Source organism: Puma concolor, chromosome D4 (genome assembly GCF_028749965.1).
Source record: "Puma concolor isolate L17-30 chromosome D4, mPumCon1.1.hap2, whole genome shotgun sequence".
NCBI classification, from domain to species: Eukaryota; Metazoa; Chordata; class Mammalia; order Carnivora; family Felidae; genus Puma; species Puma concolor.
In genome coordinates, this window is record NC_141679.1 from 27175211 (window position 1) to 27319389 (window position 144179).

Sequence of the window (144179 nt, forward strand, 5' to 3'; positions counted from 1 at the left end):
TATTCTTACTTGGTAGTTCTTCTTCCTCGGTATCCTTACCTTTCACATGATCCAGATTTGCCTCAGCCTTGGTCCAGATGGGTTTCACAAGTCCAAACCTGGTCTTACCCAAGCAGATCAATTCGAATTTTTTTCTCTGTATTAACGGCTTGATTTTGGACTTCCATGAATATTGTATGGATCCAGTTCTTATGTTCCATGGCTCCTCCCCTCTGCTTCTTTACTTTTCATGTATAAGTTCAACGCCGTCAAAAGCAAAATCTACATCCAAGATATTTTAATAAGCTACAGGTTTTATTTAAGAGGAAGTTGTACTTTTTGGATAACCAACCTGAGGATAAATGACTAAAGACCTATAAACTAGAGGGGGGGAAATAACACCAGGCATCTGCTGGCTCTCCACAAATCTCTTCGCACTGTTGTATTTTATATTTATGAATGAATCTGAAGTACCGTGCTTGCACTTCACGATCCCCTTGTAATACCTCCACTCCAGATCCCTTAGATCCATGAATTGTTTTTCTGCAAAGAATCACATTTTCAAAGAATTACATGACGGAGTGATTTAACCTTCAGTTACCCAGAGATGCTTCATGGACAGAATGAAACTTAGATGGACTGGAGTCTCCTTCTCCCTTCTGGTGGAAAGCTGTTTCTAGAGCTTTATAAACTAAAAGGTCACCTAAAGTGTTCATCTGATCTAGAGCTTTCCTCCAAATAGGAAATTGGGTGGGTCTGGCTAACTGGGCCAGAGTGGATGCTGCAGGGCCATAGCAGGTGGATGGGCTCTCATTTGGTGCTTGGATATTATAATGTACAAATGGAGAGACCCTACAGAGCACTGAGGTCAACAGGGAGGATCCTAATGAGGGCTTAATACAGGGACAACGATTGGTTAGAAGTACATAGACTGCTAGTGTCATTTCTTCCAACATGTTGGCTTAAGCCCTGGGTATAAAATGGCAGTGGCTTAGCTAGAATTTGGTTGTTTCCCTTACTTTTTCAGGACCTACTAATTTGGGATATCACTAGTGGTTACAATCCCTTCAAGAAGGGATCTTTTAAACGTTTATTTTATTTTTGAGGGAGAGACAGAGAACATGAGAGAGGAGGGACAGAGAGCGAGGGAGAGAGAATCCTAAGCAGGCTCTGTGCCGTCAGCACAGGGCCCGATGTGGGGTTTGAACTCATGAACCGTGAGATCATGACCTAAGCTGAAATCAAGAGTCTGGCACTTAACTGACTGAGCCACCCAGGTGCCCCAAGAACAGATCTTTTAATGACTAAATTGTAAACCACCACCACCCCTCAAAAGAGAAAAAAAAAAAAAAAAAAGCAAGGCCCAAGGCAGAGATTTGAGTGTAAAGCCAGAGGCCAAAGAGCCAAGATGGTAAATGTAATACAAGGAGAATAACGGTACAGCAAACAAGGAGGAAGTCTGATCTATTTCTCTCTTACTATTGAGTTAATACCTTCCCTAGCGGAATAGATACTGGAGCAGGCTATTGGTGGTGAACACTGGGGGTCAACAGTCCTTCCCTAAGGGCAGTTACCAACTGTCAGGGAGTTTAACAAGATCTTGGCAGGCCTGGCATCGGAAGATCTGGTTACAGAAGGAAGGAAAGGGATATCTGACAAGAGAAAGCCACAGAGTTGATTATTTTGATTACCACAGAGCTTTATGTTGTGATCCGTGGTAGATACTATAGGTTGGTTCATTCCATACCCATTACGGTCCTCTTCTATAGAAGAGGGTCACCCTCTGACTATAGAGGGTGAAAAGCTAAGATCTCTAGTCACCACCCAGCAGTAAGGGGTGGCTATTGGATGCAATTCTGACCAATGAGATGTAGGGAGAAGTCACTGGAGGAGGAGTGTTTGAGGAAGTTTTGCTTCTCTATTAAAAGAGAACAGAAGTAGCCAATATGGTCCTTTGTCTTAGCCCCCTTTCCTGCCCGGAATGTGGCCATAGTACCTGGAGGTGAAGGAGACCTCTTTTGTCCATGAAGACAAAAGCCACACACGAAAAGGTGGTGGAGCCTGGGTCCTTGACAATATAAAAAAGCCTTGTCCCAACCCTGTCTGCCTGCCTCCAGACTTCTAAGTGTACAAGAAAAATAATCTTCATTTGCTTTCTCTGTCAAACACATTCTTAACCTACATGGTCCCACATGATTTAGCCTGAGCAAGAGTAACTGATGTGATAGAAGAAGAAAATGGCAGCACCCACTCTCTTTTCCTCCCCCAGTGCTTGATGCTAATAAGGATATGTTCTATAACATTCTTTGGTACACCAGGAGTCCTAAAGTTCTCCTGGGCTGAGAATACTTTAGAAACTGGCTGGCTGATAAAATAATAGTAATGCTGGGGAATATAGGACTGTAAAAGATGAATTGTTACAATACCAATTAAACCTAAGAAATTACTGGGTATTCTTCATAGGGATGCCTACCTGGCTTCATGCATGTTCCTTGAACAGACAGGATGCGTGCCTGAAATCCTACGTAAGGATCTGAGGAAACGAGGTCATGAAGACAGAGAAGAAACTCTAACACAGAGTCTGGAAGGTCACACGAGAGACCTGGAGAAGTTAGGTAGCCAGGGAAGGGAGGACAATTTGTCTCCTGTGGGTGTGGCAAAACCACAAACATCCTATGAAGCATCCAAAGCCTTCAGTACTTTTCAATAAGCTCTGGCAGTATCTACTGATTACCAATACTTTCCATGACTTTTCCTCTCTGGTCCAAGGCTTGACCTTATGCACTTCTGTGGATTATCTAGGCCATTCCTATAATTGCCCCGATTTCTACTTCTGCCTGGGCTCCAGAACACACAAAGTGTGACTCTACCGAAGGAATCTGAAACCTGCATTAGACTCTGTCAGGACATCAGTGTGGGGAGTTACGGCAAAGACTGTTGCAGTATCTTGGACCAGATACGAGCAAATTAATCCATCTGTGCCTTTAAGTTTGCTCCTCTGTCTCTCCCACGACTTTTAATATAAAAATGGTGTTGTCAAAATATTTGCGGTGCAGATGGTTTCTCTTGAGTCGAACCTACTTCAGAAAGGTTCAAATATTTTATATCGTTGATTTAATCTATCGTTTTTTTTACAGTTACACAGACTCACAAATTATTACCTCCCTCAAATTAAGGAAAATGGAGACCTTATAAGACACTCCCTTCTCATTAAAACTCGCCACCATATATTTCCAACTTTCTCTGAATAATCTTTGGTCTTTTATGAATACCTCCCTATTAAAGAATCAGAAATGAAGGGAGGAGTTTCCTCTTGTTAATGTAACAGTAAAGAAGAGGTAAAGGTTCATGAAAAAGTATCTAAAAAAGCTCTCAGTTGCATTAAAGCCAAGATGCTTGAGAAAAAGAAGCCATCTTCCAGTAAATATTTGGCTAAGTTCACGTAACAAGAAAGAATAGTTATGAGTGCTTTAGAGGCCAAGCTTAACCTGCTCGTGTTGTAAAGGTGAGTGTAAGGACTGCATCTATACTCCTTTTTGAGACTGGACCTGAGATTTGACCCTGGAATGTTCGAGTCTCTGTTCTCTACCTCGCGTTGGTGCTGTAGGCGGCCAGCACATCAGTCGTGGACACCGTGACTGCCAGGTTCCCGGGGGTCACTATTTGACTATTTTGGCTCCGGCAACCTAAGTCAAAATTGCAGTCAGATTTCCACGAATTTCATCTCACACATCTTCATCCGTGTAGATTACCTGGATCAACTAAGAAGTACTTAGCAATTTTGTGCTCAAAGGTGAAATTTTCTGGCATGATCCTGGAAATGCCCAGCCCGTGTAATATGTTAATTCTCTGAGTCTTCTGCGTGGGGAACAGTGACGAGGAGCTGGAGTGATCGATGAGAATCTCATGAGGAAAAGTGTGTGCAGGGGGAGGAATTCCACTCCGCAAGAGCCTCTGTTGGGATCTGGAGAGTCCCTTCCCCGGAGAGGTTGAGCTGGTCAACAAGCTTCGGTACAGCAGTTCGGTCATCGATTCTGGTTGCTCCTTTTCTTTTCTAACCACCTTGCATGTGAAAATGGGCCGAGGGTCTTCATCCCTCACATCAGCTCCACTGGTGAATGACATGGCATTGAGGTTTTGACTAAGCATTTCCTGTGCCTCACTAGGTGAAATACCGTGAGTTTTTCGGAGACTCGATTTCTTGCTCTCCTTATTAAAATTCTCAAGAAATGCATAAAATTCTGGCAGCTGTAGGACGAAGAGTGGGGAGTCATGAGATTAGTGAAAATGTAATTGTCTGGTGGACCCATAAACCCTAGAATAAAGAGGATAAGAAACAACCATGAAAACAGAAGCATTGGAGCGCCTGGGTGGCTCTTGGTTTTGGCTCAAGTCATCACCTCACAGTTCGTGAGATCAAGCCCCGAGTTGGGCTCTGCGCTGACAGTGTGGAGCGGAACCTGCTTGGGTTTCTCTCTCTCTCCTCTCTCTGCCCTTTCCACCTCTCAAAATAAAGAAATAAACAAAAATAAAACAAAACAGGAGCATCTATCTTAGGGAAGATATGTCTGCCTCACTGACCCGAGTTAATAATGAATGACAATGTGGAACCGAGACCAAAGGGTCAAATCTCTCAGTCATTCCCAGAAAGACATATTTAAAAAAAAATTTTTTTTAATGTGTATTTTATTTTTGAGAGAGAGAGAGTGTGAGCAGGAGAGGAGCAGAGAGAGAGGGAAACATGGAATCTGAAGCAGGTTCCAGGCTCTGAGCTGTCAGCACAGAGCCCGACGCGGGGCTCGAACCCGAGAACTATGAGATCATGACCTGAGCTGAAGTCGGATGCTTAACTGACTGAGCCACCCAGGCGCCCCTCCAGAAAGACATATTATTAAGAACATGTCACTGAAACCCTCCATTATGAAAGGAGCCCATCAAACTTAGACTCTAAACTCTATAAGGTTTTTCCACTGTGAAATTCAGTGAGCTGCAATGGAGAGAAAGAGCTGTGGGGGGTTGCAGCCTTTGTTTTGAGGAAGGCTACATTTCTCTTAAGGAAGAAAGAGAGCCAGATAGTATGGATATCAAAGCTTCATCCTGGTGTCCGAAGGGCTCAGAATGTTCTGGAATGCAGTGCAAAGAAAACTATAAAAGTCCTAATTCACGGAGATATTTTACCAAAGCAAAATAGTTACATCTGTGGGGTGTTTGGCAGTAGTTGTTGGCAAAGACAAAAATATTCCTCAGAGTACCTTTCTTATTTAAAATCCCGTATTGGAGGAATAAAATATCATTTTCCAGAGCATCTTGCCTCTTCATTCCATTATCCCTAAGAAGCTTCTTAGGCCACTCAGCTGGAAGGCCAAAAAGGCCAAAGTGAGAGCCCAAATTTGGACCAGTCAGACCAACGCAGGGCTCCCCTTCGGTCCTAGGCACTTCTGTGCAACAGCAACAAATACAGAGCGGGCTAAGGTGGGTGAGTGGCATTTTTCAGTTGGTTGCCATTATCACGAAGACAACTTAGCTCTCACACTGGCCCGCCCACGGAAGTGTTGCCTTTCACTGGGACAAAAGAGCAGAAGTCAGTGAAGAGGAATGTCTGTATTCCCTGTGGCCCCCAGGCTTGTCACCGGTATTCAGTAGCTCCACATTTTTCCCCCCACAATGTTTGAACGTAAAGTTTCCCGTGTAGATTATGACAGAATTGTAAGCACGTACTGAACACCTGGGAGGCTTGTCCACCGTCTCATCTTCAGTTGGATCGGTGGCCCCGGTGAGGAGCATTGTGCTGGGATTTTATTCCCAACTTCCTGACAAAGCAATAGAAGAGAAGACAAAGTGAAAGATGAAACATCCAGCAAAGTATACTGGCGGGGGTAACACCTTTACAGTCTCTAAAACTTCATAAGCGGGGCCCTTTTGGGTTTTTTTCATGCAAGTTAGTTCACATGCAGTGTAGTCTTGGTTTCAGGAGTAGAACACAGTGATTCATCTCTTACGTAGGATGACACCCAACGCCCATTCCTAAAAGTGGCCTCCTTAATGCCCATCACCCAATCAGCCCATCCCCCCACCCACTTCCCCTCCAGCAACCCTAAGTTTGTCCTCTGTATTTGAGAGTCTCTTATTAAATTTTATTTTTTTATTTTTTTTCAACGTTTATTTATTTTTGGGACAGAGAGAGACAGAGCATGAACGGGGGAGGGGCAGAGAGAGAGGGAGACACAGAATCGGAAACAGGCCCCAGGCTCCGAGCCATCAGCCCAGAGCCCGACGCGGGGCTCGAACTCACGGACCGCGAGATCGTGACCTGGCTGAAGTCGGACGCTTAACCGACTGCGCCACCCAGGCGCCCCTCTCTTATTAAATTTTAAATTTTAAACTTTTTAAATTTTATACCATTTTAAGTTTTCTTCTTCCTTTAGGACTATCGAATTACTCACATGCCCATCAAATGTTTTCTCTGAAACACCTCAAATTCTTACATGACATATATCCTCAGGCATTTCATACTAACTCAAAGAATCTTATATGGGTGGTTTAAGATTTTTGTCTTACCTATTTGAACAACTTTCAGTTTATCCAAAGAAAAACTCACTTATTCGTTACTCAGGAAAAGTACTTTTTATTCAAGAGGAAAAGGCCAATGATAATAATAATGATAATAAAATAACAATAACAATGAACATTTTGAAATAATTTGCTTTGAGCCAGATATGCCAGTATGCATTTTACAGATGGACTTGAATTTAATCCCTTTGTGAGGGATTAAATGGCCACAGATGGGTGCCCAGCTGACTCAGTCAGTAGAGTGTGTGACTCTTGATCTCAGGGTTGAGTTTGGGCCCCATGGTGAGTATAGAGGTCGCTCAAAAATAAATTCTTAAAAAAAAGAAAGAAAGAAACAGCACAGAATCTTTACAGTTGGTCTCATCAGTAAGTGGCAGTCTAGCCTGCTCCCACATTTGGCCGTGGGCTGGCCTTATGCTTGGGTTTGACCAACACCATGAGGGCTTGTCTTTGACCGACAGCATGTGGTGTAAGTGGCCTTGTGTGAATGCCAGAGCCTAGGCCTTGAGCTTTGGAGCTCTGCTTCACACTCTTGGAATTCCAAGCCACCATGCAAAAACCAACCACTAGACATGTAAGTGAGACCATCCGGAATCACCCAGCCCCATTCGAGGCTCCAGATAGCTACAGCTGCATGAGTGATTCCAAATGATCCCAAATGAAGAACAACAGCCACTCAGCTGAGCTGGCCACCTCCAAAATTATGGCAAATAATGAATTACAGGGGCACCTGGGTGGCTCAGTCGGTGAAGACCTGACTCTTGGTTTCTTCTCAGGTCATGATCTCATGGTTTTTGAGTTCAAGCCCCATGTCAGCCCCATGTGCTGTCAGCACAGAGCCTACTTGGGATTCTCTCTCTCCCTCTCTCTCTCTGTCCCTCCCTTACTTGTGCTCCCTCTCTCTCTCAAGATAAATAAACATTAACATTTTTTAAAAAATTAATTATAGGGGCTCCTGGGTGGCAAAGTCGGTTAAGCATCCGACTTCAGCTCAGGTCATGATCTCACAGTCTGTGAGTTCGAGCCCCGCGTCGGGCTCTGTGCTGACAGCTCAGAGCGTGGAGCCTGCTTCAGAATCTGTGTCTCCCTCTCTCTCTCTGCCCCTCCCCTGCTCATGCTCTGTCTCTCTCTGTCTCAAAAATAAATAAAAACATTAAAAAAAAATTTTTTAAATGAATTATAGTCATTTCAAGACACTAAGGTTTGAGCGGACTGTTACACAGCAATAAATACTAGATAAACCCCACAATCTTCGCATTCTTGATTTAATTTATTCCAGTGAAACCTCTGTTGGAGATCAGGGAATGTAGGAGGGAAAATACCTTCCTGGGAACCACTGTATCCTGACTAGTAGCTGCAGTAACTGGGATGAGAATCAGAGAAGAACCAAAAGTGTTTGGGATGAAGCAACAACAATTAGGTTCTTCTTCTGTTCCTGGCAGAGCAGGAAAACCCAGAATGGGGGCACCTGGTGGTTCAGTTGGTTGAGCATCGACTCCTGCTCAGATCATGATCTCGTGGTTCATGAGGTCGAGCCCCACATCAGGCTTGCGGCTGTCAGCACAGAGCCTGCTTCAGATCCTCTGTCCCCCCCCTCCCCGCCCCTCCCCTGCTTTTGCACGCTCTCTCTCTCAAAAGTAAACATTAAAAAAAGCAAAAGAAAGAAAAATCCAGAATAAATAGAAAGAGGTGCAAATACATATATCCAAATATATTACAGTCACTAGTGAGTACACTATGTCAATCTCTATGACCAAACAAAGACAATATAATGCAGCATGATGACCCCCTTTCCTACATTTGCATGGTGGCTTCATAAACATGTCTATCACCACCAGTTAAAATAAGACTTGATTGTACTTTTGTTAGTTCTTGCAAAGGAAAATATTTCTCTAGCTTCCTTCATCTGAAACCTCTCAGCGTCTCCCAGGCAGCCACCTGTCTTCTGGTGGTGCCACCCACCGGGAGAGGACTGCCTTTTCCCATGACGGGTGGACACTACGTTTTTCTCCCTTCTCCTCCCCTTAAAGAAGGCTTGGCTCGAGCCCCAACTACACGCGCAGGCTGAACTTTAATCCGAATTGCTGATGCAGACAAATGATTTCCAACATCAGTGGCCCGTCTTGCAACGCTTCGTACATATATTCAAAGCAATATCTGAGAAATCTGTACCCATTTCGTTACCGTGAGATTGACAATAGGGAATGGGACACAAGACAGGTTAGCTTCTTGCTGTGTCTCTTTGCAGAATTACTATTGAGGACACCTCTCTCATGTTGAATGCTATTAACAGACCATTAGCTCAAAGATGCTTTTTAAAAATTTATTTGTTTTTAATTTTTTTTAACGTTTATTTATTTTTTGAAGGAGAGACAGAGTGTGAGTGGGGGAGGGGCAGAGAGAGAGGGAGACACAGAATCCAAAACAGACTCCAGGCTCCAGCTGTCAGCACAGAGCCCCACATGGGGCTCGAACCCACAAACCATGAGATCATGACCTGAGCCGAAGTTGGACGCCCAACCGACTGAGCCACCCAGGCGCCCCTCAAAGATGCTTTTATCCATTCTGATTCTGACTTCACTAACATACTTCTCACTTTGGGCTATTCCCCATTGACTAAACCTTAGAGTAGCCCTTTATTTTATTTTATTTTATTTTATTTTATTTTTAATTTTTTTAATGTTTTTATTTATTTTTGAGACAGAGAGAAACAGAGCATGAGCAGGGGAGGGGCAGAGAGAGAGGGAGACACAGATACTGAAGCAGGCTTCAGGCTTTGAGCTATCAGCACAGAGCCCGACACGGGGCTCGAACTCACAGACTGTGAGATCATGACCTGAGCTGAAGTTGGATGCTTAACCGACTGAGCCCCACGGGCACCCTCAAAATTGCATTCTTGAAGGCAATACTGACTTCTTAATCAATTCTAATGTTGTTTTTACAGTCCTCATTTTTATCCATCTCAACTCTTCACTACCCCTTTGTTTTGAAACTGATTCTTAAAAACTATCTTACCTATTCTTTCCAAATTCATTGCCATGACTCTAATAAGAAGCCTGATTAACTGGGATGTGTGGCTGGCTCAGTTGGTTAAGCATCTGACTTGTGATTTCAGCTCAGGTCATGATTTCATGGTTCATGGGTTCGAGCGCCACATCAGACTCTGTGCTGATGGCACGGACCCTGCTTGGGATCCTCTCTCTCCCTCTCTCTCTGCCCCTCCCCTGACCATGCTGTCTCTCTCTCTCTCTCTCTCTCTCTCTCTCTCTCTCAAAATAAACTTTAAGAAGACTGATTGACTTCAAATCAAACTATTCTAGTTCATTTCCTAGCCCTTATGTTGTTGTTTTTATTTTTGTAATCTATCCTAAGTCACCTCTTTATCCAACCATTCATTAGTCCTTTTTTTCTAATTTGGTTCTTTACTACTCACTTTTAGGATAAGATTTATATCTTCCTGATCAGACTTACAAAACTAACCACAATCTGCTTCTAACACTTTCCCATGATCTAAAAATCATATTTCTATGCCACCGCAAGGCTATAACGTCTTCTCCATTTCAGCCAGCTGGCCCAATTCATTTTTTTCTGAAACAATCTCCTGTGCTTCTGTGCATCCTTGCTTGAGTCTGTGCTTACTCTGACTTCTCATTTAATCAGCCAGGATGCCAATCCAGCATTCCTTCTCTTTTATATAAATCTAAATAAAAATTTATAGATAATAGAGTTAAAGATGAAATTCAAAGGAGTGCAATGTTGAGTAGTTATTGTGGCAAACAAAAGTAAAATGTAAACAGGAAAAAAAAGTTAAAAATTCTTTTTGGAAGACTAGTATAATCAATTGATTTTTATAAGGTGGGCAAGACAATTCAGTGGAAGAAGAGTAGTCTTCTGTTTTTTTTGTTTGTTTGTTTGTTTGTTTTTTGAGAGAGAGAGAGAGAGAGAGAGCAAGCATGAATGGGGGAGAGGCAGCGGGAGAGGGAAAGAGAGAATTGTAAGCAGGCTCCGTGCTGTCAGCAAGGAGCCAGATGAGGGGCTGGATCTCATGAACTGTAAGATCATGGCTTGAGCTGAAATCACGAGTCAGACGCTTACCTGCTAAGGCACCTGGGTGCCCCAAGAATAGTCTTTTCAATAAATGGTAGAGAGACAATTGGATATCTAAAGGCAGAAGAATGAAGTTGGACTCTTACCTCAAGCCATACAATGAAATTAACATAAAATGGATCACAGACCTGAACGTAGGGGGTAAAACTATAAAACCCCTGTAAGAACATAAGAGTAAATTTTCATGATCTTAGGTTAGGCAATGGTTTCTTCGATACAACACCAAAAGCTTAAGCATAAGAATAATAAAGTAGATAAATTGGAACTTCATCAGTTAAAACTTCTGTGTAAATAAATAAATAAATAAATCTTCTGTGTTTCCAAAGACACCCTAAAGGAAGGGGAAACACAACTCACAGAATGGGAGAAAAAAATTTTAAATCATATATCTGACAAGTGACTTGTGTCCGGGAACACAAGAACACTTACAACACAACAATACAAGGACACATACGGTAACTTGATTTAAAAATGGGCAAGGGGCCACCTGGGTGGCTCAGTTGGTTGAGCATTTGACTCTTGGTTTCGGCTCAGGTCATGATCTCACAGTTTGTGGGTTCAAGGCCCGCATCGGGCTCTGTGCTGCCAGCGCAGAGCCTGTTTGAGATTCTCTCTCTCACTCTCTCTCTCTCTCTCTCTCTGTCTCTCTGTCTCTCTGTCTCTCTTCTCTCTCTGTCCCTCCCCCACTTGCACTGTCTCTCTCTCAAAATATATAAAAAGCTTAAAAAAAAAACAGGCAAGAGGGGTGGCTGCGTCAAACACATGACTGATAAACACATGAGGTACACAACATCATGAAATGTCAGGAAAATGCAAATTTAAACCACAATAAGATATCTTTCATTCCCACTAGGATTGCTGTAATAAAAACAGATAATAGCAAGTGTTGACAAGGATTCAGAGAAATTAGAACCATCATACGTTGTTGGTGGAAATAAAATATGGTGCAGTCATTTCGAAAATCAGTTTGGCTGTTCCTCAAAATGTTAAACACAGAGCAGCCATATGATCCAGGAGTTTTACTCCTAGGTATGTATCCAAGAGAAATAAAAACACAGTCCACACAAAAACTTATATAGGAGTATTCACAGTGGCATTACTCATAATAATCCAAAAGCCCATCATGTAATGAATGGATAAACAAAATGTGGTATTTCCATACAATAGAATACTATTCAGCTATAACCAGGAATGAAGTTCTGATACCTGCTACAACATGATAACCCTTGAAAAAATTACGCAAAGGCCACATATTGGATGAGTGCATTCATATGAAATGAACAAAATAGGCAATCCATGCAGACGGGAAGTAGATTAGTAGAAAGTAGCCTAAGCCTGGGGGGCATGCAGGAACGGGGAGTGACTGCTAGTCAATACAGGGCGTCTTTGTGGGGTGATAAAAGTGCTCTGAAACTAATTGTGTGATGGTTGCACAACTCTCTGAATATACTTAAAATTATTGAACGGTGCACTTGGGAAGAATTTAATGGTATGTGGACTGTTTATCAGTAAAACTATTAAAAATGACTTGGAGAGAAAGTGATAGATCTGAAAGATAGACGATGGAGATACAAAATATTTAACTGGATACCTCAAAGGGAAAAGCCCCACATCATGGAATAGAAAAATATTCATGGGGGGCATGGGTGGCTCAGTCGGTTAAGTGTCCAACTTCAGCTCAGGTCATGAGCTCACAGTCCGTGAGTTGAAGCCCAGTGTGAGCCTCTGTGTTGACAGCTTGGAGCCTGGAGCCTGCTTCACGTTCTGTGTCTCCCTCACTCTCTGCCCCACCCCTGTTCACGCTGTCTCTCTCACTCTCAAAAATGAATAAATGTTAAAAAAAATTTTTTTTAATTCAGGAAGATTTTCCTAAAATAAATAAACTCAAAAAAAAAAGAAGATTTTCCTGGAATTGAAAATTTGAATCCACATATTAAAATATCAGAATGGCTAGCACTAAGACATGTTCTGGCAAAGTAACTGAGTTTCAGGAAAAAAAAGAAGTCTGAGTTTTTCTAATTTTTATTTACTTATTTTGGAGAGAGAGAGAGAGCAAGAGTGAGTGGGTTTCAGGCAGAGAGAAAGAGGGAGAGAGAGAATTCTAAGGAGGCTCTGTACTGTCAGCACAGAGCCCAATGCAGGGCTTGAACCCACGAACTGTGAGATCATGACCTGAGCCAAAATCAAGAGTCAGAAGCCCAACTGACTCTTGGGCTTCCCAAGCTTTCTTTTTAATGTTTATTTATTTTTGAGAGAGAGAGCAAGAGTGCACACACAAGCAGGGAAGGGGCAGAGAGAGACGGGGACACAGTATCTGAAGTGGGCTCTGTGCTGAGAGCAGAGAGCCCAATGTGGGGCTTGAACTCACGATCCGTGAGATCATGACCTCAGCCGAAGGCGGACACTTAAACGACTGAGCCATCCAGGCACCCCAAGAAGTCTAGTTTTATCCATAGCAACAGTCAGACAAAAAGACAAAAAAGTGAAACAAAGTTTGAGCCAAGGATCTTTCCAGTTATCCAAGTTGTATTCAAAAGAGTAAAACCTCAAGAGAAAGTTTTTGATCTTGCAAGAACTCAGGGAATACTGTTCCCGTGAGTCCTTCTTGAGAGAACTTCAAGTCGATGGACTTCAGGCAGCCAAGGGATGAATGGACTTCAGAAGTAAAGAGTCTGTCAGCAGCAGGACAACCTTTCTTGTAAGGGAGAACTACAAATGCATCTACTCTCTGAACTTGAATTCCGACTCATAAGTATTATACATTCTTACATTTGGAAAAATATATATATTTGCATAGATAGCAGTGAAACATGACTGAGGTTATTCACTGCAACACTGTTCCAACAGTTACAGGATGAAAACAACTGGAGGGCCCTAGGGGAACGAAGGCTCCAGAAAGCTCAATGTCCATCCCAAGCGTAAAGGATAAGTTGGGCTTTTTCACACAATAGAACAATCTTCAAAAGAGTCTATATTTGATGTTACGATGTATATAACACTCAACTATGAGCAAGCTTAATCTACAAGGTTAGGAGTCAGGATAGTTTTTACCTTGGGAGGGGTCAGTGCTGGAGCATGAGACTCCCACAGCTCTGGTAACGTTTTGTTGACTTGATCTGAATGCTACTTGTGTTTAACTTCTAGAAATTCATTGAGCTTCATCTTTATAATCTGTGCACATTTTCATATGTATATTCGACATCAAGGGAAACCTTACTTAAGGGGGAGAAGAACAGTTTCCAGGAAAAAGGGAAGAAAGCCAAGAAAAATCCATTCACGCTGTTTTGGGGCAACCAGTGGGGCTGGATACAACTGTCAATATTGAATGATTAATGATAGCGGAAAGGATCCAGTATGATAAATAGATGTCACCAAGTAGGTGAAAAACACATTGGAGGAGAAGTATAAAACAAGCAAAATCTAGGTTAAGGATATTCTATGGTGAAACATGAGGGATCATGGTTGATAACCAACCATTGACTGTGTAACTGCTTCATTGAAATTCATTATATTCCACTTTTTTTGCAATTTTTAAATTATATTCTTATTTCCACTTTTTTGCAATTCTATTTTTGTTTGCAACTTGTCACAATAAATAATTAATTTTTTAATGTTTATTTATTTATTTTGAGATAGAGAGATAAGGGTGAGAAGGGGAGGGGCAGAGAGAGAGAGAGAGAGAGAGAGAGAGAGAGAGAGAGACAGAATCCCAAGCAGGCTCTGCACCATCAGCAAGGAGCCCAATGCGGGTCATGACCTGAGCCGAAATCAATAGTTGGACTCTTATCAACTGAGCCACCGAGATGCCCCACAATAAATCATTTTTCTTTTATTCTTATATTTTTTAAGATTTTATTTTTAAGTAATCTCTACACCAAGAGTGAAGCTTCGCCTTACAACCTCAAGATCAAGAGTCGTGTGCTCCAATGGCTGAGTCAGCCAGGTGCCCCTGTCATAATAAATGATTTTTAAAACAGTTTATGGAAGAAGTATTACTCAAGGAAACAAGACAGTTTTATAATCAAAATTCTCCATGTTCTGAGTAATGTATAGAGTTGCCAAATCACTACATGTACACTTGACATTAATAGAACACTGCATGATAACTGTCCTGGGATTAAAAAGCTTACTAAAGGGGCGCCTGGGTGGCTCAGTCGGTTGGGCGTCCGACTTCAGCTCAGGTCATGATCTTGCGGTCTGTGAGTTCGAGCCCCGCGTTGGGCTCTGTGCTGACAGCTCAGAGCCTGGAGCCTGTTTCGGATTCTGTGTCTCCCTCTCTCTCTCTGCCCCTCCCTCGTTCATGCTCTCTCTCTGTCCCAAAAATAAATAAAAAAACGTTGAAAAAAATTTATAAAAATAAATAAATAAATAAATAAATAAATGAACATTAAAAAAAATAAAAAATAAATAAAAAATAAAAAGCTTAATAAAAAAAAAATCTGTTAAAAAAATTCTTCGTGCTCTGAAAGAAAATAAAACACGGGATCCGTGAAAGAGACACCTCAAAGAAGGGATAAGACGACAGAATAAAATGAAAAAAAAGAAAAAAAAAAAGAACAAAGGCATTAATACTATAAGACGATGATAATTCTAATCCCCTGAAATCACTGTTGCACTATTTGTTAGCTAACTTGGGTGTAAATTTAAAAATTAATTAGTTAATTAATTAAAAAGACCACGATAATCATAAAACATAGTAAAGAACCAACACATGCATACTCGGTTTTACTAGAGAAGAAAAGAGAACAAAATAATAAACGGTATAATGTTTTCACTTTGCTAAATAAAAGGCCCATAATAATTTATTGTGACTGAAAAAGCATTAAGAATGATAGACATGGAGCCACATATTGTGAAGGAAAATAAGAATCGCAAACGTGTAGAGCGCGTACAACGGGCCAGATGTTGCACCGAGTTCTTTTATACATTAAGTAACTTGATATTCATAAAAATGAGTAGATGCCATTATCATCAGCCCCAGCTTACAAACTGGGAACTGAGACAGAGGTAGGTTAAGAACACAGTTAAGGCTCCAGAATGGCAAAAGATAAAAACATGAAAATTATTTCATGTCGATGAGCTTTTGGGAAAAAGGCAAGCTTACAGAACATTTGGGGGGAATACAGCCTTCTTGGCAATCTGGCAATATCCATTAACATTCAAAATGTTCTTTTTCTTTTACTGTTTATTTTTAAGAGAGAGAGAGAGAGAGACAGAGACAGAGCGTGAGCGGGGGAGGGGCAGAGAGAGAGGGAGACACAGAATCCGAAGCAGGCTCCAGGCTCTGAGCCATCAGCCCAGAGCCTGACGCGGGGCTCGAACTCACAAACCGTGAGATCATGCCCTAAGCCGAAGTCAGACGCTTAAGTGACTGAGCCACCCAGGTGCCCCCAAAATGTTCTTTTTTAATGACTCTACAGTTGCATTTCTTGAACGTTTTCCTGTAGAAATTGTTGGCCAAATATATAAATTATGAATCAAGCTAATCATGCAGCATTTTTGTAATAACAAGAAATAAGGAAATAAAGATACTAAGGAATTAAGATAATGTGCAGAAGAGACACAGAGGTAAGACAGAGAGACGCAGAGAAGGTCCTGGTACCATTTGATTTCCTGGTGCCCATCGTTCCTGAAATTGGCACCACAGTGTGCCTCCTGCCTTGTAGTTTCGTTTGCCCAAAATTTCCCCTTTGCTCATGATCACTTATATTTGGGTTTCTGCCCTTCGCAACCCAATTCTGATAAATATACTTGATGTAGAAAGAGTTTTTTAATTAATTTTGTAAAGTTTATTTATTTTGAGAGAGAACATGAGTGTAAGTGGGGGAGGGGCAGAGAGAGAAAAAGAGAGAATCCCAAGCAGGTTCCATGTTGCTAGCTCAGAGCCTGACGTGGGCCTATCATCCCACAAACAGTGAGATCATGACCTGAGCTGAAATCAAGAGTCGGATACTTAACTGAGCCACTCAGGCGCCCCAAGAGTTGTTTTAAATCACTAAGAAAAAGATAGGGGCGCCCGGGCGGCTCAGTCAGTCGAGCGTCTGACTTCGGCTCAGGTCACGATCTCACGATTCGTGAGTTTGAGCCCTACGTGGGGCTCTGGCAGGCTGTCCGGCTGACAGCTTGGAGCCTGGAGATCTGCCTCAGATTCTGTGTCTCTCTCTGTCGCTCCTCCCCCCCCCCAAAAGTAAACAAACATTAAAAAAAGTTTTTTTAGGGGCACCTGGGCGGCTCAGTCGGTTGAGCGTCCGACTTTGGCTCAGGTCATGATCTCATAGTTTGTGGGTTCAAGCCCCCCGTCAGGCTCACTGCTGTCAGTACGGAGCCTCTCTGGATCCTCTGTCCCCTCTCTCTCTCTGCTCCTTCCCCCTGCTCTCTCTCTCTCTCTCAAAAATAAAGATTTAAATACGTAAATAAATAAATGTATTACCATAGCAGTGCCTGATTGGGTCAGTTGGTGGAGCATGTGACTCTTGATCTTGGGTTGTAAGTTTGAGCCCCACTCTGGGTGTAGACATTACTTAAGAATAAGATTTTTAAAAATGTTTATTTATTTTGAAAGAGAGAGAGAGAGAGAGAGAGAGAGAGATTGAGCAGGGGAAAAGCAGAGAGAGAGGGAGACAGAATCCCTACCAGGTTCCACACTATCAGAGCAGAGCCCGTCATGGGGCTCAAACTCGCAGACCATGAGATCATGACCTAAGCCAAAATCAAGAGTCGGTGGCCCAACCGACTGAGCCATCCAGGAGCCCCCAAAATAAAATCTTTAAAATAATAAAACAAAATCTTAAAAAAATTAATTAATTAAGGTATTAGTTTATCTTATTCACACAACTAAATCTGTTCTTTCCTGCCCAGGAAGTCTGATGGTTCTGTTGTGCCACCAGATGGCGCTCACGGGAAGTTTGTGTCCACTATTTCCTAATATTCTTTCTCTCTATTTCTCTCTCTCTTTCCTTTCTTCCTTCTTGACTGAAGTTTTGGCTGTAAGACAACATTGATCCAACAACAGTTAGTGTTTATAATGTGTCGGGTACTGGGCTAAGCCTTAGGAATACAAAGGCAAATGAAGTGTAAAGGAAAAATTTCTAAAATATTTACAAATAATTCATTGAACACCTGTTATTAACCAGGCACAGCTTGGGCCCTTGGGATACACTGACAAGCATAACAAACATTTCTGCTCCTGTGAAGTTTACATGCCAGCGAGGGGAGGCACACAGAAAATCATACACATAATAAATGAGTTAATACTCAACACCCAAAAAATAACCCAATGAAGAAATGGGCAGAAGGCATGAATAGACACTTTTCCAAAGAAGACATCCAGATGGCTAACAGACACATGAAAAGACGCTCAATATCACTTACCATCAGGGAAATACAGATCAAAACCACAATAAGACACCACCTCACACCTGTCGGAGTGGCTAAAATGAACAACTCAGGCCACAACAGATGTTGGTAAGGATGCCGAGAAAGAGGAACCCTCTTGCACTGTTGGTGGGAATGCAAACTGGGGCAGCCACTGTGGAGAACAGTATGGAGGTTCCTCAAAAAGTTAAAAATAGAACTACCCCATGATTCAGCAATTTCACTACTAAGTATTTATCCAAAGGATACAAAAATACAGATTCAAAAGGGCACATGCACTCTGATCTTTATAGCAGCGCTATCAACGATAGCCAAACTATGGAGACACCCCAAATGTCCATCGACTCATGAATGGATAAAGAAATGGTATATACACCATATATATATACCAAATATATATGTATACGCCATATACACCATATATACATACACCATATATATTCCATTATATATATATATATACATATAATGGAATATTACTCATCCATCAAAAAGAATGAAATCTTGACATTTGCAGTGACATGGATGGAGCTAGAGTGTGTTACGCTAAGCGAAGTAAGTCAGAGAAAGACAAATACCATAAAATTTCATTCATATGTGGAATTTAAGAAACAAAACAGTTGAACGTATGGGAAGGGGAAAAAGAGAGAGGGAAACAAACCCTAAGAGACTCTTAGAGACAGAATAAACTGATTTGTTGACAGAGGGCGGTGGGGGGAGATGGGCTAGATGAGTGATGGGTATTAAGGAGGGGACTCGTTATGATCAACACTGGGTGTTGTATGTAAGTGATGAATCACTGAATTCTACTCCTGAAGCCCATATTGCAGTGTATGTTAACTAGAATTTAAATAAAAATTTGAAAAAAATTAAATGAATTAATAAGTTTGAAGTCAGAGTACTATAAAGGAAGTAAAATATAACAGGGACAAGGTGGATTAGGAGTGCTGGGGGGCCAGCTGTAACTTTAAATAGAGTGGTTAGGATAGAATTCATTGGGAAGGTGACATCTGAGCAAGGATGCATAGGAAGTGTGAGCCCTGATAATAAATGGGGGGATTCCAGACAGAGACCAGTCAGGGCAAGGGCCAGATTCTTGGCTGACCGGAGACAGAACAGGTTTCAAGAGGACTGGAACAGAGGAAGCGAGGGAAAGAGGGCAGAGAGGAGGGAGGAGGGCCCTGATGCCCTGGGGCCTTGCAGGCAGACATGGAACTGTGGCTTTCCTCAGAGGGAACTGGGGAGCCACTGCAGGCCCTGTGACAGGCTCTGACTTACATTTTTAAAGAAGCACTCTGGCTGCTGTGTGGAGAAACATGTCACTAGAATATGCTCCAAAAATGTTAATGGTCATTGTACAGTGATTTCATACGTACAAAAATAAAGCCACATATGTATTTCGTGTAGCAGAGAAATAGTTTTGCATATGAAGTAGATATATGAACACAGTTGTCAACTCACAGAGAATCATCTGGAAGGACACGTACCAATTTCAACAGAAGAGAGGTAACAGGAAGGGAATGGAAGGGGAGATTTGCTCCCTCCTATTGATTACTAGTGTACATCTTGTTGGAGATTTTTATACAGCAAGCACGTATTTCTTTTGTAACGTCAAAACAATTCCGTTAGGACATGGCCGACTTCCTGTTTTGAGGAGAAAGGGTTACATATGGGAAAGAAAGATAACTTTATGTCTTCTTGTGTCTACAGAGTTACTTATGTGCTCAGTCACGGGATAGGCCCCCCTGAGGATACTGGGAACAATATTTGAAACCGTTCTTACTCTCAAGAATATTTTGGGGGGGCTCCTGGTGGCTCAGTCGGTTAAGCTTCTGACTTCAGCTTGGGTCACGATCCCACAGTTTGTGAGTTCAAGCCCCGCCTCGTGCTCTGTGCTGACAGCTCAGAGCCTGGAACCTGCTTCAGGTTCTGTGTCTCCCTCTCTCTCTGCCCCTCCCCTGCTGATGCTCTAGCTCTCAAAAATAAATAAACATTAAAAAACATTTTTTTAAATTAAAAAAAGAATATTTTTTGATATACAAAACTGGTCCCGGAGACTTTTCTCTCTCCCTCCTGAATCCAATAGGATGACAATAAAGGAGGTAGTTGTTAAAGTATAAACTTACCACTACAACCAAACAGCAAAGAAGACGCTTGAGAGGGGAGCCATGTAGGCGTCGTACAGAGGGAAGGTTTGGCTTTGCAAACACCCGCTCTCCAACACACGTACCTCACAGGGGAAAATGTGTGCAGGTGAGATCAGGGTGGTGGGAGCCATTAGGTGTTCTGAGTCCCCATGAGAGTGCCCGCTCAGGCCGCCTCATGGGGATATGCTTTCCTGCTGTCTGGGCTCACTAACCCTCAACCCCTTAGATGCCACACCATGCTCCAGCAGCCTGACAAGGTTATAAAAACCACCTTCCGCAAGCTCTTCCCCCGAATCTACCATTCGAGCTCCAGGTTTGCTCTCTTGGATGCGTCCAGCCCCATTTCCCTACATCATCCTTAGGCTTTGTAATAATAATCAGTCCTCGGGGCCCCTGGGTGGCCCGGTCAGTTGGGCATCCGACTTCAGCTCCAGTCATGATCTCACAGTCTGTGAGTTCGAGCCCCGCGTCGGGCTCTGTGCTGACAGCTCGGAGCCTGGAGCCTGGCTTCGGATTCTGTGTCTCTCTCTCTCTCTCTCTGCCACTCCCCCGTTCATGCTCTGTCTCTGTCTCAAAAGTAAACATTAAAATAAATTAAAAAAAATAATAATCAGTCCTCACCCCGCACGTCCTGCATTGTAACTACCGTCTCGTAGCAACTTCATGCTTTAAAATCTCTGAAAAGTGGGGTACGTTTTACAACCAGCGGGGGTCTCACGGTTGATGTTGGCCCAGTGGCCATCAACAACACTATCTTCATGGCCTGTACTCGCATGAAACTGGACATGGCTGTTGGTGTTGCTCGGTCTGATTTTGTTCAGGGCAACGACGTTGTTGAACGCCTGTTGTTCATTCACCTTAATCATATGCAATATGGTAGCACAGGCTGTGTTGAATCGATGTTTGCAGTGTTTTTCTCAGTCTGCGCTGTCCAGTATGGTGGCCACTGGCTAAGCGTGGCCACTGAGCCCTTGATTTGTGACTAGTCCAAACGGAGACGTGCGGTAGTAAGAAAAAAGAATCAAGATATGTCACTAAGGATTTGCATGCTGGTTATCTGCTGAAAACACACTACTTCAGACACACTGGGTTAAATGAAATGGTTAACATTATTTTTGCCTGTTTCTTTTACTTTTTTGAATGTGGCTAGTGGAGAACTTAAAATCACACAAGTGACTCACATTCTGCTTTTTTTTTGACCACGTTGATCTATAAAATAACACCAGTTTAGCAATGATCACAAGCAGGTACCAAATACAGCAGCAGATATATATAATAAAACTCGATGCCTAAATAGGCGAAAAGAGCTCAGTTTCTTTACTAGAGAGTAAATAATAGAAAAGGCAATAGAGAAGCACGTCAGCATTCAAATGGGAATGAATAATCATAGAGTTCCGTGTGCCCAAAACACGGACTAAGAGACAGAATGTCAGGAACAGCACTCTGTCCCCGCTCACTGCCACCCTTCCCTTACCACACCCGGGGAGAACCACCCTCCTAAATTTAGTGTTTAGCATCCTCTTCCTTTTTTGCTTTTCTTTTTTTCTCTCCTCCGCCTCATTTTCTTACCTATATATGTCTCCCTACAGATCTCTCCTTCAACTTGCTTCCCTCTTTTTAAAATTTTAATTGCACGGGGAGGAGCCAAGATGGCGGAACAGCATGGGAGCTTTTTGCGTGTCTCATGTCCATGAAATACAGCCAGACCAACACTAAACCATCCTGCACACCTAAAGTTTTCATTGCAGTAAAATACACATAACAGAAAATTTACCAACACTACCATTTCTTTTTTTTTTTAAGTTTATTTATTTTGAGGGTGGGGGAGGGGTAGAGGGAGGGAGAGAGAGAATCCCAAGGAGGCTCCGTGCCGTCAGCTCAGAGCCCGACGTGGGGCTCCATCTCACAAACTGTGAGATCGAATGGGGTGCTAAAAAGCTGGCAGGAAACTCTACTCCCACTGATGGGGCTTGTAGGCTTTGGGTAGAGCATTTGGGGGAGGATCCCCTAATGCGATCATCTTTAGGCCTTTCCTGGGCTAGTAAGAGTCCACCCTCCCTGATCTGGAGGGTGTTAAAGGATCTCACTGTGACAGGATAAATCAGAGCTGCAGAGTGGGGGGAAGGGGGGGGCTGGGGGGCCCTCGTATCAGGCACTTACTGCACATACGTTCACATAATCCCTTGTTTTGTTTGCGTGTCTGTTCCTTGTTTTACAGTGTGATGCTTGCACCCCCTGGTGGGCCTGGCCCCTCCCAAGTCTGCAGCCCCTGGATTAGCCTCTCCAGAGAGAAGTTCTTTAGATTACGGGCAGAGACATGAAGTGGGGGAAGGCATCTGAGGGTCCACCTTCTCAGAAACCGTCCTCTTGGCCCACCTTCCCCGTTGCCCTTAGTTCCAGGAAAGCCGGTGTCACCTGCAGTCGCATTCTGAGAATTCTGAAGCATAATAGGGCCGTCCGGTTCTTAGCCTGCCAAACCGTTAGCAACCCCTCATCCTTTTACCTTCCCACTTCCGAAATGTTTCTGATGTTAGCATCTCTCCAGATCTCGTCTTTGGGCCATGTCTTTTTAAAAAACGTCCCAGTGTTGCTGTCCCATTCCGATGTGGAGGCATGGAATTACTTGGAGGTTTTAATCCGTCATCTTCACGGACACTTAGTGGTCTCACTCTGTCCCCGTTTCTTTACAGGGCAGGTGGGCACGCAGTGGTCACAACTTGATCGTACGTGGCGTTCGCGGTATCCGTTCCAGTGACATGAAAACCAACAGGAAGCTCCCTGGGAGTGAGACGGTATGGGGCGGGGGGGCATTCAGAGACGTGCCCTTCATTTCTGGAATGAAGCGCTCCTCCACTGCTCCCTCCACTGCCCCTGAGGTAGGACACCTGGGCATCTGTTTCTGCCTACAATCCGCCTCTCCAATGGCTCTTCACTGTATGTTCAGTAACGCAGAGCAAAGCATCACTGTGGCTTTCTTCCTCATGTGTATATACAACACATAACATCAACAGCTATAGACCAGCTCGCGTCTGCAACTGGAAATGTTTTTGTCATATTGCATATTATTAATAGCAGTACAATAAGGTCTTTTGATGGGGCGCCCAGCTGGCTCAGTTGGGAGAGTGTGTGACTCTTGATCTCAGGGTCATGAGTTCAAGCCCCACACTGGGTGTAGATTACTTAAGTAAATTAATTAATTAATTAATACACTCTAAAAAAAAAGAAATAAAAAATTCTCTGAAAAAAATAAGATCTTCTCACAGTTCATGGGTTCGGGCCCCACATCGGGCTCTGTGCTGACAGCTCAGAGCCTGAAGCCTGCTTTGGATTCTGTGTTTCCCTCTCTCTCTTCCCCTCCCCTGCTCACACTCTTTCTCTCTCTGTGTCAAAAAATGAATACATGTTAAAAGTAAAAATAAAATAAGATCTTTGGGGGTGCCTGGGTGGCTCAGTTGGTTAAGCGTCTGACTTCAGCTCAGGTCATGATCTCGTGGTTCGTGAGTTTGAGCCCCGCATCTATTTTTGCTTCAATAAGTAAAACTTTTCAATAACAGGTTGGCCATTTTTGACTTTACTCTGTGTTCAGCAATTAATCATTTTGTCCTAGAGAGCAACTTTTTTACTTCTTCTGGAAAAGTCCCACCATCTTTGTCGAATAACTCAAAAGCTTCAGTGGTACCGTCTGACCAGGTTTTGTAACTTTGCTGGGGAAGACCTGGGCAAGTACAAGCTCTATCTAGTTAAATTCAGCTTTCAGATATTCATCGTGGCACCTCCTGTTAAGTTTTTAAGTAAGCGCTACATCCAACGTGGGGCTCGAACTCACGACCCCAAGACCCGGAGTCATATCTCCTATTGAGTTTCCATTTTTAACTTCTTTGTGTAAGAGCACACCTGCAGATTTGCTAGACCCGGTAAATCCTGACATCCTATATCCTTCTGGAGAGACAGTTACCTTGGGTATTCATAAGATTTTTCCGATTTGTAGGATATATAACACTGTTTCCATCACTATTTTATGCTTCAGTGAACACTTTTGGGCCACTAATCCTCTTGAAAAATGAAATCGAGTCAAATATAACCCAATCACAATAATAAAGATTGCAAATTTGATACCAGCCAATGGTATGAAAAATACACTAAACCACAGTGAACTTTGTCAACCGGATGTTACTTAAGATAATCGGATGCTGTCCTTATGGAAAATGCTCAACATTTTTTTAAAGTTTATTCATTTATTTTGAGAGACAGAGAGAGAGAGAGAGAGAATCCCAAACAGGCTCTGCACCGAGCCTGATGTGGGGCTCGAACCCACGAACTGTGAGATCATGACCTGATCCAAAACCAAGAGTCAAATGCTCAACTGACTGAGCCACCCAAGGACCCCAAATGCTCAACGTTTAAATGTGGAATGGTTGCAGAGGACAAAATAGGGTTTCTGTGAAGTCACTAACTACAATCTTTCAGTCCCAATTCAAGAAGTTTGACTACTATTGTGTTGTTGCTTTTTCTCTGAACCCCCCAGGTGCCTGTGGCCCACTGGAGAGATTACGGGGTTCCATGCTTTGGGTATGTTGGTCTAAGTGAGAAGAGGACCCCTTTGGGAAGCAGGTGAGAGCCCACAGGGAACCCAGGATTCGTCTGGGCTTCGTTAGCTCTTGCCTGATTTCTCACCAAAATGCCTAGGGGGCTTTTCCTGGCTGATTTCCCTGGATTCCTCAGCCTCGGAATCTGCCCGCCCATAGGATCCGCTTGCCTGGCTTAGCAGCTGGTGTAGATTAGGTTCTCCATCACTACATGCCGCCTGCTCAGGTTTTCAGATGAACTGCATAGAACACAATTGATTAGGGGGTATAATGTGCTATTATTGATTGTAACGCAATCAGAAATGGAAACATGGATCCATCAGATTCAGCACCTCAGACAGAGGAAAAGTCTGTGGCATTGACTAAGAGCAGATGAGGCAAGAACAATGCCTCAGGGAGCGCATCGTGGAAGGCTGCACGCACCACCCTGCGGCTGCTGATGTGCTGAGAGAGCTTATCAGTCTTGAGCAGAGACCAGACACGAAGGCCAGAGTGCTTTCTGATGTGTGGCTTTTATGGCAGTCCACAGTCTACTATTAAACATGATCTTTATTGGGGTGCCTGGCTGGCTCAGCCCAGAAGAGCACACGACTCCTGATCTCAGGGGTGTGAGTTTGAGCCCCATGCTGGGAGTATTTAAGTATACTTACGATTACTTATATTAAAAAAATGACCTTTATCATTGAAATTCTGGTAGGAAAAATGAACGAAACTCAATTCTCCCTTTGAAGCAATTTTTGAAAACCTGAGTTTTCTTAGGAATGTAAAACTATTGTCTTATTTTGCTAATAAAACATGTCTATTGAATCACTCCATCGTGCACCTAAAATTAATATAACACTGTATGTTAGCTTTTTTGAAATTAAAAGTTTTAAAAATGTTCTTAAAAAAAAGACTTCTAAATAATTGATAGACTTTTTTTTAGAGCAGTTTCAGGTTTACAGAAAATTGGAAAGGAGAGCATTTCCCACCGTTATAGACAATTTTTCCTATGACTATCTTACATAGTGTGATGCATTACTCGTAACTGACAAACCGATATTGTTATCAACTAAGTCTTTAGTTTACATCGGGGTTGACTTTGTGTTGTATGTCCAATGGGTGCTGACCAACATATGACATGTATCCACCATCACACATCATACCATCATACAGAACAGTTTCAGTGCCCTAGAAATCCTGTGCTCCAACTTCTTACTTTCTATAAGCCACACCGGGTCACCCTTCCTAAAAGAGAATTCTGATCCCGACTTGTTCTCGCTCAAAACCCTCAGTGGCTCTGCCCTGGCCCACAGCGCACAGGACATCAGCCTCGTGCTTGGGGCTTCTCAGCCGAGCTGCGAACCATGACCATCTGTAGCCCCATCACTTCCCTCTCGGGCGACTCTACTCCCCGTAGCGTATCTTCTGACGTTCCCCACACACGACCCTCACTCTCATCCGTGCCGGCTTATCTGCCCTCTGCATACGAAGGCCCCGGGGGCCCTTCTCCTCACAGCTGCGGTGTCTTGTGAAAACCCATCTCTGGGAGCGTCTGGGTGGCTCAGTCGGTTGAGTGTCTGACTTTGGATCAGGTCACGATCTCACAGTTCGGGCTCCGTGTCAGGCTGGCTCTGCTGCCAGCTCAGAGCCTGGAACCTGCTTCGGATTCTGTCTAGGTCTCTCCTTGCCCCTCCCCAGCTTGCACACTGTCTTCCTACCTCCCAGATATAAACAAACATTTAAAAATAAGTAAACATGGGGGCGCCTGGGTGGCGCAGTCGGTTAAGCGTCCGACTTCAGCCAGGTCACGATCTCGCGGTCCGTGAGTTCGAGCCCCGCGTCAGGCTCTGGGCTGATGGCTCGGAGCCTGGAGCCTGTTTCCAATTCTGTGTCTCCCTCTCTCTCTCTGCCCCTCCCCCGTTCATGCTCTGTCTCTCTCTGTCCCAAAAATAAATAAACGTTGAAAAAAAATTAAAAAAAAAATAAGTAAACATGAAAGAAAACAAACATCTCTGGAGCTGCCCCTCTGACATTCTCTGTTCCCTCATGTCCTCTCTTGCTCCTCTGAGCCTCCTGGACAGGGCTCCTGGGCCCCCTCAATGGCATTTATTGGCCTCAGTACTCCGTATACACATATGTAAAATGGGCGTGGTAAGTATGGCGCCAACCACCTAGAGCTGTGTGAGGACTCAACCCCTCAACTCCTGCAGAGTGCCAGCCAGGCGGCCGGCCCCTAGGACGTGTTCTTATAAGCGCCGGCTGCCTAATCACGGCCACTGCCACCAGCCGCTACTGCTATGCTCTTCCTCCTCTCACCACCTCCCCCCTCCCACAGGGCCAGCTCCCGGAGGCACGTCTTTGTGTCCTCCGTGGTACAAGGCATGATTATAGCAAGGGCTCCATAGACGCTTAGCAACGGAACGGCTGGGGCCCTGTGGTCGCACACGGAAGGCAAGCCTGAAACAAGGCAACGAGACAGCCCCGCGTGGTAAGAGGGGGGCTCCTCAGTGCACTCCCCCGATGGACCAGCCCCCATCCCCCCTGGGCCTGTTAGAAAGGACGTGGTGCTGAGCATCTCGTGGTGCCGGCAGGTCATGGTTTCCTGTGGCACAAGCTCTCGGGGAAGGGGACGTGGGGGCAGCTCAGGTGCCTCAGGAGTGGCCAGTGGAGGATGCCAGTACTTTTAGAAGCGGGAATCGTACCTGGTGTAGCCTCCAGGGAAGATCTCTGCTTGTTTCCGGTTTGCTTGGTGAGGGCGGCAGCACTTGACCTACAGGATGGAATCCCAAAAAGGAGCCAGATTCCCAAAGACAGAAACCAGAGGAGAGGGACACCGTTCTGCTCGGCAATCTAGAGGAGGAGGAACAGAGTTCCTTGGGGGTTCCTGGGGGCCACACCCATCTCTGCACCTACAACCATTTCTACTCCCTTTGATACCGAAGAGCTGTGCATCGGCAGTGGGGCTCACCTCCCCACCTCTCCCCCAGGGACCTGACGAACACGGAGCGGGGTCCTAGGCTGGTCTGGAAGCACTGGCTGAGTCACCAGCCTTGGCTCTGTCTGCTGTCCACAATGCCAGTGTACTTGTGGGTGCCCTCAGCACCCACGAAATGGGTACATACCCATGAGATGTAAGGTAGCATGTACAGAAGGTTAGAACGAAGGCCTCAGGTGGATAGCAGCTGGGGTAGGAGAAGGCGGGATGGGTTGGGACAGTACAATTCCGCCCAAAGGGATTGCCGTTGGGCTGATGCTTACTGTCCTGTGGACAGTCCCCAGGGAAGGGTGCCTGCCCAGGGCCTCCATTCGTTGGATAGACAGTGGCCTTAGTGGCGGCCTTGAGGACGGACAGGCCTGTCCTGGAAGCCAGTTTGAGGAGTTCGGGTATTTCCACCATTCAGTTTGGGCCCATGAGAGGCAGCTTGCCCACAAAAGCTGGTTCCAGAAAAGGGAGAGGAAGCTCACTACCATTTTTTGACCTCCTCCTCCTCCTCCTCCTTTTTCAGACTCATCTCTACTCTCAAGGCTGGATTTGGGGACAGGGGGAAGGGGCTATGGGTGTAGTGAGAACAGAGTCCAGTCAGGGCTAGGAGTCAGTGGCAACATGGTGGCGAGGGAAGAAGGCAGAGAAATCCACCAAGAGGGCAAGGCTAAGAGGGAAGGCCCGAAGGAAGAGATGGACTGTTGAGGCGCAGTCATGAACTGCCGGAAGGTCGGTTTCCCAGCTCTGATTTGTCGACACGAGCCCAGCTTCACATCTCTCAGCTCTAGCCTCTGCTTTCTCTCTCCCTACCGCCCACTTCCCCCCACATCTCCTGGCCAAGCCCAGGTTGGCCGAACGTTCACTTCTCTGTTCTCTCATTATGCCCCAGGAATAGGTCAATCACAGCACTTACCACTTGCTTTACAGTTATGTTTATGTGGCCATCTTGTTTACGAATCTGCAGGGCTGGGTCTCATTCATCTGGTAGCCCCGTGGGCTAGCCTGGCATCTGCTAACGCTTAGTGTGAAGGAATAACTCACTGTCCATTGTGACATACGGACGTCCTCAAGGTCACATAAACAGCTGCATGACACCCAAGGCCAGGGGGTTATTTTCCTTCATGAGGGTGATAGGTGGAAGGTGGAGGATGGAAAGACATTTTAAAAAGTGAACATGTGCCATGAAACGCTAAAAAATGAACGAGCTGAATTGTGATTTTCTAATCAGTCAAGTTTTTCCTTCTATAGATACGGACAAGATGCAAAGGAGAAATCGAGGCAGTTAATAGGACACAGCGTCCTACGTCCGCCTACACAGTCTGGCCGCAAGTGGATTGGGGCTGCATTAGAAAGAAAGGAAGGAGTAGGAGATCTGTTGCAGCACCAAATGGTTTCGCCGGACTTCGTCCTGACAAGAGCTACATATTTCAAGTCCTATCTATTGAACTTCCTTTGTAATACCTGATGTTTCTGCCCAGACTCCTCATGATGAATTTCGTCTGGGTCAGCCTAGTGCACAATCTTTTGATGCTTTTCTTAAACTGCCCTCAATTGTCCATAAATAACCATCAGCAGACACATCATCAAAGGAGTTTCACAGCGGACAAACTAAAGACTCCACCCGCGGTGGGTTAAAGAGCAACCGTGAGAACTGTTGGGGCCACGTCTCCTTGCTAGTGAAGATCAAAACTGTTACCTCCGGACCAGACACAAAAGGACAAATACTGCAGGATCCCACTGCTCTGAGGCACCTAGACAAATCAGAGACGGGAAGTAGAATGCTGGTTACTAGGGACGGGAGGTGGCGAGGAACGAACAGTTAGTGTTTAATGGGGGCAGAGTTTCAGTTGGGAAGATGAGAAGGTTCTAGAGATGGATGGTGGTGATGGCTGTGCGGCACTATGAAGGTTCTTATGGCCGTTGAAACGCACACTTAAAAGTAGTGTTAAGGGGCGCCTGGGTGGCGCAGTCGGTTAAGCGTCCGACTTCAGCCAGGTCACGATCTTGCCGTCCGCGAGTTCGAGCCCCGCGTCAGGCTCTGGGCTGATGGCTCAGAGCCTGGAGCCTGTTTCCGATTCTGTGTCTCCCTCTCTCTCTGCCCCTCCCCCGTTCATGCTCTGTCTCTCTCTGTCGCAAAAATAAATAAACGTTGAAAAAAAAAATTAAAAAAAAAAAAAAAAGTAGTGTTAAGTGGTAAATTTTGTCCTGTGCACACTTCCCACAAGACACATTTCCTGAGAAAGGCAATGCCCTGTGCCACCTTTTGTGGTCGTTCAGAGAAAAGAAGGGCCATGCAAGGTGTCCCCTTCCTTGTAGGTCTCCCCGAGATGTCAAACCCAGCCTATTTGAGGACTCTGGTTCCAGAACATTAGGATCAAAACGATTCATGGACCACCCAGGTCGCCTGGTTGTGCCAGCGCAGTGGGGACTGAGCGGGGACCTAGCTACTGAATGGAAACGGGGCTGGACATCCTCGAGACTGTTTTAGGATTTCACTGAAAGGAACCAGACAGGTCTTATAAAAACTGGTGGGTAAGCTGTTCTGTCATCTCAGGCTGGCCACGGGGCTCTCTCATGCTGATCAGAGACCCTGAACACCACGGTGGGCGGTAAAAACTACAGGTACAAATGACCACTTAATACAACCAAGTACCCCTGGAGACATTTTAAAACCTTGCTACTCAAAGGTGGTCTGCAGAGCAACAGCATGGGCTTTACCTGACCCTTGGCTCAACGTGCAGAAGCCCAGTCCCCTAGACCTTGGGGATCGACAAGATACCCATTTATTTACACTTTGAAGCTTGAGAAGGACTGCTTGAAGACCTGACTCCACAGAGAATAACCATGTACTTTAAAGTTTATTTTTCTTAATAATCTCTACACCCAACCCGGGGAGGGAGGGGGCTTGAACTCACGACCCTGAGATCAAGAGTTGCATGCTCTTCCGACTGAGCCAGCCAGGTGCCTCTAACGTGTACTTTATAGTGAATAGCTGGGAACTATGTACTTATGGAAGTAAATCTGTGATGCAGTCCACTAGGGCTATCAAAGAAACAGGGTTTTGTGCTAGGGGGCCATCGCTGGTGCAGAGTCCTTGCCCTGGGGAAGGTTGCATTTTTGTGCCACTGAGAACCCCAGCCTTTACTGAGGATTTTGGGGGATAGCTAGGGAGGCAGATTTCACACATCCCACCAGGACTCACCCCTGGCAAGGGCTCCATATTGCAAAGGAGGGAGAGGGTAGGTACGCCGCCAGCCTGGCTTTCCCGTTGACCTGACCCTCCACCCTCTAAGCCCGTGGGGGTTCAGCTCGTCAGTCAAGAAACCTCTCTCTACACGGGAATTCTCTTCATAGCTAATCAGCTACAAAGAGAATATAATTTCTGTTATTATATCTGTAGTTCTTTTCAATCAAGCTGTTGTGGTCATGTAAAGAGATACAGTAAATCGCCCCCAGATTTTAATGTGGGGCAGTAACTCCCTAATTATATGAAAACTCTTTCCCCGCACTCTTGCCTTGACTGATAACCATGGGTAAAAGGGACCAGAACCACTAAGTACTGAGTGTCATCTCTAATCTGGGTCCTGTTTATGTGCAGTTAGCTCATCCAACTTCCCCCAATTCTGAGACTGTTCTACAGATAGGGCAACAGGCTCAAGAGAAATCACCTAAACTGTGCCGGGTCAACAGGTCACAAAGTGAGAGCCCACGATTTAAACCCAGATGTATCTGACCCCCAGAGCTCTAGCTCTGACATCCCACGAACTTGCGGACTGAGCCCCAGCCATCAGGCTGGCTGCATTTATATTTACTCGAGTTGATGCAGTCTCATGGGCCAGGTCACGTCTGCTCTGAGGCCCAAACTGGACACTTATAAAAAGCTTTGTAGGCCACAAGGGTCTTACAGCTCTTCGATGGCATGGTAATGACCAGGCAGCTTAACATCACAGGCTTTTGCACTTCCTGATTTCTCAGGCATCAAAACGAGACAAGAAAGGCTCTTTTTAAAAGGGATTTCCTGATGAATGAAACCTGGGAAGTCCTGCAAATCTTAGGGACTTCTGATCTTGTAGGGATTTTTCCAACCCCTCCCCACTTTCCTCTTTGTCAACAAGAAAATCATTCTTGTGGGTCGGAGACAGGGCAGGGACAGGGACACTCTGCAGAACACCGCTGCAGCAGAACACCGCTGCAGCCCCCGTCTCCTGAAATTCTTCTGGGGCACGTCCACCACTGGAGTGGGCTCCTAAGCGTGCTCTTCTGATTAAGAAACCATCCCGCATGAAGCTCCTGCCGCGGCAGCTGACGTCCTCCGTGTCACACAGGCACTACCAGGTGACCTCTCACCGGACGCCAGGGTTTGGCGACGCTTGGATGAAGCGAGAAAGAACATGACGCAGCTGTAGGCGAGCCATTTTGCCAAAGAGGATTATGACGTGCCTGTCGCGAAGTGAACACCAAAGAAATGACAAAGCTCCTACTTTTCAAGAAAACATTTCAGTACTGTGCAAGAGACCAAAACCAAAACACCTGGTAAAGCGTTGCCAGTGTGATCGGCCACGGGCCACAGCGCCACGGCCCTGTTGAGGTTGGTCTGTTCGACGGGAGTCCTGCTGACGGCAGCTCCGAAGGCTCACCCCAGTGAGCCTCAGGTTTGGGGGTTCAGCGGCACTTCCCCGTCTTCCTCCCCCCCAGCCCCCGACTTCTAAACGCAGAGGTTTTGACAGCTCCCAGCACCTACAGCAGCTAGAGAAAGCCGCAACATGCTGTCCCATCTACTGTCCCTTCTGTCCCTCACAGCCTCCTGAGTGCCTAGCTTCCTGCAGGTTTTCAGTTCTCTTTAGTTTTGTCCATGTCTTCCCTTTTCCCCAAATCTCTCAGGGGTTTTAAAAGCTCGAGGTGTCACAGCTTTTAAGTTAGCCTCTTAGAAGTGAACCATCTTGGGGGCGCCTGGGTGGCTCAGTTGGTTAAGCATCCGACTTCAGCTCAGGTCACGATCTCACGGTCCGTGAGTTCGAGCCCCGCGTCAGGCTCTGGGCTGATGGCTCAGACCCTGGAGCCTGTTTCCGATTCTGTGTCTCCCTCTCTCTCTGCCCCTCCCCCGTTCATGCTCTGTCTCTGTCTCAAAAATAAATAAACATTAAAAAAAAAAAAAAAAGTGAACCATCTCGGTTCTCACTACACGTGGCACAGCCCAACTGCTAGCAGCACGGGCGGGTCACTGTGACACGGCCACTTCCTGTGGGACTCAGGTCAACTATTTTATTCATCCTGAGCTCTTAATTTCTCATCTAGGAGATGACAACAGTCAACCTACTTCACTAGCTTGTTGTGAAGATGATACTGGAACAGCTCCTGGCACGGAACAAGTCTGTGTCACATTTTACCTATCACGACACTTACCCTACTCTCTTCATTGGTGTCTCATTTGTCCATTCTAAGATGGCTGAGGTCAGGGACTGTCTCCGGTCATCTGTGAAACCTCAGGGCTTGGACAGCAGGTGCTTCCAAAGATGCCTGAGGTGAATGGCTGAGAACCTTTCTGGAGGTGAACATAAAGCCTGGATGACGGATGTGGGAAAAGCATCGCAGGCAGGGACAAGGACACAGGGGGCTGTACGAAGGAGTCCGTGTGGGAGGGAGGAAGGGAAGTGGCGAGGAGACAAGGCTGAAGAAAGGCGATGCTCAGGTCTCTGGGGCCAAGAGCGATCCCAAAGGCTCTGTCTGTCAGAGGGCCAAATGGAGAACGACGCCAGAAGACTGGACACAAATGCATCGGGTGGGGAGAATTCCCGTTAGCGACGAGACTGGTTAGAAAAACGCAGCCATTACAGCTACAGCAACAGCTACAGCTATTATTCCCAAACCCTTCTTCCTTACAAAGAAAAGGCAATCTTACGATCACACAGAGACCACGTTCTTTTTTATTGACAATTCATTCTCTACACACGTACAGTATTGCACAAATGACAGGTGGACCGACAAGTGTATTAACAATATGAACTCGCAAGCACCTACAGAGCCACCGCGCTAGGTTTTGGTGCATTCCGTGCCGGGTACTTCAGTAAACAGGACGGACAGAAGTGTGACAGCTACCTCATGAGAACCGGCTTTCAAAAAAAGCATATGTGTTGTAGAACAGTATGTCAAACCCAGGAAAATCACTAAATGACAAAAGGAACACTGTCAAAGAAAAGGTGGTAGTGACAATGTTAGGTTAAGAATTTCACTGAACTTGAGATTCAGAAAACGTACACATACTGGGAATTTGAAGAAAAGACCCTCATGTTCAGCCCTCATGAAGACCCTCAACATTCGAGAAGGGTATTTCTGGGGTGCTACAGTGTCCTCTCTACTGTAGAAAACATGTCTCATAGTTCTAAAGAAACAAGACGGTAATTCACATGAGTGGGTTTTAAAATAAGATTCTTCTCACTCAAAATAAAATAAACTAAATAACGATCTTTGTCAGATTACAAGAAAATCTTATCAGAATGCCAACCAGATAGAGAAGCCAGTCCATACCCCGACCGTTGCTGCCTGCCTCAGACTGTGAAGCCGGCGTGTCCCCTACACAGAAGGGGACACGAGAGTGGTCCCAGCTCCGCTGCTACAGAGCCTACGGTGTGAGGGTGGACAGAAGTCCTTCAGCTTCCCTGGGGGTTGCACCCCAGGTACAGAATTGAGGAGTGGACTGGATGGCTTTTTAGACACCTTTCAACCAAAAGGATCTAAGCCAGCTTGAGACTCCACCGTGGAGGGGACACCGAGGGTGGCAAAAGAAATGGATTAAAAATGGTGGGTTAAGTAATTCTTACCTTTAGATGACATTGCTCGGAACCTCTCTGCACTGCAGTGCAAGGAAACCTTTGCTCGATACTTTCGTCTGCCAGCTGCTGCTAAGGGGTAAAGCAAATGAGGCATCTGACAATGAAATTTGGGACAAAAATGTAGAAACGCTGTACCAAGTTTGGGTAGAAAAAACAGTGCACTCCCGCGTCCCGCCAGCAGTCAGGATCTTCCGCCTCTGAACTTTAAGAGCCATCAATCTGGTTGGTAAATGCACATTCGCACCACTCAGTGGAGATCTATGCAGTGCACGTGTATCAAGTACGTTTCCTGAAATCCTCCCAGGAAGGCGGCTTTCATGAAACTGGTTCTAATAAAAACGATGAAGACAAGGAGGTGCAGGATAGGATTTTTTTTCTTTACAGATCAGGAAAATGACTCAAAGAGAGTAATGGCTTCTCATTTTCTGCCCTTTAAAAATAATACAAATATCACTTCTTTAGGAATCTAATACACTGGCTTCACTTTCAAAATGCATCATTTTATTTTCCTCATAAGGCAGTCATACATTATAACCTTTCAGCACGCGACAGTCACATCATTTCTTCAGTAAGCCCTAGGACTTCCATGAGTGTTCCCAGAGCTCACAGCCAGAGCAGTCAAATATTAAAGCTTTCTCCACAGCCACACGTTCCTTTGATGTTTGGGTTATTGAAAACAAACTCACTGGATAACTTATCTTCAACATAGTCCATTTCTGTTCCTAAAAGTGTCAGTTGTGCTTTCTTCTCGATGAACACTCTGACTCCTGGCAGGAGAAGAAAACAAGTGTCACATAAATAAAACCTGCAGAGTAACCACTCACAAAAGTCAAACAGGAAGCTTCTGGATCAGTCCCACTATTTCCTTTAAGGGATTTAGTGCTCAGTTTCCTGTCTGTCCCTTCTTTTCCACCCAATAACCTAAGTCAAACACAATGACACTGGCTAGACTGTTGTATATCAGCAAATCCCATGACAATTCTATGCAAAACTAGAATTTGCTTTGCACTTCACTCCTTTTTCCAATATGCAATATGAAGGAAATGAGTATATTCTCGGTGAGACTTCTGTAAAGACAAAGTCCGGAAAATGTGCGAGAACTCTGCAACGACGTCTGTACACATGACACAATGGCAAGCCTAGAGGCACACAAGGACTGTGATACACTGGGCTGGTTTCATAAAACCAGCCAGTGCACCGCAGCCGTTTTGTGCTGCTTAGGGGCCGGAAAACTGGTAACAACCTAACTCCCTAGTAATTACGCAGGTAGAAGTTGGTATCTTCGTAAATATAATCAGCTTAAGAAAGCTTTCCAGGGTGCCTGGGTGGCTCAGTGGTTAAGCATCCGACTTTAGTTCAGGTCATGATCTCGCAGTTCCTGAAAACAAGACCGCATCAGGCTCTGTGCTGACAGCTCAGAGCCTGGGACCTGCTTTGGATTCTGTGTCTCCCTCTCTCTCTGCCCCTCCCCTGCTTGCACGCTCTAAGATAAATAAACATTCAAAAAAAATTTTTTAAAAAACCCCAAACTTAAAAAAATTATAAATTAAAAAAGAGAAAGCTTTCCTCCTTATAAGAAACTTAGTAATTACTCATATATAAACTACACATAATTATTAGAACTCCTCTTCTTAAAAATGAAAACATTTAAGATATTTAATGTATTGATCTAAAAAACAACACACTGGGGCACCTGGGTGGCTCAGTCGGTTACGTTCGACTCTTGATTTTGACTCAGGTCATGATCCCAGGGTGGTGGGATCGAGCCCTGTGTTGGGCATGAAGCCTGCTTAAGATTCTGTCTCTCCCCCTCTCCCCCACTCGCTCTTTTTCTAAAATAAAAGAAAAAATAAAAACTACCTATTAACAAAAATAGGTAGTTTTTTGTTTTCAATAGGTTTTATCAGATTCTTGGGTTGGGGCAGGAGGCAGGACATAATTAAAGCACTGACATTTTAAATAAAAATGAAAAATACAGATTCCTCAAAAGCATGAGATGACATTATTTGGTACAGACGTCAAACTGCTGCTTCACACACGATGCGTGGTTCAGTATGAAGTTTAATCATTTTAAAACCTTTCTGCACACAGTGATTATTTTTTGTAACTGAAATAAACACACAAATGATAATCCGTCAGTTACTAAGAGCACAGCCTCTCGAGTGAATCTGATTAGGTTCAACTTTTCACTAGGCCACTTAATTAGCGGAGAGACCTGAAGCCAGCTATGTAACCTCTCCATGCCTCAGTTTCTTCATCTGTAAAATGGGGCACAACATGGTACCATTCTCTCAGCTGCTGTATATGAATCACTTAATACATGAAAGGCCATCAAACCAGATACACTGAGCACCACATACGCCATTCCTACTATCATCTTTACTCTTCTTGCTGTTCAAGGTTAAAGATTTGACGCCAAGTTTGCTTAAAACTCACCGTCTTGAACAACTTCTTCATCAGAATCTCCTTTTGTCTTTGTATATTCTAGAGTATAAGAAAGGCCATTACAACCCCTGGTTCGGACACCAACTTTCAGACCTACCTGAAAAAGCATTGTAAATAAAACTTAAGTTTTAAAGTAGTACATATTAAACAATTACATTCATAAAAACCCTGGCTGGTTGACCCTGTATGTTTCTTTGTAAGCTCAAAGATAAATATTAGATTTCTCGCTATAAAATGTCCCTTTAGGAAGCGGAAGGGGGAACATGCACTTAAAAAATTTAACTATTTAACAAACATCACTGCAACACTAGTGGGGATCCTAAAATAAAAAAACAATTATGTGCAAAGAAAACAGTACAGAGGGGTCAAAACTCCAAAAAGCCAGTCACTATCACTCTACAAAAGATATCTCCTACGGTTTTCCCATTTTTCTTCCAGTCCTCGTCATATATACATACACTCGAAACACAGGTTTTATTACAGCAGGAATAAAAGTCTTATTGTCTGCTTTGTTTCTGCCACGTAAGACGTCATCTTTCCGTGTCATCAGCCTTCACAACTATCATTTGCATGTAATGCCTCAGTAATCCACTGTACCACAGTAAGCTGTGCCCCACCCGGGGCGTGCACTCACCACCCCTCGATCAAGAGTCACATGCTCTACTGACCGAGCCAGCCAGGTGCCTCTTAAAGAAGAGTTTTAATTCTAAACATGAAGATTTTTTTTTTTTTTTTAAAGGAAAAAGAAAAGTATCTGATGGCAGAGACGGCTACCTACAAATTCTCGATGGTTTGTGCTCCACCTCACTGCAGGAGATGCTCTCAGGAAGTTTCTGTGTGGCTAGGTTCACCGAGGCTCACAGGCTGTCACCTGGCAATCACCCTGCCTCTACACGGGGCCTTAACTCTAAGGCAGACCTATGTACACATTCTCGAGTACCAGAAATCAGAAGATTGCAGCCAACACAGACGTAAGAAGTTTAAAAGGTGACCAGGGGCGCCGGGGTGGCGCAGTCGGTTAAGCGTCCGACTTCAGCCAGGTCACGATCTCGCGGTCCGTGAGTTCGAGCCCCGCGTCGGGCTCTGGGCTGATGGCTCAGAGCCTGGAGCCTGTTTCCGATTCTGTGTCTCCCTCTCTCTCTGCCCCTCCCCCGTTCATGCTCTGTCTCTCTCTGTCCCAAAAATAAATAAACGTTGAAAAAAAAAATTAAAAAAAAATAAATAAATACAAGGTGACCAAACCGCACTTTTAAAATACCAATGTCTATCTTAATGTGACTGCCTAACAACACCTACCAAATGCCTACTCTTGGATCCTATCTGCTTTTTCATTGAAGTGTATGGTAAAACTATCACCATACAAAGGAAGATTTCAGCCAGTAGACCCTGATTCTCTCAAAAGCAGCGATGTGCACTTGCTTCAGGAAAACAGGAGTAGGAAAGACGTGTGGCAAAGAGGGGGGGCTTACAATGTTGGGGTGCCTGGGAGTCTGGACAGCTGAAGGATTCAGACAGCAGAGTGTGTCCTTATACCCCTATACAACACGGAGACAGAACTGTGCTCTTATTCACTTTCAGAGTGAGAGCTGACAGAACACGGGAGGGAGTGTCCCGTACTGGGCACCATCAATAAACCGTCTAGCTCAAATTCGGAGGCACATGTCCTAAGTATGGGTTTAAGCTAGCTTTAATCTTTGTCAATAAGAGGCCTCCAGCAAGCAGGAAGTCCTACTACTAGGAACGAATACAGACGCTTACAGAATACATGAAAATACAGCTGTAGGTACCTGGAGCCCGGAAAAGGGATTGCCTGTGCCCTCAGCGACTCCAACGAAGTATGTGTTCCATCCTTTTCACGTTACTATGAACAAACATTCCTCAAATCTACACAGCTAAGTTCGTGGTCCATCTGGTCATCGATCTATCAATGGAGCTGGAATACTGATATATGTATGCAGTGATTCTTAGGAGGACCGTCCAGAACTTCATGCAATTGTAAGGTAGATCGCACAACAGAAGCTAGAAACCACTCTGTAGTCTAATTACTCAATATTAATAGTCTAGTACTTGGATGTGATTTATGGTACTCCACAGGCAATTAACAATGCACTAAGATGAAGGTGAGGCACACACCCCCTACTGCACAATTCTGTGTCTAGGACAGGCTATGTAGGTGGACTACACAATGCTTACAGGCTTAGCCCTCTAAGCAATGGGCCTGGCACGCTACAGACACGAAATGTTTGCTGCATGATGGTTGTGGCAGCACTGGATGTAAACAACCCCAAAGACCGTTAGTATGGGCGGTTGGCTAAATAAATAAAACCTGTTCGATAAAACACACTAATAGATGCAACCGTTAAAAAGAATGAGGTGGGTCTTCCTGTAATGACACAGAAAGCACGTCGAGCTATTATTATTAAGGACAAAAAGTCAAGTGTAACCACAGCATGTATGGAATGCTTTTATCTAAGTACGAAGAGATATACACACAAACAAGCACAGGCATAGTCTAGGTCAGTAGTCCCCATCAGGGAATCATTATTGGTTGTTACAACTAAGGAGTGGGGCAGTGCCACAGGTACCTATGTGCGGAGGCCCAGGATACTACTGAACATCCTGCATTCCACCTCCAACAAAGAATTATCTGGCCCAAAACATCAACTGTGCAGAGACTGAGAAACCCTGGTGTAGACAGATTAAAAATGTACAGATTGTGTTGGGAAGGACAATGGGAGGTAGCCCCTCAGAAGGATGAATGACAATCAAGAGTCTGGGGTCACAAAACGATGTCTTCTCCATTTAATACCTTGTTATGAAATAATTTTGTTTTTTTTAAAAACCTTGAGTGTACCTTTACTCTTTTTTTTCAACATACTTAATTTTATTTTTTTAAATTTACATCCAAATTAGTTAGCATATAGTACAACAAGGATTTCAGTAGATTCCTTAGTGCCCCTTACCCATTTAGCCCATCCCCCCTCCCACAACCCCTCTAGTCACCCTCTGTTTGTTCTCCATATTTATGAGTCTCTTCTGCTTTGTCCCCCTCCTTGTTTTTATATTATTTTTGTTTCCCTTCCCTTCACCTATTTTGTCTCTTAAAGTCCTCATATGAGTAAAGTCATATGATATATTTGTCTTTCTTTGACTAATTTCACTTAGCATAATACCCTCCAGTTCCATCCATGTAGTTGCAAATGGCAAGATTTCATTCTTTCTGATTGCCGAGTAATACTCCATTGTATATATATACCACATCTTCTAATCCATTCATCTGTCAATGGACATTTGGGCTCTCTCCATACTTTGGCTATTGTTGATAGTGCTGGAGTGTAGCTTTACTCTTTAAATAAAAATCCGTAACCAATGAAAACATACTGTTTATCACAAGATAAATTCATTGTGAAAACAGGACTTCAATTTTTTTAGTAAATATTCAACTGATTGGTTTTACTTACGTGTTCAGGCTTATCTTTAAGAAGCTGTTTTATCTTGTTTACTGCTGAAGGTGTCTGAAAAAAGAACAAGTTATTAAGTTTTTAGCTGCAAAACTTGCTTTTTTAAAAAAAATTTTTTTAACGTTTTTTATTTATTTTTGAGACAGAGAGAGACAGAGCATGAACGGGGGAGGGGCAGAGAGAGAGGGAGACACAGAATCGGAAGCAGGCTCCAGGCTCCGAGCCATCAGCCCAGAGCCCGACGCGGGGCTCGAACTCACGGACCGCAAGATTGTGACCTGAGCTGAAGTCGGGCGCCCAACCGACTGAGCCACTCAGGCGCCCACTCTTGCCCAAGTACTTTATGGCTTTTATAAACAAACATATGAACTCTCAATACAAAGCATTTTATTTTTATTTTAAAAAAATTTTTTTAATGTTTATTTTTGCCAGAGAGACAAAGCGTGAGTGGGAGGGGCAGAGAGAGGAAGACACAGAATCCAAAGGAGGCTCCAGGGTCTGCGCTGTCAGCACACAGCCCGATGTAGGGCTTGAACTCATGAGCTGTGAGATCATGACCTGAGCCGAAGTCAGACACTTAACCGACTGAGCCACCCAGGAGACTCTATTTTGATTTTTAAAATACCTTCTAGCAACATCCTTTGAGTCTTGCTCCCCCCCGTCAAGGTCAGCTCCCTGTCATTAGCGCTGGTACTCTCTACTTACATCACAAATGTAATTTTTCCAAGGAGCATCTATTTTGTGCTGCTACTACATGCTCAGCACAAGCACAATTCCCAACACAGAGATCAGGTGCTCAACAGTCAATGAATGACTCAAGGAATCACTGGGGAAGCCGATCTTCAGGCGGTTTTTCTGTTGATTATTATTAACTCTATTGCTTTTTTTGCTTACCCCTAATCTATGTCAAACTCGTCAAAATGCATACAGGAAACAGTGATACCAGCATCAACCCAGGGTGTGCCTCGGTACAGTCCTGCCACATGGTCCCACAGATACTAAATGTGGCTTAAAACAACATCTCAGGATATCCGGACAAACAGAAATAAGCTGGTCAACTACAGAAGCAAGCACAGGGAGGCATTTTTCAGGAGTAATGCTGTTTAATCTAGCCCATTTGTCCTCAAGATGGATCAGCATCACCAACCCCGCTTTCTCGGGAAGTGTAATTTTCCAAATTTACCAAACTGGTACTCTTGGATCCTATCTGCTTTTTCACGGTGCTGTCAGGGACAAGTCTGTTCCAGGGCATTCCTGCTCCACTTCTTGGCTGTGTCCCAGCCTGTGACTTGGCTTAAATGGGGAGAAGAGACCCTCCTCCTCAGGATTCAATAAACGAGCTCACGAAGTACACTCCGAGCAGTGCCAGGCACAAAGAGCTCAATATAAACCAGCCCTTATCACAATGAAGAGAGTATATTAGTGAAGACATCATGTCCTTCCTATTTTGTTTTATTAGCTCCTCAGCTGGCAACACTGTGCTGGTCCTCCAGTTTTTTGTACCGGCATCTTACTGGTTTGTGAAATCCCAGTGGACATTATGACCTATGACTCAGAAGCAACTGTAGCCAAAACTCAAGCCCGTGCTGAGGGAACAGACCCAAAGGATGGCCCCAAAGCGTGCTCTTCTGGCCTGCCTGGAGGGGGCTCAGCCAGGTAAGGATGTTGAAGCAGAGTCTGGACCCAATTTAGAAAGGCCACGAAACCAATTTAGAAAATTGAGACTAGTATTTTTTAAAAACACAAACTAGGGGCGCCTGGGAGGCTCAGTTGGTTAAGCATCTGACTTTAGCTAAGGTCATGATCTCACAGCTCCTGAGTTTGAGCCCTGTGTTGAGCTCTCTGCTGTCAGGGCAGAGCCCAATTCAAAAGAAAAAAAAAAAAGGTAAAAAAAAAAAAAAAATCACCACCAGTCAGTGGTCTATTAAAAAGCCTTTTCCCACAATTCTACCAGAACAGGAGCCAAGCGGTGTGACAAAAGCAGACAACAGGGAACAGTACGCAGGGGGAAGAAGGAAATGGAAAAGAGAATTTTGTGGGTTTTTTTCTCTTGATATTACGGCATATCAACCTCAAACAGTTACAGAAATATTTCTGAAAAGATGTTTAAAAACGCTCATTTGTCCTTCTCAACAACTGCCAGTAAAAACTAGCTTCCGTAATTTTCATGGTCATACTTCCCACATTGAGTTCTGAATCTAACTACTGTCCTTAATCTAACTACTGTCAAAGAGCAAAGGATTTCCAATAAGTGAAAAAACAAACAGACAAACAAAACCCCAGGCAGGGCCATGGAAAAATATCCATTTCAAGTATAACTTGCCCTGTGATGCTGGGAAGTCAAAGATGAGGAGGGTTCACCACTCACCCCTCCATGACCGAAACAAAGCAGACAGGGTATCAACACTACTCTGTCAGCAGCCCCTTGTGGTTTTTATCTCCAAGTGATGATTAAATCACCTAACTTGGCTTTCCAAAATGATGTATTTTCTTCTTTTCTCAACTCTTAGTAGGAAACACTTAGACACAGTAAGTAAAAACAATTCTTGGAGTGGTCTCCCTATCCCAAAGCGGCTGACTTCACGCCTTGTACTGTTAAGGGAAAAGTAACTGGTGTGCCTAGGAAACGTCATTTAGGAGCCAAACCAAGTCTTAATGTTCCTGTGTCAGAGGCCAAAACCAAACATACTCCATTGGGAGGAGTGTTATTAATGATGGAAACCCAGCTGAGTACTTATTTAAGGGAAAGATATGGATCTTACAACTTGCTGAGAAATTTGATTTTCAGAACAAGTCAGAATGACTAACAGGGAACATATGGCACTTAAAAAAAATGCTAGCTCTTAAAGGTACTTTCTGTATCTTGGGGCCAGGCAGAAGCTGAGGATCACGCTGGGTTCTTTGTCTATTTGCATACACTAGCACCTCTGCAAGAAGTAAACTCAATCTGGCAAACAGTGCGAGAACTTCAGCTAAACAACACGCTCCAGGCCTGGTAGCCTTCCAATTTCCAAGCACTCCCCCCAAACAACTAAGACACCTATACTTTTCCAAGGAAAGTATAATATACCTTAATTTAGGTATAATTAAGGACTTATTCACCTGAGATTTGACCAATGAATTAAAATTTAAGATTCCAGGGGCGTCTGGGTGGCTCAGTCGGTTGAGCAACCGACTTCGGCTCAGGTCATGATCTCACGGTTCATGGGTTTGAGCCCCACATCAGGCTCTGTGCTTAACACTTGCTCAGAGCCTGGAGCCTGCTTCCGATTCCATGTCTCCTTCTCTCTCTGCCCCTCCCCCGCTCACACTCTGTCTCACTCTGTCTCTCAAAAATAAATAAATGTAAAAAAAAAAAAAAAAAATTAAGATTCCTGGGACGCCTGTGTGGCTTGGTCAGTTAAGTGTCTGACTTCGGATCAGGTCATGATCTCCTAGTTGTGGTTCGTGAGTTCGAGCCCTGCATCGTCTCTACACTGACAGTGTGGAGTCTGCCTAGGATTCTCTCTCTCTGCCCCTCTCTCCCCTTAAAATAAATAAATAAACTTAAAACAAAATTAAGATTCTTGAAACTTGATTAACTACAAAGATAGTTTTTAATCTACTCATATGTATATCACAGAACAAGACAAAAGGCCCTTAAAAAAAGATTTCAGCTTGTTTTTGTAGCAGAAACTTTTCATTCGCAACACTGTATTTCCTTAATTCCTCATGCAATTTTAGTATTTTGCTGTTCAAGAAAACAAAATTAAAACCAGAGCTAACTCCAGGATTACGTATACTAAACACGCGTCAACAACTACAACCTATTTTAATTTCATTATAAATACGGCATTTTAATGTTTAGAAGATGGTAACTAGCAGCCAATGAACAAGTCACAGTATATTTTAACTCGTTCTTTAACAGCTAGGGGTGGCATTATAGTGTTTTCCCTTTTGTCTTTTCCTATTCATCTCTGTGTATCATGTAGCCCACATTTTAAAAGTTTAACATGTCTCTCATTTAATACATGGTAATAAACACGTTATTAACGATTTACTAAGTACGTTCCAGGTGCTTAATGGTTTACATGCATCATCTTATTCTCACAATTCTGTGATTTAGGTATTAAAAATTAAATAATTTGCACAGAGACAGTAAGTTAAAGAACGAAGAGTTATGACTCCCAAACTTAAAAAAAAAAAAAAAAAGGTATTATTTACAGTGACTACACCAACTGAATGTACTCACCAACTCCATCTACTCTAATTTAACCAATCTCTCATTGTTACACATTTAGGCTACTCCCAATGGTTTCTTGGAGAATACCCTTAAATGGCCTAAATACAGAAATCTTACTGCTTGGTCACTGTTCCAAAGGACTTCTGGTACTTGTCCTTCAACGAATTAACAGCTCCTTACTGGGACTCTAGTATCACATTGTTCCCTAGCCCTTCTCAACCAGGTGCCACCGGAAAGTTAAGTCTTAAGGCACCCACTGAACATAATGAATTAACTTCTCTGTGCTCATAAAGAATGATGCTGGCTATGTACCATTATTCTCTTACAGCTTTGCTTGAGCTTTATGCACAGCTATAGGTACACCCCTCATCCTAAATTATGGTTACATTAATTCTGATTTGTAGAATGATGGAAATAAAAGCCTCTGCCAGCAGGGCAATGTTAAATCTTCAAGTTCTTTTGTCATTTTTCACTCTGCCTCCTACAAACTCAATTTCAACCGTCAGTTCCTGGATATGTAGAGTAGGGACAGCATCCTCTTTGGATGTGCCTCTGAAGATGTCCAAAGGTACTCACTTTCATGCGATGGGGTGCAGTCTTAAAACACTCAATCAAGGAACCATCTCTGGTTTGCACCAAAGTGTTTAGGACAGCCTATCACCAGATGAGGCCTTTTGTTCCAGCAACCCACCAATCCTCTCCTGGATTAACATCAGTTAATGTAGATAATTTGTAAGCATGGAACCATGTTTTCATTTCATCAATTCCTTTTCCTAGCCTTTTGATGACCTCTGGTAGGCTGCACAGGCACAGCACTTTAACAAGTTTGCGCCATGTCAAATTCCTGATGTGAAGTTTATACATCTAGGTAGCGCTGATCTCTTCCTCCTTTTACTGAAATCTCTAGTTTCATTTGCTTTCATCCACATTCACTCATTAGCCCTTTGATCACCTCCTTGCTTCTGCACTTGACTTAAAATATTTGCAAGGGACTTAAAATATCTGCTGGGACTTAAAATATTTTTTGCAAAAACACTAGAAAACTAACAAACAGCAATACATGCATGCCATAATGTCTGGAGACTAGGGAACATATGCTAGAATTAAAACGACTGCATCAGGTGGAAAGCAGCAAGGACCTTTGTCTTTAGCACCAGCTAAGATCACAGGGAAAGAAACTTAAAAAGTCACCCAGACAGTTAAACAGGCTAAGTTCAGACAATGGACTTTGGCAAGTTAATCAGAACACTTGATCAGATGCCAACAATAGAGCCCTGCTGAAATAAGACATGACACGGTAAGGAGCTGTTACAATTCTGTTAGCAGAATTAGCCTGGTAAGTGGTAACAGGTAATGAAGCAGGAGAAAGTAAGTGTAGACAGCTCAGGTCTGAGAATGTATACTGTCATTATTCCTAGTAATTCCTAAGGGTGGCCAAGGCCTGGCCCACAACTGTGTCCCTGGAGGGTGGGAAACTGTGTAACACATTCATTTCTTATACTGAAACAAAGGAGGTCTTAAACGTCAGCTGAATGACAAGGAGCAAGAGGGAATGACTTAGAGATTTTGAATGAGCAAGTAATGATATGCTAAATGATGGACTTCTCTTTCTGGCTCTACCATTACCAGTGGTAGAATTCTTTTCAATTCTGAGTACTATGTTTTTTGTTTTTTTAATGTTTATTTATTTTGAGAGAGAGACAGAGTGTGAGCAGGGGAGGGGCAGAGACAGAGGGAGACACAGAATCCGAAGCAGGCTCCAAGCTCTGAGCTGTCAGCACAGAGCCCAACGCGGGGCTCAAACCCACCAGCCACTGACATCATGACCTGAACTGAAGTCGGAGGCTTAACCAACGGAGCCACCCAGGTGCTCCAATTCCGAGTACTTGTGAACTGAGACCGAAAGACACAAAGTATGACTCGTGTCTTCTAGTATGACTTGTTGTGATTTCAAGACTTTGGAAAATTCTAAGCTCTGATAATGTTATCTTCCAGACATGAAAACAGGCGGGTGGTACAGAAAATAGTAATACAGAATAATCGGGATAACCTCTGTACAGGCTGAAAACAACGAACCATTATAAAAGTGAATTCTCCTGCCTCATCACAACTTTCTTCTGTTTTGCTACAACTAGTTTTCTGGCAACAGGCTTTCTTATAGCATTAGCTTGAATGGAATCTAGGATTCCTATAGAGAATCTACTTTCCCACTCTCTAGGTGGTGAATGCTTGCACAAAGGCTTCTCCTTCATCTCTTGATGGGTGTGTGAGAAGTTATGCTGATCATAGGCTTTCCTATAAAATTCAACTCTTTCAAAATGGCAAACACAAGTGACTGCTTAACGGACATGGGAGTTTTCTCGGGGTGAAATGTTTTGGAACGAGATACAGGTGATGGTTGCACAACACTTGGTACTAAATGCCACTGAATTGTACATTTTAAAGTGGTTAATGTTATGTTATGTGAGTTTTCCCTAGGCTAAAAAGAAAAAAAAAAAACAAAACAACTGCACAGTGCACCAGGGATCCCGTATATGCATGGTAAGCCCTGCGGTGAGCATCTGCGGTATGGACTCTGGGGCCCTCCGAGTGTGTTTGACCTTTCACCTAGAAAACGCTCACCCAGGGTAGAGATTTTTATCCTTCTTTGTCCTTTGTGAGAGCCGACCGCGGCGGAGGCCTGCTGGAGGCACACAGGGTGTTTCAAAAAGCCTCCCCTCCCCGACCCCAGGAAGAAACCCTTTGTGCGCTGCAGCCTTGATCTCGGCGAGGGGTGGGCTTTGTTGAAGCTGCACTCTCACGTCGCTCGCCGCGCTCGCCCGGAGGTCCCCCGGCGAGCTACCGCCCTCCCGGCGCACCTCGAGGGCAGGGGTCGCGGCTCCCTCCCCCAAACTCCCCGGAGTGCCGGGCGCCGAGCTCTGAAAGGCCCGCGACGCACGCACAGTCGCGCCCCTGGGCTCGCGGCGGGCTGCCCCGGCGGCCGGGGACTCGCGCACACGCGGCGTCCCCCAACCTCCGCATGCGGCGGCGCGCGGCCTGCTGGGAAACGTAGTTCCGGGGGCGCCAGGCTCCCGTGGAGCAGCCCCGCCCGGGCTTGTTTATCTCTCCAGCCGGGGCGAGGCGGGCAAGGCGGCGACGCGGCGGCCGCGGAGCGCGCCCGGAGCCCTGCTGCCGTGACCTCCTCGAGAGGGCGGAGGTGAACCAATGTCACCCGCCCGACCAAGCGCCCCGGCCACTCACCAGGGTGAGGGCGGCCCGAGTGGGCTGCAGCTTCCTCTTGCTCACAGCCCGGACAGTGGCCCGGACTAACGAAGCCGACATCCTCGCCGTCCCGGCGCCCCGGTGCCTTGGGCCGGAACTCGGCCACCTCAGCCTCTCTCCATGGACACAGCCGCCGCATTGACGCCACAAGCTCCGGCGCACGGCGCCCCAGGCCCCGCCCCGCGCGAGCCCGCCCCTGCTGCCGCCATTGGGCGGGCCGTGTGAGTGACGGACAGAGGGCGGGGCGCGGAGCTCCGGCCATGGGCACGTGACTTGATAGGCGCAAGGGCCCGGGGGCAAGGTTGTCTTTGCAAGGACGGCCTTCGCGCTATGTGGGGAGTGGGGCTGGGGCGCGCAGAACGCCTGCACTTGTGGACTCTGGAGGCGTGTCGCTCCACGACCTGCCCCTGGGCAGGATGCGGCGTCACTCCTTAAGAACGCTGAGCCACGAGCGCTGGTGCTCTCCAAAGCAGAAGGGTTCCGAGGCGCAGGTACACACGTTGGTCTTCCTTTTGGTTCAGCTAGGCAGTTCTTAAGAGCATGGACTTACCGCAGAATTGCGAAATAAACAACCCAAATACTCACCAGGCTACCTCCTCACCGCGGCCTGTACTGCACCGAATGTTGGAAGATGGTGCTAATGCAAGTTTTGCTTTTAGGTGCTGACTTTGGAACGCCGACCAACCCGAAGATGTGATTGGACAGATCTGTCAACATTCATAGCGAGAACCATTCCGTAAGATTGGTTGAACGCCTGTTTGTCAGACCTTGTAGTGGCTGCTCAGGGCCTCCTGCCTTTTAATTCTCCAAGTACACCTAAGCTTTAGGCATTATACCAGGCATGCACTCACAGGAAGCCTGGTCAATGGAGGGTCCAGGAAAGAATGAGAGATCCTGGAGAACAGAAGTGCTGCAGGGTTAGCAGTAGGGGGGAGGAGGAGAACGTAAAGGATGGGTGGCTTTTCTCGTGGAAGTGCTAGAGGTAGAGGGGAAAAGTAGGATCTGTGGAATGGTGATGGCGAGGAAAGATTCTTGCTCAGTGTTTTGATGTGAAAAGAACTAATCAGTGTGTTTTAGAGCCCAATTTATCTTTCATCCCCTAGAGCCTATAGGTTTGGATGGTTCAGAATTCCCTTAGGTAGTTCTGTCTCCCTGCTACTGAAATAGAACTGCACGACAGCAAGAGAATGGTTATCTTTGCCTCTAAGCCCTCTAAGCACAAAAGAAACAGTGAGATTAGGCAATGGTAGTATGGTAGGTTTGTATCTTGGCTTCCTCTCCCTAGCTCGGTGATTTGGGACGGGGTATGTTACTTCTTGTGCCCTTCCTCTTACTGATGCTAAGAAGACTAAATGGAAAGCCCTTAGAAGATTGTATGGCACCTAAGTACTAGAAACTCAATAAAGGTTGCTAGTTATTCATGGATAAAGATGTCATATACTGTGAAACCGTGGAACCACAGCGGTGGATACACATGCCATTCCACATTTGTCGAAACCCATAGAACGTGTCACACCAAGAATGAATCCTAATGTAAACAACGGACTTTGGGCGATAATGTTGTGTCCACATAGGCTGTCAGTTCTAACAAATACCCGACCCTGGTGCAGGATGTGGATAGTGGAGGGTTTTGGCTTGTGTGGGGACAGGGGTATCTGGGAATTCTGTACTTTCCATTGTTTTGTTGTGAACCTAAAACTGCTCTGAAAAATAGTGTTAATAAAACGTAAAAAAAAAAAAAAAGCCATGTATCATTCTTAATTATTGAAATATCATTATGCAGTCATGTAGCACGTTACAGGTTTCAAAAGCACCCTCGAGGGGCGCCTGGGTGGCTCCGTCGGTTAAGCACTGACTTCGGCTCAGGTCATGATCTCAGGGTTCCTGAGTTCGAGCCAGGCGTCTGGCTCTGTGCTGACAGCTGGGAGCCTGGAGCCTGCTTCGGATTCTGTGTCTCCCTCTTTCTCTGCCCCTCCCCTGCTCATGCTGTCTCTCTCTCAAAAAAATAAACAAACATTAAAAAAAAATTTAAAGCACCCTCGAGCACATAGTCTCATAGCAGCCTCACCGTTTTTTTTTTTTTTTTTTAATTTTTTTTTTCAACGTTTATTTATTTTTGGGACAGAGAGAGACAGAGCATGAACGGGGGAGGGGCAGAGAGAGAGGGAGACACAGAATCGGAAACAGGCTCCAGGCTCTGAGCCATCAGCCCAGAGCCTGACGCGGGGCTCTAACTCACGGATCGCGAGATCGTGACCTGGCTGAAGTCGGACGCTTAACCGACTGCGCCACCCAGGCGCCCCTTAGGCAGGTGTATTGGCATAGCTAGCTTAAAAATGATACATAAACTCTGGCCTTTTAGTAGAGTGTGCCAGAAAGTATTTTTAAAATCTAGTTCTAAATGTTCTGATTCAAGATCCCATGTATGCTTGATTCGTTCATCTATTTAATACTCACTACTCAGTTTTGTTTTAACTTCGCTGGCTGTTTTGCATGTGAGTGGTAAGTCCCATAATCTACTTGTTCGTGGGTCAGGCATACCTACTGTTATTTGAAACTGGTGTAGGTGGCTGAGCTAAACTGGCGTTAGAAGAAAGCTTTCACGACTGTATAAGAAATATGTGAGCGCCCTTATCTCAGGGCAGCAGCTGCCCTGGGGAGTCAGGAGGCGGCCGTAGTTAACTGCTGAAGGAGTTGGCAAGCTGGAACCACATTTAGATTCCCACCAATAGGGAGAACTTAAAATAGGGAAATGTTTAACACTGTGCACTTTGGCCCTTAGTTTCAGGGTTCTAGAAGGTTAAAGTGTTTTCCTCGTAAGACCTCCCTTGAGCATCACTGCTCTGTGAAAGGGCAGATATGCTTTCCATTTTGCAGGCAAGGAAACTGAACTGCGCAGAGAGAGGCTACGGGGATTGCCACAGTCTGCTGGAAAACTGGCAGAGCCAGACCCTAATTAAGTCTAGAATTCCACCCCGTAAAATGCGCTAAATTCTTGACGGCTGCTGTGTAAACACACCTGCTTTCAAACAAAAAAGTACTGAGCGCATCTTCATGGTTTTATCGGAGTTTTGTTGAATTCTATTTTCTTGTCAACAAATTTCTTTTTTTTTTTTTGCCTGTAACACTACGAACCCTTTTGACCTTCCTACCCAGGATTTTTTCCACTCAGGAACTTTTTTTTTTTTAAATAAAACCATTTGTGAAACACATTTGAAAATGAAAAGTATACTGAAGTCATGTCAGAACATTTTAGTAACATCTCAGAAAGTGCGCACCCTGTTGATATGTACGCGCTGAGCAAGGGATTAAAACATGTAGACTGGGGCTGGAAGAATAGATTTCATCTTCCTGTTTGTTCCCGAGAGGCGGAGGAAAGGAGAAGTGGGCTAGTGGAGCCTTCGTGGAGAGAAGGCTGAGAGACAGGCCAGCTGTGCCTCAACGGTAACTGCGCCCCAGGGGCTGGCCTCAGCGTGGGGCAGATGCGGCTGTCCCCTGGTTGGGGTGCTGAGAAGGGGCTGTGACCAGGCCCATGCCAAGGGAGCAAAGAACCTAGGGTCATCCATTCTCCAGGGCTGGTAAACACTGGTCACTGTCCCGTCGATCCAGTGTGAGGGACTGAAATCTAGCACAGGAATTAGAATAAAATGTAGGAAGCTTTTTAACATTCTTAAAAAGGTATAAGAAAACATGGTTTCCATAAAGAGGAAGATAATTAAAATTGAGAGGAAAGGGAAGGTGGCTGAAATAAGCTGAAGACAATTATAAATGAAATGACAAAATCCACATGAGAAACAGCAAACAGCAGAATGACACCAAAAATCCAGTCACTCATGTGGAGATTAAATTTGAAAAGTGTTCCTAGCATGGAGAAAGAGGAATACTGAAAAGAAGACAAAAGCGTTTTTGAGAAAAAAAAAAAAATTAAGAACACACGTTCCCAAGATGGAAAAAACCCAACAACCAAAAAACCAAACTGGGCTAGAGATACATGGGATTTGCTTTGGTTTCAGACAAAAGTCACTGACACAAAACTTATAGGGATAAACAAACACTGGAGCATCCAAGCAGAAAAATAAAACCTACCAGGAAACAAAAATTTGGCCGGTCTCTGATTTCTGCTATCAGGCCAGAAGACCGCATCACTAAGCTTTCCAAAGAAAGTGTGACGAGAAGTGTGTGCCCGGTCAAGCTCACTTTCAAGTTGAAGGCAAGAGAAATCAGAAGAGGAGCAGCTGAGGAAAGTCACGGGGAGCAGCTTCGGCCCCGGGGTACATAATTCATGCTTTACTTCAGGAGTTTGGGTTCGTTAAAGCTGAGTAAGGAACGATCGCTGATCCTAGCACAACTTGCCCAGATTCTGTAGTTCCTCGCGATAGGATTCTTCCTTAACTGGAATATGTCTTCCGGTAGGTGAAAAGAAGGGCTCACAGATGTCTTATTTTCCGAGCCCTCTCCTACCTGGGAACGCTTGCCCAGCAAACACCCTCTCCGTCCTTCTCTGTTTCCATCCCCCCAAGTCTGTGCCTCTCCTCTGCGCATTCCCAGAGCTTGGCGCACAGTGGGGCCGATGACCAGCAGCTGGCATGAGCACAAGGAGAGGGGGCGCCAGATGAAGAGGAGCAGTTCTGTACTGCCCTCCCTCCATCTGGTTTCCTCACGACATTAGGACTCTCGCTAGAAAGGAATGTGGATAAAATTACAGGTTGAAAGTCTGATTTTATTTCAAAATGATAAATAAACCGAGGCATAGTTCTGGCCACGTACTACTTCTGGAAGGGCTTGTGGAGTTAGAGAAACAGTTCCAGGAGGGCTCCAGTCAGACCCCAAAATGACACCAACCAAACTTGTGATTGGCAGAGATGGCCTCTTTCATCTTCAGGGAGTTTTAAAAGTTCTCCACCCTAATTTCAGAGTATCATAAAAAGTAAAAAGCACTTCTATATTTTGTCGTTTTTCCTTTGAAAATGTTTTTAGCAGCAAACAGGACTATTCGTTTCCCTTACTTCATTTGTAGGAGCATAGTAATTTTATGTCAACTTAAAATTAGAGAGGGGGAAAAAAACCAAAGCCCCTCAGTGGCGCTGCATACCCCGGAAGGCTCACACAAATATGTACGCGTGTTCGCGTCATCACTTCTACAAATATCAATGAAATCGGCTTGTAAATCGTAGTAAATACAGTAGTAGCGGTTCACACATATTTGATATGCTTTCACACAAGGATTCAGTAAACAACAATAAATATAATCTCCCCTCTTCAAAACAAAAAAGGGATTTATAGATGGAAAAAAAGGGGTAATTTACTAGGGGTTTATCAGCACACCAGTTTTAGTGTGCTCTGAAAGAATTAAAAACCATGAAATTGTATTCACTGAATACTGGCCCACAATTATGCTTTTTTTTTTTTTTTTAAACCTGGCTTAAAAAAAAAATAAAACCTGGCTTAAATACATACGTCATGGCTTTCTCTTAAAATCCTTATATCTATGGGGATTTGTCGTAGGTTAAGACTCTATTAATTTTTTTTCCTCATTAACAATTTCATTAAGTTAAAAAAAAAAAATCTGACATTTCCCTAGAGTGTTAAGTAGAAGCCTGATCTACACTGCTGTGTCCTGTGAAATGAACCTAATTTCAAAGAGAATGGGCCCGCCTGAGTGGCCATTTAGAGTGCTGCATTTTCCTTCCCTCATGATTCCTGCTGGGTCCTCTTCGCTGAGGCTTTTCCCTGAGTCATATATTTACTGGAAAGGCTACCTAGAGGGGGGGAAAAAAAAACCCAACATAAATAAAACAAGCCTCACTTTATCACAAAAGCCATAAGATTACTTCTTATTATTCATTATTTACAGAAACTTTTCACACTGGCATTGGTCACTTGTTTTGGATTGAGCGAGTAGGGCTAGGTAAAAAAAGGGCACGTATGGAACATGATCAATTAAACACACACCTAGTCAAAATTCTTTCTAAAGGCAGGCAAGTTGCTAGAGTGACATCATTCTAATACAGTGGCGTGTTCATTACGTCCATATTGGTGTAGAAGGTCAGTGGACTTTTCAAAACCCCTGCTTTGCATAGATCAGTGTCTTCGTTTACAACCACACAGAACAGATTGCAAAAAACTCTTTGGTTAGAAATAAATATCTTGCATCACTACTTTGTGGATATGAACCTGTGGATGGTCACATTCTAGCAATAACTTACGGATGTAAAAAGGAAAAAAGAACATTTATTATATTTACAGGAGGACAGAAATGTAGATTACTAATTAAAATCATACTACAGAACAGTTAATAAGTCTTGTTCTGGAGCATAAACAAATAGATCAATAAAACAAGAAAACTGAAAATTCTTAAGTGATTACATACAAGAAAGTAGTATATGCCAAGGGTTGCATTTTTTTTTTTTAACGTTTATTTATGAGACAGAGAGAGAGCATGAACGGGGGAGGGGCAGAGAGAGAGGGAGACACAGAATCGGAAGCAGGCTCCAGGCTCTGAGCCATCAGCCCAGAGCCCGACGCGGGGCTCGAACTCATGGACCGTGAGATCGTGACCTGAGCTGAAGTTGGACGCTTAACCGACTGAGCCACCCAGGCGCCCCAAGGGTTGCATTTTTAACCAATGAGGTAAAGTATGGATTGTTCAATAACTGGTACTGTGTCAAATAAGTATTTTGGGAGAAAGGGGGCTTAGGTATCTTTCTTACAACATATCCTTCCTCTCCACACAATTCCAAATGAATTAAATTTGAGAATTAAATAGAAGAGAGTCAAAGTGTAAGAAGTAGTGAATATTTATATAATTTTGGGGTGGGGAAGTTTCCTAAGCTTTACCAATGAAAAAGGCTTGCTATGCTTACTACTAAAGAATTTACAAGTCAATAGGGAAAAGATGAACACCAACATACAGCTGGGAAAATGAAAAGCAATTTTGGGAAGAGGAAAAAAAAAGCAGGAGTATATATAACAAACATTCAGTATCATTGGGTGATCAAAGAAATGCAAATTAAAATAATTTTTGATCACCAAATTGAAGGAAGATCAGAAGGACAGAGAGGTGGTTAGGAATTTTGCTAAATGAATAGTCATAGAAACCTAATAATAACTTAAGTATGCAAATAACTTAAATGTCCAAAACTTGTGATATGGCTAATGGAATATGAGGTATGCATAGGATAATTAATAACATAAAAAGTTAAAAAACCACATGAATAGTATTTTCGTGAACATGAAAAATTAAAAACAAATGAAAAATCCCATCAATCATGTTTGGTGCCTCATTTTCCTTATCTGTAAAATGTGGGCCCTTACACCTATCTGCATTGGGATTATTGTGAAGAATAGATCAATTAATACAGATAAAACAACTAAACAGTACCTGGTACACAGAAAGTACTCAATAAATGTTAGCCATTATTAGTGCATTGATAGAAAAAGATGGGAAGACTTTACTTCCAAAACCTAAATAGTAGTTATGCTCTAGAATTAGGTATAAATGGCTCTTTTTTCTTTATTTTGCTTAACTATCTACATTTTCTAAGGTAAACATATTAAGTATGCAAATAGAAATTTATGCCCCACAGAAGCAAACTTTTCAAAGTATAGCATCTAGATGATCAACTCATAGTGAAAAATGAGTGCTATCAGGAAGAAGCAAAGCATTCTCCTGTGGTATTTATACCCTAGAGTATCTACAGGCAACAAATCTTTGATATTCTGAACCGCCCAAAGTATCTAGGATCGACTTTTCATTCAAGGGACAAAAAGTTTATATCACTACACCTCATACTGTACGTACAATCCAGATGGGTTAAAGATCTAAACAGAAAAAATAAAGTTTTAAAGGTATTGGAAGAAAATATAGATGGGTATCTTATAAGAGAAGAATTTCTTGAAAAAAAAGTTTTTTAATGTTTATTTTTGAGAGACAGAACACGAGCAGGGAAGGAAGGAGCAGAGAGAGAGGGAGACACAGAATCCGAAGCAGGCTCTAGGCGCTGGAACCCATGAACCGTGAGATCATGACCTGAGGCAAAGTTGGACGCTTAACTGACTGAGCCACCCAGGTGCCAGAGGAAGAATTTCTTAAAGATGACCCTAAAATCACTGAGCCACATGACCATGAAAACTAATCATGTAAAGTCAATCATTTGATTATCTTAAAATTTAAAACTCTGGAATGGCAACAGACCCAAGTAGAAAGACAAGATATACTAGAGGAAGATACATAGAATGTATATAATAAAGGAGTAGTATTCAGAATAAATGAAGAACACTTACAAATTAATAAGGAAACAATAATGCAACAGGAAAATGGGCAAATGATAGGAACACAGACTTCACAGAAGAACTCCAACTGGTCAGCAAACAAGTAAGATGGGCTAATGATATGAACAGGCAATTCACAGAAGAATAACTCCAACTGCTTAATAAACAAAAACATCACCACAGTCTAGAAAATATACATGAGAACACCACCAAAGTATTTTTCACCTATCAGGGTTGCTGGTGGGAGTGGCAATTATTTCAACCAATAGTTGACCATATCTAACTAAACTGAAAATGCACATATGTTAATGACTCAACAGTTTGACTTCTAGGTATAAAAACTATAGAATCGCTCATATATGCTCAAGGAGACTCAGAAAAGAATGTTCACTACAGCACTGTTTATAGTAACAAAAAAACAAATGCAAAAAAATAAATGCTCATGTGCTAGGTAATGTATAAAATATTCTGTATTCATACATGGAATACTGGAAGAAAAATAAAACTAAATGTATAAATAGCAATATATATTTCAAAATTACTTCATTAAATAGATATGAAAAAGCAGGTTGTAGAACATTCTTATTACACAGTATAATACATCATTTAAATTAAAAAAATCACCAAGGACACATTCGTTAAAGGCTACATATGCAAGTTTAGAAAAGAACTGGAAGAACATCTGAATGCATAACAGATGCCTCTGGGGTGGAGGGGACACGATGCATGAAGTGGGTATGGGATGGTAGTCAAAGGGGACTTGTACCATCTTAATGATCTTTTATTAAAAAAAGATTGAAAAGAAAATGTGAAAAAAATTAAGTCCATTCTCTAATAGATGGCTTATATCTGTATCTTTACATTTTCTCCAAAATGTTCACAAACTGCTCTTTTCTAAGAATAGTACTAACAGTCTTATTACTACATCCCCTATATATAAAAATAAATCTCCTGGAACCTGAAGAAATTTCCTATAAAAAATGTGCATGTAAAAACGTAAAACCACTAGAAATAAAACGTGGATGAACTTTCATGTAATGAGGGGCAAGAACAAGAAATTTACAAAACTATAAGCATGACTTGAAAGGACCTAAAAGTTGGCTAGATGAAACTACTAAACCAAACAAGCAAGTGACTACGTGGCAAAACGAATCATAAATGAGGCTGAAAGAATAATAAACTGGGATGGTAGCGGTGAAGGACAGAACATGTGACAAAACATGTATGGCTTTCTATGTGGAAAGAGCTAAAAAACAAAGATGAATACCCTAATTGAAAAACACAGAGACAGAAACATGAAGAAATACAAATGAAAACATGAAAAATATGAGCCTTCAATGGAGGATACAAGCCAATTGGCAAAAGGGGCTGTTGCCATGACGTGAGGGTAGGGGAAACAGGCTGTCAGGGACTCCCCGGGATTGTCAATAATCCCGTTTTGGCATTGCTGGCATCACTGTGAAAACGTGCATACTTTTTAACCTATCGCTCTTCTGACTAGGAATTTATCCTGAGGAAGTAACTAGGCAAATGTGCCTGATAGAGTTTTATATAAACAGTGGTCTTGAAACTCGGGCACGTGTATTACTGAGCCAATGGAACAGGACAAGAGGGCAGGGAGCTTGAGGGGACTTGACGGCAGTGTTCCAAGGCTCTGGGCTGGTTCTCAGGAGGCACACCTGTCTTTCATTCACAGTTCTTCTCCTACTTTAAAAAAGAGTGGCATGTCTCCTACTCATCCAAATATTAATGTGGTATGTGGATCTGGGGTGCTGAAATGCTGGTATCTGTGGTCAGTGTGAATGCTTCTAATAAAAACCCCAAATTTTTAGCTTTCATAAAAATTACATTGATAGCTATGATCATCAGAAATTACTTCCTGATGATACATTACTATGTAATTTTTGGGCATTTAGTTAAAAAGAAATGACAATAACTGAGTGGCACTGTTGTAAAACATCTTCCATTCCCTGAAAAAGTATCTGTTATTTTTAGTATCCTATCATAGAAACTACTGAGGTTTCTCGACGGTTGCCAACTATAAAAACAAAAGATTCAGGAAAAAAAAAATGGTTAAGGAACATCGTTTCATTCCTGCAATAAGCAGTATTGACCCAACAATACATGAATGCATGGAGAAATCCCATCTATCTCACTGAATGGCCATCACATTTGGTATGTGAATGTAAAAATTTTGGGGGGCGCCTGAGTGGCTCAGTTAGTTGAGCATCCGACTCTTGATTTCAGCTCAGGTCATGATCTCACAGTCATGGGATCAAGCCCTGTGTCGGGCTCCACACAGAGCATGGAGCCTGCTTAAAATTCTCTCTCTCTGCCCCATCTCTGACTTGTGCAAAAAAAAACAAAACAAAAAAACCCCACAGTTTTTTCACCCATAAAAAGGTCATTTTTAATGAAAATTTGTTAACATTTGATCAATTATATTCTAATGCAAAACTCAATTTAGAAATTTTCATACTTTGACAAAGATCATAACGATCCAATGTATGTATAAATATTTTTGTTACAGATAAGTAGGATAGGCTGATTAATAAAATGCTTGAATTTTAATCTTTTTTTCTAGGATTTTAATAAAAAAATTTTTTTTACGTTTATTTATTATTTTTGAGAGAGAGTGTGGCAGAGACAAAGGGGGACAGAGGATCTGAAGCAGGCTATGCGCTGACAGCAGAGAAGCATGATGTGGGTCTTGAACTCATGAACCGCAGATCATGACCTAGGCTGAGAGGTCAGAGGCTTAAATGACGGAGCCACCCAGGCGCCCCTTAAAATTTTATTTTTAAGGAATCTCTATATTCAACATGGGGCTTGAACTTATAACCCTGAGATCAAGAGTTGCATGCTCTACCGACTGAGTCACCTGGGTGCTCCTAAAATGCTTGAAATATATATGATAAAAATATACCACCTTAAGATGGAAGTAAAACAAAGGAATTCAAGGAGGAAAGTAAAATGATATAAAATTTCTGCCTGTTAAACAGCTGTAAATGAATAGTAGCTCATATGAAAAAGCATATTAATTTCATCTGAAATATTTAAGGCTAATTGAGAAGTTTTACTTTAAAACGTCAATATTTATTTTAAAAGACCCCGGGCGTTATATACTTTGCAATTCTAATGAAAAATATAGATATCAATTTAAAAATATATGAGATGTATGGGTTTTCTCCATTTTGGGGGAAGAATATGAAAGCAAAAAAAGTCCTGGAAGACACTGACATACCAAATATTTGAAAATAGCTAGTCCATTAATAAGGAATGATTAAATAAATAATGGCATATTCACATACTGGAATATCAAAAAGGGTATCAAAAAGAATGATCTGTACTCAATAATAAGGTCTCCCCATATTGTTTACAAAGGTACTTCTGTTATTATATTTTTTAAGAGATTTTGTTTTTAAGTAATCTCTACACCCAACTTGGGACTTGAACTTACAACTCTGAGATCGAGAGTCACATGCTCTACTGACTGAGCCAGCCAGGTGCCCTTATCATAAAGACCCCCCTTTTTTTTTTCAGTAGGCTTTTAAATTCTGGTCAAGGAAAAAAGTTATACTAGTATATATACATCATTATGAGGGAGAAAAGATACCACCAATCTCTTACAACATCTCCAGTTTTTAAGATTTCAAACCATGAGATTAAAATGGAATAAATGAAGAGACAGATGTAGTTTCTTTTTGTTGAAATGTAATTTTCTTTGCAAAATAGGGGAGGATTAAGGTAGAAAAATGTTAGTTTTTTGAGATTCTCATACTGAATAAATTGTTACATGTAAACCAGAGTAATTTACTTAAGCATAAAAATCAGTTGATGGCTATGGTTCTACAACCTCCACGTACTCCTGTTTTTTTGTTAAAAACTTCCATTATACATTTGTCCTCTAAGTTAGAAGAGGTAAGTAACAGTGGGGCAGGTTTTGTTTACAACAGTAACAAGGCAGTGATAACTTGAGGGATAATATGTGCCAGATGCTGTGTGAAGGGCTTTCTGTAGATGAAATTAATCCTTACAATTGCCCTGTGAGGTGTTAGCCCCAATTTATGAATAAGGAAACTGAGGCACAGAGGTTCAGTAAGCCAGCAAATGGTTGGGCTGTACTTCAAACTCAAGTATGTCTGACCTGAAAGCTCATATTCTTGACCATTCTCCCACTTAGTTTTCCTTGTTCTTTCAAAATGTGTACACCTCTTATCAACAAGACTCACGGGACATCTAAGGCATTGTGGCAGCTGTGTGTGTGAGGCGGGGGGAGTCACAGTGAAGAACACGGGAATTCACCGAACTGTCTATCCACCGCTCTTCCCATTTGGGAGTTAAGAATTCTATACAGCCTAGTAGAAAGGAATGGAAAGTCAGGAAAGAGAACTTGGCCGAGTGCTTATTATGGGCTGGGTGTTTGAATCTCAGGGTCTGATGGGCTAAATGGTGCCGTCAGCACTGGTAGATGAGACGTCTGGAGCCCAGAGAAGCCGGGCTCTTGCCTACGGCCAATAAGGCTAATAGGAGAGAACAGGGGCTGTCCTACCAGCAGCTCGCTGGGGGGCTACCCGTGCACCACACATTCAGCACTGTGGAAAAGAGCAGCTCTGGGGAAATTTAATACTACTTACAGTCGAGACATATTTCAGATTTATAATATAGATAATTTGGGTAAATACACTGTGGGTTAATTTGACAAGTCTTAATAGCTATCATATACTTACTTGAAGAGTTCAATTAAGATCGATTTTAACCACCCATTAATGTTTTCTTTTTTTTTTCTGGTATGAAGTAGACATATTTATTGTAATAATTTTTCTTCTGTAGCAAATGCAAGTTTTAAGTTTTACAGTTGCTCAAAATGTTTATAAATATGCAAGTCTTATGCAGAAGATAATTACAGTAATCCTTATTGTCAATTGGTAATGCCATTTCCAGGTATATGTCCGGATGTCCAACATCTGTATTCTTCCCCCACTTACAAACAATTTATAAAATCAGAATAAACTTCTACATTCAAGATGTGTAAAAACCTTCAGCAGGAGCTATGCTGACGGATGCAGTGTAGGAGCACTGATGCAATCACCATCCCTACAAACTTCTGCGCTGCTTGCTACACACAGGTGCTGTCCTAAGTGCTTTCACATGGATTTCTCAACATCCCTACAACTCAGGGATGATTATCCCCTTGTAACAGATGAGGAAACTGAGTCAAGTAGAGGCTAAGCAGGTTTTTCAAGATCACAGAGCTAGAAATCACACCCTGCAATCTGCCTGTAGAGGTGATGTTCTTCAACACCCTGACCTTAGCAAAAGGAGCATCTTGATGAAGCAAGGATCGGTATTTTTCCTATGTGTAATGTTCTGGAAGTATCTGTTCAAGGCTGAATCTCGTAAAAACAACATTCTTTTGGCTTGTTTACATACGGTAACTCTGTGACCCTTAAACTCTCGCAGGATCTATGGGAAGTGATCCCACAAACGGCAGTGGGTCTGTTTCCCACATCTGGCTTTCAGAGGCTGCTTGTCACCCTCCTCCTCTGTCCTTCGTGGTTGCTCTCACTGTCCATCAAATTGGCTCACGACAGGGCCCCGTTCCCATTTCACTTCTGTTTGATTTTGGAGGTTTCCCACTAGAACTCTTCTTGGTTTTACATCCATGCATTCCACTGAGAACAATTACATCTTCCCTGGAAACAGCTGCTCCTGCGTTTTCTCATAGAGCCTCCTGAGTCCTTTACCTTTTCGCACACCATTCCCTTTTTAGGTAAGGGGAGTAATTCTCTCAAGATTTCTGGTTCTTTCTCTTTGAATCACCTGACCTCTGTACCAACCTAACACCCATTCCTCTTAAATTGTAATCGTAAAGAGATTTGAGGTCACTTCACATGTTTTCTACAATCATTACACAAAACAGACCAAAAAAAAAAAAAAAACCCCTAAAATTCACATGGCATAAAAAGAAATGCCTAATCCTATTATTGTATATACTTGAGATACTTCATCTCCATCCTGACAGAAATGGAAGTAGCTAAATAATTTCATTATTCCATTTATTTTTCTCTTGTTAACAACATTCCAAGTAGAGACAACCAAACACTCCTTGTCTGGAACTCTCTTTGCTTTCCCAGGGTGGGGTCACTGCGCCCCAGCTTATTTCAGGCTGGGTGGGTGAGCGCAGGGAGGCACTCTCTCTACCGCGGGGGCTCAGAAGGCTGCCCCAGAATCGGGAGCGCTATTTCTCAGTGACGGTAGAGACAGCTTGTCTCTTCACATTCTAACTAACACAGCCACTCTCCAATCTAAAAACAGTGTGCCCACATTACACATACAACATATACGGACTGAGCATAAAATGTTGAGTTGCTTTACACTACATACAAAAATGTCGTTATATCAATGAAGTTTTAAAATTTCAGAAACTATATAATCAAGTTAAAAAGACTACACGTGCTCTATTTGCTTATACAATTTCCCTTCTTTAAACCTACTTTATTGACACACACACACACACACACACACACACACACACACACGGCAAAGTTACTAAGAGGGTGGGTCTTCAGGCCAGAACTCAGAATATTTGTATCAAGTTTAAAGTTTCATCCCTTCTTACTAAAAAAAGCTAAAAAAGTGTCTCAGTATATTAAAGTTACTTTGTTTTTCCTCCCACCCCCCTCAATTTCTCCCCTTCCCTTTCAGGATCAAAAGCATACTTGAACACCAGAAGGGCCTTCAGAGCCTCCTGATCTTGCTGTCCTTGGAGCATCTGGTCCACAGGCCTGGCAGGCCGGAAAGGATGCTGGGAGGTCTGGTTGCCCAGACTGGTTCCAGCGCTTCTCACCAGAAATCCCTGCAATCAGGTTTTTGTCCTCTCCACTCCAGAGGCAGGGCTCTTTTCCGACTCACTGGTGACTTCTGCACTGCCACATGCAATGCTTACTGATCAGTCTACACCGCCCCAGACTTCCCAGCAGCAGCACCCACACATGGCCAAGCCCTTCTCTGAGGCCCCTTTTCCACTGGACTCCAGGAGCCGGCTCACTTGTTCCCTCACTGACCGTCTTCTGTCAGTCTCCTTTGTTTATTTTGAGCCTCTAAATGCTTTTCTCTTTTTGTTCTGTGTTTACCTTGGAGGCGATCCCACTCCTACCCAGGCCTTCAAATACTATCTCTGCCCTGACAATACTCAAGTCTCTATCTTCAGCCTAGGCCTCTGCTCTGAACGCCCAGCTCATACATCTCATTGGCTACCTGGCATCTCTACTCAAACACCCAGCGGCCAAATTTACATGGCTAAGGCTGGACTCTTTGTGCCCAAATCTGTTCTTCCCCTTTCTCTGCACAGGAAGTCCCACTTCTGGTCTTCTAGTTGCTCAGGCCAAAAATCGTAGTGTCATCTCGGGTGCATTCTGTCCTACGCAATCATCCGACCCAGCAACAGACCATGTTGGCACCACCTTCAGAATATCCAGAGCGTGACCAGTCCTCGAGTCCCCTGCTGCTTCCACCTGAGTGTGAGCCAGTGCCGGCTCTCCCCTAAGCTCCAGCAGGAGCCTCCTCGTGGCTCTGTTGCCACCCTCACCTCTGCCCAGCAGACTTTTACAACGGGAACCTTTGCCATCAGAATTCCCACAATACCGCCTGTGCTCCAAAGCCTCCAAAAGCTGTCCATCTCATGGAGAGAAAGAAAGCCATCCCTGCCAGCGCTCAAGGCACCTCATGATCCAGATCCATCTACCCTGACCTCGCCTACCACCCCTCCCTGCTCACGTCACTCAGTGACACGGGGGGACAATGTGGTTTTCGTTCTGTGGTAACAGTCTAACTCCAACTTCCCCTAACTTGCCCCTCTTTTTATTTCTTTGTGTAAATGTTACTTCATCAGAGACGCCACAGTCCTATCCAGCATTCCCTTCCCCTTCCCTGCTTTGTGTTTCTTAGCACCTGTTGCCATAGGGAATATTTACACCTCTCTTCTGACAAGGATGTGGAGTAAATGAGAGAAGGGGCTGGTCCACTGCTGTATCGTCAGTGTTGAGGCCCATATTCTGTGCTTAGAGGCTGGGCGGTAGGGGGGTGGTGGCTTAATCACTATTTGTTGAAGGAATGAATAAATGATGCAGCCGAGAGAAGGAGAGGGAGGGGGGCGGAGAGGGAGAGAGAGAGAGAGAGAGAGAGAGTGAGAGAGTGAGAGAGAGAGAGAGAGAGAGAGAGGAGTTCAGGCCAACAATTTCTTTCTTTCCTTACTTTTGTGTATGGTAGATAGTCGCATGAGGAGAACATACTGCTGACAAGACAGTGGCAATTTCAAATCAGAAACAAAAAGCGTGGAAGAGGAACAAATAATTAAAGGCTATGGTTCTTACTTAGGGATGATATAGGAACCACCTTAGAGCACAGGCTCAAGCCTAACCTCTGAAGGGTGGGGGGAGGGCAGCTGTATTTGTAAAAGTTCCCCAAGTGATTCTGACGTCCAGTCCCTGTTAAAACCACATACTCAAAGGAAGCATCTCAAAAGGCATGTGGTAAACTATGCAATAAATAAAATAACACACATTTGTTTTTTTTGTTTTTTAAACCCACATACCTGACTGGGGACTCAAAAATATGGTTGTTTTTTGTTTCTTTTTGTCTTCATGTAAAAGCACTGCCTAAAAAATGAAATAGACTGGTTTACAAAATCGAAAGGAAGAGCATCTGAAACAGCCTTAAAACCGTAACCATATCCAGAGAGGGCTGAAATTAGGCGTGTGGAAGGCAGAACTCTGCAGGTTAATTGAAAAGCAAGACAGAGACTCAGGAGCCCTGGAAGCGCCCCTGCCACCGGCACACAGCAAGCCTCACCACACGCGGCGCGGGGGTGCTGAGGGAGGAGCCAGGAGCGTTAGCCAGAAGGAAGAGGCCAGGGCCTGGGGCGCCCAGCACCTCGCCGAGGACTAGCACTAGGGAAGTGCGTGCTGACAGACAGATGAGCCAAGGGCTTCCTGCTCAGGGCTGAGCTAGGTTTACCTGAGCAAATGTGCCAGTTGGTCTCAAGGGACTAGGTGGAGGAGGGGATCCAAACACACAATCTGATTTAGACATACCTGAGGGAAAAATTAGCACTTTTTGTTCTCACTGTAAAATGAAAGCAGTAGCCCTGTTTTCAAACTTTCACAGAACATTTTTCTGTGGATGTGACAGAAGTTCCCACTGAGTATACTGCGTGGACAAAATAACGTATTTGAAGAAACGAGAGGGGGCAGCATAATTTTCGGACAGGAAGAAGCAACTGATTTACTCTGAGTTGCTGCTGGAGGAAACGCCCCATTCTCTACTCCCACTCCCCCCTTCCTATCTACCCATCCCTGCCCCGGGATCCCCCTGGCTCTCCTTGACTTGCTGCTACTGCCCCTGCAGCCTTCCAGAAGCACCGCTCTACCTGGAGAACTTCACTAGTAGACAACGTAGAACTTGCTACCAACTGGGAGGAAGAAACCCATCAAAGCTGGGGGGATGCAGGGGCATCCCTTCACCTCTGTGTTGTAGCCAAGAGGAGCATGATGATAATGTGCTTCGTGCTACTAGTAAACACACACCGCCCGTTCTTCAGAAGGGTCTACAAAAATAACTGGTCGAACTTCATTACGTCTTATCTATGCTGTTTCCAGTTTCCTCATCTGTAAACTGGGGTTATCGATACCGCATCTCATGGGGCTGGGGAGAAAATCAGAAGAGACTGCCCGCGTAAAGTACTTAAAATAGTGCCCGACTGAGTGAACGTTAGCTATGGCTATTATTTTGATTTCTCTTAAATAGATTTACTCTTATAATCATAAAAGATCTGGTCTATGTAGCACGTCAGGGCACAACGAGTTTGAATTTAAATTTGTCTGAGTGCCATAGAAGCAGGGCAAGCTGTAACTTCCATAAACACTGAAGTCCTATTTTAAAACCAATAATTAAATAATTTAAAAATATACTTTCCATATAAAGCTCCTTTAAAAAAAAATAAGTGCTCTAAAAATCTTGTCTTTAAAAAAAGAGACACTATGTTGCTGCTATGATATAATAAAACGGAAGAGAGGTACGAGTGTTCCAGGGACAATGACCGTAGAGTATTTTAAGGGAATTGTCAGCAGTGCTGACTTTTTTCCACTGTCCATACACATATGCAATTGAGGACAAACATGAAAGGTTACTACTTTAATTTAGAAAATGACTTCCCCGGGTTTCTCTTCTATGCCAATCAGATTCCATCCACTCTCTCAGGTTTGTTCGGAAAAACAAAGTGAGGGTGTGTAAACCGCTCTGTCAATCCTAACTTTTTATACGTACACAGAAGGTACCCCCACTGCTAACAGTCTGTTAAAAAGATGCCCAAAGTGGACACTTTACCCATTTAATAGAAAGGGTCAATGCAGATCCAACAACTCAAAGGGACAAGAAGTATGGATGATTTTCAAGTATGGACTGGTCATCTATCTTTCCTCATCGTAAGAATAACTCTGCTTGCTGCAGGAAAGTATTAAAACAGTCACATCCTCCTCTCTTCCGCGGTTAGAACCACCAGTCGCCGTGTAACAGAGTTCCTTTCAGTGCCTTTTCTAGGCATGTGCATGTACACAGGTAAAGAGAAGTACAAGTGGCTCGCTATCCACCGCTTGGGGTCCTGACATGATTCTGCTGTGCCTCCCCCATGGCCAATCACTTCCAAAGTGCACCTACTGAGAAGTGAAGCTCAAGCGGCGGCATGTTTTCTGGTCACTCAGGCTAGGGTTTCTAGGCACTGGGGATGACTGGGTTTTCCATTCACTGATCATCTTAGAAAAGTCAACCAAATGACTTTTATAAGCCTCTAAATGAAACCGGGAATAAGTTTAAGACATCTAGAGGGTCAGGGTTAAAGGAGAGGGAGGGTTCGCTTTCTTCAAAACGAAATCTTCCTCAGTAAGTAGGTTTGTTAAAGAAATAAATATATCTAAAATAGTAAAGGACTTTAAAAGAGAGATTTCCCTTGAGATGCGAGGGCAAACATCGAGGTATGACCGGTATCCATACCTGGAGAGCCTTTAAATTGCGGGCATTCCTTTTTAATGTGCCCTTCTCTTCCACAAATAAAACAACGTTTTTCTCGTAAGTCTTTGTCATCCTGCCTCTTCCATTTTTCCACTGGTGGCCTGAGGATTTTCTCTCTGCCCAGGTCGACAGCTGTCCTCACTGGCTTGGCTTTCTGAGGCGTGCACTGCACGGGCTTCTCTTCTTTTGTCAACACGTCCCTCTCTGTGTGCTTGTTCTGAATGTCTTTGTCCTCTCTGCTCCTCTTCTCTTTGTTCTCAGGGTATCTTTGGTTCAGGGTATCTTCCTGATCACGCCGCCGCCTCACTCTAGAAGATGATATAACACCAGTAGGAAAAATCTAGACAGACACCTGACCAAATATTAAGAGCACTCCAGGTTTGGGAGAGGACCAGAAACAGAAAGTGTCAGAGGGAAAAACAAGAATGTAACAAATGTAAGTCCGTCTGCTCTATCAAGAAGCAACCTCAGGGTGATGGTGTAGGTTTTCTTTTTGATTTTCACAGTTACTCTAGTGCCATAAAACCAGGGTTTGCAGTTAGTGGAACTCCCTGGTTTAGTACCCTACTGTGATACGGATGTGATGAAACTCGAATTCTCCTTGGGGTGAATTCTTGAAATTCTGCGGCCCATCCTTTACTAGGCACTAGAAATTTAAGCCATGGAAGTTCCAGTTCACAAGGAAACAAGGGTTAGGAGATTTATGTTCTTAAAACGTTAAAAACATTTCTTTCTTGTTGTATCAGTGATCAGTGACTATTATCTCAATAAAAAACCAAACTACTAAATAAGAGCCTCAAATTCTAGATGGTGCCTTATTTTAAGTAGCATGTTTTTTAAATGAGTATTGTCCAGCTAAGACCACACCACCCAAAACAACAGTTCGTCCCAAGCAAGCAACCCAAACCTCCCCCCTCCCCGACCCTCCTGCAAACATCACCAGAAGCATGGTGACCAAACTGAGTGGCTTCGCCACGGCAATTATTAAGGGTTAAACTGCATACAAGTGAAGGGTCCTATCTGGCAATAAACTGTAGACGAGTCTAGTACAGCTCAGTTCCTGTATACTGGAAGTGTCACTGATGTCCTGAAGGAACTCATTTCACTTTTCTCATCTCTTCTTTCACCCCTGTTGGAGAGGCCGGTGACCGAATGGCTGAGTAACAACTGGGGCAGTGACCAAAATGAGGAAAGGGGACCAGGCCTGGAAGACTGTTATCTGGAAACTCGAGGGACTTCTGGTCATCCGTGCTTAAAGGCGTGTTTTAAATCACTTCATATTCATTGCAAAAAATCATTTATCTGAGAACTGCTGGATTTAACACAAGTTTATTTTCTGTTACAACAGAACCTCATTTAAAAATTGGTACAATAAGAAAGTAAAACAGAACCACCCCTTTTGAACACGGACTTACTTTCTCCTCATAGGACAATCCTTCATGAAGTGTCCAATTTTCCCACAAATTCGGCAACATCTATCATTTGGTGCCAGCTCTCCTTCAGTTAGCACTTCTGGATCAAAAAAGTATTCCTAGCGGAACATACATATAGAAAACTATGAACGATTAATGTGAGGTCAAAACACAACAACTAACCAGGTATCGATCGGAAAACTTCTTTTGAATAACGATTACTATACTGCTTAGGGACAGTTTTACCTAAATTTCATGTTGGTTTATTCCTTTTCATCCTGCGGCCCACAGTTTCACCCTAACCATAAAGGGAGCCTGTTTTTCCAGGACATTTCTACACGAGAGCATCACACATGCCCGTGAGTCAGCTTCCCCAGGACGCAGGGGAAGCCGCGGCCAGCTAAGAAGGCTTCACTTCCTCATAAAATGAAAAGGCTAGACCCCAAAAAATTGAGGATTATGATTTGCATTACACAGACTACATAGAGCAAAAGAAAGGAGCCATGTGTTGTTGCTTTGTTTTGTTGTGGCTTTGGAGAAACATATCAGAAGGAAGGGAAGACAATGGCTGGAGTGAAGCCTCCTTGCCACTGAAATTAAGGTGAGGACCGGAAGGGAGCACGGCCATCACCTGAGAGCCTGTAAGAAATCCAAGTCTTGGGCCCTACCCCAATCCCCTGGATTAGAATCCCCAAGGACAAAACCCCCAAGGAGATCTGCTGGATCAAGTTTCAGAAGCCTTGGCGTAGAGGGCAGCCATGGCATATCTAGCCAAAACGAGACGCACAGACACAATCCAGTGCTGAGGATACCCCCATACTCTTAATACACTCATATGCTTCAGGCTCGTTTAAAAAGTCTTTATAAAGAAAATTAGTGAAGGAAAAAAAAATTTATTTTTAACAGAAAACCCTCTAGTTTTTGCTCACTGAAGGGAATTTTTGTGCAATCTGGCTTTGTTTTTAATGAGTCTGGTCCCATAAAAATCTTGAGTATTAGGTTATAGGACACCAGCGAGCTTGCCAGCACAAGTGACACTGTCTCTCTCCTGGTCCCACTAAGAGATGCATTACTCTCAAGTAGACTGAAGGATCTAGACTTCATATGAGCAGGTGGAGGACCCTTAACTGTGTGCGAGCTGGGCTTGGCACAGGCTGGCACGGAGCTGAATGCTGCTGGAACAGCAGTGCCATCTATGTGCGTTACCAAGGAAAAGCAGCAGCGCCAAAAGGCCTATTTTCCCACCCAAATTCCACGTGTGGCTGTTTCTCCCTGTTCTCCTGATAAATGGCCTCAGAACTGGGATGTTTAGAAAAAGGTTTTAGGGATTATTTTGTATTGCAACTGTTTATCCTGGCTAGCTTCGCCAGACTTTCAAGAGTATTTATTACTGGAGTCATGTGTACAAATTAGGTGCTTAATAAAGGCTTTTACTTTTTATTTATTTTTCAAATAAACTTAAAAAAAGTATTTTTTAATGTTTATTCACTTCTGGGAGAGAGACAGAGCATGCGTGGGGGAGAGGCAGAGAGAGAGAGAGGGAGACAAAGAATCTGAAGCAGGCTCCAGGCTCTGACCTATCAGCACAGAGCCTGATGCGGGGCTCGAACTCATGAACCATGAGATCGTGACCTGAGCTGAAGTCAGATGCTTAACCAACGGAGTCACCCAGGTGCCCTAATAAAGGCTTTTAGAATTGTTTTTTGGTATTTCCAATGGACACTTACCATTTTTGATGGGTAGTCCTTCGGAAATCCTTTGACTGGAATACCAAACACTCTTCTACCATTAATAAATGCTTTCATTATAAAATTTGTCACTGAGAAGAAAAGAGTTAAAAGTGCTCAGTTAGATGGATTAAAAGGAAAAGGGACCACATTAACATTTATAAACAAAGCAACTTACTTTTCCTCGATAATCCAGCTCCAAGATTGTGATTCAAATCAAAGGGATCTACATAAAAACAAATTAATGAGAACAAAAAAGATAATGAAATAGGAAATGCCACTATTCATACATTAACGTGTGCATAAAAGACAGAGGAAGTATTACATACTTTATCATTAATAAAAGTACAGTTGACCCTTGAACAATGTGGGGGATAGGAGCACCAACCCCCTACAAGGTCAGAATTCCACACACATATTTAGAGTCCCACAACACTTACTACTAATAGCCTACACTTGACCACAGCCTTCCCTATAACATAGTTGATTAACGTATATTTTATATATGTATTATATACTACATCCTTATAATAAAGTAAGCTAAAACAAAGAATATGTCGGGGCACTTGGGTGGCTCAGTGGGTTAAGCATCCAACTCTTGGTTTCAGCTTGGGTCATGATCTCATGGTTTGTGGGCTCGAGCCCTATGTCGGGCTCTGTGCTGACAGGTGCAGAGCCTGTTTGGGATTCTCTTTCCCTCTCTCTCCCTGCCCCTCCCCTGCTCTGTCTCAAAATAAATTAATAAATTAAAAAAAAAAGAAAACATTAAGAAAATCATAAGAGAAAATATATCTACAGTACTGTATTTATTGAAAAAAACTCACATTTAAGTGGACCCACGCAGTTCAAACTCATGTTGTTCAAGAGTCAACTGTGTTAAATGACTTCCTTTTTAATGAGTTTCAAATGTGTAATACAGCTAAGTAATATATATTCCTAAATATAAGTCAAGTGTTTTCTTGAAAGTGTCCATCAGAAAAGAAGGTGTTACTTTATGTTTGATTCTCTATAGACTCCTTCCTATTATGAGGAGTTGCTTCACTTTAAACAACAAAATATTGTTTGGAGAAGACCTATTAATCGAATATTATCTAAGGGTGCTAGTTTGGGAGGCATAAAGAGGTCACAAATAGACTTAAAACATTTTAGCACTGGATGTTCCTGCTAACTAACAAGCATTTTAAGGATCACATCAGTCATCCTGGAGATCATAAAACACAAGATAAATTAAGACACACACACACACACACACACACACACACACACCTGCCCTATGCTACTCAGACCTCAGTTTTTAGTAAAAGCTTCATGAAGGACGCCCATATGATCTTAAATGTGTGCATCTTAAATGCACTAGGTAGGTATATATATATGTTGGGTTCTGGAATATTATTTATTAGATGACCCAGAAAGTGGTAGGAAAGATGGGAAAAAATGCTGATGTCAAAGATTTATTCGAGATCTGAATAAATTTGTTCATGAAATAAATGGAGGTAAAGCACTATTTCTAATTTAAAATACTATTTTATGTATGATTTAAAACATACATACATAATAATTCATGCTTTGAATGTTTAATTATTTCCAATAAATGCCTAAAAATATTCAAGAAAAGCAATGGAAAAAAAAACCCCAACCCTTTTTGGGGATTATTAAGAAAATGGAGGACTGCATACATACAATATATACAAAAAGAATAAAGATGGGGCATCTGGGTGGCTCAGCTGGTTAAGTATCCAACTCTTGGATTTCAGCTCAGGTCACAATCTCATGCTTCAAGAGATGGAACCCCATGTTGGGCTCTGCACTGACAGCGTGGAGCCTGCTTGGGATTCTCAATCTCTCTCTCTCTCTCTCTGGCCCTCCTCTGTTCTTTTTCTCTCTCAAAATAAATAAATAAACATTAAAAAAAATCTTTGAAAAGGAGTAAAGAAATAAAATGAGGCATCTTTCTGGTTGTCTGTTATGCTTTTTTTAAAAATTTTTTTATTTTTTTTATTATTTATCTGTTATGCTTTTAATGTGCAATAAATGGGGCACACCATTCGGGATAAAGACCCAGTAGCACGTTACTGGAGTACAGAAGCCTTCACTCAGTTTGACCCTACACTAACAACTGCTTTCAGAAGGTTACCTGCCTAGTAGGTTTGGTCACATTTTCTTCTGGTAACTTGTACATGTATTTTTGGTTGTTGCTTAATGTAGCAGAGATCCTATAATATTAAGCTACTGTACAGTAAAAAACATCACTGTCACCACCACCCCTGAAATTCCTCCATTCTAGAAGAGCCGGTTAAAAGTCTTCCTTCTAAGGGTGCCTGGGTAGCTCAGTTGATTAAGCTTATCTGGCTCTTGATTTCAGCTCAGGTCATGGTCTCATAGTTTCATGGGTCCGAGCCCCAAATCGGGCTCTGCGCTGGCGGTGCAGGGGGCCGCTTGGGATTTTCCCTCTTTCTTTGCCCCTCTTCCACTCACGTGCTCTCATGCGTACTCTTTCTCTCTCAAAATAAATAAATTTTTAAAAAAGTCTTCTTTCTAACTTAGCCTATTACTAATGGTTCATCTAAAAGGAATGTAAAAATGAGAAGATAATGAGACTTCAAAAATTAAAAACAATATATGAATAATTGGAGATGGTAAGGACCCACTGTGATAATGGAAAGGTTTAAGACAAAGTTCTGTTTTTGACATATGACATCCTAAAAAGTTAAAGTCATATCTAAAGCCATAGTGATCTGAATTTAATTTTACAAATGTTCACAGTATGTTAATACTGCCAATAGGCAGAAGTAATGATGGAAACATAACCTAAAGTAACACACATAATTTAACTAATAATATAAGTGTATTTCCAAAAAAATAAAAAAGATTAAAACCAATAAAATATTTTTTAAGCCATTTCTCAGTTCAGTTTTAAACATTTAAACTCCATTTTGACCCTAAAATTAAAATCCCACAAACTGGAGGGGTTCCTGGGTGGCTCAGTCAGTTAAGTGTCCATCTCTTGGTTTTGGCCTTAGGTCATGATCCTGCAGTTGTGGGATCAAGCCCCATGTTGGGCTCCATGCTGAATGTGGACGCTGCTTGGGATTCTCTTTCTTTCCCTCTGCCTCTCTCCCCCACTCGTTCTCACTCACTCTCTCTCTCAAATTAAACAAACAAACAAACAAACAAAAAATATATAGTAAACAATTGACTACAAACATACATGGCCCATGGATCCTTGCATTCAATGGAAGAAAAGGCTTCAGCATGGGCAAAAGAAATGCCAAAGTTTACATATAATTACTTGTAGGTAAACCCCTTCATCAATAAATAGCAAATAAGGATCTTGAAAATTCAATTAGTGCCCACTTTTCAAACCCTCAATTCAGAAGGTGTTAAAAGTCCCCCCCCCTTTTTTTTAAGCTTATTATTTATTTTGAGAGAGAGAAAAGAGAGAGAGAGAGAGAGAGAGAGCGTGAATGCACAGCAGGGTAGGAACAGAGAGAGGGAGAGAGAGAGAATCCCAAGCAGGCTCTGAGCTGTCAGCGCAGAGCCTGATGCAGGGCTCAAACTCATGAACTGTAAGATCATGACCCGAGCTGACATCAGGAGTCAGATACTTAATCAACTGAGCTACCTAGGCGCCCCAAAAGTCCCACTCTTTTAAAGCTGCCTTATCTCTATTGCAAACTTATTCTCCAGTAAGTGTTCAACAAAAGTCAAAGATGTGTCATGGTCAAAAGAGTTCTGAAGTGGGGAGAAGCCCCACAGGAGGACACCAGTCATTTAAAAATGTCTTTTTTTTTTTTTTTTTTTAATTTTTTTCCTAGTGCTTATTTATTCTGGGGTGGGGGACAGGGAGGGAGGGAGAGAGAGAGAGAGAGGGAGGGAGGGAGGGGGAGAGAGAGAGAGAGAGAGAGAGAGAGAGAGAGAGAGAGAGAGAGACTGAACACACAGGGGAGGGGCAGAGTGAGAGAGGGACACAGAATCCGAAGCAGGCTCCAGGCTCTGAGCTGTCAGCACAGAGCCCAATGAGGGGCTCGAACTCACAAGCCGTGAGATCATGACCTGAGCTGAAGTTGGATGCCCAACTGACTGAGCCACCAGGCACCCTTAAAAATAACTCTTCATCCTGGAAACAGACAAGTGTGCTGATGTGGACAGTAACAGAATGGCAGTGCTGCACATCCCAGCTGGTGGCTCCCTGCCGTTCTCTGCAGGGATGGAGAACGATGCCCTCCTAGTTCAAACTCTATATTCTATTCGATTTTAAGCTTCATTTTATTTGTACCTTCAATTACAATGTATTTTGAAGTCCACTGTTTCTTAAAAGTTGTAAGCAGACTTTTTCTCCTGATGCTAATAACATGTTCTTTAAAATCAAATTCTTCTGTGTAGAATCGAAGAAGTCCCAACCATAGCTGCCCAACAGATTCTGTATTTTTCCCATATTCTGGCCAATAGGTGGGCTAGAAATAGAAGGCAACAGAGATATCATGCTCTATAGTAAAGTGTTAATATCTATCTTCATTTGTATCTTAGGGAGTAAGTTTGGACTTATTAAGGAATTTAAATACATAAAAATATAATTCTGTAACTTTTCTTTCACATTTTAAAATACCATTTTCATGACTTTATTAATCTCTACCCTGTGGCCTGGAGATAGGGAAAGCTCAGGGTTTTAAATGTCAAACCCCAGAGTGCATGTTTGTGGAAGAATCTGGAAATAGATTTTAAGAGCCTTGATGATGCCTGGGTTATTAGATCTTTGAACTCAAAGAAAGTCTTTCCAAACTGTTTGCAGAAAACCACTTAGCAAATATTTGTTCATTTGGAATAAAGCTACATAGCCATTTGGAATTAACAGGCATTAAAGAAATCCTACATATAGTCCCTGGAAACTCACCTGACTTAATTAAAATGTTTTCATTTTTATTAAAATGAAAATGTTTTCAACTTCAAAGGAAACATCTATATATGCTAGTTTTTTTACTATCATAATATAAATAAATATAACAAGTGAAAACATAGTTGTTGACCATTACAGCACAGCATAGTACAGCTAACTTCTAGTCAAGGATGTAAAAAAATCTTTACTCTTAAAATACGTACCAGTTCATCTATTTGATCAAAAAAATAAATATTCCAGCCATCAACAAATATTTCAGGTTTCTTTTCACCTTTGTATATCTGAAATTAATTTTTAAACTATTAGTATGGATTACAAATTTAATGCATTGATACAAAAACTTGTAGGAAAATAGTTAAAAATTTAACTACAGAATCACAGAATATTAGAGAAGGAAGAGGGCTCAAAGATCACCCAGTTTTACAGATGAGAAACACAATTTCTTTTACTAATACCTCTTGAAGGACAGGAATGACTGGTGGATTCCTCTGCTGGAGAAAATATAGCACCATAAGCGTGTATGCGTATGACGATAAGCTGCCTCTAGAAGCATCACCAATATCACACATCTAGAGGGAAGGAAAATGAGGAACAGATCACCAATGTTTCCTGCTAAATTTGCAGCTATTCTACTATCACTAAAGGGAAAATGCTTCTATTGGGCATTAACAAAAAAGTTACATTTTCAAATGCCAAAGACCAACCAGAAGGACATCAAAAACAAAAACCCCCAACCATCAGCCACTAGCAAGATTAGATTATCGTACGTAAAACTTAAGACAACAAAATTTTAGCTTGCCACAGCAGGGTTCCCAAACTAGTTAAAAGAAGCGTTTAACATGGCTATCATTCTTTAAAAAATATAGACATGTTTTCAACTAAGTTTGAAGATGCAACGAAATTTCTAATGAATCACAACAGGAAACATACTCACCTTTGTAAACACTTTCATGGTATAGCATAAATATTTCACTCTGGGATCAATGGCTGAATAAGCAGATAAGAGCCTTGTGTTATGAAGGGCCTGTTAAAAGGAAAATTGTAAGTTACCAAATAGAAGAAAAAAATTTAAACTGGAATATTCTGAAAAGGTTTACAGTGTAATTCACTTTAGATTGAAGACATTTAGACTGACACGAGTATTTTCCCCCAAAGATGAGCTTCATTAACTTACTAAATAATAAGAATTATACATGACATCTGAGCTCATGACTTTCATGTTAATATGTCCTTAGTCTGAACATTTCTAGAAATAAGGGCTATTAAAATAATTCCATCTATGTAGACGTAAGGATCCCCCACTTCACCCTGGCATTATTTACACTGAATGCCCGTAGCATCCAGAGAAGGTCCAGAAAGCCCTGCAGGAAACAGTGTGAGACCAAAGACACACACACAGTCCAAAATTAAAACAAAATTCAAGCCAAACAAAAAGCACCTGCCGCTCGGACCTCATAATAAATAAATACTATCTTAACTCTTTGTTAAGAGAGTCTGCCAGGCAAAAGGCAAACACTCCTAATGAAAACAACGAATAAGATCAAAGGAATGGCTTAATTTTACTTGCTATTTTGTAAATTAAGAGCCATTCGTTCCCTTTCCTCTCCCTAAAGAAAAGTCCTGGGGAAAATCTTACCAGTGTGTTATACAAGCTGATGTCCACCTCCAGACCACTTCTCAAATGGAAGAACTTTACAATTGGCACCTTTGCTGTTGTAATAGGCAAGATGTTTCTAAGACCTAGGTTAGGAATAAGAGAGTACTGTTAAATACAGCAGCTGGGGCCATAAGCGGTTCTTATGTTAATATCCCAAAATAAGACAATGTAAACCGAACTCTGGCTAGTTTCACTGCAGTCACTAGGAATACTCGATTCTGTTACTAAACATCTGGGAAGACTCTTCTGGCAAAGTTTGTATTTGTTAAAAACATCGATATCTGAAGTACAATGATGAATGAGGTAGCCACTGTCCTCCAGGAATTCACTGGATCATGTGCATGTGTATAGGGCTGTCAGTCTGATAAACACCAGAACAGAAGAAACTACTACAGAGTCTAGACTACTCGGGCCCTATCTATTCTCTCCACGTGACTATATCTAATACAGAGAAAAGCCTACAGGGTGATCATCTGAATCCTCAAAACAAAAGTTACGCATCATGGAGCTAGAAGACAGTAAAAGAACAGAATCAACTTCAATAGGAGGAGTGAATTGCCTGAACCAGGCTTTGAAAAAGGAGAGCAACAGGTTAAAAACAGAGGCGGCTGAGGGGATTTAGGAGGCAAGGGAAAAAAAAGCACATAAGGACAGGGCAAATGCCTAAAGCAGAAAGGATGTTCGAGAACTTCCATGGGATTGTGAAGGCTATTGAGTCGACTTGACGGAAAGGAATAAGTGATAGGAGATGGGGTAGAAACCAGGAAGGGCCCAAATAGAGAACATATATATCCTGCTAAGAATTATCCTTACAGGCAAATAGATACCAATGAACTGTATAAGTTGGGAAGAATCACTGGCCATATCTATTCGGACAATGCCCCTGGCTATGGACAGACTGGAGGCACCCGGAATGGAGGCAGAGTGACCATTATAAAAAATGATCTGGACCTGAATTACCACGGTGGCACAGAGATGCAGAGAAGCAGCAAGACAGGCTTGAGAGCAGGTGTACCTGGATGGGCTGGGGAAGTGGAGGTGGTGGGGGGTGGGGGATAAGCGAGAAGGAATTGCTGTTAAGGGTTAAAAGCTACTGGTTCCTGATCTCCGAGGATCCTTCACAAACATTACCTGCTAAGACTAATCACCTTCACCCAACAGATTGAAAGACAGAGCCCCAGAGAAAGTAACTTGCTTAGGAATATGCAGCTAGTGGGGCACCTGGGTGGCTCAGCTGGCTAGGCATCTGACTCTTGATTTCAGCTCAGGTCACGATCTCAGGGTTCATGACATCGAGTCTGGAGTCAGGCTGATGGCATACAGCCTGCTTCGGATTCTCGCTCTTCCTTGCTCTCTGCCCCTCCCCTACTCGCCACTCTCTCTCAAAATAAATAAATAAACATTAAATTAAAAAAAAAAAAGGAATATGCAGCTAGTGAGCTGCGGAGCCAAGATTCATGTGTGGGTGTGACCAACTCCAAATTTCTACTGAACCTATTCTAGGACGAATGAATGACCACTTGACCCATTTTGGTGGGTCGAAGGATGTCAATGTCAATGACCAAGAAAGTGGATTCAGAAGGAAGAGCGGGTTGCAGCAGAAGGAAGGCAGTAAAGAGGAGCTCATTCTGAGATGGAGTTTGAGGTTTTTCTCAAAAAGGTAAATGGCAATATCTAGAGGGCAGATGCATAGTGATCCAGAGCTCAGGGAAAAAGTATGTATATGACAGAAGAAATTACAGAAAAATACATCTGTGTAGGAGACAGAGGAGGTCTAACTTACATTGACGTTCGAATCTGCTGAACACCTCGCGCATGCTAGATGCCGTACTTAAATGTACGACACCTTTCTTAACCTTAAATCCCATTATTGCTGATCTACTTTTGAAGATGAGGAACGGAGCACTTACAATGAGGCTGAGTGTCTTTCCAGGCACACACAGCCAACAAGTAGGGAGCCAAGGTTTAAAAGCAGAGAATCTGATTCCAGAACCCCCACCAACTACTCTGTTACCCTGCCTCTAAATTAGATAGCCTTTTACTCCATTTCCTTCCCATTCTAGAATTTGACACTAGCCTGTCCCATTACCAGCCTGTCCTCTAGGATTTATCCACAGCACATCATCCTGGTTCTTGTCAGTCCAAGGGCTCCTTTTTCAGTGTCCTTTCTTAATTTCTACCCACAGAAATTAAGGCCTAGTCCTTAACTTCTCTCAAATGATCCCTTACAATTGTCTTATTCTTCGTCTTTCTTTCTTCAAGGATTTCAATACAAAACTGTTTTCTTTTGTTCTTCAGTCCTGACAACTCTGTATTTCCAATTGCTTGCTGGACTCTTAGAAATTAAACCTTTATGGCAAACTAAACACCTCCACATGTTGTTCTCTGCAAACGTCCCCATTTCCCAAGTATCCAGACATTAGCCTGAACTCTTAGTTCTTACTTGTAGGTACCAAATCTAGGAAACTTCCCCTCGGGAATCTCTCCTATCCTTTTCGTTTCAGTTACGGTCCTTCTAACCTGAATTCACTTAGATTATACCTGCCCTGGGAGACTCTACCACTTGCCTAAAAAGCTTAGTTTTTATTGGGTTGCTCTTCTCTTGGAGAAACTTCACTGGTTTCCAAATATCTGTGGGCTTTCCTTTATATAGTAATAGTAACCACTTGAAACTCCTAAGTGTATTGATCTTCCCACTGTCGACACTCCAAAATATACTACAGCAACGCTCACGTTCAGGTGCACGTCCCGTTAGGAATGACTTCTCTTTTATCCTTTTTGAATCATACTCATCATCCTCTGAGATCAGAATAAACCCATCTCTTACATGAATCTCCCCTATGCAACTCTTGCCCAGAACTTCTCTCCCCTTAGAACTTACCAAACACTTACTGCAGCTTCTGACTCATTCTGAAAAATGAATACTACCTTACAGTGTTACATGGTCTGTGAGATTACCTTCCTGTTTGTAAGATCTGAAAGCTGTCCAAGGAAAAGACTTCTGTAGACTTATTTTTATTGCTCCACCATCCCCAAGTGCCCCATACAGTGCTGAGCACATAGTAGGCACCCAATAAGATAGTTTGGGAGACTTAGATTTCAGGGCACCTGGGTGGCTCAGTCAGTTTAGTATCTGACTCTTAATTTCAGCTCAGGTCATGATCTCATGGTTTGTGAGTTCGAGCCTCGCACTGGGCTCTGCGCTGACAGTGCGGAGTCTGCATGGGATTCTCTGTCTCCTTCTTTCTCTGCCCCTCTTCAGCTCACGCTCTCTTTCAAAATAAAATAAATAAACATTAAAAAAAAAAATCTTTACATTTAAAAAGAAAAAAGATTTTATTTTTAAGTAATCTCTATAACCAAACATGAGGCTCAAACTTACAATCCTGAGATCAAGAGTTGAGTGCTCTACCTCCTGAGCCAGCCGAGTGCCCCTAAAAATGACCTGTTTTTAACAATGGCTCATTCTTAGGAAATATACACTGCCGTATTTAGGTGAAAGGAACATGGTATCTGCAGTTTAATCCCAAATGGTACAGAAAAAAATTGTGAGCAAGGAAGAGACAGAATGAGTATCGAATGTGGTAAAATGTTAACAACTGGGGGATCTGAATGAAGTACATGCAGCATTCTTTATAAAATTTTTACTGCTTTAATTTTCAAATTATTTCAAAATAAAAAGTCAAAATCTAGCTCAGTACAAATAATTAATAATTGTGGCAACTTAGCAATTTAGTTTCTTTGCATACCCTTCAAAAAAATTTAAAAAGCTCATGATCTTTAGAGGTAAAATTCCTAAGTGAGGGGAACACTTATTTTCGATGACAAAAACAATTACATCAATGCATGTTATTAAAAAAAAATACTGATGCTCCAGGTTAACTTTCAGAAGAAATAAACCAAAATTAAGATTATCTTGTTATGGAAGTAACATGGTACCCTTTTTATTTAAACTCCTGGAAATAAAAAATATAAAACAAAAAGGGGAGATAGCACTCACGGTGTACGTTTGTGTATCTATGTGTGCACTGCCCATGATGTTAACTTAAGTCTACTCTTGACTGAGATAAAAGAAAGCTTTTGATGGACACATCATGGATTTTAAGTGTCGTGAGGGTACGGACCATATCTTGTTCACCTTCATTCCCAGCTCCCAGCTCCTAGCACAGAAATTTGCTGCATCACATTTTAAAAGAAGATTCTCACTGTTAACAGCATCCACAGCTGTCCCTGACAGCAAAAGAACATGTCAATGGCATGTCAGCACCGTGCACTATTCATAGCATCTATGCATTTTATAGCTTTCTCAATTTATCGATGGCAAGGGATCAAGTAAAGTTAGATGACTTGTTCAGGGTTGCATACAGTTGTCCAGCAATACAGCTACAAATACAATCCATAAGCCCCCAGTGGTTTCCATGTACTTCACGCTGCTGTCAGCAACCCCTACACTTTGGGTAATACAAGGTCAATAAAGAAAAAAGATTTCCAAAATTTCTTGCCTGTATGGTATATGCTTGTTTTGAAATAAAACTGAGCCAGGCAACGATATGCACACCAATGACCACTGATTCCCTCAGTCTTTCATACTGAATGACAAAATTTTTTAAAGACCAATACCGCACATGTGCTACCGATGAGCCACTCTATGGTTTCACTGGCATTGATGAATTCTAAGGATGCAAAACACTAATTAAAAAGACAAGACTGGGGCGCCTGGGTGGCGCAGTCGGTTAAGCGTCCGACTTCAGCCAGGTCACGATCTCGCGGTCCGTGAGTTCGAGCCCCGCGTCGGGCTCTGGGCTGATGGCTCGGAGCCTGGAGCCTGTTTCCGATTCTGTGTCTCCCTCTCTCTCTGCCCCTCCCCCGTTCATGCTCTGTCTCTCTCTGTCCCAAAAATAAATAAATGTTGAAAAAAAAAAATTAAAAAAAAATAAATAAAAAGACAAGACTATTTTTGGAAAAAGTTTGTAGAGGTACCTGAATGTTTTTTGAGGACTCTTGCCAATTCTTCAATAGTTCTTACACAGTCCAACCCCTGCAACAAAAAGTGCACATACTGAATCGAAAATGGAAGACAGGTTCCTAACCTGGTAACAAATAGTTTCCATTACCTTTAGAAATAATAAGTTCAACCCATCTATATAGATTTTTTTCTCGTTTAGGCAAGCCTTGGTCAGTATTCATAGGAAATATCCTGAGGATACAAAAGGTCCCTGCAGCCCTCACTTACTAATTGTACAACAAAGGCTGAAATCAGAGCACCTGGAAAAGTCTGAACCATGAGGACCTCCATTTCCCCTTCTCTGTAACCATGTTACTCAGAAGTACCCTCTGTGCCAGAATAAGTAAGAGGGAGCTTCTGTGGCCCCTCTTATTCATTCTGGATGGACTTTCATTATCTTTCAATTACAAGAACTGCTGTGGAAAGTAATGAAGCTTAGATGCTCTCTCCACAGGACGAGGCGAATCAAGGTCATGTAGCAAATACCAATGTTTCAAATAAATCATACTTAATAACAGCGGGTCGACATTTTACAACATAAGCCCTTTTGATGGTTATACACATCGCAGAACATATTTGGAATTTTACTTCAGAAATGCCCGCAAAGCTAGTTTAATAAGCCATGTAAAAATTCATTATTGATGATGTGCAATAAGGTAATTCCACATATCGGACCCAACCTTGTTTATCCTCTTCACTCACCAAACTCAGGGTAGGTAACTTTTGGCTATTTTCCCCAAATCAGATACATCCTCAAAAGACAAAGACTTGAAAATAAGGAAAAACATAAAAAAGACCTTGAGTGACAGCAGCATCACTCATTTGGATATACAGCATTTGGACTGTTGTGAAAAATAAAAAAAGAAAGGGACTTAGCACTTCTTAGACTTTATACCTTTATGCAGGATTTCATATCTGTCAGGGGCCAGCAAACCTTTTCTGCTTTGCAAATCATACGACTCTGTTGCAAGTACTTGACTCGGTAGTTATCAAGTAAAAGCAGAAGCCGTAACTGCGTCACAAGTGAAGGGGTGTGACTGTGTTCTAATGAACCTGTACTGACAAAATATGCCCGTGGCTGGGTTTAGCCCGTGGGCCCTAGTCTGCGGACTCCTGACAGGCGTGATCCAAGCTGATGTGCACAACAATCTCTGGGGGCAAGAGGAACAGAAATGATCCTTTTCATTTTCTAGGTTTATCAACCAAAGACCACATGTTTAGGAACTCATGAAACCAAGTCTGTCTTGAATCTGGGTCTCTGAACTGTAAGTTTAGCACTCTTATCATCGAATCCCATTTGACTGCCTGCTAAAAACCATCTCAGAAAACCACACTGTCTGCCTCCTCAAAACTTTTCAAGAAGTCTTATATGGGGTGTGTGTGGCAAAGTCAGCCTCTGGGCTACGCCAGGGGGACCCTGCGGGGGCTGGTTTGGCTTTGTCACGTTCCCACAGGTCACTTCCAAAGGCACTTTGTACCGTGGGTGGAAAAGACAAGCTTCGGTGCTCCTCAGGTTTACCTCTAAGCTTCTTAAGTATCTGACCAGAGAGACTGTGCCACATGGCATGCTCCGTATGGTATGCTCTGGTAGATGTGGAAAATACCAAGATGTCCTGTCAGTCAAGATGGTCAAATCACACTGCTGCAGCAGATTTGAGTTTTACGTGGTCACCATACCTCCGCGGTTTCAAGCCCGTTAATTGTCATGCAGACGTCAAGGTCACTCTGTTTGAACCCAAATCCATTTTTGGAGGAGCCAAACAAGCTCAATTTAGTTCCTGTTGGGGATAGACGAAAAGTGATAACTAATTACCTGAGTACATTTAATGTTCTGATCAAAACGGCTCTCACATGGATCAAAAATACCCATCTGTTAACTATCCTCATTATAATGTCGTATTTATGACAAACTACTTTCTCTCAAAATTTACTTTAAACAAATACAATGTGTATATGGTGTGAAAGACCACCAAGTGCCACTTTTTTCTTAAATTGCAAGGACATTTCAAGGAAAATGTGGATCACACCAGTATATTTAGTAATGTAAGCTTACTGCTCTCTAAATATTCACTTTTTGGAATATTTTCCAAAGTCTGGAGGTGCAAACTTTGACTTCAAACATAACACGAAATGAAATTTCACTTGTGGTGTCTGCTAACAGAAATCCCACACTGCTGCTGTCCTCTCCCGTCGGTAAAGCAGCAGAGCAAAGAGCATCCAAAGTACATCACAAAGTAACCACAGCCCTGTCCCCACCGTCCCCGCAAAACTACTTTCTCGTTCTCAAAGTTAATGTGCTTGTAACACATGTGCTCGTTCTGAAGGAAGGTCATGCTACCTTTCTTTTCTTTAAAAATTTTTCTTAACATTTATTCATTTTTGAGAGTGACAGAGACAGAGCATGAGCGGGGGAGGGGCAGAGAGAGAGGGAGACACAGAATCCGAAGCAGGCTCCAGGCTCCAAGCTGTCAGCACAGGGCCCGACGCGGGGCTTGAACTCACAGACTGCGAGATCGTGACCTGAGCGGAAGTCGGACGCTTAACTGACTGAGCCACCCAGGCGCCCCTTTTTTTTTTTTTTAATTTTTTTTAACATTTATTCATTTTTGAGACATCTTTCTTTTCTTAAAGGTTAAAAAGTTATTTACCTGGAAACTCCTGTCTTATGAAACTTTCTAGGTTTTGCCGAATATGTTCACGAGCCTGATCTTCCAAAATAGTTGGAGAAAAATCCTCTGTTTAAAATAGAAAACATTCAGAAACAAAGATTGTTCACATTCTTTGCGGGGGGGGGGGGGGAGGGGGAGGAGGGGAAGATCACACTTTTTATAAAACGAAATCTAGCAAGTTAAAAAGAAAGCCCTAAATTTCGAGCATCTTCTTGGTAGACATCATTAGTAATATACAATAGAGTCTGTCTTTCTTTGAAAAACTTCTGCCCCCAGGAACTGCTCCTGAAATAGAAACAAATCTGAGTAGCGGTTCTGCTACTAGATTTCAGAGACCCCAGGGGTCTATAAAGGTGGTCTTCAGGCAACTCTGCCAAGGTGTGAACACAAACCTTTATGAGCATGTGCATATGTTTCTGAGGGGAACCTAGTTTTCCTTTCATAGCTTATCACCTCCAAAAAGGTTTGCAGAACACTAACTCACTGGCTAAGAACAACTGTCTTCTGGCAGGGACACCTCAGGACGGAGAGCGGAGCGCTGTGAGGCGTCAGGCTCATCTCAAGTCGCCTGCCTCTCCTTTAAATGTTTTTCCTTTGTGGAACTTTAACCCTCTGTATACCAATGCTTCCCCACACTGGTGTTCCTCACAGGGCTGTTAGGGAGCTATTAATTAGTGTTAATTAAAAAGTATATTATGCCCACATTTTGGGAATATTTCAATAAAGAGTTAAACAGGTTTTTTACTAGAACATTTCTCAGAAGCCAATATGATGCTAATATGCCCTGTAAATCTCTTGCCCCAACCCCAACACCCCCAGCCTCCGCTGAGGGTAGACGCATTCCCTCCTTGACCTGTGGAACTATTTTATTTTAAGTGCGGGGCTTGAGCTCACGACCCTGAGATCATGACATGAGCTCATATCAAGAGTCTGATGCTTAACCTACTGAACCACCCAGGCACCAACTGTCACGAAATACTAATAACTGCTTAGAAAAACAGTCCAAGGAACACCAGTTGGGAATGCTAGTACTCCAACAGCAAGGCTTAAAAGGTCCTCCCTCTCCCCGTTTTTCCTGCAACAATTATTTACTATGCATCTCAGCCAGAATAGGCATTACACACAGAGCTCCATGGACACGGGGGAAAATGGGACAGACTTGGTCCCAGTGATGGAGCTAACAGGTTAGTGAGTCAGAGGACTCTTGGGGCAAATGCCAATGCGACATTCTGACAAATGAAAAGAAGTGTTAGTAACTTACTGTAACACTGGATGCAAACTTGATCTAAGATATTTGAAAATTTGGATGTCAGTGGCGGCAAAGGTTCCAGCTGAATTCTTTTGAAGTCTTCGGGACAGTCCTTCTTGAGATGACCTTCTCGTTTGCATAAACTGCACACGACTGTAGGAGACTATGGGAAGGTGGCAAAGCAAACCAAGACTTTGTTTACAACTCTATTTGCCAACTAAAGGGGTTCTGAATCATTTTCTCAAAAGCCCCACAGCCTACTCTGACTTCCCAAAGGAACAAAAATAACGTGCAACCGCTGCAAACTACTTGAGATGGGGACATCTTCTGGGATACTCAGGAGTAAAAGGGAGTTATTTCCACTCCCGACAGCATTCCCTACGGCCTATGCAAATTCCCAGGGGTCTAAGGAGGGCAGGACATGGAGCGGTTGTACCGGAGTGGAAGACGAACTCCTGACTACCACCCGGACAGGGCACAGCTCTGTTCTAGTCCACAAATTTAAAATTACATGCACTAAAAAACCATTAACGTCTCTTAGTTCGAGGAGTGGCACGGATTACCTTGCCTTTGGTGAAGATGAGTTTACTAAATTCATAGAAGAAATCAGACTGATCTGCAGTGCAACTTTCCTCACATGCATTTTCTTCTTTAAGACTGATTTTATTCAATTCCATTAGTAGAGCCCCGTCCACATGTTTTCCATCTTCTTTCAGGTCTTTATACTTAGCGGATCCGCCTAATTCATCGTCCTCCTCAGACAGGGCGTCCTCGTCCCCTGATCCTGTGTACGGATTTTCTAACTCATCTTCATTTGCCAAGTCGTCCTCATCTTCCCTCCGGGGAATGGACAGCCTGGGTTCTTCATCGTCCTCCTCTTCCTCTTCCTCCTCCTCCTCCTCCTCATCGGAATGAATGATTCTTGACACGTGACCCTGTCTTGAAGGGGCAAAGTGGCCTAGAGCATCTTCCAGCTCATCAGGACCTTCTACGCCTTCTTCATCAACATCAGCCTTGTCCTCTGAAGTGACGAATCCATCACACTCGTTGGCCGTAGGACTGTGGAAGTCTTCTACATCCAAAGTGTTATCTGTCTCCTTATTTTGTGTGCCGCCACGGAGGACAAGCTCTCCACGTCTGCTACTGCTTGGCCCTTGATCATCGGCAGGCAAAGGATGCTTGCTCTCGCTCCCAGCTTTACTTCCCGCTGCTTGACGGTGTGCTTTAACATCCTCACAACCATCACAACCGGCCCCTGTCCTGATACGGCTGGAGTTTTCCAGGTGGATGCTGACATGTGCGTGCCCCATTTCCTCTGTTGGGGGGCCTCCAAAGCTTTCAGCAGTCTCTGTAAGTGGCTGTACCTGGCAGGTGTTTGCACCTGAACTGGCAGCACCTGGCTCTTGAGCCAAAGCTGAGCTTTTGAGTTCATCACCTTTTGCTCGTGCCCCCATGTTTGCTACTTCTTTAGGGTGTTCGGAAATACGTGTGACAGTATTCAGAGGCTTTGGAAGGCTGGGTTTTGTAATTTTGTGTGGAAGAGCAAAATACTTATATGTTGTCCTTAAACAATGAAGTATATATTCAAACACGGGCTGATTATTTAGAGTCCTTGCCACATTTCTTTTAACAGAGTAGGGATCTGTAACGAGAAGAAAAAAAAACAAAAACCCACCACTTCATACGTTTCCATTTCACATTTTAAAAATTAGCCTGCTGTAGACAAGACAACAAACACACACTACTAGAATTTAGCGTGAATCTTGTATGCGTTTTACCAAATTGGGGGTGGGATGTGGTTTCAGAACAAAAAGAAATGTTTTCTTAAACATCTGCTCTATGAAGAGAACCCATTCTGCTGAGAACCAGTACCCCTTCCCTAGTCTGTTCTGTGACTGTGGAGGTAAAAAAGGTGTCATCAGTGTGGCTCTCGCGCCCTGGGGAAGGGAGGTCTTCCCGCCAGGCTCTGCTGAGTGCTCTGCCTCCCCACTCAGCCAGGCCCTGTGGTGTGTAGAGCTTACCTCCACTCTTCTGCCCTGGGATGCCCCATCACTGAACTGGCTGGACTGAATTCAGGGGCGAGAGGGAGGCACCAGGAGGAGACACCACTTCTCTCAATCTTTTCTCCTCCCCTAGAACTCCAGCAGGTTAGGCAATTGGCCAGAAGAGCTGAGCCAGAGAAACTGCAGGGGAGGGTTTAAAAATGTGAGATCCCCATGACTGCACACAGAATTTATGCAAAATGCAAAATGCAAAAAAAAAAAAAAACAAAAAACAAAAAACAAAAACCCTCTTATGCAATATAAAAGCTTGAAAAAAATCAAGCAAAAATACGAGAATTCCATTTAGGAGGTTCTTTAAATTATCTGAAGGAGGAGAACTAAGATTTCTAGAGGGTTTTCAACCTCCTGATTTTGCAAAGCTGAGAAGAGCTCGTCCATTTAATGTAGTCTACAGGGCACATCAGCGACTCTTTCATACAATGGTTTTAGTTAAATGAGCCTTCACTAGAAAAAGTGTTTTCAGGAATAAGTTCCAAATGCTATTGTAGATATTCCAAAAATAACTAGCCTCTCGCTATGAAGAGGAATCCAACCAAGAATTATTTTTCATGAGGGAAAGTATTTTCTCATCTTAAACATCTAAACAACATCAACAACCCATGAAAGGGCTGAATCTAAAAATCCAGCAATGAGAACAGCAGAGAGGAAAGGAGGATTCACACATCACCAGGGGAAAAAACTTTTTTTTGCGTTTAGGTTGGTAAGCAATTTACAAAGAAAGCGAGGACTCGCCCAGCCACTGTTTAGCTATTTTTTAACTAAGACATTTTATTGCAGTGCATAAAAAACCCAGAAAGAACAGTCTGGTCCCTTGGAATGACCACGGTAACACATGCCAGAGTCTAACTGTTTATTTCGCTGTTGGGGTCAGGCCTATGTTACACGTGGGAGCTGAAAGGAGAATGAAATACAAAGCATGCGGTTAGACTGGTACCTTAAAAGGAAAGGAAATTTAAGAGAAACATTCTGAGATACCTTCAATGGCAATGCGCTTTTTGGGCCAATCCTTGGATTCACGAGACACTGATTCTTTGACACGGATACTTATCACTAAATCAGCCAAATTAAATTCTAATGCATAGAATCGAAGCATTTCCACCCAGAGCTGCCCAACTGGTACTGACGGCTGGTGCTTGAAATCAAATATTAATGATACCTAGAACAGTAAAGAGAAAACACACAGGTAGTTCCGAAGTCAGCACAATCTGAGAAACTCGAGATCATTCAAGCAAATTACAAAAACTCTGAAAAACCATAGCAAACATAGGAATGTGACAATCCATCTGGGTAAATTGCATCTAGGTTCTATTTTGTTTGTGGCAAATACTGCACTCCTGGGATGAGAGCAGGTTAAAATCTAACCATCATCACAGGGGCGGGCGGGCACTTATAGGTAGCCAGGTGGCTGGCACTCCTAATTTTGAAGCCTTAGGTTCGAGGGTCTCAGCACAGAGATCTCCCGGGTGCTGCCGCTGAAGGGCACCTTTACACTCACGCACACTAAAATGGGCGGCAGGTTAAGGGTGTAGAGCAAAAGGCAAAAGACTCCCTTCCTTTGCTCTGAGAAGCTATGCCAGGGGCAACTGATCTTCAAGTTAAAAAACTTTTTGTCTTTTTCTAAGTTTATTTAAGTAATCTCTACGCCCACCATGGGGCTCGAACTCATGACCCTGAGACCAAGAGTCGCATACTCTTATGAATGAGCCAGCCAGGGGCACCAGAGTCAAAGAACTCTTGGTTTCAGAAATTGACGTCAGTTTTACATTGACAGGCTCTCGACAAATTGGAACATACTGTGATGGGATGTACTGGAAGGTGCATAGGACCTAGAATAGGGGGGGAAAAAAGAGTCCAAATATTGACTCTGCCACTTCTCTTTTAACTGCTCCCTGACTTAGCGTCTTCACTCTCAGCTGACACGACAGCACAGTGGCTAAAACTGCCTTTGCCACGGGACTTTTAAGTTTGAAATCCAACTCTGCCATATACTGGCTGTGTAGGATCCTGGCCAAGCTATAGGCAGTCTAAGCCTCAGTTTCCTCATCTGAACAATTGGGATTACAGTACCCACCTCAGAGGGTTGTTGGGAGGACTGAGTGAGAGAATGTCTGTAAAGAGCTTAGCACAGTGCCTGGCACACATGTTCAAAAAATGGTCGCTATCATTATCTGCAGAGTAGGGACGGTACCACCTATAACACAGGACAGTTATGAGGATTAAATGAGAGACAAGGGAAAGCATCTGGCACATTCGGTTGCTCTCTGTATTTTTTCACTTAGGTATATAGGCTTTTAAGTACAAGGAATCCACTTATCACTGAAACATGATGTCACAACCGTAAGGTGCTCTTGAGAGGTAATCTAGTTCAGTCCCCGGATGTTAGGAGAGAAAATGGAAGCCCAGAGTTGACGTGACTTGTCAAAGGTCCCGCTGCTTGTCAGTGGCAGCACGAGCAGTGTCTCAATCCCAGGACAGGGCTCTTTCATCACACCATACAATCAATCTCGACCCTATCTAGGTCTCCATTTCTGAAGTGGCAGCAGGATTAATCTCTCCACACGACACAAAGATGTAAAGATCAAGTATTTACTTCTGCTCACAGCAACAGCTTTTCCTTCTGAGGTATACAAATTTGTCTCCCATCCCACTTTATTATACTGAGGATCAAAACAAGTGGTATGGTATTTTATTAGCCACTAAATCCTGACCACAAACATTCTGTCAAATAAGATCAGGTCATCGGGTAGATGTACAAAGCAGAAGTGACTGAAAATGGAAGTTGTCCATGTCCAAACACTGTGGTTGAGGACACGAAGAAAACCCCTAGAAATTGAAAGCCTCATGAAATTTCACCGCTTTATCCATAAGCCTTATTCAGCATCACTAAGGGCTTTTAAGCCTCTCACCAAAATGACTTGAGGATACCACACGGAACTTAAGAGACCTTTGATAGCTCTACATTAGTGGTACTTAAGCTGTTTTTCGTTATTGTTTTTATTCTTTTAAAGTAGGGAACACTTTCTTCCCCCCCCCCAAAAAAAAGAAAGAGAAAAGAATGGCAGCTAACATTTACTGTGTGCTTACCACATGCTTGGCACTGAGTTAAGCATTCCATGAGTCAGTGACCCTCTGAGAGGGTACCAATATCATTTCCAGTTTTAGGTGAGGAAACTGGGGCACAGGAAGATTAAGTCACTTGCCCAAGGACACACAGCTAGGAAGTGCGAGAGCTGGGATACGGATTCACATATTCTGGCTCCACGGCCTCTACTCTTATCCACTCCTGGAACCCCAAACAGGACACAGAAAAAAAGTGGGGGTGTTCTGGTGGTGGCAGAGGTTGAGTGGCACAGCCTCCCTTCTCTCTCCAATGCTCAAGGATTCTAGAAAACACAACGGGAGAATCTACCACTCACCACTATCTCCTCATTTTAGGCACAGACCAGAGGAGTGACCTGACTTGTTTGTGTGTAGCTAGGGTTCGAATCCTGGTCTCAGAAGTATTTTGTGGGTATTGCTGCCATTTCATCCCATAAGGTTATGGAGAAAGGCATGAGGTCAGGGACTGTCCACCAATTTGGGGCAGATTCCTATCATTTCTAAAATAATTACAATGCTCAGATTTTTATTTGAAATTAAAATTTTTTTTTTCAACGTTTATTCATTATTGAGAGGTAAAGGCTGAGCATGAGCAGGGGAGGGGCAGAGAGAGGAGGAGACACAGAATCCGAAGCAGGCTCCAGGCTCTGAGCTGTCAGCACAGAACCCGATGAGGGGCTCAAACCCGAAAACCGTGAGATCATGACCTGAGCCGAAGTCGGACGTCCAACCGACTGAGCCACCCAGGCACCCCTGAAATGTAAATGGCAATTCCTTCCCTGTGCATATATTTCCTTGCCAACCTCTAATGGTATGGATGAGGACGTGAAAATACATCATACCAAATACTTACTCGCTGTGATTTTAGTACCTTTGAGGTCAACGAACTTTTCACATATTTAAAACTCTTAATACCATCTAAGACATAAGCTCTTTGAGGATAGACAGGGGTTGATCTCTGAATTCTCAGTAACCCTCACAGGACCTGGCACACAGAAGACACTACAGAAATAACTGTATCTGATGATCTGCGTTTTACCTTTTGTCTTTATTTGTCTAGTTGAAGGACCGGACAGACTAGAAAATGAAACATCCACGAAAGAGTTAAGATAGGTAAAGACAGAAAGGAGGCCTGATTAAGTCACAGAGTCCACAATGAACAATGAAATCAAATAGAAATTGTACAATTAAAAATGAGAAAGAGAACAGACCTGTCCCCTCTTAACAGGCACTTCTCTTGGTGCCTCGTGTTCTGCTGTTTCCGCATCTCCGGCAGCATTGTCAGCGTACTCCCAAACCACGGTGTCTTCCTGAACGTCTTTAAGGTTGAAATTTCCTAGTTTGTTCAACGAGAACCCTTCAATCTAGGAAAAATTAGACACACGCTATTATTATAAGGTAGAAAGGATTCGATATCGACCAGAGCATTATTAATCCTGGAAGAAATGGAAACACACTTCTAGCTCACAGAAAATAGAAAAGCGGGGCAGGGGGAGGGGGTGGGAGCCTGGGTGGCTCAGTCGGTTGAGCGTCTGACTTTGGCTCAGGTCACGATCTCATGGTTTGTGAGTTCAAGCCCCGCGTTGGGCTGTGTGCTGACAGCTCAGAGCCTGGAGCCTGCATTTTGTGTCTCCCTCGCCCTCTGCCCCTCCCCCGCTCACGCTCTGTGCCTCTCTCTCAAAAGTAAACATTAAAAAAATTTTTTTAATTAAAAAAAAAAGAAAAAGGTATCGTTTCTGGAATACCTCCAAGACATCTGTTAATTTGAAAATACTTTTTAAACTAAAAACCAAGGTTTTAATTGGCAAAAGAAATGGTGACTTTGTGAAATAATTTTTTAGTGAAGAGTCTGGGAGAAGGTAACATGGCTTAGGCCTAGAGCCATGGGTTCTGGAGTAAAACTGCCCAGGCCCTGACCTCAGCTCCCTCCTGGAGCTGTGAGACTTCCAGTCAGTGCTTGCTTTCTTCCCGTCGCAGGTTTTTGTAAAAACGGGTCGCAGGAGAACTTTCTTTATGGGATAGTTGTGACGTGAAATAATGTACATAAATCACTGACACAGGCCACAGCACGCAGTGAATACTCAATGTAAGAAACTGTTTCTATCGATGTTGTTGGAATGCAAATGGCTAAAGAAAACAGTTTGGGCTTAAAAGTTCCAAGAAATTTGGAACAAAGTTGAACAGCTTTCTTTATTGTAAAACGGGACTGATCATAGCCTTTAAACAGGTGCGTGTAGGGGGCACCTAGGTGGTTAAGTGACCGACTCTTGATTTCGGCTCAGGTCATTATCTCGCGGCTTGTGGGTTCGAGCCCCGCATCAGGCTCTGTGCTGACAGATCAGAGTCTGGAGCCTGCTTCTGATCTGTGTCTCCCTTTCTCTCTGCCTCTCTCCACTCTCCCTCTCTCTCAAGAATAAATATTAAAAACATTTTTTTAAAAGTGCCATTAATTTTGGAAAATTTCAGTCATCATTATCCCCAATTATTTCTTCTGTTCCTTTCTCTTCTCCTTCTGATACTCTCGTAATATATATATATATCACAACTCCTGGTAATTGTCCTGCAGTTCTTTGATAGTCTGCTCTGGTTTTGTTTTTTGATCTTTGCTTTTCAGTTTGGGAAGCTTCTACTGAATGAAGCGCACTGATTCTTTGCCCATCTGTGTCCAAGCTACTGATGAACCCACTGAAGGCATTCTTTATTTCTGTTACATATTTTATTTGTAGCACTTCCTTTTGATTCTTAGGGCTCCCATCTATCTCTCCACTTCTATTACCCAGCTGTTCTTGCACGTCACCCATTTTTTCTGTCCGAGCCCTTAGCATTTTAATCTAAGTTATTTTAATTTACCAGTTGCATAATTCCAATGCTTGCTCTGACTCTTTAAAAGGGACAGAGACAGGCCTTTAGTGTGAAGGTTTTTTTTTTTTTTTAGTTATTTTTTTTTATTTTGAGAGAGAGAGAATCCCAGGTAGGCTCCATGCTCTCAGCACAGAGCCCAGCTTGGGGCTCAATCCCATAACCTAAGCCCAAATCAAGAGTCAGACGCTTAACCAACTGAGCCACCTAGGCACCCCAAGTGTGAGGTTTTATTTTGCTAGGAGTTAGGCTATGTGTTTGTTGTAGCTGTAGATGTCAAGAGGCTAAAACTTCATCTGGTGTCCTTGTTTTTGTCTCCCCTGTTGTCTTTGGGTTTCCTAACAGATTTCTTCTGAAACGAGGTGTTTCTGTTATAATCCCATTTTATGCAGGAGCCCTAATGATGTGGTGGTAAGGTCTGGGGGGAGGGGAAGCATTCTATATAGTCCTATGATCAGGTCTCAGTCTTTTAGTGACTGAGACCCTCCCCCTGCCTTCCCCCAGGTAAGAAGACAGGAAAGGTCAGGAAAGGGGCTGGAGTTAGGTACTCTCCTTTCCTCCAGGTCAGTTAAGCCCTGGTTAAAAGTTTCCCTTGAAGGCAAGCTTGTTTAGAAGAACAGAATGCTCTGGGCATACTTTAAAATTGCGACTTTTTCTCTCACTCGGCCAAAGCACGAGGGGATTTTTCTTGGATCTTCACCCTGAGAAGCTGGTGGGGGTTCCTGGAAGTAAAACCTGTGAAATTGTTGGGGGTCCCCTAAGACTGGGGCTCCCTGTTATTTTTCACGCTCAAGCTTGTCCATACTGAGCCTCCAGAGCCATAGTCTAAGCCTTCCTACCCTGGTATAGGCTCCGTTCCTGGCCTCCTGCTCTGATAAGTTATAATTTGCTCTATTTGCCTGTCTCTCCAATTTTTTGGGCAATGGTTTTCCCTGTGACCTCAATTCTCTGATGGATCTAAGAAGAGCTGTTGATTTTCACTTTGTTTAGGTTTTTTTTTGTTTTTTTTCCCCCTTTTTTCTGAGTATAGAGTGATGACATCCAAGCTTGTTAATCCAACAGACTGGACCGGTTCAGAAGTTAGAGACGAGTTGATTTTATACACAGAGTTAAGGGTTCCACTTCTAATATCTTTCCCTTCTGGGTTCTTCCCCTTTATCTGGTAGCCCTAATTCCTCTTGCCAGAAAGGGGACTGGTTTTTCTCGCAGAGCTGCCTTTAGGGGTAAAGCCACAGAAAAAACGGACACTCGCTCTGTGTTGGCCACCTGCTCCAAGGTCTGACTTCTCTCCAAAGTCGGCTTGCACTTGTTCAGTCTCCAGAGCGTTCGCGTTGTTGGTTTTTTTTTTTTTGGCATTTTGTTGAGAATTTATAGCTGTTACTTATACACGGATCACTTGCTTAGGAGTTCATGCCTCCATTTCATAAGTAGAACCTGACTTCCTATTGAGGGAGAAAAGGACTACATTTGTTCTCCTACTTTGTTTTAGGAGCTTTACATTCATGGTCTCATTTCAGAATTTTGCAGATAAGGACTCCGAGGCTCGGAGAAAATAAATTGCTGGAGGTCACAGGGATATGTATGAATAACAAGAGCTGGAGGAATTGTAGGGCTATCAAACTTTAAACTACTCTTCTTTCCATTACATTCGTTACCTGGCATCCTTCATGTGTAAAGGACTGTTTGCTAAAGGCTAAGCCTATATAGCCCAAAACAAGACAGATCCCAAACAATATTTACTAGAAGACTAATAAGATATTATTGTAGTGGACAAAAGATGATGAGCAGACAAGGTTAAACCTATTCATCCGTCATTATTCACTATGATTTCAACTTTTAGTCAAATCAAGGTCTACTAACAATACATGGAAGTTAAGAGGTCAGCGAGGACAGCCCCCAACATGGAAGAGGTCTGCATAGGTTGGGAGAGAATGGCTGAAGAATTTCTGAGGAGACAGATTAGGGCACAGAGGTAGGATATTCTAAACTTCTTCATGGAGAATTTTGTCTTATTCATCTGTGTATTCCCTTCAGGGCCAAATACAATGACAAACCTACATGGTGTTTTAAAGACTGTGAAGGAATCAACAGTTTAGATACTTTCATCCACATAATTTAGAAATCTTCAATGGATTTTCTACAAAAATAATGATGTAAAATTTCTGGCACCAATAAGGGAGTGAAATTAACTTCTTTACCTTCACTTGCTTTATATTTCTGTGACTCTAGCAGAAGCTTCTAGCATTGGTAAGACTCTAGTACTGGCAATTGACTAGCTTAAAACATTGAAAACTGCAGATCATTTTGGTTCAAGCAGTAGAGTGTGCCTTATTTGATCCATAGAATTCAATCCATGTTTGACCACCACATACCTGTTTCTCTCATTAAATCTTAAATGAACAAATGCTATAATCACAATCAAATTCAGTGTCACCATAGAGAATTTCCAGTATCACTGCCTAGGATGTAATATACTGGCCACAGAAAAGGGTATATTGATACTACTGTAGTCTTAAGTAAATCCTTAGGAGAACCCCCTTACCAGAATAGAAACATCCTTTTTCCTGCATCCTCACAGCAGTGACAGAGGACTACTCAGAGGTGACCAGGACCCAAGGAAAGGCATATCTCACCAAGACAATAGTGAGTATGGGAACCCATACAATGTGCTCTCAAGAGTCTAACTGGTTTGGTTCCATCCTAACGTCCTGTCTCTATTGGACTAACATGAGAGGAAAACTTCAGAGACAGACTCCCCTCTGGGTCTGATGGAAAAGGTTCTTTATCGGCTAAGGGTTGACTGTTCTCTCTTCGCTCCATCAGGAGAGCAGTCTAGCAGACACCCGCTGGGACCATGCATCCTTTCAGTTCAGTACAAGCACAAAGAGAGGGCCCTTCAGGCCACTGGGACACAGAGCCGACTGCGATCCCTCTGCTGGGACCATTTACAAGGGGCTCATTCTGCTTTAGTCTTTGTTCCTAGGACCCAGCAGGTCCTTGCTTAATTCTCAATCTGTTAGGTACAAAGAAAAAACTTTTCCCTATAATCATACAATTTTGCTATGTACCCATAGGTAAGAGCTACTGCCGTAGAACATACTCTCCTTAAATGATGAGAATCCTGGGTACAGTAGGAAGAAAAGTGGTTAAAATACCAAATGTGCCCAAATAAGCTTTTCACCAAGGGGGACTTTTTATACAGTTAAGTGTACATATAAGATGTTCTCAAGATAAACACTTAGGGTTTAAAAGTGAGGTTTCCAAGAGGATGAGAATGGTATCTTGACTTTGAGACGGTTTCTCCTTAAATCCTATTTGAATAAACCAATTCAACCTTAATTTATGCAGGAAAGAGTGGCCACATCACTGAATTCTGAATCATCTTAAACACGAAAATATTATTCAAGTGGTGACAATGCTCTGCATTTTGCAGTACAGCCAGCAATCTCAACTCTTTCCTTTTGTTTCACAGGGAATGGGGAATGCAGAGGGCTGAGAGACTAGAAACAGAAAGTTACAGCAACCAAATGCTTCATGCAGTCTGTCTGGAGGTGATTTGTAAATTCAAGTATCTAGTCATACTCAGAGGAAGTATGTACCAAAGGATACATTTAATTCAGGTTCACATTCTCTTGTTTAAAACCCTTAGGCTCATGTGTGTTTCACAAATCAAGAGGGTTCTCAGTTTAGAGAACTATTGCTACCCCTAGCACAGTATAGGCCAGCATCTTGTAGTCAAATACATTAATATTTCAGCAGTGAGAGGCATGAATGTTCAGACTAGGAGGAAAAATAAATTCATGTCAGTTCTGGTTAGGTTTTTAGATTTTGAAATTATGCGTAAGCAACTGTGGCCCTGTAATAAAATCACTATCAGATATATAAGCAAAAAAATGTTATACCCATGATCCTAGATAAACAGGCAGAAGGGGTTCTTTCCTCTGTTGCAGAAAGAAAATGGCCATCAGGGCGAACACATATGGTGGCAAACCTCCTTCTTCAGGGTGATCTATACTGCAAAGCTACAAATGAGAGAAAAAAGAGTAAACGTTCTTTTCTATCAACGTATCATTTACACAATTTTTTCTAACACCTCTAACTTCGGGACACGTGGGTGGCTCAGTCGCTTGAGTGTCTGACTTTGGCTCAGGTTCTGATCCTGTGGTTCGTGAGTTCGAGCCCCACACTGGACTCGCTGCTGTCGGCACAGGGCCTGCTTCAGATCCCGTCCCCTTCTCTCTGCCCCTCTTTCACTTGCACTGTCTCTCAAAAATAAATAAACATTAAAAAAACCCAACCAAACAAACGTGTAACTTCATTCCTGTGTGTTAGATGGTTTACTTCTCAGAATAGAACACCACAATGACAAAAAATAAAACTTCCTCATACTTTTGAAGCAACCACTTACTGTGGTTGAGTGGCAACTTCAATTTCAAATTTTAATCTCATTAATTAAACTAATATTTGTTATTTCATTTTTTTAAAAACTTTAATTTATTTATTTTGAGAGAAAGAGCATGTGCACATGTGTGCACAAGTTGGGGAGCGGCAAAGAGAGAAAATCCCAAGCAGGCTCCACACTGTCAGCGCAGAGCCAGATGTGGGGCTTGAACTCACCAACCAACCCTGAGATCATGACTTGAGCCAAGATCAACAGTCAGACACTCAGCCAACTGAAACACCCAGGTGCCCGTGTTATTTCATTTTTTGACACCCACGGCAAATCCACTCACTTGGTGAAAACACTTATTTATGAAATCATGGGGTTCCTGGTTGGCTCAGTCAGTTAAGCATCCAACTCTTGACTTCAGCTCAGGGTCATGATCTCACAGCTGGTGAGTTTGAGCCCCAGGCTCTGTGCTGGCAGAGTGGAGTCTGCTTGGGATTCTCTCTCTGCCCCTCCCCCACTCATGCACACGCTCGCTCTCTATCAAAGTAAATAAATATTTTTTAAAAAACCCACTTATTAATGTAATCAAAATGACAGTTCAATCCCAAGTACAAGCCAACTGGCTCTGCTCAGTTTAGTGGTCCCCTCATCTGAAGCTACTGCCTTGAAAATTCACGCATTGGTCAAAAAGATGATTGGGGAGAGAATGTAGGCAAATTCATTAGCACTAACAGGAAAAACAATTTAAGAGCATAGCCTACTTAGGGATGAAGCAGGAAGCAGCTTTCTTTTTTTTTTTTTTTTAATTTTTTTTTTTTTTAACGTTTATTTATTTTTTTGGGACAGAGAGAGACAGAGCATGAACGGGGGAGGGGCAGAGAGAGAGGGAGACACAGAATCAGAAACAGGCTCCAGGCTCTGAGCCATCAGCCCAGAGCCCGACACGGGGCTCGAACTCACGGACCGCGAAATCGTGACCTGGCTGAAGTCGGACGCTTAACCGACTGCGCCACCCAGGCGCCCCAGGAAGCAGCTTTCAAAGGATGGCATATTGTAATTATCAACTCACCCGGTTAAGGGTAAAGCAGTCCCCTGTTTATCCCGGACTGGGGCAACAGGGACTACCTACTGTTACTGTCATATCTTAATTAGTAAAGCTTTGGCTTTTCTCTACAAAGCACCTACCCAGAATCTCAATTTTATAATCATGATGGGACCTTATGTTTTAAGGAAATACTAAATGCTTAATAAATATTGAGATGTCATATTTAAAACATTATAGAAATGTAAGCACGATGAGAGAGTGGCTGCCATTTTTGGAGTCTCTGGGTACATTATTGGAAATGGTATGAGAAGGTTTACCTCAAACTTTCCTGTGCCTAACAATCACCTTGGGAAACTAGTTAGAATGTAAATTCTTGGACCATATCCTCTGGGATTTGACCTATAAATCTGATTTTTAATAAGTACTATAAATCATTTTGATCTTTTGAGCAATACTGTCATAGTGAAATAGAAATACTAAATTTTCCTTTCCGTAGACATTAAAATTTCTGTTCCAATACTCAGATGCCTATTCCCCTCATGTCTATAAATATGCATCCAAACATTTAAGATTAAATTAACCATGCAAAAATCAAAGCATACTGTTTATGCATACATAGTATGTATTTGTGCATTTAAAGAACTCAAACCTACCTTTGCCCAGTACCTAAACGCAATCACCAAAGGAACCAGCTTTGATTCAAGTTTTCCAAGGGCAGTTAAATGGTTTGTTGTCAGACAAGCATTTTCATTTCCTGCACTCACTTTACAAAGAAGACCACTGGTGGGGTAAAGGGTGGGGATGGGAGAGGAAAAGAGAAGGATAAAAAGTGTTATGCAGGTATCAGGTATCTTTTAAACGCTGACAACTAATTTACACTGATAATAAAGATCTTCAAAATGAAAATTAAAAACTTACTAAATCTTTATGGGTTATTTAGGCCATTGCATTAAGAAAAAGGGCAGCTATTCTCTGAGCGAATTTTATTTTCAGAACTAGAACTTTGTATTTTCATATACTAAAACTATTTCTGAGGGGAAATGAAAATAAGGAAAATACTGTAAGATGTTTCAAGTGAGAGTATGGATTCATCTTTGTAAGAATAAAAGAGTGTTTTCCCAAGAGTTGGAGGAATCTGCCTAATGAAGACTCATTACAGCCTACAAACCATCCATTTAACGAGATGATGATGCTTCCAGATGGAGGAAGAGACACACGGGGGAAGTCACACTAATTGTTATTCAGCGCTGCTAAAAATGCTGCTGAAAAGGATGGCAATGTAAGGTGGCTCGATCAAGTAATGATTTGATAAAATTGTTTTATACTGAAACCAAATGGGTCAAGATGCTTCCTCCCTATACTTCCTTTCAAATAATTCTATTCTTCTTAAAATAAAACACCTTTTCCTCCTGCATCAAATGCCAAAAGTATAGAGAGAATGCTAATAGTGAGCCTGTGAAATTAAACACATAAGAAGCCTGTTATTCTAGAAACTGGACATGAAGATAATAAAGTACATGTGCTTCTGGCAAGTTTCTATTTAATATATAAACAGCTTAAAGAAACGGAGACCTTTGCTTTTCTCTGCACACCACCACTGGTACCCTAGCATGGAAGTCTGCGTCAACATCAACAAAAGACTCTGAGGAAAGAAGAAAAAAATATTAAGTAGGTTAATTAAATTTTGTTTAAAAGCAGAACTAGATAAAGTACAAGTTGTGACTTAATCTGTTCAGCCTTTTGAAAGATGATTATGAAACAAAGCTGAGATGACTTGAAAAGGAGAACAGTATTATGTACAATAATCAAGTAATCACATTAACTTAAAACCTTCATTTCGCAAAATTCACGTTTGATTAGAAACGACTACATTACTGGATCAGGACAGGTAAGTGTTATGTGGATCAGGTAATTCGAAATGTGGACAGGACACTGGAAAACAAAATTGCTGCAAAAACTACTAAAATATCTGGGCTCAAAATACATCTTGACTGAAGTAAGAAGAAATGTTTAAATGTTTCAGTCAACCAAAACAAGAAGGATGGGAAAGACTAATTGAGATGAGACAGTTTAATGAGGCCTACAGAGAGCATTAAAAACTCAAAGTCCTAAGCTGGACATTACTCCGGATGACTAGTAACCCTAACCGGGAACAAGTGTTTGCTGAGTTATTAATCAGAGTTGGGTCACATCTGTTTATCGTCTATAAAGTATTAAGTTAAAGAATAAAGCAGATCACACTTTAGTTTTGCCCTCAAGAGTAAATTTTACGTATTTTGCATCTTTTTAGTCTGGGTTTAGGACTCAATCTTTACAAATTGTGACATTATCAGCAAGCTAAAAACTTTACTTACAAAACAGTTATTTTGCATTGTAGAACAATTAGCACGACTCCCAACTAGCTAATAATTCATGGGCATTTGCTTTGGTTTTCTGTTTGGATATTACCCAGAGAAATAATTAAAAGACACATGACTTCCTATTTTCAACATCTGACAAATAAGATATATCTAAATTACAGAGAAAATAAAACAATTAAGAGCAAAATATGGGAAGAGTTTGGCCTTACCACTGTTCTTTAAACATTCTTGAACAAGTAAGAGAACATCTGGCTGAGACATCTAGGAAACAAATCAATGAATACATCACGAATCCATATATACTTCTATTTCACTGAGATAATACACAGTCATCTGAAGTTATCCAAAGACCTTTCCAAATTAGAAAGCACACTGCTACCCAAGTAAAGAAATTAATCATGCTATGTGCACACAAGAGGCATGAGAGATGAGCACCAGATGAGGGCAAGAGACCAGTTACACAGTTAACTCCTGATTAACTCATTCCTGAGGTAATCAGCCTCACAGCAAATCTCAAAGACATGAAACTGTTAATATCACCTCTCCTCTAGAAGACTACTTCAGCCCTGCCTCTCTCCAATCCTTGCTCCGCATAGGAACCAAAACCACTTAACGTCATAAATCAGACCTAGTCATGCCTCTCCTTAAAACTCTCAATGGCTTCTTATTGCCCTTAGGTCACAGTGCAACTTTCCCACAGCCCACAGATGCAGCATGTTGGGCTCTAGTCTATCCTACCTTAATGCTGCTTCTTTCTCTTGGTCCCTCCACCTTGGCTATACAATCATCCCTTCAGCAACTTGAATAGGTCACACTCATACTGATTTAGGGTGTTTGCAAACGCTGCTTCCTCTGCCCCAAACACTTACCCTTTCACTTCTCCACTCTTATTCATCATTTAGAGCCTAGCTTAAATGTTATCACTTCAAAGGGGACCTTCATGACTACTGGATCTACACATCCCTTGTTCTTTTCTGTCACAGAACGTTGTTCCCCTGCATAGCTCTCATTACAATCAACCGTATAGATGTAATTACGTATCTCCTCCACCAGCTATGAGTTCCATGAGGGAGAAATCCTACCTGTTTTGTCCTCTGGAATCTAGTATATTTCCTGGCATACAACATGGACTCAGTGAATATTTGCTAAATGAATGATGAGACTAAAATAACCACTATACTGGTAAATTACTCATCAGAATTTAAGGTTAAAGGAAGAGTAGAATCTATTGGTCAGTTGACTATGTAGCTATAGCAGTTAGGGATGGCAAGAAAGGAGTGGTTGTAAAATAGACATATAGGGTGCTTCCCTTTATTTTTATTTTTTTAATTAAATATAATTTATTGTCAAATTGGTTTCCATACAACACTCAGTGCTCATCCCAACAGGTGCCCTCCTCAATGCCCATCACCCACTTTCCCCTCTCCCCCATCCCTCATCAACCCTCAGTTTGTTCTCAGTATTTCAGAGTCTCTTATGGTTTGCCTCCCTCCCTCTCTGTATCTTTTTTTTCCTACTTCCCCTCCCCCCTGGGGAGGGGATCCACATGAGTGAAAACATATGGTATCTGTCTTTCTCTGCCTGACTTACTTCACTTAGCTTAATACCCTCTCGTTACATCCACATTGCTACAAATGGCCAGATTTCACTCTTTCTCATTACCAAGTAGTATTCCATTGTATATATAAACCACACCTTCTTTATCCATTCGTCAGTTTATGGACATTTAGGCTCTTTCCATAATTTGGCTATTGTTGAAAATGCAGCTATAAACATTGGGGTACAAGTGCCCCTATGCATCAGCACTCCTATATCTCTTGGGTAAATTCTTAGCAGTGCCATTGCCAGGTCATAGGGTAGATCTATTTTTAATTTTTTGAGGAACCTCCACAGGAACCTTCTTTATTAACTAGCAACCCAGGCAAATGGGCATAAGCCATCTGCAACCTGGCCTGGGGAACCACCAACAGATAAAAAGATAATCTATGAAAGTGCCTTCCAGGTTCAAAATTCTGAATCATCAACATCTTTTTAAATTACACTAAACCAGAAATCCAGGCTAGGTATGGTTCTTTAAAAGCACAATTCTTTAACGAAGTAGATGTATAGAAGAGGAAACTCAGGAGCGAATAGAGCTTTTGGGTCAAAAATGTTTACATATACACACGGTTTAAAATCTGAAATTCTCTGATGTTAGAAAAGTTGACTTTACCAAGATAATTTAACCTTCTTAAGATAACAGAATCTAAAAAGCCCCATTAAGGTAGGCAGAAGAGCATAAAACTTGAAATTTTAGGAAAAAAAAGCTGCCACCAATACATTTACACTATCTTCAAATATCTAAAACATATCAATACATAGCTCATATTTGAAAAAAAGAATTTCCATACCACTCTGTGAAAATTCCAACATTTCATTTTGTACTTACAATGGCTGGAAATTGAATGTCGATGTTTACATCTGAATTTCTGAAACCTAATCTGCTACAGGATGACCCATATAATCTCAGAGAACAATCTGAAAAAAAAATTAAGTAAGTCATAAATAAAGTGAAATTTCTCAAAAGTCATAACAAAACACTGCTATTTCAGGAATGGAATCACCAATTAAAACTACACATGAAAGAAAGACAGTATTTAAGTCTGGCATAAACAAACTAAAAGGAATCGTTGACTCTCTGCTGTTGTCTTCATTTTTATTTTACGTAACAGGGAAGGCTATACTGTCTGTGGTTTAGCTTAACAGCCACGCTTTTCATGTCAAGTGTAAAACATGTCTAAAAAAATTTCTAAATTATTACTCTTCATTTTGTGCAGAAAATACTATTTGCAATGATTTTTACAATGTGAAAGTCAAAAAGGGCTGCATAACTTTGTCTCAGATCTATAAACTTGATAATATATTAAAGAGTTAACGGAAACATTTTACCTTTTAGAAAACCTGCATAGGTGTAATTTACTATAAAGATCATGTTCAGTAAAATAACCATAAAAATGACCTTCAGCATAAGGTTACTTTTCAGTAGGAATACTCATTATGAACAAAAAAGCCCTTAACATAATATACTCTATTTCAGAAAACTTTTGAAAATAATTATATCACTGATATTAACTTAAAATGCTAGGCAATAAGCAATTCGCTCTTCAGACGAAGGTGTGTGTGTGTGTGCGTGTGTGTGTGTGTGTGTGTGTGTGTCCTGCCTATATTTACATACAGCATTTTCCCTGCTAAGTTTTACTGTTTACTACCATTGTGCCAAAAAATTATTCCTTCTCATCAAGGGATTTTTTTTTTGTGGCGTTTTTAAGGTTTGTTAAATCAAGTGATATCTTTGAGTCTTAACAGTCTTCCGTGACAAAGTACATTCAGTTTTACAATGGAAATCTATGGCAAAAATTATTGAAATTACATATGTCTTTTCAGGAACTTGTCTACAATGTAAAGGATGAGACACAGAAATGATGAAATGAACAGATATCTGCCCTTTATTTTTATGAAAGTATACAGAAGCATGAATGATGTACTATATGAATGATTTTTCAGTAGAACAAATAGTTCTATGGGTGATATGGTGATAAATTCTGAATAGCGATTCCAACTCTCACTGTGGGTCAGAATCACTTGTGGAGCTTTCTACAAAATAGTTTTCTCTGGCTCCACAGGCAAAACTTGGAAAATTAACCAACAGCACACAAGATCTATTACAAAATAGTTTTCAGAGCTCATTATAGATGTTGCAATTCTTTTGAAAAGTGGTTAAACAGAACTTTTCTGGTACATCTAACCTGAAAATTACTCAAATGTACTTCTTAACTCAAAATACTATGTCAATTTAAAGAGACAGGAAAGTAAACAAATATATGCACAAGGGATTCACAGTGCCCCAATAATATGGGGCATTTAAAGTACCTGTGTACAATGAAATTCATAGTGAAAACAGGTTTAAAGACAATGCACGTAAAAGTCTTTGTTACCTTAGGGAAAAGCCAGGAGAAACAAAAACACACAAAAAACTAAGAGCTTCAGGACACGGCAAATCAAGTTCTGTTAGATGAAAATCGCTACTCGTAGGAAAAATGAATGAGGTACTTTTAGGTAGCTAAATAGAAAAACAAATCTAGAAAATACCTGGTAACTTGTGTTGGAACACATTTTCCATGATACGTTTAATTTCTAGTCTCTGTTCCAAGTTCTCATTGTGTAAGCCAAACTCCTGTACCACTTTGTCAATGGCAATACCAATTGCATTTATCTGGGAGGGTGTAGGCGGGGGTAACGTAGTGAGCAACTCTTCCTCCTGCTTCTCCTTTTAAGATCAATATTGAGATTAAAAATGACTCACACAGTTTTTACCTTCTACCATTCACTGAGACAACACCCTGTAGAATACTCTGGAATTATTTTTCTTAGCTCTCCCTCTCACCTTAGCTGTGTTAGTCTTCATCTCATCAAACATATATACTTCTTTATGCACATAAAGTGATAACAGAAGGCAGGAATTAGGAAAAAATGCAGGGAAAGAACATTAAAAGCAGCAATGACAAATTATTTGCTTTATTATGACTGGCATAAGGGCATATACCTATGTCCTATTAATGATTTCATTCATCCTGATACTGTTCTTAAAGAAATTCACAAGACTGTCCCGCAAAACATACCTGACCAATGTAAAGTATTTTGGCTAAAATAAAATTCAATAATATAGTCATGTTATTAATATCACAGTCTTAAAGAGAGGAAAGTCAAAAGATGACAAGTAAAAACAACTGAAAAGTAAAACATATTTGTTTGGGTTAAAGTTACCTTAATGTTTTTCTTGTGCCTCTTCTCTTTGATATGCTTATGGGCAAATGCAATGGATTCAATTAAAACATCACAAAGTTTGCAGGTGTACTTAGCTGTAGGGTAGTTTCTTGGTCGCTGTAATTCAAAGAGATTTATAGAGACATATATATGTATCTTCCAAAATACAGGCAAACAAAAATTAGCCAGAAATGATTTCCCCATCACTTTCAAAGCTGTTAATATATTATTGTCACTCTTTACTATCTTAATAGTCTTTTTTTTTTGAAGTAACTCTATTAAATCAAACTATCACTTTTATTTTTTAACCTGTAGTCCTTAAATACTAATAACTACAGTAGGATACCTGACTCCTCAAAGCACATATTACCAATTACTAACACAGTTTAAACCAAGACAACGATTTTAAGTAACAAATAAAAGACATTACCCTTTTGAGCCTGTCAATGAAGTCTCTCTTTAATCGCTCCTCTGCCTGCTGTAAGCCCAGGAGCTCTTTCATTGAAAGCACAGACTCATCAATCACAGGGCCTTCCAAGTCTCCATCCTGCTCATTTTCCTCATTTCTAGACCTCCGTGGCTTCCGAGGTCTGGATCTCTGCTTCTTGTTTTCTTAAGTTAGGGGGAAAATATTATTGGCAATATTGAATAATACTGCTCTGATGAAAAAGCAGACTGTACATATTTATGACGTAAATCATGTGATTATCAAAATGACATCTGAACACAGCAAAAGGAAAGCTCTTCCATGGATAAAATGCGTGAGTATTCATTAACCACCTCATCTGGACACATCAGTCCTCAGAAATCCTCTTTTTGGAACACTGAAAAAGAATCCATTTCAACCAATGTGATTTTCTCATTTCTTCCTGGTGTGCTCCCATACTCAAGCAATAGTAAAAATTATCCTCTGAAGGCAAGCATACTTGGAATTCTAATATACCTAGTCTGTCATAATTACAATATTAATGTATCATATTCTAGTGTGCCTGTAAGTATACTTGCCATTCCAATGAAAACTATCCATATGTGCTTTCATTTTTTGTAAGTGAACAAGCTCAACAGAGCAAAGGACAACAGGGTATCTCCAAAGAAGTCAGAAATCAACTACATTCTTATCTGGAGTGAAAATCCATCATCTAGTTGTAAATTTACCGTTAATGTGATTGGGCCCTCCTCCCATATTCATACAAGAAGTCCAGGCCAAAATTTTATTTACTGAGGACTAGTTCCCATCTTATCTTTACTTTCATTTTAGCTTCTTTAAACAGCCTGCACACTAAGCACATTTCAAAGAAAAACGACCAGTAGTTGGAAAAAAAGTTTTCTGTATGTACAGACTAATTCATTTAAACTCTGCTGTTAGTTCTACAAGCTTTGTAACTAACAAAACTTTTTTCCTTTTTTTAAACTTACAACTTTTCTATTTGGGAAACTGAAGATGACTGTGGGATTGATCTATAAACAATGGTTTTCAAGAGCTTTGATAACTTCTATCAAGCTCTGAAAATGAAGCTACCAGTAATACATATGATCAAAATAAAACTCATTTCCCCAATTAAAATGGTGACAAATGGTTTGAATAATGTTTAAGTGGCTTACCAAAAATTAGTCTTTCAAAATAGAAATGTACTGAAAAGCCCTGCATGAGCCAATTCCTAGGTCAAGTTTACAGTGGAACTCATTTCTTCTATGGCACTTACAATGAATCAGTTGACTGAAAAAAATTCTGAGTCAGAAAAGGGAGGTACAGGATCTCTAATTTGAAAAAAGCTACTGTGAACAGCTCTAAAGAAAAAGTAGCAAGCGTTGTGCTTAAAGTACCAGAAGGTGAATATATAGTGAAATTCTGTGAATAGCTTCTATAGTATAAGTGGCAATTAAAAGAAATTAAAGTATTAGGACAAATAGTTTCTTTAAAAAGGCAATCAAAATGGACCAAATAAAATACTAAAAGGTAAGTATCATTTGCAGACAAAAATCAGTCTACTTTAATACTTAACACTCCTCTACTCCCAATTAATTTATCATAATCTTTTAAGGACAGTGCTCTTGGTCTGCATGAACTTTTTTTTTTTTTTTAAGTTTCATTTTTGAGAAAGAGAGAGCAGGGGAGGGGCAGAGAGAGAGGGAGATGGAGAATCCCAAACAGGCTCCACACCATCAGTGCAGAGCCTGAGGCAGGCAGGGCTCAAACCCACGAACCGTGAGATCATGACCTGAGCCAAAACCAGGAGTTGGACACTTAGGATGCTTAACTGACTCAGGTGCCCCAGTCTGCATAAACTTCTGAGACAAGAACTTCTTTTAACTTAGCTGTGTGTCTATTCACATGTAATTTGCCTATCATTACAAGGTCTACACTAAATAATTACATCTGTGATTTCAGTGTTCATAATAAGTTTCTTACTTTGACGCTCATTAGAGATTTACACTAATATGTGCAATACCCATTAGAAAAGTCCACATTAGCTTACAAAACTGTAATTGCTATGGAACCCAATTTCTTTAACTCCTCCCTTCTTGATCACAAAGGCTTCTCACCTATTTGCTGTCATTTTCCAAAGTGACTTCGATTTCCCTCCAAAGAGTACAATTAATTCCTTATTGCTTTTTTAAACATTTTATTTTCAAGTAATGTCTACACCCAACGTGAGACTCGAACTCACAACCCTGAGACCAAGAGTCCCACGCTCCACAGACTGAGCCAGCCAGGCACCCCATTCCTTGTTTTTATACAGAGAAGTGGATGGCTGCAGAAATTCAGATGATGATGACAGCAGCTGTCATTACTGAGTATTTTTTTATGCGACAGATGCAATGCAAGGACTTTATGTGCACTGCCTCGTTTAATCCCTACAGTGATCCTGTCATAGATGCTAATGTTATCCCCATTGTACAGATGGGGAAAATGCTGGCCCAAGAAAATAACTTGGTTCAGGGACACATGACTAAATCAAAGTTAACAGGATTTGAAGTAAAGATTGAAGCATGGATGGAATTCTGAAATCCAGCCTTTTATCTAACAATGTAAGAACTGGAAAGAACTTACTGAAATCCATATCCATTCACATTTAGAACAGACTGTAACTGACAAGACAGTATCACCTTCTGAACTGAGTTTCACAGGACTGCATGGTAAAAATAGCAAGTAAAATCTCATTGACGGGAATCTTGGAAGGATAAAGCTGGGTACTGCTAAAGAGTTCCCATAATTCGAGGAAGGCAACCTAGCTCATCTCATGTGTCTTGTAACATGAATTCTCTATATACACTATTCCAAGTCTCCCACATTTTATTTGCATATGGCCCATTATTCCATTCACAAAGGACATGTGTATTTGAGTGGATATTTTCCAGCTAAGATCACTAATGGCATTGTCCCAAATACATTACATTGGCAATCTAGGATATGTGAGGGATGAAGTACAGGGCGGTAACATAGAACTGAAAGATAGAAAATAAGCATTAAAAAACAAAGCAACTCTAAGATAATTTTCATTATATCTTCTCACATCATTTAATGAGACCCTTGCTTATTAAGACATAATTCTGATTCAAGAAAATTTCAGTCCCTTTAACGGGATCCTTTTTAGGATCCTGAGTGCAGTGCAAAGTTTATACTTCAAATTGAATTTCTCTCTACAGTAAGCAATTTTATACCACAGCTTAAAATTATTTCCTTTCTGAAGATTTTCAAGGGCTAGAAGCTGAGCAGTCCTTCATTTAGCAAATGTGAAAGAACATACCTCTTTTTCATATGGAGAGAATATGGGGGTTTGGGGATTGCCTTCAATTAAAAGGATAGTAAAAGTATGTACTTCCTGTTCAAAACCACTTAAAAGCAACTTTTTTGGTTGCTTTTCAGACTAAACAAGAATACATATATGAGGCTTTCAGTCTGTTAACAGTCCCTATTAGTATTTGTCTGGTTGCAAACTTTCGTTCTATAAATCTTGTTTCTATAATGCTACTCAAGATCAACTTTGTTTTTTTTTTAAACTATTGGTAACTAAGTTAAAATGTCCATGTCCTACCTGGACACAGGAATACAAAAATACTTAAATGTACACAGACTTTTAAAAAGAAAAACACAAATCAAAAGTCAAGAAATTATCAATACATGTTCCGTTCCCCTCTGTCAAATTCAAGGTCCAGTGAGGCCGTTAATGGCCAAACCAGCACAGTACTCAATTTCAGGTTCACTTCCTCATCTACCACCCAGCATAATCAGTCTGGATAAATTTAACCTTGCCAAGCCACAGCTGCCTGCTTTGCAAAATTGTGATTCTACCTTGATATATCACGACAGAGCACTGCATCAGACACTACCTTCAAGTTCTTTCTAGCATCCTTTCTAGCTTCAAGATTTATGAGGCCAAGATTTTCTCTCCTGACTGATTCCTTTGTAACACCTCATTCTGTTTGTACTCTTTGATACAAGGAATTTTCTCTTGCTTTTCCTACCTTAAGAAATATAAAACAGCACCTTTTCTCTCATTTAATACTATCAAAAGACCCTCTAAAAATAAGTGACATTTTCTCTGTTAAGTATTCTACATGTCCAGGTCACAAAATCAAACTCCTTACCAGTAAAATACAGAAATGTAAGCTGGTCACTGTGAGATAACATGAAAGAAAAAGGCCTCTGGACACCTAGGAGAGTGCCAATATTGCCTAGATGCATTTAAATTTAAAACAAACAAACAAACAAACAAACAACTTTAAAGTGCTGGCCAGTTTGCCACCCATTCTATATGGTCACTAAAAAAAGGCTCCCAGCCAATAAATTTAAAAGCCCATTTTTCCAGGCATAATTTGCATTTTCAGACTAAATACTGTTTTACTTTTTCCTTCATATTTATGAGTTTATTTCATTTCAGTAATTATTGTCCATTAGATAATTTTCTTGTTTATAGAAATTATGGCTACATGGACAAAATCTACTATCCACCTTTGAGAAAAATGTATAAATAATCACTTTGGGGCAATTATTATCAAGCACACCTGGCCCTTAGAAATGGGTTTTGGTTCTACGGAAACTAAAAGGCAAAACTTATCTGTATTTCTGACTTTCGAAACTTAGTGTCCCAGTCTGTTTGCCGTGCAGCTCACTGTTGAGCAAAGAAAAAAAAAAAATCCTGGACTATCCTCCTCTGGAGATCGATGCTCCCTCCAAAAGACATATAATCCTCTGAGACAGGAAATCTATGTGGTCTATATTGTGTATTTACATCGAGTAAGATTTTTTTTTTTTTTAGCTTTATATTCTGTCATTTATATTATGGACACATTCACTATTCAAATACAAAATTACAATACATAATTTAGAAAATACATACACACCACTCAGAAAATATGAAACAGTCCCCAGGGGGATATCATCACCCTCTTCTGTAGAAAGCACCAATGGGAAATATGTTTACCGAAGGAAAATGAGCCTCATGGCACAGTAAACTTTTAAAGAGACCAATACATGCAACGTGTTGAAGCTGCCCAAATGCCAAGATTACAGTTCTTAAGAGTATTCGCATTAAATAAGCAGAGACTATGAAAAATTGGAACTGCATTGCTGAAAATAATAAACCTCATTTGGATGACAAAGAAAAGATACTGCGACTTTGGGCTTGTCACTTGACAAGTTGGAACACATTACCAGGGCTTCCTGCTTCCATTTCTGACATGGTTTCTAGGCTTGTCAAGTCTTTATGAAACAGTCGTCTTACAGTTCTGCAGCCTCGTCCATCCTGCCACCTATATCCATCTTCGCTTTCTTGAAAGGAGTCTTTTCTTGGTCGGTTTAGAACAGGAATTCTAGGTCCCGGTTTGAATTCCCTCCAGCTGTCTGAATTACCAGCAAGTTCATCAGAGAGCCATCTCTTACTCTGATCTTTGTGGTTGTCATTCATCCAAGCGGGCTGACTGTAAATTGGGTTTTTAAATGCATAGGGATTGCTGGAAACAGCATATGGTCCTTTTCTGGGGGTATTCCCATAGTTCCCTGGTGTTAATTTTTTTTTTGGAAGGCCTTTTTCCATTTTACTGCTATGGCCTTTAACATAGTCATCCATTATTAAATAATCTTGCTGGGGGTGAGCCCTTCTGAAATCCTCATCATCTATAGTTCCTCGGTCTTTAGCGCGTTTCACAAAATAAGGTTTTGCGGCATCTCCCATGGTCTTTGACTTCAGTTTTCTTACTCTGCACCTGGAAGAAGGCATTTTGGGAAATTATCAAACCATAACAAGATATCATACCAAGCATGTGAAATACCACACGTTTATTGCACAGGTGCTCAAAAGTCTGTAAGAAACTCTTCCTTTCCTAATTTCCATCACATCCTAATAATCAGCACATTACACCAAAAGTTGGGAGGCTTGCTTGAGTCCTATAATAGTCTCCATGAAAATTAGTACTTACTATTTAACGTGACGATTACATCTGTGACTAAGGGAAGCTCCCTACAGTCTTGAGAACTGCAGTATAAAAAAATGTTACTCACACCAAGTTGGTTGGCTTCACCTATAAAACAAAAGCGCTCCTCCACAAAACAAAACAAAACCCTCAACCCAAGCCTACGCTGTTAGAAAGCTCCGGAAACAGTCTTAAAAAAAAAAGTTGGCAATTACTTTTAAGTGTTATACAAAGTAACCAAAACTTTGTGTGAACGTAGCTCATCTCCTCTCAGCTTCACTTTTCTGTCCCTTCTCCGACCTCCAGGGAAGGGCTTCGGCTCCCCCTCACTACCACTATTCAGAACCACAGGCTTCGGTCGCCTGGGCTAAAGAGGGGCTCGCTCCCCACCAAGAGTCCCCTCTAGCGAAAGGGACTGGGTTTCCCACCAAGAGACAAGTCCAGCTCACCTCCCCAGTCCTCATTCTCTAACCCCAAACAAGTTTGGTTTTGTCAAGAACAGCATTTCTCCCTCTTCAACCCCCCGTCTGATCGCCCCACCCCCGATCTGCCTCAGTTTCCACCCTTCGAGGCCGGAGGCAGAGAAAGAGGAGGCGTCCCCGCACTCCTGGCCACGAAGCCACCTCGGGGACCAGGAAGCAGGAAGTGACCTGCCTCCTCGATGGGGTTCCGGGGTCCCCCCGGCCGGCCAGGGGGCCGGGGTCCAGTGCCTCCACCCAAGTCCCTTCTTCGCCGGCGCCGGCAGGGTCTGACACAAAATGAAGATGCGGACTCGAACCCGGGAGCTCAGTCCCCGCCGGCCTGGGGGCTCCCCGGTCCTCGCAACTGGGGCGAGGAGGCCGGCGGGGGAAGGAGCCAACGTTTCTCCCGGGCCGGGCCCGCCCTCTACTCCGGAGACGAGGGAACCCACCGGAGACCCACCCCGGAGGCGAGTCTGGGAGGGACGCGGGGAGAAGGCGCCCCGGAGCACTCACCACCTCCGCCGCGGTCCCCCGCCTCTTCCTGTCCCGGCCGGGCTCCCTCTCCGTGTTTTCCTTCGGCCCCACTTCCGGCGCTCAGCGCTGTCTCATTGTGCGCGATTCGAAGCCGGCGGTGCCCCCGCCCGAGCGCTCCGCCGCGCACGCCGGAAACGCGCGCTGCGCCCGCAGGGCCGCCCGCCGCCCCGCCCCGCCTCCGCCCCGCCCCCGGCCCGGCCCGCCCCGCCCCGCCCGCTTCCGCCGCCGCCGCCGCCGCGGTCGCGCGCACCCTCCGGGGCTCCGGCGTCGAGTCTGGCCGGGGTGCCCCGCTCCGCCCCTCCTCTCCTCTCCCGGGGCCGGCTTCCTAGGCCTCGCTAGCACCCGGGAGGCGCGGGCGAGCAAGCCTCTTGTGCTCCGCGGGAGGCGCGGAGCCCGGACGGCTCGTGCGCCGGCGGCGCGGCTTTGCCCCTGGATGCTCTTGGTTGCGGGCGAGTGCAGGGCAAGTGCAGCCTGAATGTGAGGACTCTTGCTGTTTTTCTGACGATTACGATTCAGCGAGGTCTTAGAAATGCCCGCATCTAAGCCGTTCACCCAGATCTCAGTGTGGTCAAGGGAAATGCTTCGCTTTTTTCTTAGACTGGCTACGGATTTGTTTTACTGAACAACACAAAACCGTGTTTTCGAGAGTCTGTGTAATCGCAAAGGATGATCCGGGAGAACCATGCTCGAAATTTTGAAAGAAGAATGCACACCTGGCATTAACAAACAACTCGGGGTTCCTTTTCTTTTCTTCTTTTGACCGTGTTACCTTCCTTGCTGTCTTGTTCTAAATGCTTTGAAAGCCTCGAACATCTAATAAAATCAGGGAGTGTTGAGAAAAGTTGACAGTTTTGGTCTCTCTGCTTTTTAGGAGCATTTAAATTTAAATCCATGAGATGCTGCGGAGCAAAGGTCTTAGAATAATAATGGACACATAAGCCCTGGGTATTGTCAGGCACTGTTCTGAGGGCTTTACAAATATTAACTCTAATCTTCACAACAAGTCCTCCAGGAAAATACCATTATGCCCGTTTTAAAGATGGGGAAATAGTATTTATGGTAAAGTAAAGGGCGCTGCTGGAAACCACTTAATGAGGCAGAGTCCTTTATTAACTACTGTCTGTGCTAAAGGTGATTTAAAACGTGTTGGTGCTACTTTTGTATAATGCCTTATCTAGATGCTTTGGGGTCTGAACAGACGTGAGAATCTAGCCAATAATCTGTCCGACAGGCAGACAATGGCTTTTAACAGGGTCTAAAGGGAGTGTAGTGATACATGAATACATTTATTATGGGACGGTAGCGTCACCACACCCAGTTGAGTAATTTTTATACAAAAGACCTGGTTGAGGAAAATTCGGCCTCAAGTGTCTCGAGTTCTACAGAATCACTGGAGGATACATCCTTTAAGAATTTAAAATATTTTTTATTTGCATTCTCTTCGATGTGTTCCCCAATGCCTAGCATCCATTCTGAATGTGCTTTTGAGATTTGTCTTGAGGGTAAACGAGGCTCTCTCAAATGAGATGCAATACTAATAAAAAGATAATGGCAACATAGCTCTTTTTGTCCATATTGTACTGCAATGGGGATTTAAATTAATCATGGGGATCCTTAAAATCCAGTTGTAAAGTTTGGTTTGATTCTTCTTTGGTTGTCACTGTAGGGAATGCTGAGTTTCTCAGAATCTTTGTGAGGATTGTTTCTTGATCTAGACATATCTGTAGCAACTTGAAGCAGAAATTTTGGGGGCGGTCTGGTTCAGGGGATATTAACACTGCTCCGTATGTTACCATGTATCTTCTGTCTTCAACCACATGCCTGACATTGTGATACATCTTGACAAGTCAACCTTTAACACACCCAGGGCTGGTGTTCTTTTTCTTTGCAGCCGGGGAGTCAGAAGTTCAGGGTTTGTGTTCATAGCTTTGTAGGCCAATTTTTTTCCTAGTGTGTTTTATCTACTTTGTTCAGGGAACTGTTGGCTCCTTCAAATACGTCTGAAATCCAGTGTTCTCTTGCCATCTCCACTACTTCCAACCTGTTATCACCATGATTCACGGCATTGCTGCAATCATCAGCTTTTATTTTTGCCATCCTTAATCTCTACACGACAGCCAGAAAACTGATATTTAAAATCTAAGCCAGACTATGGTTTTCCCCTCAAGACCCCTCAGTGGTTCCCCATTCCTGTGGAAGTAGAAGCCACAGTTCATAGAATGGCTACAAAGCCCCTCCCTTTACTTCTGATCTCACCCCTAATGCCTCTTACCCCTTCATTCACTCCACCCTAGCCACACTACCTTCTTGTGATTCCTTCATCACACCAGGAGAGTTCTTGCCTCAGGACTTTGCACTGGCTGTTCCCTTAACCTAGAATGCTTTCCTTTCTTTGGTGTCTGTTTTGTTCACACTCTCATCTCCTTAGTATCTTCTCTCAAAAGTCATTTCTCCCTTCTTTTTACTTTTTAAAATTTTTATTTATTAATTTTTATTTATTTATTTTGAGAGAGGGAGAGAGAGCGCGCACGCATGAGTAGGGGAGGGGCAGAAAGAGAGGGAAAGAGAATCCCAAGCAGGCTCCACACTATCAGTGCAGAGCCTGACACAGGTCTTGACACCGAAAACCAAGATCGTGACCTGAGTCAAAAACCAAGAGTTGGACGCTTAACCGACTGAGCCACCCAGGTACCCCTCTCAAAGGTCATTTTTCAGGGCACTGGGTGGCTCAGTCAGTTAAGCAGAGAGCCCAACACGGGGCTTGAATTCACGGACTGCAAGATCATGACCTGAGCCGAAGTCGGATGCTTAACCTACCGAGCCACTCAGGCACCCCTGTAAAAACCCAATTTAAATTGTAACGAGGGCACAGGGCTGCAACAGCACCTGGCTGCAGGTGTCCCAAGCAGGCCAGCCACTCACTTTTGACAAAATTCGAAGGCCGAGAGACAGTGGTGGTGAAACAGGAAAGGAATTTATTTCAGTGAGGCCAACACCAGGAAGACCACAGACTAGAGTCTCATAGACTGTCTCCAAAGTGCTGAAAATACTTCTAGGTTTCTTTAAGGAGAATGTGGGACAAAGGTGGGCGGGTACGTGCCGGTAGGCAGTGAAGTTCAGGTAGATCATTGTCTTGGAGTCAATCACGTGGGGTCTTGTTGGCTCGGGGCAGTGGTTATTGCTTGAGGGAGTAATTTCGGGTTCCCATCACAGGATGCTTTGCCCTGCAGAGTCTTTTGTGTGAGTTAAGAGATAAGCTGGAAGGAACTTAATTAGGAAGTACAGACTGAAGTAAAAATAGAGGTAGTTGAAGTCCTCCGTCAAAACTGGCTTATACAATGAGGATTATTTATTGGCTCACAAAACTGGAAGTTCAGAGTGGTGGTATAAGCTTCAATGTCAGCTTTATCCAGAGGTTACGCCCTCCTGTGTATATGGACCTTGTCTTCACATACACAGGAGGGCATAACCCAGGGGGGGCACGATGACAGTGGCAGTTCCGGATGTCACATCAGTCCACCACCATACCCAACAGAAAGGAAGGTGGCCTCTGGAAGCCAGGAACAACTTTCCAAGAAACTCTTGCAAACTTAAATCAATCTTTGGGAAGGGGGATGCCATTACCCTTAGACCAGTGTTTCTCTACTATTGGACTACAGGCATTCTTGGGTTGGATAGTATTTGTGGGGGGGGGGGGCTGTCCAGTGCATGGCAACATGTTTAGCAGTGTCCTTGGCCTCTACCCAGTGGACTTCCCCCTAGTTGTGACAATCCAAAATATCTCCAGGCAGTGCCAAACATCCCTGGGGAGCAATATCACCTCCAGTTGAGAACCACGTCTTAGACCTTCAGGCTCACCCTTGGAGCGAGGGGGTAGGGTCGGTTGACTTTGGGGCACTTGCATTGTTTGAGAGAGGATGAGATAATGAATGAAATCTAGGTCCTATGAGGAATGAGAAAGATGAGAATGCCAGCCAACAGTGTTCATTTCACCTCTCTTAAACAAATTCACCTCCAGACTTTGCAGCAAACTTTGGCTTTCCCGTAAATCAGGGTATACGTGGGAAAATTGAAAAATGTGTTTAGAATTTTGCTGTTTGATCAGGGAAGACCTTCCAGTCTGATATCCACCTTCTTAGAATATCAGAAGAGACAGATGCTCCTTCCTCTGCTCCATGGAAGTCAGAGGACAGAAGATAATTAGTGTTGTATTGGAGGGAGACAACATTCAGGGGGCCTTTGAGGGGCTCTCATTGTACAGTCTTTTCAAAGACCTTCCTCCAAATCAGGTTTAGGCTGGACTTTTAAAAAACATTTTTTTTTTTAATGTTTATTTTTGAGAGAAAGAGGCAGAGCACGAGCGGGAGAGGGACACAGAGAGAGAGGCAGACACAGAATCCAAAGCAGGCTCCAGGCTCTGAGCTGTCAGCACAGAGCCTGACGCGGGGCTCAAACCCACAAACTGTGAGATCATGACCTGAGCGGAAGTCGGATGCCCAACTGACTGAGTCACCCAGGTGCCCCAAGTCTGGACTTTTCTAATTTCTGTGGCTTGAGGAATTGCCAAGAGCTAACAGACTCTCCAGCTCCTGCCTGCCGAAGAGTCTTAGCTTACATTATTCCAGGACCTTCTGTTTACAACCTGGAACATATGTTGCATAAAGTAAAAGAAGTTAATTTCCAGTGCACATTGTCAAATCCCAGGAAAATCAGGAAGCTAGTGAAAACAAATAACTCAAACCTAGATTTTGTTTTTCCTGAATTAGCCATATACTTATGGTCATTCATTTATTTCATTTTTTTCGAGAAATGTCGAGTGCCTGATAAGGACCCTTATGAGTGAGGGAAAACAGACACAGTCCCAGATCTTGAAGGGTTGAAAAATACGGTAATGGTGGCAGATGTCCTGAATTTGAAAATTTAAGACTTGGCTTTGAGTCTCCTCCCCCACATTGATCTAGTCTTACTCTGGTGCCCTACTCTCTCCTGGGAACTATGGGAGAGAAATTTTAACTTGCCAATTAACATACCTCAGTCTTCTGATTTAAATCAGACCTTTGATGGTTTGTGTGAGCGATAAGCCCACTGACCCATCAGAGGAGGGATGAAGAGACTCGGAGCACAGTGAAGCAACATCCTTGCAAGAGCAGGTGTCTGATGGACAGGCACACCTGGGGCAGTTACAGCAGACAATTTATCTCCTAGCATTCAAGTCCCTCCCCTGGTTCCTCATTGGCTGAGTACTACAAAGGTTATAGCCTTACCCGGAAGTCTCCTATGTCCATGTAAGGTAAAAAGTAGCCTGACTTGGGGGGTGGGAGGTGTGCCTGGGTGGCTCAGTCAGTTAAGCATCTGATTTCAGCTCAGGTCATGATCTCCTGGTTTGTGAGTTCGCGTCCCACGTCGGACTCTGCTGACAGCTCAGAGCCTGGAGCCTGCTTCAGATTCTGTGTCTCCCTCTCTCTCTGCCCTTTCCCCACTCCACTCATGCTCTGTTTCTCTCTGTCTCTCTCAAAAAGAAATAAACATAAAAACAAAAATAAGAAAAAAAATAGTCTGATTGGAACAAATGCACCTTCCCTGAGGTGATGCAGAGACTGTCAGTCCCTCCTCCCTTTGCTCTTGGGCTCATGCTCATTGCAAAGCCCTTGAAAATAAGCATGCAAAATGGAGAGGGGAATAAGAACCAGGAAGTGAAGTATCTTAAGGTTTGGAACTCCATTGTTGGGGTGGGGAGAGGTTCATACATCTTTCCAATAGTCTGTAAACCTACTGTTAACTAGACAGCACAGCTTTTATTTGGTATTTCTGAAAATGAATCATCTCCTTCACTCCTCACAGTTTGGTCTCTTGAATATGTGTCCCATTGTTCAGATTTCCTTCTCCACTTTCCTAGGATGCTACCTGGGGATGTGATGCTCTGGAATCGTAGGACCAGAAAGACGTGTCCCTGGGTACACATCCACAGGCTCTGTGAGTGGACCTGTTTCTTTTCTGGTGTCTTTCCCATTGTTCTTTGCCTTGTTGCTAAATACCTATCTAAGGCTGAGTCTGAGGTTTGGGGACTCGTGGTTGGTTCTGTCAGCCCAGTCCACCCCCAGTGGTTCGATGTTGTCAACTCAGACCTGCCCTATACTTGAGGACATTGTGCATCCCTCTTGAGGTCTAGCTGCAACTCCTAGGTGATTTTTCAGCATGGGTGCTCTACAACCCACCCCCCAGGCCCCTCCAAGTCTGGCAATTTCCAGGTTACTTTGCCATCTGTCTTTCTTGGCACTGAGAAGAATCCAGAAATATCTGGATTCTTTTCAAGGACATGTAGAATCTCAAGTATGCCTGAAGTGCCAATTTCAGCCTTCCTCTGTGTGACTGTGTCCTGCTGTTACTTTTACACTCCCCAGATCACCCTATTTGTCTCTTGGGTCATCTACTTCCCCCCTGGTTCTGAGCTGGGGATTGTTCATGTGCTCCAAACTTTCCCCTCAACTAATCTCACCCTCTGAAGGATGGGAGGTTCTGCTTCCTCTTCCTGTTGCCATGGATATGAGCAGCCCTGTCTTTCCATCCTCCCCACCTCCCAGCCACAGCCATCTCTTTTCCCATGGAAACCCAATACCCAACTCCAGGCTGTTTCTTAGATTCCACTGCATGTCTCTCAAATGTCATGGTGGAGAAAGAGCCTCTCATCTCCATACTCATCAAATGCCTCACTCTAGACTTCTCTAGGTTCCCTGTGGGTCTTCCACCCCCAGGGCTTCCTAAGGTTGAACCTCCCAAGAAGCCTCTGAGTGATGAAGGCGCATAAGGCAAGCTGAGGGCAAAGTACAAGCTGACAACCCCCGTTCCTCCCCCAGGGTGGAATATGTGTGGTATTCCTCAGGCACTCCTGGCTGCCCAAGCACAAAGGAAAGGACAGAAAACAAATGGTTAAACTGATAGAGTCTCCATCAGTTTACAAATATCTTATCAATAGCCTAATCTCCAGGAAGTGCCTACTGTGTTAATGATAATGCTTTGCTAGAGGGAAAAACAACCTTAGCTTGACAATAGCTAGGCCTCTAGTAATCTGTGAGTCTTTTTTAGCATATGGAAGTCCCTTTAAGAACTTCTTCTTGACTTTACCTCCCTCAACTCCACAGTGTATAACCAGTCACTCTTCACCACCCCAGTGCAGCTCTTCCTGGCCACGGGTCCCATTCCCGTGCTATAATGAAATCACCTCTTTTGCACCAAAGACATCATCAAGAATTCTTTCTTTGCCGTCAGCTTCGGACTCCCACCACCACTCCAGAACCCCATCATGAGCGTTCACTGGATCTGGAACCTATGCCCCAGGGCCTGCAGCCCTCCCTTGGCTACCTAAAGCTGAGGCTATCTGAGGCCATCAGAACTCATCACTAGGCTGTCTTCGGCTTTCAAGATCCAACCCTCAGAAGATGCCAGGAAGCCACTGCCTCTCTCCTTGCCAATGGGCCCTGCACAGATGGAGAGCTGGATACTGGACCCAGGGGCAGTGAGGAAGAGAAATCAGGCAGAGGTTATTCAGAAAAAACAAGCCAAAACAAAACCGTATTTCTTTCAAAAGGAGACATAGCTGGTGGTGGGTGGGTCTGTGGCAGAAGGATGGAAACTTCAATTGATTGAATAAGCATTGGGTTGAGCACTCGGTACATGGATCCAATAGTCCTCTTGTTCTTCTGTGGTTTGTATTATGTTATAAAACAGAGGCTCAAAGAGTGAACTCATGGGGCTATGGCAACACGGCTTTAGGTGAGACCTGACCAGAGTCTTTCTGAGTCCAGAGTTTTTATGTTCTTTTTAACCTACCATGCACCAAGCTCCTGTCCTCTGATCAAGCCCTCCTATCCCCGAAGAACCACTGTTCCTTTTGAATGCTCCCATTCTGAGATCACACTCTGAAACTGGGACTACTGGTCTCCAGCTATAGACCCTGTTCCATGTCTACTTTGCTTTAATTTTGGGCAACTTATCTTCCTTCCTGGGCCTCAGTTTCTCTAACTGTAAGCAAGAGATAAGGAACATTAAGCCAAACATCCACTATTCCTGACTGATCACAAGAAGTTCAGTTCTCAGTAACTTATTTTGGGGTGTGCATTTTTATAAGTTTATATATCTATATCTATATATAATTTTTTTAATGTTTATTTATTTTTGAAGGAGAGAGAGAGACAGAGTATGAGCAGGGGAGGGGCAGAGAGAGAGGGAGACACAGAATATGAAGCAGGTTCCAGGCTCTGAGCTGTCAGCACAGAGCCCAATGTGGGGCTTGAACTCATAAGCTGTGAGATCATGACCCGAGCCAAAGTCGGAGGCTGAACCAACTGAGCCATTCAGGCACCCCTCTATATTTATATATTTATAATGATTTACTTCTACTGATTATTTTAAATTAGAGTGAGAAATTAAATTATATGTATATATTTTTTTGTTTTTTTTTTTAATTTCTAGATTTATCTTCTATTTGAGATACTAAATTTCCATTTAGAGTTTTGAAGTAAAATTTGCTAAAAAAAAGTATTAAAAAGATCAACTCCATTTGATGAAAACTATTAATAATTATCCAGAGATGTCAAAAATCATAAAGATGATATACCCATGATTGAACTTTGCTAAGCACTGGACCTAAGGAAGAGAAAAGAAAATACCCATGAGGCTGACTAACATTTACAGTAAGAACAGTAAGAGAAGCTGATAAGGAAGACCAAAAAAGGAGGGGCTTCTATGATAAGGAATTTGAGAGAGGGTAATATGCAAGTCTTTTCCCTGAGCTGCTCTGGCCTCATGGATGCCAAACGTACCAAAAATGCAAGACAAGACATCTAGGTGTTCTTGGGAGGGGAGGGCCCCTAAGCAGGTCACGGCATCTTACTAACGGCATTGGGTGACTCAAATTCCCAGAAGCAATCCGTGCTAACTGTTATCTGTTGCTTTGGAACTATTCTCGCCCAAGCCACAGAAATGGAAGTTGAGAAGGGAAAAAAGGTAAAGGATGAGAAAAGCGAGGTATTCAGAAGTCAAAGCTGGGGAGAGCAGAGCAGGGGGAGAGGGGAACTTTGAAATGCAGTGACAGAAAAACCCTAAATTAGGGTTGTACCGACAATACGTAAGGAGAAAATATGACTTGAGGAGTAGTCTTCATTAAAGAAGATTGAGGGGCACCTGGGTGGTTTGGTTGGTTAAGCCTCCGACTCGTGGTTTCGGCTCAGGGCATGATCTCACGGTTCGTGAGTTCTAGACCCAAAGCAGGTTTTGTGTCCCGGTGCAGAGCCTACGTGGGATACTCTCTCTTTCTCTCTCTCTGTCTCTCCCCCGCTCACGCACACATACTGTCTCTCAAAAATAAGTAAATAAACTGTAAAGAAGGGCTGAGTTTGATTAAATAAGAATAGTAAGTAAAGAAACATAATATGGTCCTGACCTTGAGCTGTCCTGGGGTTCCTGACCTGGCATGCTTTATCCCCCGGGCATGGAGCAGGTCAAAGTGCCTCTTAGAGCCGGGCTGTCAGGTAAAATACAGTGTGATCAGGGCAATGTTTGGGGCATACTTATCCTAAAAAATTGTTCATTGTTTATCTGAAATTCAAATTTAACCAGTGTCCGGTATTGAGTTAATTGATTAAGTATTGTTGCTAAATTCAACTACCTCCAAATGTCTCTGGGGTTTTCTGCCGGAGCTTGCATTCTTGGTAAGGATTCACCAACTAATGAATGTTTACTGGTTCTCACATTGTCTAATTATTCTGTCTTCTGACAGTGACCGTATAAAAAGCTCCCCCAGCCATGTTGCATTTTGCAAAATGTCAAACCGACAGAAAACTTGCAAGAAATGTACAATGAACATCTATTTACTATCTCCATAGCTCACTGATCTTAACATTTTGTTGCATTTTCTTTCTTTCTTTCTTTCTTTCTTTCTTTCTTTCTTTCTTTCTTTCTTTCTTTCTCTTTCTTTCTTTCTTTCTCTGCCTCCCTCTTTTCCTCCCTTTGTGCATGTGTGTGTGTGTTTAGCTGAACCATTTGAGAGTTACAGACATCCAGACACCTAAGCCCCCAACCCCTCAGCATGTAGCTTTTAAAAACAAGGATATTTTCCTGTATAACCACAATGCAATTCTCACATTCGGGACATTAATATTGACACAATACTATTTTCTAACATAAAGTTCATATTTTAATTTCTGCAATCATCCCAATAATGGCACACTTTGCCATTTAACACTTTTACTTTTGGGGTGTCTGGGTGGCTCAGTGGGTTAAGCATCTGACTCTTGATTTGGGCTCAGGTCATGATCTCACAGTTGTGAGATCGAGCTCTGTATTGGGCTCTGAGCTGAGCACGGAGCCTGCTTGGGATTCTCTCTCCCTCTCTCCCTTTCCCTTCCCTGCTTACATGCACACTCTCAAAAATAAACATTTAAACAGAAACAAAAACAAAGAAAACACTTTTTAAAATTTTTTCTTCCATACTTGAGCAAGAATCATATACTATATTTATTTTCACGTCTCTGTAGTGTTCTTTTTTTTTAAGTTCATTTATTTATTTTTGAGAGAAAGAGAGAGAGCAACTGGGGGAGGGGCAGAGAGAGGGAGAGAGAGAATCCCAAGCAGACTCCACACTGTCAGCACAGAGCCCAATGTAAGGCTCAAACTCAGAAACCATGAGATCATGACCTGAGCCAAAACCAAGAGTCCAACGCTCAAGCGACTGAGCCACCCAGGTACCCCTCTAGTCTTCTTTAACGTAACTCGGCTTGCCAGTGTTTTATTATTGTTTGGTTATTCATGACATTAGCATTTTCCAAGAGTCCAGGCCTATTCCATTTCAGATGTCTGGTTGTTTCCTAAAGGTTAGACTTAAGTTAAACACATTTTGCAGGAATACTACCAGGTAATGTTGTATCACACATCATAGTGTATCAAAACAGAGGACCCATGAGGTGAATAGATTCGTAACAATGATGTTACGTTTGATCATCTGGCTAAGGTGTTTTCTACCATACTTCCCCCATTACAAAGATCTCCTTTCTCCCTTCGTAATTAATAAGTAACTTGGGATGTGACACTTTGGACTGTGTGAGTATCCTTCTTCCCCCATCTTTCTCCCTATGGTTTTAGTGTCCACGGATGATTCTCTCTTGAAATCAAATATTACGATGGTAGTTGTGAAATAGTGACTTTCCATTTCTGTCATCTCTTCTGTGTTTCTTAGTTGGCATTCTTCTATAAAGAAGGGTTTTCCTTTCTCTCCCTAATCCCTTAAAAATTTTAAAAACATACATCATGATGGACTCATGGATTCTACTTTATTCAGTGTGTTGTAATCGATTCCTGTCATTATCCATTTTAATGCTCAGATTGTCCCAAATCTGGCAGGTGACAGCCCCTTAAACTGGTTCTTGTATCTCTTTGGCATATCTTCCTCAGTTTCGAGCACTGCCTTGATTTCTGGCACAACAAGATATTCTGGGTTCACCTTGAAATTAAGCATTTTCTCAAAGGGTTTGGGGAATGGTGTTCAGGAAGCAAGACCTTGTTCCCTGTATGCTTATTGCTCTGGGGAGAAATTGCTTTTAGGTCTTGTCAGATGGACAGAACTAGGAAATGCTTTCCAAAAATCATGGGTTCATAATGGTACCTCTAATTGATGCCCAATCCAAATAGGATTCTTCCTCTCCCCCCTCCATCCCACGGTTGCATTTTTGTTCTCCCACAGTGAACTCCCTGCTTTCTCAAAACATCAATATATTTACTCATTTGCTCAATCCTGCAATATACATAAAGCAGTTTCAGAATCGCCTCACCCACATCACTATGCAAACAAGCCTACCAAGTAAAGTTCAAGGTTTCTTTTGTCCTTAGAATCCCACTGAAAGCATACAGTCAGAATACGTTGTTATTATGTTCAAAAGCTTTTGGGATTCATTGTTTTTCTTTGTAATTTGTGTTATCAACTTGGTTATAATCAAGTACATTCCTTTCTTTCACTTTCAGGTTCTCCTACCGTCCCCCACCCCTGCCATTCTTGTTGATTTAGCTTTATTTTTTGAATATGTAAAATGTCTATGTGCTTCAAAATCCAAAACTGTATAAAGAGTTATATTCAGACACACCTGTCTCTTTCCATCTCTTCCATCCCATTCCCCCAAATCCCATAGGTAATCGAATTCATTCATTTCTTGTTTATCTTTTCTGGGTTTTTTTGTAAAAAAAAAAAAGAATAAATATATTTCACCTTTATCATACCAAATGTAGCATACTACATATAATCTTTAGCACCTTGTTTTTTTTTTCCCACTCAATAATATATTCTGGAAATTAGTTTATGCCAGGGCATTGAAATCTTTTTTGTTTTTTAATTTTCCAGCTATATGGTACTCCACTGAGTAAGTGCACCATAGTTTATTCAAACTTCTATATGGGCCTTTAGGGTGTTTCCAATATTTTGTAATTACAAATAAGGTTGTGGGGCGCCTGGGTGGTGTCTGTTGAGCTCCTGATTCTTGGTTTTGGCTTGGGTCATGATCTTGCAGTTAGCGAGTTCAAGCCCCGCATCATGCTCCACACTAACAGTGCAGAACCTCCTTGGGATTCTCTCTCTCTCTCTCTCTCTCTCTCTCTCTTTCTCTCCCTCTCCTGGTTATGTTCTCTCTCTCCCTCTCTCAAATATAAATAAATAAGCTTTAAAAATAAAAAAATAAACAAGTGATATTGTAAGGAATAACCTTGTGCATTTATTTTCTTGTATAGTTGGAAGTATTTTTAGAAGAAATTCCTAGATCTGCCAAAAAGTAAATACATATGTAGTTTTGCTACATATTATCCAATTCCCCTTCATGGGAATTGTACCATTTTGTACCCACCAGCCACAAATGAGAGTGTTTATTTTCCCCATAATGTGTCCAACGGACTGTTTTGTTAAGAGTTTACATTTTTTGTGAATGTGATGGGTGAGATATAGCATCTCATATGGTTTTAATCTCCACAGCTTTTTTTATGAGTTGAGCATCTTTTTATATGTCCTTTCTCTTTTCAAGTAGGTATAACATTTTGAATACTTACCTTGAATCTTGCATCTGTGTTGCAATAAAGTGAAACAAACGTTTCTTCTCAAAGAATCTCGCTTTTGGTGGTTTTATGCACATGAGAAGTAGTTTTATAATGACCTTCAAGATAAAGCATTATTTTGTAACAAAATTGCAAAACAGTTTGATATGTTAAGTTAAAAAATTATCTGAGTGGAGTAAGTTGTGTGTTTTTCTGTGCAATTTGGAGAAAGGTTGATAATAATCTCTTTATTTTAGTATATAGCTCTGTTCCAAAAGATTTTCACTTTGATCCTGTGAGGTATGTTGGGCAATGGTAATTACCCCCTTTTTACAGATGAGGAAACTGAGATGGAGAGAAGTCTGGGGACTTACCCAAAGCCATGTGACTAATAAGTGGCCAAGTCAGAATTAGAACTCAGGCTGTTTGACTTCTAATTCAGTGTTCTTTAGGTAACGAAATGCCGAACTATGAATTTATGTATTGGGCATTTGTGTTTTGATGATGGTTCAGAAACGGGAGTTTTTATTGTACATTAATGGAAAATACATTTAAAAATATTATTTAAGTGAAATTACTAAGTTAACAATGCTACACGTTTTCTCTTCTGATTTTGGGCAATCTCAGTTGCTCAGGCTAAGCCAGATTCATAGTCAATGGAGATAACAAAGAGAGTGGGGATAAAGTATAAGCCGGGGTCTCTTTGCCATGTTCAGATTTTCTTGGGGATTTCTGTCAATTTCCTTTCAATGACTTCCCACTCCTCTTGAGATAAAGACTACTCCATCACATTGTCCTCAGTCCCCAAAGAGTCTGGTCCTTTCCTGCCTTTCAATGTCACCCTGCCCATTCTTCCTGGGCTCTTTCCCCTACTTCCCACTCTTTGCCCTTTCTCAGTCCTCAAACCTGCCTCCCCAGGGCTTTGCACACATTCTTCTTCCCAAGCTGCTTTTCTGTCCTTTCTTTGCTCATCACTCAGTGCTCAGGTCAGGCGATGCTTATTCAGGGAAGCATCTCAGGTCTCCCTGACTGGGCTAATCTCTGTTACATTCAATATAGTTTCATGTAGCTCTTCTTCATAACACCCATCACAGTTGCAATTTTGCAAATGTTTGTGCAATGACTCGGTCAATGTCTGTCTCACCCACCAGTGTGCAAACCAGAGCAAGAACTCTGGCTTTGTTCACAGCCCAGCACAGCGCCTGGCACATGGGCAGATTTCCACCAATACTGATGGAAGAGCGATGGTGTGCATGGTTGCACACAAGCATGAGCCCAAGCAGCTCCCTTGGCTGGGAAGACTGCTTCCGTTCCTTCTCATCTTTTCTAGGTCTTTTTTCACCTTTGCATATCTGCTCACACTTTGAGCCTGTAGTAGAGGTACACATGATTAATCACTTTTTTTCTAGCTCCGACCTCTGCATGTATGTTGTAACCTATCAACTCAGACACAAACTCTGTGTGAACTCATAACCCACTCCTAAGCCTTCCAGGGTTTAGTAGTTTGAGGGAGAATTTGTGGAGATGTGTCCTCCATTACTACCCATCATTTCACTGACTTTTTCTTCTCTCTTTCTAACAACTTTCTATATCCTCCTGACTCTTTTTTCTCTTCCACTTCTGGAGTGTCACAGGCACCTCACCCTGTGCAGGGTGATTTTGCAGAAGTCATGATGCTAGTCAACATCCATGACCCTTACCGGTATTTCTCTTCCCCAAATGGACTGACCTGGGCTTTTCCCCAACAAACATGGATCCCATGCAAGATGGGTACCAACTGGTGAAAGTAAGTAATAATAAAATAATGCCAGTTTATTGTGTTACAGTACAGTGATATCAGTTCTGGTCAAGTTTGAAGGATGTCCAGGGCCCTAGCCTATGCCATCCGGAGACAGATTGGTGGAGGGGAAGCCGAGAGGAAGTGAGAACAATGAGTAACTCCTTCTCACTTCCTGAGACACATCCTGTCTGCCACACTCCTGTCATAGACCCTCCCTATTACTTGCCAGCCACTTCCTCTCTTCCTGTTTCTACCCTCCGACAGAATAGTAGAAAAGATGACATTCTAGGTTCCTCTGAAGCTTTGGGCAAAATCAGATTCAGGACAGGTCATTTTAGTTTCTGGAGTCACTAGTTAGGACCTGCAGCCATTCAAGGAGCCCTGATTGTGATGCAAACACTTGCGTGCATCTGAGTTTTCAAAGTGGGTACTTCTGCGACCCTGGGTTCCTCTTTCAGATTTCATCGTACTCCTTTACCCCATGCTATCTTATGCAAGCTTTTCATGTGTTGCTGTCAGTTTCCGAGGTTGAGGTTTTGGTACCTATCCTGGAGGCTTTTATTCTGGTCTAGGTGTTTGTAAGTGTGAGCCTTGATTTAGATAAATCTACAATAAATGGCCTCCCCTGCTGTCATAGAGCACTTGTGTGTCAGAAGCTGTAGTATGGCAGTAACTGGCATTATCTCATTGTATCCTTACAGCTGTCCTTTGAGACAGATGGGTGAACTATTATCCCCCATCGTATAGGTGTGGAAACCGGGACTTGGGGGAAGAGAGGAAGCTTGTCCTAAGACACACACAGGTAGGCAGAGTAGAACCAAGTCTTAAACTTCTGACTCAGACCAAAGCCAGTGAGTGTCAATATGTCAGGCTATTTACCATGGCTGGCAGGAAGTGAGGGTAAGGAATGAAAATCAGTGTTAAGTCAACAGATGTTTACATGTCTCTAAACAGTGTAATTTCCCCATAGGAGTCACCCACGAAGAGGAAGTAACCCCTGAAAACACATTGGTGAACTTGGCTCTGCCTGAACTGCTGTTAGGTCTTGTTTTCTCTCATCCATGTCTTACCCTTTTTTTTTTTTTTTTTTTTTTTTTTTGCTGGCATCATTTTGTTATTCATTAACCAAAAAGCCTCAATGAACTCTCTTTTGGAATAACAGGTTTTATAGTTTTCTTGAAAAAAAAGGCCACTTCTCTCTTTGCTTTTCCCTGGGACTTCTTCCCACAAAAGGCAACATCCCTAAATTTGTATCATATTCTAGGCATTAGAGATCCAGTGTCAAACCTTTATGGGACTTTAAGGTTATTTAATTCCTGCTGCACACATACACACACACACACACACACACACACACACACACACACTGATTTTGTATAGTCATTATTTAAAATATATATTATATATATATATATATATATATATATATATATATATATACTCCCTGGGCTGCTGGAAGTCAATAATTAATTAAGGTGACTTAAGAACATGTTGAGTTCATGAGAGTAGGGAGAGAGCCAGTTACAGTGTAAAGATCCAGTTCACCATGAACCAGTTCTGGAAACTGCTTATAGACCACAAGGGTTTATACGGCAAGAGGGCTGGTGACATTATCCCTTCTAGAAAAATAGAGTGACTCAGAATACAGATGTTCCGCCTACCTACCCCTGCATTTATAATTGTAAGCTGGCTGTGGCAGTTCACAGGGACTTTTTGCATCATCTTTTCTTATATTTTCTGATGCTGCTGCTCTTTTTAGAACAATCCAGGACATGTCAGTTGCAAAGTGCACCAGTTGCTTGCAAAGAGAGAGCTGCTTTTTATGTAGGGGTGGGGACATAGTTCTTCTCCCTCTCTGCTTGGTAACATGGTTGAGACAATGAGCTAATAATCCTCAAGGAAGTATATGAATTCTAATGAACTCAGATACTTGGAGGACATCATGAAGGAAGGCAGTTTAATGCAACTTCTTTTTTTTAAGTTTATTTATTTATTGTGTGTGTGTGTGTGTGTGTGTGTGTGTGAGAGAGAGAGAGAGAGAGAGAGAGAGAGAGAATGAGCAGGGGAGGGGCAGAGAGAGAGAGAGAATCCCAAGTAGGCTCCACACTGTCAGTGCAGAGCCTGATGGGGGGCTTGGACTCAAAAACCATGAAATCGTGAACTTAGCCAAAATCAAGAGTCAAACGCTTAACTAACTGAGCCATCCAGTTGCCCCTAATGCAACTTCTAACTTTAGTCCTGGTATGTATAAATGAGGAAAATATGATCATTTCACTAAAAATTTTTTTCTTAGAGTTTATTTATTTTGAGAGAAAGAGAGAATGAGAGAGCCGGGGAGGGGCAGAGAGACAGGGAGAGAGAATCCCAAGCAGGCCCTGTGCTGACAGCATTGACAGCTGGGGGTCCCAAGCCCATGAACTGTGAGATCATGACCTGAGCCAAAACCAAGAGTCAGATGCTTAACCAACTGAGCCACACAGGTGCCCTGATTTCATTTTAATAAATATCAACACAAAGATAAACCAGAGAAACCTGAATTTGGATATAGCTTCATGAAGTAGAAATAAACTGGGTCCCTACTGCAAAATCATTTTTTGGTGCAGTGTGCCTTAGGACTGTGTCCCTCCTGGTATTTTTTCCTGTCTGCAATGGGTGTCCCAGTTCAGGTAGACCCTGGATTCAGATAAGCAAGTGGAACTTCAGGTCAGACAAGTTCATGGGTTTCCCTGGCACAGGAGAAAAGACATAATAATAATAATAATAATAATAATAATAATAATAATAGTTGTTGTTGTTATAATTATTATTTTTATTTGTCAAGTATTTTATCTGTATAAAGCATTCTACAAGGCACTAAATTCTGGTTTCCACTTCAGCCTTATTATCCCTTCAGTTCCTGAGATGTGGGGAGGGATGGTGGAAGCAGAAGCAACAGTACCTTTTTTGTTTTTTTGTTTTTTTTGATTTTTAAGGTTTATTTTTGTGTGTGTGTGTGAGAGAGAGAGAGAGAGAGAGAGAGAGAGTGAGCAGGGAAGGGAAAGACAGAGAGGGAGACACAGAATCTGAAGCAGGCCCCAGGCTCTGAGCTGTCAGCACAGAGCCCAACCCAGGGCTCAAACTCAACAAGCCGTGAGAGCATGACTTGAGCGGAAGTTGGATGCTTAACTGACTGAGTCACCCAGGTTCCCCAGAAGCAATAGTATTAATATCACAGAACTTCAGAGCAAAAAAGCACTTCAGAGGAATACTCCTCAAGTGTTCCTTAAATAGAGATTTATAGATTGGTGACAATTAACAAAAATCTTCATCAGTTTGGACAAAATGAAAAAGAAACAAGAAAGTGAGTTTGTATAAAGTTAAATGTATTTAACTTGAAAGGGAACTTTAAAAAAGAATTCTTGTCCTAAAAAGCCATTTTATGGTGATTTGGGGGGAATGAAATCTTTTACCTTCTACCATTTCTTTGCTGCCCCCTTTTCTAGGAATGACACCAGAATATGTCACTACAAAATATGCCTCTTTGATAGAAAAATGATTTTGAACTGAAAGCAATAAAGACAGAATGAACACAGGAAAAGCTCTCCCTTTTTTTCTGTCTAGAAGCAGAGTATGAGTCTCCTTTTACTGAAGATAGAGTCTCACCAGTCCAATGACATCAGAGGAATCTGCAAACAAATCTTACTTCATTAGTTTCCTCCCATGTATTTACCTTCCCACAGGTTGCCATCCTTGGGAGTCTGAAACTGCTTTCCTTTGTCCTGTCATTTCTCTAGAAATTTATTGTTCTAGGTTGAAGATGCTGCATAAGCTGGAGTTCTAAGCTACTGCTTTGAGTTGCTCTTCATTTCAGTTTTTCCCATGTGATGTGTGCTGCATGCTTTGTTTTTCTCTTGTTAATCTTTTCTTTCTTTTTCTTTTATTCTTTCTTTCTTTTTTGTTAAGGGATCCCAGGTAAAAACCTAAGATGGATAGAGGTACAGTTTTGCTTTCCTTGCACCTATCAAAAGAGAAGAAGCTGGAGAAACAGGTGGAGAACAAAGTGTCACTTTTGTCCCAAGCCAGGCAAAGGGACAGTGACACTCTAAGTCTAATCCAGAGGGCAGCCTCCTCCTCTCTCCCCCACAACTTAATTCACCAGGCCTATTCCACGAGGCTAATTGCCTCATAGCTGGTCACAGGCAGAGGAAGTAGAGCAGAGAGATTGTGGATTGCTTAGGATTGCTAGATGGGTTTAGTTGGCTTAACCACACGGAGAGGAGGAGAGGTACAGTGAACTCTTACCCAGGACCTTGCCTACCAATGGGCCATGCTCATGAATGTCAGCTCTCACCAATCAGGTTAGGTGCATCTCTTTTTTTTGGATGACAAGAACATGGAGTGGAAGCTCTCTTCCCAGATTGGCCTAGAGATGGAAATGTTGGAGGAAAAGCCTTCTTTTCTGAACCAAAGTGGGGAGTAAAGGAAGACTAGGTAGGCTATGGAAATTACTAAAAGAACCTCAAGATATGATGGTTTCATTGCATCTGCCATCACCAAATAGCTAAGTGTTAGAGAGAATCATAGAAAGCTGTTCTTAGTTATACAATCAGGCTAAGGGAGATTTTTTTTTTAATTAAAAATAATGTAAAAATTGTGGTAAAATACATATAACACAATATTGACAATCTTAACCATTAAAAAAATTTTAAATGTTTATTATTTTATTATTATTTTTTTGAGAGAGAGACAGAATCTGAATCAGGCTCCAGGCTCTGAAATAGAAGTACAGAGCTCAATGCATGGCTCAAACCCACAAACTGCGAGATCATGACCTGAGCTGAAGTCGGATCCTCAACCGACTGAGCTGCCCAGGTGTCCCTTGGATAAATTCTTTACCTCATCTGAGAAACGTCTTCTGCTATAACTCATCTGAGAGTTACAACAATCAAGAGCCAGATGCAGGAGTGCCCCTCAATCACTAGAACCATCTCAATCGCTCCTTTCTCAGGATCCATCCCATTGGAAGCTGCATGTGGATGGTTAGATGTACTTCTGGTTTGCTCCTGAAAGGACCTTTTGTGCCACTGAGATCCAAGATCTTCTGTCTATAATACTTATGAAGGACACAGTTTTGATCTCAGGATCATGTACCTGGGAAGAAAATTCTTACTTTCCAGTAAATCTGAGAGACAGAAATATTGAAACGTAATGTCTTCAGACTTCAATTGACCAAAGTTAAAGGATTTCATCTTTGGAATTCAACCTCTCTCTGGAATAGTAATCATGGATGGGCTTTTTAAAAAGCTGAAAATTTGGGCTTTTTAAAAAAGTTTATTTATTTATTTTGAGAGAGAGAGAGGGAGGGAGGGAGAGAAAATGAGCTGAGGAGGAGCAGAGAGAGAAAGAGAGAGAGAGAGAATCCCAAGCAGGCTTCTCACTGTCAATGCAAGCCTGACATGGGGCTTGAACTCACGAACTGTGAGATCATGACCTGAGCTGAAATCAAGAGTCAGATGCCCAACGAACTGGCTTTGTTATCATTTGGAGTTTTTAGACTTTTGACTGGTATTCATTGTAAGATCTCCAAGAGTGATATTGATCATTGAGTGGAACGTCATTTGAGATGGAAAACAGAAAAAGGCATTGAATTTTGGTTTATGGTGCATATGGCTTTGAAGGTATCTCAATATTCTGTTTTGACCTGTTTCAGAGCCTTCTGGGGTACTAGCTCAGCTGCCCATCTCACAGCCTCTAGAAGCAATCACCAGGGGCAGGGGCAGGGAACAGAAGCCCAGACTAATCTATGTAGAAGAAGCACTCCCCTGATAGGCTGCTCTGCATGTGACTGTCATCAGGCGTGGTTGTTAAATCCAACTCATCGAGAGAGGCCAGCAGGTGTTCCCTTATTCAGCTTTATGAGTTTCCCTATTACTCTGTGGGACTTTTGGCACTTGACCAACCCCCTAATAAAGTTGTTTTTCGGGTCCTCATGTGAATCTCTGTGTCAATTCTCCTCTGGTTAGAGCCAGGGTGAGAGGAGGGATGAGTAGATGGTTGCAGTTGTCGATATCTTGAATTTATTTCAAAAACAAAGAGTTAAATCCTTAATCCTTGTTAATCTTGAAAATTAACCCCCATGTTAATCCTTAAAATTAAAAAGGTTTGTTTTTTTTTTTTCAAACTGACCCATGGACTCATCGTCTAGAATCTACTACCTTAAAGACCACACAGATCTGCATGATCACTTTACAAATGAGGAATCTAAAGCCCAGAGAGTTTAGTCAATTTACCCATGGTCACACAGATGATGACCAAGCTGTCCTCGTTGTCACAAGCTGTTTTCAGCAAACCATTCAGAAGTCCCCAGTTGAGATCTAACGTTTCTGCTGCATTCGCCCACTATAACTCACAGAGGAATGAAATTCACTCCAGGACCCAGAATGATCTGGTGGGAGGTGGGAGAGCCCCCTGGTCCTGTGCTGGCATGACAGTCATGTCCATGACCTTGGGAGGCTGCGGAGGAGACGGGAAAATAAGATGAGTTCAGCTTCCCTACTTAAAAGCCACAAAACAAGTGCAGTCAAAGATAACACCTGGTCCCATCGACACCACTGACATAACAGGAGGACAAATTTGATAGCGAAGGTGTGAACACTTGGAAAATTAGGATGTGTGATCTGAAAGCAAAACCAGCGGCCAAGACAGATTTGCGTGAGCACATGGAAAACCAGCTACATTTTACAAGCATGTCTAAGGACCCGATTTCCAAATCAGCCTTTGTATCTCCATCCAGTGCAAATTGACCCATTCATGAGATACTTGAAAAAATTCTTTCTTGGTGATTTTTGAATAGTGAATTGAGCTTTCTCTAATGCTTCCAATTAGCGCAACAAAGTGCCAGAATCACAGACATTTTCCAAATTTCAGACGGAAAACCACCTTCCTTAAGCATTTCCTTTCTGCATTCCTTTCTTAAAGACTTCGATATCTTTTCATGCCATCTTCTAACTCCCAAATAAGTTTTTTTTTTAATTTTTTTTTTTAACGTTTATTTATTTTTGAGACAGAGAGAGACAGAGCATGCACGGGGGAGGGTCAGAGAGAGGGAGACACGGAATCTGAAACAGGCTCCAGGCTCTGAGCTGTCAGCACAGAGCCCCACGCGGGGCTCGAACTCACGAACCGCGAGATCATGACCTGAGCCGAGGTCGGCCGCTTAGCCGACTGAGCCACCCAGGCGCCCCCCAAATAAGTTTTAAAACAAGCTCTTTAGAGTTCTGATGGTCAAGGTTCAGAAATTCAGGTATCACAAGGGGCACCTGAGTGGCTCAGTCAGTTGGGTGTCTGACTTCAGCTCAGGTCATAAACTCACGGCTCATGGGTTCCAGCCCTGCGTGGGGCTCTGTGCTGACAGCTCGGAGCCTGGATCCTGCTTCAGATTCTGTGTCTCCTCCTCTCTCTGCCCTTCCCCTACTCATGCTGTCTCAAAAATGAACATTAACAAAAAAAAATTTTTTTTAATTAAAAAAAGAAATTCAGTTATTGCTTTAGCTGAGCTAGGGATTGGAAAGATATGAAGACATACAGTATAACTTACAAGGATGAAAACATCAGGAAAGGAGAGATTTTAAATGGAGATTATTAAATAGAAAGAAAGCGAGACAACCTTATATAACTTGCTTTACTTCCTCCAGAACATTCTTTCTAAGATTCAGCCTGAGATGAGAATCTCTATCTTCTCTAGTTTGCTTTGTGGTTTTTTCCCCCTTTCTTTTCTTTTTAAATTATCTATCTATCATCTATTGTAAGCAATAAGTAGATTTCTTTTTTTTTTTTAATGTTTATTTATTTTTGAGAGAGAGAGAGCAAGCGAGTGAGCACAAGTGGGGGAGGGGCAGAGAGAAGGGGAGACAGAGAATCCAAAGTAGGCTCTTCACTGTCAGCGCGAAACCCAAGGCAGGGCTCAAACCCATGAGCCATGAGATCATGACCTGAGATGATATCAAGAGTTGGACACTCAACCCACTGAGCTACCCAGGCACCCCGTTCTTTTTTTTTTTTTTTAAGTAAGCTTAACAGGGGCGCCTGGGTGACTCAGTTGGTTAAGCGTCCAACTTCAGCTCAGGTGGTGATCTCATGGTCAGTGAGTTTGAGCCCCACATCAGGCTGTGTGCTGACAGCTCAGAGCCTGGAACCTGCTTCAGATTCTGTGTCTCCCTCTCTCTCTGCACCTCCCTGCTTGCTCTCTCTCTCTCAAAAATAAACTTTAAAATATTAAAAAAATAAAGTTAGCTTTATGCCTAATGTGGGGCTCAAACTCAAGACCCTGAGATCAAGAGTCCCATGCTCTACCGACGGAGCCAGCCAGGTGCCCTGATAACTGTTTTTGATGTCAGAATATACCTCTCAGAGGAATGTTGACGTGAGTGGAAATATAGTCAGTGACTTCTAAGAAGGGCTTGTCTCCTCAGAAGGGTAGCGTTTAGATCTATTTGGGCCACTGTAACAGCATATCACAGACTGGGTGGTTTCAAACAACAGAAATTTATTTCTCATGGTCCTTAAGGTGAAAGCCTGAGATCAGGGAACCAGCATGGTTGGGTGAGGGCCCTGTTCCAGGTCACAGACTTCTAACTGTGTCCTCACATGGAGGAAGGGGCGAGGCAGTTCTGTCAGGCCTCTCTTCTGAGGACACCAATCCCTTTTCACGAGGGCTCCACTCTCATGACCAGAGCACCTGCCCAAGGCCCCACCTTCCAAATACCGTGCATCAGATTGGGCATTAGGTTTCAATCTATGAATTTTGTGGGGACATAAACACTTGGCCTAGAGCAAGAAGGGTGTGTGAAAAACCAGGCGGTGGCCTGCAAATGAGAATGTGGTCTTGCCAGGAGAGAAGGTGTCACAGTCACCAAGCAAAGCCAACGTTGCAAATACATCTTCACATCCATGTCTAGAGCGGCCCCACATTCCTTCATTTGTTCGATGAACATTTATCGCACGTGGTTCATGTGTGTGCCAGGTGTTGTTCCAAACACTGGGGATACATCAATGAACAAAAAGGGGCTGGGGGGGGGGGCAGTAAAAACCTCTGCTCTATGGAAGCTTCCATCCCAGTGGGGTGGACACCAATGGTCCTGTATGGAAGGAGGCGGTGAGTCTGAGGAAAGAGTGGGGAGCGGGTGTGTGTCCTCCTGTGGTCCCTTGTGGGGCAAAGCAGGGCCAACCAACTGTGGGCACAACCCTTCGCCTTTTCCATCTCTTTCTTTGCCTCTTTTTACCTTGGATCCTTGACATTTTCCCTCGTATTTCTGCCTTTCTCGGCTCCTGGGTGTCTCGTTTTAACGTTGCATGCTTTTCCTTCTGCACTTTCTTGTATTTGTGTCCCACTCCTTGGTCTCTTTTAGTGTCTTTATTATTATTTTTCCCATCATTCCCTTCCTTTTGCCTTTGACTTTCTTCTTGGTTTCCCTCTTTTCTCTTCCCTCTTTCTAGCCTGTCCCACTGGAAAGAAGGAAAATGCCCCGCTGAAGACCTGAGTATGCCCTTGGAGTGAGAAGGGATGATGTAGGAATCATTTGTGAGGCCAAATGGGCCAGAGGGTTTCACTGGGAAAAGCAAGCCATGGGGCGCCCTGGTGGCTCAGTCAGAGACCACGTGACTTTGGATCTCAGTGTTGTGAGTCTGAGCGCCCCCCCCCCAGCATGTTGCATGTAGAGATTACTCAGAATAAAATTACTGAAAAACAAAATCTTAAAAAAAAAATTAGAAAAGCAAGCCTTCTTGTCTAGCCTGTTTTCAAAATAGTGTGAAATACAGTCTAATTTTTAAAGTATATATTTTTTTCTTAGAAACTTTCCTTCACCCAAATCCAAGGAAAAAGGCCATGGTAGTTTATGCAGCAGTCGGACAGGCTTTGAATCCAGATGCGGAAACAAAGAGTACACATTCACCTTCTCTTTTTCGCAGAGCCCCAAATTCTGTTCTCTCCACACTAGATGGCAGTAGAGTTAAAGAAGACACAGTCCAACGCCGCTTTGGTTGAATTTCCCCACTAAGCTGGGATGAGACTAGAGCCAGAGCCCCACCTGCATAAAGAGAAAGTTAAATTACAACCCAGGTGCGAAGCGACACTCGGGCGTGTCACATGCCCCTTTTGGTAAAATGGATTTGGGGCAGAACCTCTCTTTCTCTCTCCATGCTGTGTCTTCACAGGGTAAGTAACGCGTTAGAGATCTATTAAACCTAGCTCCCAAAACACGATATAACTTTTGGATGGCAAGCGAAGCTTTTGATTTGAACTTGTCTTTAAAAATAGCTCCTGGGTTTGTAAATATGTACTTCTTTCATCTTTTTCCTGCCACCCAAGATCAGTTAGGTCTCAGAGGACGTTTAAAGTGAAAATTGGAAACCCTCAGGAAGTCCGCTCTGTTGTGGTTCTCAGATGGTTTCCTAAGAAATTTAAGAGTCATGTGGTCAAGAGTCTCAACATAACAATAAAAATAATAAATATATGGGGGGCGATAAAGAAAATGTGTTAATCTGTTGGCAATTGGTGAGGCTCGGTGGAAGGAATATAGTGGTCATTATACTACTCTTGTAACTTGTCCACTGCTTTACGATTTTTCAAAATAAAGAAAGAAAGAAACAACATCTGTTAACTCACACACATAATAGATGGGCAAGAGGAATTACAGTGTGGCGTAATCAAAACTATAGCAAATATACCAAATATGAGAACCTGAGAAGCCTGAGAGAAGATCTATATCTTAATGGCAAATGAAGACCAAGTCTCAAGTATTCATTCATGGGCCCCAGACTGGTATTCACTCATCCCGTTATTCAACACGTATTTATTGAACAGCTACTAAGTGTATAACACAGGGGTAAGAGCAGTGACCATTGCCAGGCAAATCCCCTGCCCTCCTGAAATTTACATCCAACTGGAGGCACCAACAAAGGCAAATAAACACACTCAAGGCTGAGTGATGATGAGCAGTAGGAAGTTAGGGTAGAGAGTGACAGGGCATGGTTACTTTGTTTTTTCATGTTTATTTATTTATTTTGAGAGACAGAGAGGGTTGTGTGGGATCGAACCCCTCATCGGGCTCCATACTGGGTGTGGAGCCTGCTCGAGATTCTCTCTCTCTCTTCCTTTGCCCCTCTCCCCCATTTGCTCTCTCTCTCTCAAATAAAAATCACATTAAGAAATTCTTACGTGAGTGAAGAATAGAAAATGAATTAAATGTTCAATAATTGAGAAATAATTAAGACGCTTAAAAAACTTTTTCAGTAGGATATTATGAGTCCATTAATATAATTACCACATGTGAAAATGCTTATGAAAAACTGCGAAATGAAAAAAAAAAAGGAAAAATTGTGAAACGAAATGGCAAGCTGTAAAACTTTATATGAGGTAGGATCTCATTATCATTGGAAAAAATACAGACTCTGCACACTCCAGAATTAAAAATAAAAGCAATTTGGGGCACCTGGATGGCTCAGTCGGTTAAGTGTCGGGCTCCTGATCTCAGCTCAGGTCGTGATCTCGAGGTTCGTGGGTTCAAACCCTGCATTGGGTTCTGTGCTGACAGCACGGAGCCTGCTTGGGATTCTGTCTTTCCTTCTCTCTGCCCCTCCCCTCCAGTGCTCTTTCCCTCTCTTGAATAAATAAACCAAAAAAAAAAAAAAGAAGAAGAAGAAAAGAGAAGAAAAGCAAATTGACCAAGATGTTGATGGTGTCAATGATCTTGAGGTGCTTGTATTATGGGTGATATTTATTTTCATTGTATTTTTATGTATTTGCTTTCCCCCCAACTTTTTATTATGAAAATCTTCAAACAAAAAGAACATTTTAAAAACTAGTACAACAAACATCCATATTCTCTCTACTAAGATTCAATAACTGTTAATCTTTCCCTATATTTGCCTATCTATCTATTATCTATCTATCTACCAACATACCTACCCACTATCTTCTATCATCGATGTATCTCTCTGTTACATCAAAAGTTCCCAAACTATGGTCATCTGACTCAAACTATGGTCACCAAATTTGACTCATCACCTGTTTTTGTACAGCCCTGAGTTAAGGGTTTTTATGCTTTCAGGTTTAGCTGGTTATATTGTTATCTATAAAATATCCTTGATTTTGTATCTTGGTCTGCAAAGCCTAAAACATTTACTATCTCTATCTGGCTCTTTACAGAAAAAGTTGGTCAACTCTGGATCTATACACACACACACACACACACACACACACACACAGATACCATTGCTGAACCAAGTTACAGACATAACATTTCTCCCTCGAATGCTTTATTATAAGTCTCCTAAAAATAACTATTCCTACTTAACTGTAATATTATTATCACACCAAAGAAAATGAACATTTATTTCATTATACCATAAAATACCCATCCACATGCTAATTTATGTGATTGCATTTGCCAATTTTACAAAATGAAAATGCGTAACTTTATAACAATAAAAAATGTTTGAAATCAGATTTTCATAGTCATCAATTTTTATTATGCAAGGGACTTAGGAAAACTACTCTATGTAGCCACCCCGCTGGGCATTTCAGGTTGAAATTCAAAGTGTTTACAAGTCCAACAGCTCATATTCTGCAAAGCATTCAGTGTTGTTGGTGCTGTTATTGTTTGCTCTGGGTGTAGATGGGACAAGGTAGGAAGCTCTAGGATCTTTTCCTTGTATTTGAAAATATAGTTGTGTGGTTGGTAAATGGGAGTTTGTTGTATTCTTTCTCCTACCATTTTTGAGTGTGGTTGAAGATTTTCATAATAAAAGATATATGTGTGTATCGATCACTATACCAATAGACTTGATTCCTGACCTACATGCACTAAAGGCAAAGTTGCATTTAAACTGTGTCAGACCCCTGTGTGTGTATGAACCTCATATTTTAGCATAGGAAATATGGTAGTTATGTCAAACAAAACATAGGAAGATTGGCTTAAAAATTTGAATGGATTTGAGAAAAGGCTACTTTGTCCTTTGGGAGACTTATTTTTGTAAACATTTCATTTTTTGTGGGATGTGAATCATGTGTTGGAATCACCTGATTTAGCTGTGGTATAACTAAGTCTGGAGGGCTTAGAGAAGACTCTGTTTTTAAAATTCCCCACCACCAATCATGATTATGGTTACATGAGATTCGTGTCTTGAAAAAAAGAGATCTGTGTCCCAAAGCTCTGGAATTATTTATACCATGTACTTTGTAAGCTCATCTTTGTTCTGTTTGAGCCATAATGTTATGTCTGCTTTTACCACAATCATATGGATAAGGAACTGGCAGGTCAGGCCCTTTCCCATCATGCCACAGTGTAGAATCTGCTCTATAAAGTCAGTAGAAAGAGCAAACAAATTCCTCTTCCTTGCTTTACGAAGAGCTCAGAGATATTCCAGTGTATTTTTCTCTAAAAATGGATCGAATCATTCTGTCAGTCAGTAAAAAAAACATTTAATAATAAAAAATTTGGAAGAGTTATACAGTGAGTTCTTGAAAACTTTTGTGGTTAAAAAATGTGGTACCGGGGCGCCTGGGTGGCTAAGTCCGTTGAACATCCAACTCTTGATTTCAGCTCAGGTGGTGATCTCAGGGTCATGAAATCTAGCCCCATGCGGGCTCCACACCCAGCTTAAGAGTCTCTCTTTATCCCTCTTCCTCTGCTCCTCCCTTGCTCGTTCTCCTCACCCCCTCAAAAAAAAGTTGTACTATTATATTTTTCCGGACATAAAATATATAGTTTTTTTAATGTGCTCAGTGAGATGCAAAGGAAAAATGGTAAAAACTATGGAGTGTTGAATTCAGGGCAGCCGGAAATGCTTGAATTTGTATAATAAATATTCATTCTTTTGGAAACAAATTGTCACAGAACATTTTCTTCCCATTGAGAAATGTACATTTATTATCCCTTCCTTCTGTGTGTTATTATTATATAAGAATTGATTTTCTGCCTATACTACATAATCTGACACTTCTTTACTATATCTACATAAAATTTTCTCGATCACTTTGGTTTTTCACGTGGGTTCCTGGAGAAGCTTTTCATCAGTTAATGTCATTTCTCCAACAGGTGTCTTCTTTCCTTCATTTCCCCCCCATGCATTTATTTACCACCCACTATAGTCAATTCTTACTAGTCACAGTAATTATGTTCTACAAAGTCCCCACAAACACTGAATTAGCAGTAACAAACCATTGCTCCTAGGGGAAAATACAGGGTTAGGTTCCTACCAGCCTCTGGCCACAATGTTTTTGTAAACCAATCAATACGTGACCTGTTTATATATGCTTTTATTTAAGGACACCTTATTTAATATATATTGTTGACTTATTAACATTGAAATCACAGCCAACAGCACTAATAACTCAAGCCTGAAGGAAGCGTATCCAACACACGTATTTTCTCTGGAAGGCACATCCCAGCCTTCTTGTGACTAGGAATACTGGTCAGCACCTCAGCACAATGCTTGTGGGCCATTTTGAACAGTGAAAACACCAGCAAAAAGTACAAAATTATAAAAGAAAAAAAAGTGGCAAAAAGGTGGCTACGAGGACACGTGTTTGCAGTCTGAGAGCTGAAACAGGAAGACAGAGAAATACCTCATTGGCTGTCGACTTGGAGTGTATGAGTGGGGCCGTTCCAAGTTTTCATCCTGTGACCACGGGCATGTTCACAAAAGTGCCCCTGATGTTGATTGTTGGATGACAAATAAACTTTAACAAATTCTCAGATATGGAATCCATGAATAATGAAGATTGACTGTCCTTTGTAGTTACTCTGCCAAATTCTGGGGACTCAAAATTGAGCATAGACTTTATTCTTATGCTTAAGTAACTCAAAATCCATCACATGGGAGGGATGTGAAGAGAACTGTGATACGGAGTAATAACCATGGTGTTTGAACTATAAGCAAGATGTTACCAGTTTTAAGGACAAAGCACTGACTCTGTTAGGACTCACTGTGGAATAGTGAGAAGATATGGATCAACCCTGAAGTCAGGCTTGAGCACCAGTTCTGGCCTGGTCCGGAAACAGCTGTGTGACTGCTTACAAGGCCTTGAAAACTTTGAGTCTCAGTCTACTCATTGGACAAATAAAAATTGTAGCACCTACCTTCCATAACTACTATGAGGAAAGTATATAACACTGTACTTGAAAAAGTAGTAGGTACTCAATTAAGGTACTTAAGGTAGGTGCCAGAAGTGTTAGCTTAAGGAGGTGACATTTGAGCTGTGCCTTGAAGCACGAGAGAGGGGTCGACAGGTGCACTGCTGAGAGAGGGGAGTGTCGGGCTTCTAAGCCCTTGGCGGTTTTGTACTTTATATGTCCCCATCTAGTCAAGTATGGTACTGGGGACATAACAATCACTCAGTTAATAAATGTCAGGTTGGTTCTTTGG

General features: G+C 42.3%; 3 protein-coding genes and 1 long non-coding RNA gene across 12 annotated transcripts; 1 reads left to right on the plus strand and 3 right to left on the minus strand.

Annotated features, from left to right (window-relative positions):
• Positions 1-273: 273 nt before the first annotated feature.
• Positions 274-28869, minus strand: CD4H9orf153 (chromosome D4 C9orf153 homolog). Of its 3 annotated transcripts, none has more exons than XM_086685122.1 (5): positions 28642-28869; positions 27448-27515; positions 5698-5789; positions 3732-4227; positions 274-522 (listed from the first exon to the last, which is right to left on the minus strand). In XM_086685122.1, exons 3-5 carry the CDS (start codon positions 5761-5763, stop codon positions 299-301), a joined length of 786 nt encoding a protein of 261 aa, XP_086541248.1. In that variant the 5' UTR covers positions 5764-5789; positions 27448-27515; positions 28642-28869; the 3' UTR covers positions 274-298. The 3 variants fall into 3 exon arrangements, with proteins under 3 accessions (XP_086541248.1, XP_086541251.1, XP_086541252.1); XM_086685125.1 differs by having other exon boundaries at positions 27448-27595; XM_086685126.1 differs by lacking the exons at positions 27448-27515; positions 28642-28869 and adding an exon at positions 13708-13892.
• Positions 28870-35037: 6168 nt separating this feature from the next.
• Positions 35038-48038, minus strand: ISCA1 (iron-sulfur cluster assembly 1). The gene is made up of 4 exons (XM_025931662.2): positions 47927-48038; positions 40465-40518; positions 36995-37100; positions 35038-35325 (listed from the first exon to the last, which is right to left on the minus strand). Exons 1-4 carry the CDS (start codon positions 48005-48007, stop codon positions 35177-35179), a joined length of 390 nt encoding a protein of 129 aa, XP_025787447.1. The 5' UTR covers positions 48008-48038; the 3' UTR covers positions 35038-35176.
• LOC112868690 (uncharacterized) lies at positions 48031-49645 on the plus strand. The gene is made up of 2 exons (XR_003224323.2): positions 48031-48168; positions 48607-49645. It is a non-coding gene; the product is annotated as an uncharacterized LOC112868690 (long non-coding RNA).
• Positions 49646-52646: 3001 nt separating this feature from the next.
• TUT7 (terminal uridylyl transferase 7) lies at positions 52647-114040 on the minus strand. 7 transcript variants are annotated; one of them, XM_086685127.1, is made up of 29 exons: positions 113906-114040; positions 112174-112724; positions 106948-107129; positions 106518-106634; positions 105843-106020; positions 104143-104231; positions 101924-101975; positions 100927-100996; positions 100008-100134; positions 97822-97941; positions 92272-92424; positions 88937-89117; positions 86462-87540; positions 85911-86061; positions 84629-84715; positions 83658-83758; positions 81956-82013; positions 76955-77058; positions 76253-76342; positions 75774-75887; positions 75522-75599; positions 74701-74878; positions 70603-70650; positions 70425-70516; positions 68701-68816; positions 67268-67593; positions 65237-65313; positions 64815-64878; positions 52647-53706 (listed from the first exon to the last, which is right to left on the minus strand). In XM_086685127.1, the coding sequence occupies exons 2-29, from the start codon at positions 112691-112693 to the stop codon at positions 53639-53641; spliced, it is 4620 nt and encodes a 1539-aa protein (XP_086541253.1). In that variant the 5' UTR covers positions 112694-112724; positions 113906-114040; the 3' UTR covers positions 52647-53638. The 7 variants fall into 7 exon arrangements, with proteins under 7 accessions (XP_086541253.1, XP_086541260.1, XP_086541254.1 ...); XM_086685134.1 differs by having other exon boundaries at positions 113842-114035; XM_086685128.1 differs by having other exon boundaries at positions 113853-113930.
• Between the last annotated feature and the right edge of the window lie 30139 nt (positions 114041-144179).

Excerpts from the sequence above, each read along its gene's own strand:
- CD4H9orf153 (XM_086685122.1), bottom strand. The coding sequence starts at position 5,763 with ATGCTCCTCACCGGGGCCACCGATCCAACTGAAGATGAGACGGTGGAC. Across the intron at positions 4,228-5,697 it reads ACAAGCCTCCCAGGTGTTCA|CTGCCAGAATTTTATGCATT; the intron begins GTACGTGCTTAC and ends TTCGTCCTACAG. Across the intron at positions 523-3,731 it reads GTACTTCTTAGTTGATCCAG|AAAAACAATTCATGGATCTA; the intron begins GTAATCTACACG and ends GATTCTTTGCAG.
- ISCA1 (XM_025931662.2), bottom strand. The coding sequence starts at position 48,007 with ATGTCGGCTTCGTTAGTCCGGGCCACTGTCCGGGCTGTGAGCAAGAGG. Across the intron at positions 40,519-47,926 it reads CTCGGGCCGCCCTCACCCTG|ACACCTTCAGCAGTAAACAA; the intron begins GTGAGTGGCCGG and ends TTCTTTTTTCAG. Across the intron at positions 37,101-40,464 it reads TTAAAGATAAGCCTGAACAC|GTAGGTCTGAAAGTTGGTGT; the intron begins GTAAGTAAAACC and ends ATGCTTTTTCAG.
- TUT7 (XM_086685127.1), bottom strand. The coding sequence starts at position 112,693 with ATGGGAGATGCCGCAAAACCTTATTTTGTGAAACGCGCTAAAGACCGA. Across the intron at positions 70,651-74,700 it reads AAAATACATTGTAATTGAAG|ATCCCTTTGATTTGAATCAC; the intron begins GTACAAATAAAA and ends GTTTTTATGTAG. Across the intron at positions 67,594-68,700 it reads GATTGTCCTATGAGGAGAAA|AGTGAGGCGGCGGCGTGATC; the intron begins GTAAGTCCGTGT and ends ATCATCTTCTAG.